Source organism: Ranitomeya variabilis, chromosome 1 (assembly GCF_051348905.1).
Source record: "Ranitomeya variabilis isolate aRanVar5 chromosome 1, aRanVar5.hap1, whole genome shotgun sequence".
Taxonomy (NCBI): Eukaryota; Metazoa; Chordata; class Amphibia; order Anura; family Dendrobatidae; genus Ranitomeya; species Ranitomeya variabilis.
The window spans coordinates 372,802,230-372,946,408 of record NC_135232.1 but is presented as its reverse complement, the minus strand read 5'-3'; positions in this window follow the sequence as shown (position 1 = coordinate 372,946,408).

Below are 144,179 nucleotides of genomic sequence, written 5' to 3'. Positions count from 1 at the left end.
GTGATTGGTTGTGTCGCCAATGTGACTGCGACGCAACCAATCACAAGCCGGGACTTCACGTAAAGGAAAGAAAAGCGCAAATTTTAAACAAAGAACGCTGCCGCTTCCCTCGGTAAGGTGCAGGCTGCGTCGGAGAGGTGAGTATAGCAATATTTTTTATTTTAATTCTCTCTTTTACACATTTTTACATTAATGTTGTTTCGATACCGATACCCGATACCACAAAAGTATCGGATCTCGGTATCGGAATTCCGATACCCGCAAGTATCGGCCGATACCCGATACTTGCGGTATCGGAATGCTCAACACTATACTCAAGGCATACTGTGCCATGTGGGCCAAAGTTCCAGGTGTCAATTCACTGCTTGTGCTGGGTTGAGGAGCACTTTCTTGAAAATCTACCTCACTTGTGGCCCGCAAAAACCCTGTACCTGACCTTGCAATGCCACCAGTTTCTATTGCCCCCTGAGAAGCATCCTCCTCCCATAAATATTCAGCCCCATCATCCTCCTCCTCCTCTTCATCCGCCACCTCGTCCCGGAGACTTCCCTGACCAGACAATGGCTGACTGTCATCAAGGCTTCCCTCCTCCTCGGCCGCAGATGCCTGCTCCTTGATGTGCGTCAAACTTTGCATCAGCAGACGCATTAGTGGGATGCTCATGCTTATGATGGCGTCGTCCGCACTGACCAGCCATGTGCATTCCTCAAAACACTGAAGGACTTGACAGAGGTCTTGGAGCTTCGACCACTGCACACCAGACAACTCCATGTCTGCCATCCAACTGCCTGCCCGTGTATGTGTATCCTCCTACAAATACATGACAGCATGCCTCTGCTCGCACAGCTTCTGAAGCATGTGCAGTGTAGGGTTTCACCTTGTTGCAATGTCTATTATTAGGTGGTGCTGGGGAAGATTCAGCGATTGCTGATGGTTAAGCATACGGCTGGAGTGGACGGGCGACCGTCAGATGTGCGAGCAAAGTCTGCACACCTTCAGGAGCAGGGTTGGTAAATCAGGGTAATTCTTGAGGAATCACTGCACCACAAGGTTCAAGGTGTGAGCCAGGCAAGGTATGTGTTTCATTTCGGAAAGGGCTATGGCAGCCATAAAATTCCTTCCGTTATCCGTGGTGGTGGACATGGCAGATTGAGAGAGGCTTGGTGATGGTATTCTTGATGTGGGCCTACCTACAGTGTTTCCAACCAAGAACCTTGTGATTCCCTGACTGCTTTGGCCTTGCGTTGCGACAATACCTCCACATTTGTTACTGGTGGTGTCATAACCAGTGGGCTTCCAGTGAGGGAAGCAATGTTGCGTTGCTGACTAACTTCAATTTGAGCAGGTGCATCAATGGTACGGGAAGTTTGGTAGTTAGTCCATGCTTCCAAGTGCCTGCTGGTTAGATGTCTACGCATGCACATTGTATTTAAACTTGGTAGATTCTTCCCTCTGCTAAAGGTCTTGGAGCATTTCTTACATATAACTTTGGACTGATCATTCGGATCTTGGTTAAAAAATTGCCACACTGCACTCATCCTACTATGGAATATCTTTTCAGGCTTTGCACGCTGTGCTACTGTCACCAGATTGCAATGCTGTCCTACACCTGTTGTGGTTTTTGACACATGTTTTGGGCCTGATGCGGGCCTGCCAGATGAAAGCTGTTGCGATGCTGATGCCTGCTGCGGCTCATCCTCCTCCGCTTCAGAGCTACTGCCAGCGGCACCCTGTTCCCCCAATGGCTGCCAATCGGGGTCAACAACTGGGTCATCTATCACCTCCTCTTCAATGTCCTGTGCACCTTCCTCTGTGTTACCGTGTAAGGTGCTATAGCGTTCGGGACGGGGCACCATAGTCTCATCAGGGTCAGATTCTGGCTGAGTACACTGCGAGGGCAATGTTGTGATCTGAGTCAATGGAACAGCATAATAATCTAGCTGTGGCTGTGCGTCTGTGCACTCCATGTCCAATTCATCTTGTAATGGGCTGTGAACTATTTCCCTTTCTAACCCTGGCACGGTATGTGTGAAGAGCTCCATGGAGTAAACTGTAGTGTCACCTGCCGCATCCTTCACTTTTGCTTTGGGTGAAGGACACAAGGAAGCGACTTGTTCCTGACCGTGAGCATCCACTGACGACTCGCTGCTTTTAAATTTGGAACTTTCGGAAGAGGAGGCGAAAGATCTAGAGGCTGAATAAGCAAGGAAAGCCAAAACTTTTTCCTGCTTTAAAAGCAATTTTTCCTACTCCCAGATAAGGGAGACCTTCGAGGCCTTGTGTAGCCAGACGATGATGCTGGCTCAACAACTCGAGCCTTAGGTACTATTTTGCTTTTCCCACTACCACCAGATGCTCCACCACCACCATTACCAGCTGGCAATGACCGCCCACGGCCACGACCTTTTCCACCAGACTTCCTCATTCTTAGGAAAATGTAACCAAACTAAAACCATTATATGGTACTGTAAAACAAGGTAGAAGGTGTATGTAAACTTGTTGTGAATTTAAATCTCCCTTTCTATATGTGTGGGGGACTGCTGCAAAATCCAGGCCCACTGTATTACACTACACAGTATAAGTGGCAGAAAGTGACTGGCAGATATACGCCAAACACGGCTAACGCAGATGCACTTAGTGGCAATATAAATCTCCCTTTTTATGTGTGGGAGACAGCAGAAAAATCAGGCCCACTGTATTACACTACACAGTTTGAGTGGCAGAAAGTGGCTGGCAGATATGCCACAAACAGGACTGATGCAGATGCACTCAGTGGCAATATAAATCTCCCTTTTTATGTGTGGGAGAATGCAGAAAAAAATCAGGCCCACTGTATTACACTGCACAGTTTGAGTGGCAGAAAGTGGCTGGCAGATATACCACAAACAGGACTGACGCAGATGCACTCAGTGGCAATATAAATCTCCCTTTTTATGTGTGGGAGAATGCAGAAAAAAATCAGGCCCACTGTATTACACTACAAAGTTTGAGTGGCAGAAAGTGGCTGGCAGATATGCCACAAACAGGACTGGCGCAGATGCACTCAGTGGCAATATAAATCTCCCTTTTTATGTGTGGGAGACAGCAGAAAAATCAGGCCCACTGTATTACACTACACTACACAGTTTGAGTGGCAGAAAGTGGCTGGCAGATATGCCACAAACAGGACTGACGCAGATGCACTCAGTGACAATATAAATCTCCCTTTTTATGTGTGGGAGACAGCAGAAAAATCAGGCCCACTGTATTACACTACACTACACAGTTTGAGTGGCAGAAAGTGGCTGGCAGATATGCCACAAACAGGACTGACACAGATGCACTCAGTGGCAATATAAATCTCCCTTTTTATGTGTGGGAGAATGCAGAAAAAAAAATCAGGCCCACTGTATTACACTACACAGTTTGAGTGGCAGAAAGTGGCTGGAAGATATATCAAAAAATACAAGGGCTGTAGTAGAATTTCAATCTCCCTACAATGATCAAAGGACAAGTATGGCAGCAATAAAAAGGACTGCTGCACACAAGAGTGTGGACAAACGAACAAGAGAACTGTGCAGAAAGAAGCAACAGGATTTTTGCTTTGAAAAAAGCAGTTGGTTTGCACAGCGGCGTACAAACAGCAATGCAGCTATCAGGGAGCCTTATAAGGCAGCCTAATAAGCTACAGAGCTGATGCTCAAAAATCTAGCCTCCACTGTCCCTGCAAAGAAAAGGTGGTGTTGGACAGCGGAGATCGCTACAGCACAAGCGGTTTGGGGGTTAATCTTTCCTCCCTAACAATATCCCTGCTTCTGACGAAGCTGCAGAAACCTCTCCCTATGCTCAGATCGGCAGCAGTAAGATGGCGGTCGGTGTGCATGCCCCTTTATAGCCCCTGTGACGCCGCAGAAAGCAAGCCAATCACTGTCATGCCCTTCTCTAAGATGGTGGGGACCGAGACCTATGTCATCACGCTGCCCACACTCTGCGTCCACCTTCATTGGCTGAGAAATGGCGCTTAAAGCGTCATATGAAACGCAACTTTGGCGCGAAGATCGCAGACCGCATGGCCTATCCCACGCTGGGATCGGGTCGGGTTTCACGAAACCCGACTTTGCTGAAAGTCGGCGATTTTTGAAAATGTCCGATCTGTTTCGCTCAACCCTAGTCTTTATATCTTTTTATCTTATGTCTTTTATATTTATAATAAAATTCTTATACGTTACTGTACTATGTGGAGTGTGGGGATATTTACTTCCACCATTTGATATAACATCCTGAATACATGTATTATATATGCTGGTGTGGATGTTGAGCCCCCGGGGGTCATGTGTTGCTCAGTTGTGGTATTTGGTTTATGCATGCTGCTTTCAGAGTCATGTATGTTGGGTATTGCCATATAAATACATTGGATATATCTACTAATAGATACATGCAGATCTGGCATGTGTTTATATTGTAGGTTACGTAACAGTACCCTCTATATTTCTCTCTTGTTCACACTTGACAGCTTTACACAGCAGCGCATTCCTATTCCCCAGTCTTCTTTCTTGCGCATTCTGGGTACCTGCATTCAATCTTTACGCAGGCGCCTTGTATCCTTTCCTTACACTCATGCGCAGCCACTGCTTGCGGCTGCCCGAGCCTCCTGCCGCTTCCAGTTGGCTGGTGTCAACCCACACCGGTTTCGTATTAAGTACCATATGCTTTCACTATTTAAAGACTGATGGACGCTTCTGCCGGCACTTTCACTGACGAAGCTTGGTTTACCAGGCGATACGCGAGGGACATCTGCTTCACACCAGGTTGTATACTGATGGAGGTTATCCTCTTGATACATATGGAACCTTTGTGCCATCTTCAAGGCTGATTTCTAAACCTTGCGTGTGGCTGCACTACACGGTATATCTCTGGACAAATTGCTTACGGCTAATTTCATGCATGGATCTTTTTCTTTATTTTTCTTTATGTTTTGTCTCTTATTATATGGGACACCCATACTATTGTCCAAGTAGGAATATCTGCATATTACCTCATGAGCCATTAGGTTTAGTTTGGTTCACTTTGCCATACCATAGATGGTCTTTGTCGCCTGAGTGATTGATGGTCTTAGATTTTTAGCATGTTTCTAACAATTTTTTTGTGGTGTTTAATGATGTGTCAATAAAATCAGTTTGTTATTATTATATATTTTGTGATTATTTTTGGTTGGTGTGCATTTTTGCAGTAATGCTTTTTCTTTTTTTTATTGAAAAACGCATCAAAAACGCAGGTGACGTGCCAGTGACCTCAGGTGAAGATTTGGTGCATATTTTATCTGCATTAAATCCTCTGCAAATCCTGAACGTGGAAACATACCCTTACCATACAGGAGCTCTGGTAATGTTTTTTTTTTTTTTTTCATAAAATATGGTCTGCATTGAATAAAAATTTGTTATCTTCACACTGCCCATTGAGCCTATTCCACAGCCATAATTCCTGTCTTCCTGCTTTTTCCAGAGAAATATTTATGTATTACATACTTATATACCGGTACTTATATATTACTGTATATATACACATACATTATACTGTATAGATTGTAAGTGTGTGTATTTGGAGAGATTTAATTTTCTGGCTATTTATGCATACTGGATTAGTTTAAATCATTCCTACAATTTATCAATATTCACCAACATCATTATTACCATTATTTCTAATGCTTAGAAAATAAAAATATATGGATGAAAATAATTTATATAATACCTCAAGTTTAGCTGTAGGATTAAGTATTTAATAAGCTTTACCTCACTTACTATAATACCCCTTTATGGTAACATCTGACCTACAAACGACAGAAATTCAGATTGGAGACACTGACATTAGCCTTTTTTAAAAGAAAATTATATTTCCATTATTTTACAAGCGTCATGGATAAAGAGCATGAGGTACAGTTCAAAATTAGTTTCTATGAATAGGAACATCCTGCCAACTAAGGTCTTTGAATACATTTCCAAGACAACCGGCAATGTTAATATTTTATTTTTAGTCTTTGCCATTCATAGAGCTATTTCACCTGATTTAAAAGATGCCTTTGCTGTTAAATTTGACTTGATAAGGTCTATTTAATAGATGACTCTGCACTAGATATGAGTGAACTGATTTTACACCAATCGGTTTTGAGTAAACTTTAAATGAAATTTGTGGCTCACGATGAATTTGAAAAATTTGTGGTTCTATATGTACACAAAAAAAAAACTAAACTTGCCACCTTGTCACACTTCATGGAATATTGCATTAGCCACAATAGAGTAACATGACCACAGGTGTGACTCAGCTGGCTTTCTCATAATACCTTGCAGAAATCACAACACATGATATATAGTAAAGTGAATCAGAAGAGACTATCATAGACTTTATAAAAACATAGGTAGGGAATACAGGAGCTATTTTATGGTTATTCATAATAGTGAGACCATATCAGAGCCCAGAAATATTGAAAAAAATCTTTAGGCGGTAATTGAATTTTTTTTTTTTTTTTACTTCAGCAGTGAAGAGGATGACAGTTGGTTGAAAGCTATTTCGAAGCACAAGAGGGACAGGCAGAGATGAAATCAGCAATATCCTTATGCAGTGTCAGCCACCAATAATGTTGGGAAATGAGGAGAGCTGTTTTTTCCTCTTCTACATAGCCTGTAACTTAGACTAGTGAACCCAAAGAAGAACTAGCTTCCCGTTAGGTTCTGCAACTTAAGCCTTTCCAGAAGAAATCCAATGGAGGGACCATAATAATTTGGAGGGCTTGACGATGTGTTTAAGCTACTGGTCAGAAGCCTGGTAGGAGAGAGAGTCTGACTTGACATTTTTAATCAGCCAGACGAAATTGAGTGAAGTTCAAGTGAGCAAAGAACAAAGACCACCTGTTTTGTTAAAGATTAAGTCACTGTGCGGTTTGCACTGTGATCAGTGTAAATATCCACAGGTTGCATCGCTCCATCAAGCAAGTGCCGCCACTCTTCCAGAGCCAGCTTAATCAATAGCAGTTCTCGTTCGCTTATAGAGTAATTGCATTCAGAGAAGATCTTTGAAAAGAAGCCGCAGGTCATCATGCGACCAGACAAAGGAGGTGGGACCAGGTGCAACACCAGGATTGACCTTGGGTAGATGGCATCTGACCCCTAGGGACAGGAAGCAGGGACGGCCAGAAAGAAGGAACAGTATGTTAGGTGTGAAGTTCCCGCCACTGGGGGAATCTTGAACCACCTCCGCTGCGGTCTCCCATTCTTCTCCGGCCGCAGTGGAGCCTGCTCAGCAGAGACATCGGTCCCAGCGTCTGGCTCAGGCAAATACTGTGCGCTTGGTTACTGCTGATCTTTCAGACTCAGCCATTGTAACCAGCACTGTTCTGCGTCGAGCAGATGCTCCTGGGACTAAGTCCTGCTTTCCCTCTACTGGGCATGCCCAAGGGATGACCTCTCATTGGAGGTCGGGGATCACATGCTCAGGTCCTGAAGCAGTCTCCATTGGACCACTGAAGGTCCTGGAGAGCTTCCTCTATAAAAGGTTTGCATGGCCGCAAGGCCATGCGCTAGAATCAACTTATGTTTATGAGCTTAGCTACCTTGCAGTCTGTGTCTGCAAGTGCTCAGGGTCGGCTGTATAGCCACTACAATTCTGGCACCTCCGGAAAGGAGTTTGTGTGTGTGAATTTAGAGCTGGCGTATAGCCACTAGAATTCCTCCGGACAGTTGTTTGTGTGCTGACGCTGACTGTACGACCACAGTATGCTACCTGCTCTGTTAGTGAGCTGTGATCCTCTGTGAGGTTAACAGGGCATAGCGTTATCCTAATCCTGGCAACTGAAGAAGCAGAGTTCGCTCCTATACAGACCGGGTGATGGAACCCGTGTCTATTCAGGCGTTGTACCGCCATATAGTGCCGCCATTTACTAGCAGCAGGTTCCACTCCTGCACGGTGGATCCCGGGCTGCGAACGCACCTATATTATCTCAATATTTACTCAGTGCGTTCCGCCAGCCCTAACACAGTAGATGCAGGCAGGCTTTGGAGGGCCATGGGAACCACTGATACAGACAGAACCTGTTTACACCCAGAGGAGCACTAGCAGGTGGGGACTGGATCAGCTCATGTATTGATGAGCACTGGCAGGTGCGGATCGGACCAGCTGATGTACAGTTGAGCTCTGGCAGGTGCAGACTGGAACGGCCAGTATAAAAGTGAGCGCTGACTCATATGGATTGGACTAGATGATGTACAGATGAGCTCTGACACTGAAAAGACAAGTTCAAAGACAAGCAAGCGGGCATGGCTGATAGACAGACAGGTATACAGGAATATGAGCACTGGGAACGGAAAACTAACAAGAGTGTATGAACAAACTTACAGTGTTGCACAGGCACCTCCCATTAGGTGGAGGTGTCTTAAATAATGGGTGTCTCCCAGCCATTGGCTGGGGACACTTTAGGAAAGGGCGCTGTCCTTTTAAGAGGATCAGACTGCACACACACCTTAAGCAAAGTTCTTGGGGATCTGCACACTGTGGACGCACCCTAGGCATCAGCAGCCAGAACAGTAAGTGCTAGAGTGAGGCTGAGGCGGTCAGCGTCTCTGTCAGGGGAGAGAGACAGATGACAGATGCCAGTGCTACATAAATGATGACCAGGTGCATCACTCCTTCAAGCAAGAACCGATATTCCTCCAGAGCCAGTTTATCGCTAACAGTTCTTGATCGCCTTTCAAGCAGATGTTTTCTGGAGCTGAGAAGATTTTGGAAAAGAAGCCACAGGTCACCATATGGCCGGAATGAGACTTCTGAGTAAGAACAGCTCTGACCCCTGAGGAAGAAGCATCAACTTCTAAAAAAGAACTGCTTATTATTGTCCGATAGATGCAGCAATGGAGCAGAGGAGAAGGCATGTTTTAAATACACAAAGACATTCTCTGCCACAGGAGTCCATATTTGTGGATTGTTCCCCTTGCAGGTCAAGACAGGAAATAGAGCAGTCCTAGAGGAAAAATGATGGTAGTAGTTGAAATGAATAATAATAATAATAATAATAATAATTTTTATTTATATAGCGCCAACATATTCCGCAGCGCTTTACAACTTATAGAGGGAAGAGAAGTCTGCTCAAAGATCCACTTTTCATACATGGCAAACAGACGGTTCTTCTTTAATCTCTCTCACAAACATCCCTTCTGTGGGAAGGCAGATCTGGAGAGAACACCAAAATATTGTCTATGTAAACTACCACACACCTGAGAGAAGATCCTGGAAGATGTCATTCACCAGCTCTTGAAAGACTGCAGGGGAATTACAGAGTTGAAACAGCATTACGCAATACTCATCATGGCTATTGCGGGTATTAAAGACCATCTTCCATTCATCTCCCTGGCATATTCAGATTACATTATAAGCTCCCCAGAGGTCAAGTTTTGTGAAGAATCTGGAACGTTTAAGATGATTAAATAGCTAGGAGAATAGAGGAAGAAGATATTTATTCCTGATCGTTATTTGGTTGATTCCCCTATCATCGATACAGGGTCAGAGTACCATCCTTTTTCTTCACAAAGAAGAATACTGCTCCTGCCAGGAGGAAGACTTTTGGATAAATCCCCTGGCAAGATTCTCTTTAATAAGCTCTGACATGGCTTGGCTGTTCACCTGCGACAAGGGGTAGATTCTACCTTGTGGAGTGGAAGCATTAGGAATAAGAGTCATACAGCCTATGAGGTGGTTGCTTCTCAGCCTCTTTTTTGTTGAAGACTTCAGTATAGGTCCAATATGCAGCAGGCAACCCAGGTAAATTAGATAGAGAAGCTGGAGGTCGAGTAGGACTAATGGGAACTAGACCATGGCACTCCTGTTCCCAAAGGAGTACTTCTCTAGATTTACAGTCCAAGACAGGCTTGTGTCTACACAGTCATGGAAGACCTAGAAACAGAGTGTGAGACAGACCTGACAGCACATAGACAGGACTCTTCTCCAAGTTTAGCACTCCTACCCAAAGTTCCACAGGCTTAGTAATGAAAAGAATGGTCTCATAAAGAGGTTTTGCATCCACCAAATGAAAACACCAACAGATCCTGTAGACATTTGATAGGGCTTTTACACCACTCTACAATGGTCTGTTTACATGAGATAACCTGCGGAACCAAAATCCAGGTAGGCCAACTCGACAAAACAGATGTTTCTACAGAAAAGGGATAATGTCAGAGTCAGCGATGGAGAGGAGTGATTGTCACAAAGGGTGGCCTCTCCAACAGACCCTAGGCACTGGAGTTTAACAGTCTCTCTGGACAGCAGCGGATTAAATGCTCAGGACTGCCACAATAGAAGCGCCTTCCCTTGGCATGATGAATCTCCTGACATTGCTTGGCCATCATCAACTGATCAATTGGCATGGACTCCAGGGAGGATGCTGAAGCTGAGGCATATGTGTGACATATGTGTGATATATTTCTCTGTTTTAAGGGCATAAAAATTCAAAATTTTTACTATATACAAGTATAATATGTCATGAAAAAACAATCTCAGAATCGCCAAGAGCTATTACCTCGTAAAGGAACAGTTGTCAGAATTGTGAACATTGGCTTGGTCATTAACATGCAAACCACCCTTGGGGGTAAAGAGATTAAAAAACAAGTGTCTCTCAGCCATTGGCCGAGGACACTTTAGGACTGCACGGTCCCCTTTAGGAAGAAGGGAGTGTGCCCTATGCACAGTGCCTGGAGATTTGTGAGCAGTGTGCAGACCCCGTAAAGCAGCCATAAAGGAAGGAGAAGGAAGTGCGGGATAGGGCCTGCGGTGGTGAGTCAGCGTCCCTGCCAGGGGAGAGGAGCAGCTTGCAGGGATGCCGGGATTAGTCACATGCTTCCGGCGCGATCACCTTAATTCCTGATGTCAGAGCCTCAGAGCGACATTTAACAGGTTAACCTCTGCTAGGGGCACATGTCAGCTGTTGAAATCAGCTGACATGAGCCAGGAAAGATGTGGGCTCAATGCCGGAGTCCACATAAAAGGGAGAGATACGACATGTGCTGTACATGTATGTATTTTTTTTTTCCTCTCTTCCTCCCCTTTACCTCTGAGTGGCTTGAGCTTGCTGCAGACATGAATATCCAGACCTTGATTACAAGTGTGGACCAGCTTACTGCTCGTGTGCAAAGCATACAAGATTTTGTTACCAGTAGTCCTATGTCTGAACCTAAAATACCTATTCCTGAACTGTTTTCTGGAGACCGATTTAAGTTTAGGAATTTCAGGGATAATTGTAAATTGTTTCTATCTCTGAGACCCCGTTTATCTGGAGACTCAGCTCAGCAAGTTAAAATTGTTATCTCTTTTTTACGGGGCGACCCTCAGGATTGGGCCTTCTCGCTAGCGCCAGGAGATCCGGCATTGGCAAATATTGATGCGTTTTTTCTGGTGCTCGGATTGCTTTACGAGGAACCCAATCTTGAGGTTCAGGCAGAAAAAGCCTTGCTGGCTATTTCTCAGGGCCAGAATGAAGCTGAAGTGTATTGCCAAAAATTTCGGAAATGGTCCGTGCTTACTCAGTGGAATGAGTGTGCTCTGGCTGCAAACTTCAGAAATGGCCTTTCTGAAGCCATTAAGAATGTGATGGTGGGTTTCTCCATTCCTAGAAGTCTGAATGATTCCATGGCGCTGGCTATTCAAATTGACCGGCGTTTGCGGGAGCGCAAAACCGCTAATCCTCTGGTGGTGTTGTCTAAACAAACACCTGATTTGATGCAATGTGATAGAATTCAGACCAGAAATGAGCGGAAAAATCATAGACGTCAGAATGGGTTGTGTTTTTACTGTGGTGATTCTACACATGTTATATCAGCATGCTCTAAACGCCTAACAAGGGTTGTTAGTCCTGTCGCCATTGGTAATTTGCAACCTAAATTTATTTTGTCTGTAACTTTAATTTGCTCATTGTCCTCTTACCCTGTTATGGCGTTTGTGGATTCAGGTGCTGCCCTGAGTCTTATGGATCTGTCATTTGCCAAGCGCTGTGGTTTTGTTCTTGAGCCGTTGGTTAATCCTATCCCTCTGAGGGGTATTGATGCTACGCCATTGGCGGAAAATAAACCGCAGTTTTGGACACAGGTAATCATGTGCATGACTCCTGAACATCGGGAGGTGATTCGTTTTCTTGTTCTGCATAAAATGCATGATTTGGTCGTTTTGGGTTTGCCATGGTTACACACTCATAATCCAGTCTTGGATTGGAAGGCAATGTCTGTGTCAAGTTGGGGCTGTCAGGGTATTCATGGTGATTCCCCGCCGGTGTCTATTGCTTCCTCTACTCCTTCGGAAGTTCCTGAGTATTTGTCTGATTATCAGGATGTGTTCAGCGAGTCCAGGTCCAGTGTTCTGCCTCCTCATAGGGACTGTGACTGTGCCATAGATTTGATCCCAGGTAGCAAATTTCCTAAGGGAAGACTATTTAATCTGTCTGTACCTGAGCATACCGCAATGCGTTCGTATATCAAGGAATCTCTGGAGAAGGGGCATATCCGTCCTTCCTCTTCCCCTCTTGGTGCGGGATTCTTTTTTGTGGCCAAGAAGGACGGATCTTTGAGACCTTGTATTGACTATCGGCTTTTGAATAAAATCACTGTTAAATTTCAGTATCCTTTGCCTCTGTTGTCAGACTTGTTTGCCCGAATTAAAGGTGCCAAGTGGTTCACCAAGATAGATCTTCGTGGTGCGTACAACCTTGTGCGCATTAAGCGAGGAGATGAATGGAAAACCGCGTTTAATACGCCCGAAGGTCATTTTGAGTACTTGGTGATGCCTTTTGGGCTCTCTAATGCTCCTTCAGTGTTCCAGTCCTTTATGCATGATATTTTCTGGAAGTATCTGGATAAATTTATGATCGTTTATCTGGATGATATTCTGTTTTTTTCTGATGACTGGGACTCGCATGTAGAGCAGGTCAGGATGGTGTTTCAGGTTTTGCGTGAGAATGCTTTATTTGTTAAGGGCTCAAAGTGTCTCTTTGGAGTACAGAAGGTTCCCTTTTTGGGGTTTATTTTTTCCCCTTCTGCGGTGGAGATGGACCCAGTCAAGGTCCGTGCTATTCATGATTGGACTCAACCCACGTCAGTTAAGAGTCTTCAGAAGTTCTTGGGTTTTGCTAACTTCTACCGTCGTTTTATTGCTAATTTTTCTAGCATTGCTAAACCTTTGACGGATATGACCAAGAAAGGTTCTGATGTGGCTAACTGGGCTCCTGCAGCCGTGGAGGCTTTCCAGGAGTTGAAGCGCCGGTTTACTTCGGCGCCTGTTTTGTGCCAGCCTGATGTCTCACTTCCCTTTCAGGTTGAAGTGGATGCTTCTGAGATTGGGGCAGGGGCCGTTTTGTCGCAGAGAGGCCCTGGTTGCTCTGTGATGAGACCTTGTGCCTTTTTCTCGAGGAAGTTTTCGCCTGCTGAGCGGAATTATGATGTTGGCAATCGGGAGTTGTTGGCCATGAAGTGGGCATTTGAGGAGTGGCGTCATTGGCTCGAGGGTGCTAAGCATCGTGTGGTGGTCTTCACTGATCACAAAAATTTGATGTATCTCGAGTCTGCTAAACGCCTGAATCCTAGACAGGCCCGCTGGTCATTGTTTTTCTCCCGTTTTGACTTTGTGGTCTCGTATTTACCAGGTTCAAAGAATGTGAAGGCTGATGCTCTTTCAAGGAGCTTTGTGTCTGACTCTCCGGGAGTCGCAGAACCTGTTGGTATTCTTAAAGAGGGAGTTATCTTGTCAGCCATTTCTCCAGATTTGCGACGTGTGTTGCAGAGATTTCAGGCTGGTAGACCTGACTCTTGTCCACCTGACAGACTGTTTGTTCCTGATAAGTGGACCAGCAGAGTCATTTCCGCGGTTCATTCCTCGGTGTTGGCAGGGCATCCGGGAATTTTTGGCACCAGAGATCTGGTGGCTAGGTCCTTTTGGTGGCCTTCCTTGTCACGGGATGTGCGGTCGTTTGTGCAGTCCTGTGGGACTTGTGCTCGAGCTAAGCCTTGCTGTTCGCGTGCCAGCGGGTTGCTCTTGCCCTTGCCTGTCCCGAAGAGGCCTTGGACACACATTTCCATGGATTTCATTTCAGATCTCCCGGTGTCTCAGGGCATGTCTGTCATCTGGGTGGTATGTGATCGCTTTTCTAAGATGGTCCATTTGGTACCTTTGCCTAAGCTGCCTTCCTCTTCCGATCTGGTTCCTGTGTTCTTTCAGAATGTGGTTCGTTTACACGGCATTCCTGAGAATATTGTGTCTGACAGAGGATCCCAGTTTGTTTCCAGGTTCTGGCGATCCTTTTGTGCTAGGATGGGCATTGAGTTGTCGTTTTCGTCTGCCTTTCATCCTCAGACTAATGGACAAACGGAGCGAACTAATCAGACTCTGGAGGCTTATTTGAGGTGTTTTGTTTCTGCGGATCAGGATGATTGGGTGACCTTCTTGCCATTGGCTGAGTTTGCCCTTAATAATCGGGCTAGTTCCGCTACATTGGTTTCGCCATTTTTCTGCAACTCTGGTTTCCATCCTCGTTTTTCCTCGGGACATTTGGAGCCTTCTGACTGTCCTGGGGTAGATTCTGTGGTGGATAGGTTGCAGCAGATCTGGAATCATGTGGTGGACAACTTAAAGTTGTCACAAGAGAAGGCTCAGCGTTTTGCCAACCACCGCCGCGGTGTGGGTCCCCGACTTCGTGTTGGGGATTTGGTATGGCTGTCTTCTCGATTTGTTCCTATGAAGGTCTCCTCTCCTAAATTTAAGCCTCGCTTCATCGGTCCTTACAAGATATTGGAAATCCTTAATCCTGTGTCCTTTCGCTTGGATCTTCCGGTGTCGTTTGCCATTCACAACGTGTTCCATAGGTCTTTGTTGCGGCGGTACGTTGTACCTGTGGTTCCTTCTGTTGAGCTTCCTGCTCCGGTGTTGGTTGAGGGCGAGTTAGAGTACGTGGTGGAGAAGATCTTGGATTCTCGTCTCTCCAGGCAGAGGCTTCAGTATCTGGTCAAGTGGAAGGGCTATGGTCAGGAGGATAATTCCTGGGTGGTTGCCTCTGATGTGCATGCGGCCGATTTAGTTCGTGCCTTTCACGCTGCTCATCCTGATCGCCCTGGTGGTCTTGGTGAGGGTTCGGTGACCCCTCCTTAAGGGGGGGGTACTGTTGTGAATTGACTTTTTGGCTCCCTCTTGTGGTCACTAGTGGTATGACTCTGGGATTGTCTTTCTTCAGTTTGGAACTCACCTGGGTCGTTAGTCCAGGGGTGTCGCTATATTAACTTCCTGGATCCTTAGTCCAGTGCCTGGCATCGTTGTAATCAGATCCTTCTGTTGCTCCTGTCTGCTGGTCCTGGCTCTTGCAAAATTAAGCTAAGTCTTGCTTCTTTGTTTTTTGAGTTATTTGCTTGCTCCTATTTTTGTCCAGCTTGTACTAAATGTGATTTCTGACCTTGCTGGAAGCTCTAGGGGGCTGGTGTTCTCCCCCCGGCCGTTAGTCGGTTCGGGGGTTCTTGAATATTCAGCATGGATATTTTAATAGGGATTTTGCTGACCATATAAGTCATCTTACTATATTCTGCTATTAGCTAGTGGGCCTCTCTTTGCTAAATACCTAGCTCATGCTTATGTTTGTCTTTTCCTCTTACCTCACCGTTATTATTTGTTGGGGGCTTGTATCCAACTTTTGGGGTCTTTTCTCTGGAGGCAAGAAAGGTCTTTCTTTTCCCTTCTGGGGTTAGTTAGTTCTCCGGCTGGCGCGAGACGTCTAGAACCAACGTAGGCACGTTCCCCGGCTGCTTCTATTTGTGGTGCTAGGATTAGATATATGGTCAGCCCAGTTACCACTGCCCTATGAGCTGGTTTTTTGTGTTTGCAGACTTGGTATTTATTCCTGAGACCCTCTGCCATTGGGGTCATAACAGAAGGGGTTAAACTGTTCTATTACTAGGGATGCACTTTTAGCAATTTTACTTTAGCATTTTCTTATAAGTTTAGACAGCACATACTTGTCCTTACATTTATGAATTGGATCAAAATTTGAAATATTTGATCCATCACTTATTCCATTACTCCTCTCCTTTTTGCCCTTCACAGGGCACAATTGGTAGGGAAGCTGCTCTTGTTCATTGAGACAAAGAAAAGGCTGACACCATGTTTGAAAAATCATTTATAATATTCTGCAAACTTGTTATCATTTGGGACCTAGTATTATGGTCCACACTCAACTGATTGATTATGGCATCATTAGCTGCTGCCTTGTCCTTAAAAGCTTTAATCTCAGGCCAAGACTGAGTAAAAAATGTATCATTATCAACACAATAATTTTTCATCTCCAGCTGTTGCAATTCAATCATGCAAATCTGCTGATTTCTATCAATATGACATTGACCATCTCTGTCAGTTGTGTCTGTAAGGTACAAACTAGTGACAACACTGGAAGTGAAAATTTGATTTGGAGAATCTGACCTAGACCGGTTTCACACGTCCTGATATTTCCGGTACCTGAAAAACTGGTACCGGAGATATCACTGTGTGTGTCCATGGGTGTACTATGTGCGGCAAACGTGTGGCAACTGTGTGCCGCCTGTGTGCTGCATCAGTACCACACGGACGGCCGCTGGGGAAGTAGCCCTACTGCAAGCGCTGTTCCCCTGCATGTGCTGCTGATTCCGACTGTTATCCCTTCTTCCGTGCTCTGCTGGCAAGCAGTGCGAGCTGGAGAGAATGACTGAATGAGAAACAGCGGTCACAGGCTCAGTAACTAGTGGTGTTGTCACTGAGTCTGTGCTCGCTCAACGGCATGAACTCCTGTGACCTCAGGACCATGGGAGAATGCAAGTGATGAGGTCACTGTGACAGATCTTGAACTGCCCTGACCTCACCATTTGCATTCTCCCACGGTCCTGATGTCACAGGAGTTCACGCCGGCGAACAAGCACAAACTCAGTGATGTCACCGCTAGTTACTAAGTCTGCACCCGCTGCGTGTCATTCATTCCGCAGTAGTTTACAGCCGGGCTGGTTGCATTAGCACCGCTCCCGGTTGTAAACTGTCTATCCCCTAGATATGGATTACGCCATGGGACTGACTGAACACCGGACAGGTATGGGTATATTGTTGGTTTGTTTGTTATTTATTTATTTATTTATTTTTTACAGGAGATTGAGGACATTGCTTGGATTACCAGTGTAATAAAGATGGGAAACTTTGTGGTGTATGATTTCATTAAAAGACTTTATTCTTACTGTGTGGTGTGTTTAATTAACCCTTTATCAACTATAGGATTAGTAATGGATAGGTGTCTTATTGACACCTCTCCATTACTAAGCTGGCTTAATGTCACCTTACAATAGGAAGGTAACATTAACCCCTCGTTACCCCACTTGCCACTGCTACAAAGCAAGTGTGAAGAACTAGGCGAAGCTCAGAATTGGTGCATCTAATAGATGTGCCTTTTCTGGGCAGCTGCGGGCTGCTGTTTTTAGGCTGGCAGGGCCCATATCCATGGCCCCTTACCAGCCTGAGAATAGCAGCCTGCATCTGTGAGTTTGGTGGAGGACAATTTTTTTTTCTATTCCAGCAAGATGACACCAACAGCACCTGCGCAACAGCAGTTATGGGATCTATACAAACCGATAGCCTTCGCAAAATTAACCTACCCAATTCCAGCCTTGCTGAAGCATGCCCAGATCATCACTGATCTTCCACCAAATTTCACAGTGGGTGCAAGACACTATGGCTTGTACGCCTCACCAGATCTCTGTCTAATAGTGTTGAGTGATACCTTTTGATATTCGAAAATATCGGTATCGGATTGGATCGGCCGATATCCAAAAAATATCGGATATCGCCGATACCGATACCCGATACCAATGCAAGTCAATGGGACAAAAATATCGGAATTAAAATAAACCCTTTATTTCCTTGTAGGTAAATTCTACATGAAGGATACAGCTAAGAATAATGTAGGATGTATTGGGGAGGTGGAGGAGACATTAAAGGCATAGAGGTTTAGCCCAATCAAATGGAATAGCAGGAATTAAAATTTTTTTTAAGACGTTCGGAGTTACAAAGATATTGACTATGTTAATCTTTTTTATATTTTGTCAGATATGGATGTTTCGCTACTTCCATGCTCTTCACTTTCTTTTTTCTTCTCCCGCACTTTCTTATTCATCATCCTCAGCAGCAGCATCTTTTTCATCAACTTCTCCTTCACCTTATTCATCTTCTTCTTCACCTTCTTCTTATTTTTTTTTTTACATTCTTCATATTCTTTTTATTCAACTATTATTCTTCTTCATATTCTAATTCATCTTCTTCTTCTTCATCATGCTCTTATTTTTGACAGGCATTCCTGTAGTTGTTATCTATAAAAGTTTGAAGATTACACCTTCCGTTCTGCCTGTCCCAAAAGATTTGCAACAGGATTTGTCTGTGTTCAGTTTGGCCTGCAGCAGCAGGTTTTTTCTAGGGGCACCACGAGAAGGGACGGACTCACCCCCATACACTACTTAGTCTTCTTCGTCTTCTTCTGCTTATAATTTAGATAATATCTTTTGCTCTGATTTTTAGTCTTATGCTTAATGTTCTTCTGCTTTTTGTTTTGCAGCTTCTTGTTCTTCTGCTTCTTGGTCTCCAGGGTCATCGTCTCAAGGGTCGTCGTCTCCAGGGTCGTCGTCTTCTTCGGGGTGGATGTTCAGGGTCGTCGTCTCCAGGGTCGTCATCTCCGAGGTTGTCGTCTCTGGCGTCATCGTCTTCTTCGGGGTGTTCTTCAGGGTCGTCGTTTTAAGGTTGTCGTCAGGGAGATCCAGAGTGCTTAGCAAAAACCATTTCCAAAAGCTTGAACTTGGAAATGTAGCAGAAGGTACAAGAAGGCTGAGGAACTGCCGAGAACCAGCTGACGGTTCTGGAACTCGGATGGCTACCCGAAGGTACAAGAGCCAATTGAACAACCGAGGACCAGCTGACGGTACTGGAACCCGGTTACTAAGCAGGAGGTACCCGTGCCAGAAAGCACTACCAAGGACCACCAGACGTTGGTGGAACTCGGATACCCAGAAGGAGGCACCTAAGCCAAAGGCTCTGCCTGGAACCAGTTGACGGTACTGGAACCCAGGGGGACCTATTCAAGATTGACTTCTAAAGAACCAGCCAATGGTGCTGGAACTCAGATAGTCAGCAGAAGGTCCACATGAACAAAAAATTACAAGGCCGCGAGCCGGCCAGAGTTACTGAAACCCACAGTCCTACAGGGGGTGCTTATCCTATTGGCACTACGGAACCAGCAGGAGGGAGTACCCATGCCAAAGACACTGTCTGGAACCGGCTGGCGGTGCTGGAACCCGGATGGGTAGCAGAAGCTACAAGAGCCAATGGAACTACCAAGGACCAGCTGATGGTACTGGAACCCGGTTACTAAGCAGGAGGTACCCATGCCAGAAAGCACTACCAAGGACCACCAGACGTTGCTGGAACTCGGATACAGAGAAGGGGGCACCTAAGCCAAAGGCTCTGCCTGGAACCAGCAGATGGTAATGGAACCCAGGGGGACTTATTCAAGATTGACTTCTAAAAAACCAGCTAATGATGCACTATGGAACCAGCCTTCATTGCCAGATACCACAGCCCACATAAGAAACACGTAAACTGCAGGCACCATAGAGTCGGCTAACCCAACCGCAACCCGACAGGACAACGTATTGGAGGCAAAGTGACCTTGACACTACCCAGAAACAGCTGGTGTGCTGGAACCAGGCTTGGCAGGAGGGAGTACCCATGCCAAAGACACTTCTGAGCAGCAACTGGCGGTGTTGGAGCCCAGAGATTACATGAGCGCATGCCACGGCGATTAGGGATCAGCTGACGCTGCACAGTCTGAAGAAGGTGGAGGGAGATGAGTGAGAGGCGAAGATATGCACAGCGCATGCCCATGAATCCCAGCCCCGCAGTGTGAATAAATCAGAAGACACTGTGGGGCGGGATCTTGGGCAGCGCGGCTGCACAGGAGCAGTCAGTCTGACATCAAATGATGACAGAAGACGGGCAGTGCTAACTGCGCATGGCCAAGGGTTAACCTAACAGCGCAGGCTCCGGGACAGATTCAAACAACGCTCAGGAGGCGGCACACGGTGCCAAGGGGGTATGAATGACAGCTGTGCCGCGTCTGATTAGGAAGGAAGGCCCCACTTCCGGGACTTTCACGATATGAGGGGACACCATTTTATAAGTATTTAGTTCAGCGTGTGCAAGGAGCATAACTAAAAGAGCCACCTTTTCTTGTGCAGCATTAGTGATGCACAAGGTGGCTCTTTTAGTTACAAACGCCTGGGGGGGACAGGTTCCCTTTAATATCTGTAGTAGTGTGAGTGTGGAGGGAGCAGGAGAAATTGCTGGATACACAGCAGGGGATCAGCTGACATTACTGAACCCCAATAACATGGCAGCAAGTGCTGACTGTGCAGACAGCACTTCCGAGCAGCAACTGGAGGTGTTGGAGCCCAGGGATTACAGGAGAAACAGAGTGTAGGCCGAGGCCTAATTGGAGCAAGTTTCAAATCTGTTGTAGTGTGAGTGTGGAGGTAGCAGGGGCAATTGCCGGATACACAGCTGGGGATCAGCTGACGTTACTGAACCCCAATAACACAGGAGCAACTGTTGACTGTGCAGACAGCACTTCCGGGCAGCAACTGGCAGTGTTGGAGCCCAGGGTCAATGCTAGAAACTGAGTGGAGAAATTGCCGCACACACAGCAGGGGAGCAGCTGGCTTTACTGAACCCCAATAACAGAGGAGCAACTGTTGACTGTGCAGACAGCACTTCCGGGCAGCAACTGGTGGTGTTGGAGCTCAGGGTCAATGCTAGAAACTGAGTGGAGAATTTGCCGCACACACAGCAGGGGAGCAGCTGGCGCTACTGTACCCCTCTAACACAGGAGCTAGTGCTTTTCTCTGTACAGATGACACTTCTGAGCAACTGGCGGTGTTGGAGCCCAGAGTCAATCAGGGTGTAGACCGAAGCCTAATTGGAGCAAGTTTAATATCTGAATTAGTGTTAGTGTGGAGGTAGCAGGAGCAATTGCCGGAAACACAGTGCAGGAGAAGCAGAGTGGAGGCATTGCCACACACACAGCAGGGGATCAGCTGACGTTACTGAACCCCTATTACAGAGGAGCAAGTGTTGACTGTGCAGACGGCACTTTCGAGCAGCAACTGGCGGTGTTGGAGCCCAGGGAATGCAGGAGAAGCAGAGTGGAGACATTTCCGGATACACAGCAGGGGATCAGCTGACGTTACTGAAACACAATAACACTGGGTCATGTGTTGACTGTGCAGACGGCACTTCTGAGCAGCAACTGGCGGTGTTTGAGCCCAGGGATTGCAGTTCAGGTGGTAGAAACATGAACACAACAGGAGACCTGGATACTGTAGCCAACCAATTATTTAATCTGGAAGAGGACTGGCAAATTCCTGCAAGATCCAGGCCTTGTTCATTTTCAGAAAAGTAAGCCGGTCAACATTATCGGAGGATAGTCACATGCGACGGTCTGTTAGCGCACCACCTGCGGCACTAAAGACGCGTTCCGATAATACACTAGCAGCAGAGCAAGCCAGCACCTCCAATGCATACTGGCTTAGCTCTGGCCATGTATCCAGCTTAGGGACCCAAAATTTGAAGGGGGAAGAGCCGTCTGGGAGTACACTGATGTCATGTCGGACGCTGTTCACACTAGGGCGTCCGACAGACAGCGGTAATTCCTCATTCGTCCACTATATGCTCAGTGGCGCCAGCTAGATTGATCCAGATTGTCCGGGGTTAATCTGGCTGGTACTCGGGTTGGAGGCTTAGTCACGCCCATTGCCTGCTTAAATAGTTTTGCTGGGCTTTGGGCGTTGCCGATTATAGCTTGTGTCTTGTGCCTGGTGATCTCGGTCTGGAGTGGTGGTCTAGGAGAGGAAATATCGTATCTGGTGGTGTATTATCCTTCGTAATATTTCTCCTTCCTATATTTGTATTGTTTTGCCCTGTGCACATTACTGTACTATATAATTGTCTAAGGGGTACTTCCGTCTGTCTGTCTGTCTCGGATATTCATTGGTCGCGGCCTCTGTCTGTCATGGAAATCCAAGTCGCTGATTGGTCGTGGCTGTTTTGCCGCGACCAATCAGCGACGCGCACAGTCCAGAAGAAAATGGCCGCTCCTTCCTTCCCGCAGTCCGTGCCCGACGCCCACATACTCCCCTCCAGTCACCGCTCACACAGGGTTAATGTTGGCGGTAATGGACCGCGTTATGCCACGGGTAACGCACTCCATTACCGCTGCTATTAACCCTGTGTGTCCCCAACTTTTTACTATTGACGTTGCCTATGCGGCATCAATAGTAAAAAATGTAATGTTAAAAATAATTAAAAAACCTGCTATACTCACCCTCCGTCGTCCGCCGAGCCGCTCGCGCCGGCCGCCATGTTCCGTTCCCGGCGATGCATTGCAATATTACCCAGAAGACTTAGCGGTCTCGCGAGACCGCTAAGTCATCTGGGTAATTCGCAATGCATCCTGGGAACGGAAGATGGCGGCAGCCGCGCACGCATCGGCACAGCGTCGTTGGATGCCAGGAGGTGAGTATGTAACTATTTTTTATTTTAATTCTTTTTTTAACAGGGATATGGTGCCCACACTGCTAAATACTGCATGGGCTGTGTTATATACTACATGGCTGTTATATACTACGTGGCCAGTACTATATACTACATGGCTGTTATATACTACGTGGCCAGTACTATATACTACATGGCTGTTATATACTACGTGGCCAGTACTATATACTACATGGCTGTTATATACTACGTGGCCAGTACTATATACTACATGGCTGCTATATACTACGTGGACAGTACTATAAACTACATGGCTGCTATATACTACGTTGGCTGTGTTATATACTACATGGCTGCTATATACTGCGTGGGCAGTACTATATACTACATGGCTGCTATATACTACATGGGCAGTACTATATACTGAAAGAAACGGTGTGGATCCAGCTCCGGGATAAAAATGCAAAATTTTATTTAAACATTTAAAACGCTGCTAGAACATGACCAGCATGAAGGTCACGGAGAGCAACCAGCACCTGGACGCGTTTCGGGCAACAAAGATGCCCTTAGTCCTCCAAGGACTAAGGGCATCTTTGTTGCCCGAAACGCGTCCAGGTGCTGGTTGCTCTCCGTCACCTTCATGCTGGTCATGTTCTAGCAGCGTTTTAAATGTTTAAATAAAATTTAGCATTTTTATCCCGGAGCTGGATCCACACTGTTTCTTTCTACATACCAATCAGTGTTGTGGCAGCAACACTCTGTATCCGTGCTCGGACTGACTTCTACCATCTCGTCTGAACTAAGGGTGAGCTGAAATACCGTTCTTTTTTCAAGTACTATATACTACATGGCTGCTATATACTACATGGACAGTGCTATATACTACATGGCTGCTATATACTACGTGGGCAGTACTATATACTACGTGGGCAGTACTATATACTACATGGCTGCTATATGCTATGTGGACAGTACTATATACTACATGGCTGCTCTATACTACGTGGGCAGTACTATATACTACATGGCTGCTATATACTATGTGGACAGTATATACATACATATTCTAGAATACCCGATGCGTTAGTATCGGGAAACCATCTAGAACATGATAAGCATGCTGCACAGAGATACTTTACTCATATATCACATATAGTGAGAGTAACCTGGTTATGCTGGACCTGTACACCCAGCATCATCAGACTGTACTGTAGCAACAATGAGGTCACATACAGGTCACCAGACTCCAGAAATCGGAAGGGGGGGAATCAGGTCACCAGACTCCATAAATCAGAAGGGGGGGAATCAGCACACAGCAGCGTGCAATGCACAGACATGAAGCCTCTTACCATCATATATACGGTATATATATACCATCCCGTTACTGCTCCCTCTCACCAGTGACTAGTCCCTGTAACTGCCCAGCTCCACGCTAGCAATAGCAGACACTGTATGTGTCAATGCTCTGACCTATCATACAGATACCCAAAACTCATGAAGATTCTGTATAATACAGCAGAAATGTGATACAACAGCCATGTCTGTATGGAGGTCACACAGGAACTGTCTCTGCAGTGTGTGAGGCAACTTGTAACAGACCGACGAAGGAACATGGCAGTTACATGAATCTCTGAGGTAATATTGCTCCCAAATAAGATGTAAGAGCTGATACTACACTAATACATGATGAATGTGGAGTAGTATATCAGCCATGTCTGCAGGGAGATACAGATGAGGGAACATGGCGGCTACATGAATTTCTGAGGTAAAAATTGATCCCATATATGATGTAGGAGCTGATACTACACTAATACATGATGTGTGAGGTGAATGTGCTCCTATCAGCTATAATGTGAGGTGATATCCCCAGTATAATACTCCCTGAAACTGCAGACATGTTTCCTCTTGTCCATCCTGTGAGAGAAAGAGGGAGAGCCAGAGTTGCCTCCCCTATATAAGCCCCACCCTCCTCACAGTAATACACCAGGCACAAACATCTAAACTCCTTCCTCTTAAAGCAACAACACTCTTGTTTAAAATCTTTACTGTAATACAAACAAAAGCTGCAGGAGTTCTCGGTCCACCCATCCCCAAGTCATGTCCACCTCCGTGTAGTCTCCGGCGGTTTCTACAGCATGTGCACTCACACACAGACCTTGCAGACAGCCGTGAACGGCACTGCAAGGCCAAAAACAGCTCCTCTATGTAATCCTTTATAGTGTTTTTCCACAATCTAGCAGGATATGGATGGAAACCCACTAATAGGATAAATCAGAAAAAATGTGCAACAGGCAGCACTAATTCAAAAAAGGACAATGGAACGATATGAGGCTGTGACACACGCTGAGCTGACTACAACCAGCTGTGGCAGCAGAACAGGCGACAGCGTGAGCTTCACTCACACAGAGACCTTGCAGACAGCCATGTGAACAGCGCTGCAAGGCAAAAACAAAGGTTCTCACACAGCGGTTGCTAAATTAGCCTAAGTAAAGCACAATAAAGCAAATCGCTATCTCAAACTATCCCCCAGTCAGAACAGCAGCATCCTGTCCCTAACTGAATTCACAGCAGAGTGAACCCAAAATGGCGGCAGCTTTTATAGTGTATCATGACATCATTTCAGCAGCCAATCACAGCCATGCCCTTACTTACATGCCTAACATGCATAACAGGATGTGCCCACACTTCTTAGGATTCCTCATTGGCTGAATTAAATCACACTGGCTCATTAAATTATGGGAACTTTCGATTCCGATATTGAGAAAGTATCAGTATCAGAATTCCGATACTGCGAATATCGTCCGATACCCGACATTTGCAGTATCGGAATGCTCAACACTACTGTCTAACCATTAGATGACCAGGTGTTGATCTGGGGATGCTTCAGTAAGGCTGGAATTAGGCAGGTTAATCTTTGCGAAGAACGTATGAATCAAGCCGCATAGAAGGTTATACTGAAAAAAACAGTTGATTCCTTCTGCTCGGGCAATGTTCCCCAACTCTGAGGACTGGTTTTTCCAGCAGGACAATGTGCCATGACACACAGCTAGGTCAATCAAGGTGTGGATGAAGGGCCACCACATCAAATCCCTGTCATGGCCAGCCCAATCTCCAGACCTGAACCCCATTGAAAACCTCTGGAACGTAGTCAAGAGGATGATGGATAGTCACAAGCCATCAAACAAAGAAGAACTGATTAAATTTTTGTACCAGGAGTGGCATAAGGTCACCCAAAAACAGTGTGAAAGATTGGTGGAAAGCATGCCAAGACACATGAAAGCTGTGATTAAAAATCGTGTTTATTCCACAAAATATTGATTTCTGAACTGTTCCTAAGTTAAAACATTAGTATTGTTGTTCTAAATGATTATGAACTTTTTTTGCATTATTTGAGGTCTGCAAGCACTGCATTTTTTTGTTATTTTGACCATTTCTCATTTTCAGAAAATAAATACAAAATTTATTGCTTGGAACTTCGGAGACATGTTGTCAGTAGTTTATAGAATAAAAGAACAATTTACATTTTACTCAAAAATATACATATAAAGAGAAAATCAGACAAACTGAAAATTTTGCAGTGGTCTCTTAATTTTTGCCAGAGCTGTATATATTGCCTGTAAGTAGCAGAAATGATAGCTTGCTATGAGTGCCGACCACTGGGTGGTGCTCAAAGCAATACGGCTATAACAATCATAGGTCTGCTGGATATATCAGCTGTCATGTGCCCAGAAAAGTGCAGGCTCAGCGGCAGAGCCCACACCAAACAGGGGGAATCAGACTTCGGAGTACTATTATGCCCAATGTCAGAAAGGGGTTAAAGGTTTAGGATGAGCTTTGCAGTCAGCCTAGGTGTTGCGATAGCACATAGCAATCTCTTTAGGGTACAACAGTACATTACACATAAGTTCCCCAATTCTACAAAGACAGCAAAGACACTCCTAATAACATATAGCCCAATAATGGCTGCAGCAATGCGTGAAACACAGTCCACCAATAGGGCCCAGTTGCCATGGATGTTGCCGCACTTTAATATCACAACCGAAAAAAAATCCCTTCAGCAAAAGTTCTCTTATTAACTCCTCAATAGTGGATCTTCAAGTCCCAGCAATAGGTAGTCACACCTTGATGTAGCAGACACAATTGATGGATTATAGACTTGTTCTTTTAGTTAAGCCAGATGGTGATGGACACCTCCTGGTAACCTGGCAGATAAATAATAATAATAATCTTTATTTTTATATAGCGCTAACATATTCCGCAGCGCTTTACAGATTGCACATATTATCATTGCTGTCCCCGATGGGGCTCACAATCTAAATTCCCTATCAGTATGTCTTTGGAATGTGGGAGGAAACCGGAGTACCCGGAGGAAACCCACGCAAACATGGAGAGAACATACAAACTCTTTGCAGATAGTGTCCTTGGTGGGATTTGAACCCAAGTGTGGTTCAGTTGCAGGACTATCTTCTCCCTCACACACTAAGTGGCCGTACTATTGGCACTCATTCTGTGCCTCTGTCCCCTGCTCTCCAGGATAAGACTCTCTCATGTCTGAAATTGAGGATCGCACGCATTTCTCGGTCTGCTACCTTCACCCTTGTTCTCCAACCTGCTCAGGCAATATGTTCCTTCCCCTGCTACTCTTCCTCCCCTATGATGCAGAAACCGGTTTTTACTTACCGGTAATAGGATTTTACAGAGTCCACGACAGCACCCTACGAGAGAGGGGATCCGCCCACCATCTGGACAGGAACTACAGGATTTAAATGGGCGGTCTCCCTCACCACTCCAGTTTGTGTTTCAGAGTATAAGGGACACCGCCGTTGAGTTAGTACACAATCATATATACTTAAACATTACTAAATACCATCACCTCTGCAGAGTGACAAACTAAAGGCACACCTTCCAATAGAGTGCAGGAATCCAGTGATTCACTAACGGGGGGGGGGGGGGGGGAGAATGTGTGGGTGCTGTCGTGGACTCTGTAAAATCCTATTACCGGTAAGTAAAAAACGGTTTTCCTATCGCCACGACAGCACCCTACGAGAGTCTTTCAAAGACTAATCATCTGGGAGGGACTACAGCACTAAGTACTGATCGCCCAAACTCTAAGTTGGCCTTAGATGATAGATCAAGACGGTAGTGTTTATAAAAGGTGGAAGGAGACGACCACGTTGCCACCTTACATATTACGTCTATGGGTCTGCTTTCTCCGCCCAGGATGAGGCCATGGCTCGAGTGGAGTGGGCCTTGATGCCTTCCGGTGGTATTTGTCCTTTGGCAGAATAGGCAAGACATATTGCATCTCTGATCCATCTGGCGATAGAACCTTTTGTTACACTCGCCCCTTTCCTTGGATTCTGGAAAGAAACAAACAGAGCCCTACTCTGCCTCCAAGGTTCTGTATTGTGCAAGTATTCTAATACTGCTCTTCTAACATCTAGCATATGACATTTCTGTTCTGCTGAAACTGGATCATCACAAAAGGGTGGTAAATATATCTCCTGACTTATGTGAAACTTAGAAGCTACCTTTGGTAAATATGCTGGATCTGGTTTCAACACAATCTTATCCTGAAAGACCATTAGATAGGGAGGGTCTACTGACAATGCTTGCATATCACTAAGGCTATGTGCACACTTTGCGGCATCCTCTGCTGGTTCTCCCGCAGCGGAATTTATAAATCTGCAGGGCAAAACCGCTGCGGTTATCTCTGCAGATATATCGCGGTTTGTTTTGCGGTTTCCGCTGCGAGATTACTCCTATACTATTGATGCTGCATATGCAGCAATATGCAGCATCAATAGTAATGGTAAAAATAATAAAAATTGGTTATATACTCACCCTCTGATGTCCCGATCTCCTCGGCGCTGCACGCGGCGGTCCGGTTCCAAAGATGCTGAGCGAGAAGGACCTTCGTGACGTCACGGTTATGTGACCGCGACGTCATCTCAGGCCCTGCTCGCACAGCAACTGAGACCGGATGGCCGCGTGCAGCGCTGAGAGGTGAGTATATCATTATTTTTTATTTTAATTCTTTTTTTTACCACAAATATGGTTCCCAGGGCCTGGAGGAGAGTCTCCTCTCCTCCACCCCGGGTACCAACCGCACATTATTCACTTACTTCCCGCATCGTGGGCACAGCCACATGCGGGAAGTAAGCGGATCAATGCATTTCTATGTGTGCAGAATCGCTACGATTCTGCACAAAGAAGTGACATGCTGCGGGTTGTAAACCGCTGCGTTTCTGCACATTTTTTCCCACAGCATGTGCACAGCGGTTTGCATAGGGTTTACATGTAACTGTAAACGCTATGGAAACTGCTGCGGACCCGCAGCATCAAAATCGCCGCGGATCCGCGGTAAAAACCGCAAAGTGTGAACATGGCCTAACAGAAGCCAGGCTACTTGAAGGACTGTTTTTAAAGTTAGAATTTTAATGGAGACAGAAGCTAACGGGTCAAAGGGGGGTTCTGTTAAAGCATCCAAAGCCACATTTATATCCCATGGCGGCAACCTAGCAATATGAACCGGGTTACTACGTTCACTAGCTTTAATAAATCTGGATATCCATCTATTCCCCGCCACATTGCTGTTATATAAGGCTCCTAAGGCTGATACCTGAACTCTAAGGGTATTTACCGCCAATCCCAATTTTCGGCCTTTCTGCAAGAACTCCAGAATTGCCGGAATTGGAACCCTGTCTGTTAAGGGATGTTGATGAAAGGCAAGGAACTTCTTCCAAACCTTAGAGTAAATCTTAGCAGTAACTTCTTTTCGGCTACTTAAAAGGGTAGATATTAAGGCCCCCGAAAAAACCCTCCGTGCTAGCAACTCCCTCTCAAATTCCACGCCGTCAAGTGCAGAGACTCCACATTGGGGTAACGAAATGGACCCTGAGAGAGAAGTTCCGGATTCGAGGGCAACACCCAAGGGTCGGTCACTGACATTGATTTGAGTAAGGAGAACCATGGCCTCATGGGCCAGAAGGGAGCAATTAGGATTACTCTAGCCTTCTCCTCCCTGATCTTCTTGAGAACTAGAGGAATCAGGCACATTGGGGGAAACACATATGCTAGAGGGAAATCCCAATGAACTTGAAGGGAATCTACTATACAAAGTTTGTCCGTTACCCGAAGGGATACAAAGTTCCTGATCTGTCTGTTTTCCCTTGTAGCAAACAGATCTATAACTGGTAACTCCCAAAGACCAACTATCTGTTTGAACACTAGCCTGTTTAGAGACCATTCTCCCTGATGTAGAGAATGACGGCTGAGGTAATCTGCCTCCACATTGTGTTCTCCTTGTATGTGGACTGCTGATAAGGAGAGGAAGTGAGTTTCGGCTATGGTGAGAATTAGTGTTGAGCATTCCGATACCGCAAGTATCGGGTATCGGCCGATACTTGCGGTATCGGAATTCCGATACCGAGATCCGATACTTTTGTGGTATCGGGAATCGGAATCGGAAGTTCCCAGTGTATGGTTCCCAGGTTCTGAAGGAGAGGAAACTCTCCTTCAGGCCCTGGGATCCATATCCATGTAAAAAATAAAGAAATAAAATAAAAAATAGGGATATACTCACCCTCTGACGCACCTTGGTAGTAACCGGCAGCATGCTTTGCTTAAAATGAGCGCGTTCAGCACCTTCCATGACGTCACGGCTTCTGATTGGTCGCGTGCCGCTCATGTGACCACCACGTGACCAATCACAAGCCGCGACGTCATTCTCAGGCCCTAAACTCCTCATTCTAGGAATTTAGGACCTGAGAATGACGTCGCGGCTTGTGATTGGTCGCGTGGCGGTCACATGAGCGGCACGCGACCAATCAGAAGCCGTGACATCATGGAAGGTGCTGAACGCGCTCATTTTAAGCAAAGCAGGCTGCCGGTTAACAGCGGTGAGGTGCAGGGGCCTCCGGACGGGTGAGTATATCAATATTTTTTATTTTGATTCTTTATTTTACACATTAATATGGATCCCAGGGCCTGAAGGAGAGTTTCCTCTCCTTCAGACCCTGGGAACCATCAGGATACCTTCCGATACTTGGTGTCCCATTGACTTGTATTGGTATCGGGTATCGGCGATATCCGATACTTTTCGGGTATCGGCCGATACTATCCGATACCGATACTTTCAAGTATCAGACGGTATCGCTCAACACTAGTGAGTATGTCTGCCGTGGCATTCATTAGAGATTTTGACCTTGTCCCTCCCTGATGGTTGAGGTATGCCACTACTGTCATGTTGTCGGTCTGTACCCGCACATGCGAATCCCGCAGGATCGGCAGCAATTTGAGCAGGGTATATTTTACTGCTGTAAGCTCCTTCCAATTTGAGGATCTTTGGGTTTCCAGGAGAGACCATCGCCCTTGTGTCCAAACATCTCCTATGTGAGCTCCCCAACTTATTGGGCTGGTATCGGTTGTGACCGTGTTGTCCGGTACTATTCCCCAATGTACTCCTTTTGACAAATGTCCAATATCTAGCCACCATTTTAGACTGTAGAGAGTGGTGGTGGATAGTCTGAGTCTTCCGTTCAGACAACCTTGAAGACTCCTTTCTGCATCTAGGATTTGGGATTGCAATACCCGAGTGTGGAATTGAGCCCACTGAACGGCCAGTATACATGACGTCAATGACCCCAGAAGGGACATTGAGTCTCTCAAGGTCAGATCTGGATCTTTTCTATAACAGTCCTGACTTTGTGAATAATCTGCTTTTTTTCTTCTGGAAGGAAACATAGCTGATCTTCTGAATTTAGCAGAATACCGAGGAAAATCTGACTCGTTGATGGCTCTAGTTTTGATTTCTTTAGGTTGACCAACCAATTCAGGTCCTGTAGAGATGATATGATACAATTTAGGCAAATCTTACACTGGAAAAACGAATTCCCCACTACCAGGAAGTCATCCAAGTAGGGTATAACTAATGTATCTTGTTCTCTGATATAGGCCATTACTTCCGCAATGATCTTAGTAAACACCCTCGGTGCCATAGATAATCCAAATGGCATTGCCGTAAACTGAAAATGTCTGACCTGATCGTTTAAATGCTCCACCATTCTGAGGAACCGCTGGTGATCCTTGTGAATGGGTAGATGGTAGTATGCATCTTTTAGATCCAGGACTGTCATATAACAGCTGGGAAAAAGATGTTTAGTTGCCGATTTAATGGATTCCATTTTAAAGGCATGGTATTGTAGAAATTTATTCAGCTTCCGTAAATTTATGATGGTCCGAAAAGATTCATCAGGCTTGGAAATTAAAAATAAAGGGGAATAAAACCCCTCCCCTTCCTGATCTTTCGGTACCTCTACAATAACCTCCTTTTGCCTCAACAGCTGAACCTCTCTTTCCAGGGCCTGTTGATCTGAAGAATTAAGGGCAGTCAATACATAGTAATCAGGAGGTATCTTCCGAAACTCCAACTTTAATCCTGACGCAACTATACCCAGAATCCAGCTGCTGGAAGATATTTTGGCCCATTGGTTATAGAAATATCTTAATCTACCCCCTACTGAAAGTTGTGATTTATCGATAATTGTGTCTACGCCTTGAAGATGATGATGAGGTATTGAAGTCTGGACCTTTCTTCCTCGGCTCCCTCGGTTCCCAATCCTGGTTTGAATAAGGTCTCCGGTATGGCATGCATCTCCTGAAGGTATTCCTAAAGGTAGGATTGAATACTTTCAGAAATCTCTTCTTCCTATCCTCTGCCTTGGCGAGGATGTCATACAGCACAGGGCCAAATAAGTACTCACCCCTGCATGGAATAGTACACAGTTTAGCTCTAGCCTGAGCGTCCCCTTTCCAAGTCTTAAGCCATAGGGCTCGCCGGGCAGCATTCGAGAGTCCCGCCGATCTGGCTGCAAGCTTCAGAGAGTCTACAGACGCATCTGCCAAATACACCACACCCTTATGAATCTGAGACGGAGTTCAGCAATTTGTCTCTAGGCACCTTAGATTTCAGCTGCTCCTCCAGCTGAGTTACCCAGACCATAACCGATCTGGCAGTGCAGGCACTAGAAATTGCAGGTTTAAATGCTCCTGACGATGACTCCCAAACCTTTTTCAGGAACATATCCGCTTTTCTATCAGACAGATCCTTTAGAAGGCCTACATCCTCTAGTGGTAAGGTGCCTGACTTAGATGTGGAAGCCACAGCTACGTCCACCTTGGGGACCTTCACCCACTCTGCTAAAACCTTATCATCAAAGGCAGGGCCGGCGTCAGCACCCGGCGCACCCGGGCAAGTGCCGGGGCCCTGACAAGACAGGGGGGCCACACACGCAGTCATACATCCATCTGGCCTCTTTAACCCTTTCTACCCTTTCAATTTGCGCTGCCTGGCACAAGCATCTTCTCAGTCAGTGCAGGGCCAGGCACATAGGGGTTAAGGACACAGCCAGCGTGACATTGTGGGCGGAGAGTTCTCCTGCTCTGCTCTCCTTGCTGCATGCAGTGCTGAACTAATCGGGCACAGGCAGATTCCGGACTGGAGGAGCTGCTACCGGCACCTGAGTGAGTGCCATGCTATATCGCTGTATATTCTGACAGTCTGGGTGACCTGGGGCGGCCATGGGCTGGGCGGCTGCAGCTGACATATATATATATATATATATATACACTACAGCAGCCGCCCAGCCCAGGCCCCCAGCACAGCCTGTATAGATACAGTGTATATAATATATATACACAGGACAGGTCCTGGGGGCCTGGGCTGGGCGGCTGTTGAAGTATATACACCGCACAGTACCTCTCCCCTGTATATATACACCGCACAGTACCACTCCTCCTGTATATATACACTGCACAGTACCTCTCCCCTATATATATACACCGCACAGTACCTCTCCCCTGTATATATACACTGCACAGTACCGCTCCTTCTGTATATATACACTGCACAGTACCACTCCTCCTGTATATATACACACCGCACAGTACCTCTCCCCTGTATATATACACCGCACAGTACCTCTCCCCTGTATATATACACCGCACAGTACCACTCCTCCTGTATATATACACTGCACAGTACTGCTCCCCTGTATATATACACCGCACAGTACCTCTCCCCTGTATATATACACTGCACAGTACCTCTCCCCTGTATATATACACTGCACAGTACCTCTCCCCTGTATATATACACCGCACAGTATCTCTCTCCTGTATATATACACTGCACAGTACCGCTCCCCTGTATATATACACCGCACAGTACCTCTCTCCTGTATATATACACTGCACAGTACCACTCCTCCTGTATATATACACCACACAGTACCTCTCCCCTGTATATATACACCGCACAGTACCACTCCCCTGTATATATACACCGCACAGTACCTCTCCCCTGTATATATACACCGCACAGTACCTCTCCCCTGTATATATACACTGCACAGTACCTCTCCCCTGTATATATACACCGCACAGTACCTCTCCCCTGTATATATACACCGCACAGTACCACTCCCCTGTATATATACACCGCACAGTACCTCTCCCCTGTATATATACACCGCACAGTACCTCTCCCCTGTATATATACACTGCACAGTACCTCTCCCCTGTATATATACACCGCACAGTACCTCTCCCCTGTATATATACACCGCACAGTACTGCTCCTCCTGTATATATTGTAGGGATTTCACTCACTCAGGTGCGACGGCTGACATGTAGGAGGCAGGTTCCAACAAAAGTTCAAAGGTTTATTACCTCATAAACCACATGGCAAAAATAACAGCAAACAAAATAGGCTTTAGTTCAGGAAAAGAAAAACAATGTGTCCAGTCCTTCAGGCTCAGTCCTATAGCCTTAACACACTCAGCAGGGTTTCACCTCCACACATATCCCCCTGTGTTAAGCATTAGCCTGTCTTATATAAAGCTAACCACACCCAGTAACCCATCACATGATTAGCCATGTGGTCTGACATCACCACAGGTCCTGAACACACATATATACATGGTTATATACAACAAAGAAATAGTCCGGGCTACATTATAGCAACAAGGCACTTATGTGGCACATACCTCCCATCGATTACACACCCTTTAGCCATGCTACATACCTCCCCCCTCTGCCTAAAGCCGTGGGGCTTGGCACTTTTCCCCACTAAACAAGGGATTCTTGATAGGGCATCCGCATTACCGTGCAGCTTTCCGGCCCTATGTTCTACATGGAAACTGAAGTCCTGCAGGGCTAAGAACCAGTGGGTGACCCTAGCATTTCTACCCTTTGTTTCCCTCATCCATCTTAGAGGGGCATGGTCAGATATCAATCTGAATTTACGACCCAGCAGATAGTACCGTAACTTGTCCACTGCCCACTTTATGGCCAAACACTCTTTTTCCACGACTGAGTAGTTCTTCTCAGATGAGGACAGCTTTCTACTCAGATAGAGCACAGGATGCTCCTCCCCATGTAGCTCTTGGGAAAGAACTGCTCCTACCCCAACATCTGAGGCATCTGTCTGAAGAATAAATTCTTTATTAAAGTCTGGAGCCATCAGAACGGGCTGCTTACATAGACCCCCTTTCAACTCTTGGAAGGCTGAATCTGTCTCTTCGGACCATTTAACCATCACCGATTTTGTCCCCTTTAACAGATCAGTCAGAGGCGCAGCCACTGTGGCGAAGTTCGGGATGAACCTCCTGTAATATCCCACGATTCCCAGAAAGGCTTTAACTTGCTTCTTGGAGAGTGGTTTCGGCCATGTTTGGATTGCCTCCACTTTCCTGATTTGGGGCTTTATTTCTCCACGACCCACTATATAGCCTAGGTATTTAGCTTCTTCCTTACCCAAGGCACACTTCTTCGGGTTTATTGTAAACCCCGCCTCTCTTAGAGCATCAAACACCGCTTGGACTTTCTCCAGATGACTCTCCCAGTCTGGGCTAAAGATGACGATATCATCTAGGTACGCAGCAGCGTAGGCCTTATGGGGTGCAAGGACTCTATCCATAGCCCTCTGGAAGGTCGCCGGAGCTCCCTGTAGGCCAAACGGCATCCGGACATACTGGAAGCATCCATCAGGTGTCGAAAAGGCCGTCTTCTCCTTGGCTTCCTGTGCCATGGGGATCTGCCAATATCCCTTTGTCAAGTCCAAGGTGGATATATATCTGGCGTGCCCAAGCCTTTCGATGAGCTCATCAACGCGGGGCATGGGATAAGCGTCAAACTTGGAGACCTCATTCAACTTCCGCTAGTCGTTGCAAAACCTCCATTCTCCATCAGGTTTTGGGACCAGGACAATTGGGCTCAACCAACCGCTCTTGGATTCCTCGATGACTCCAAGCTTCAACATACGCACCACTTCCTTGGAGATAACTTCTCGACGAGCCTCAGGAATACGATAGGGCTTCACGTTCACCCGCACATGTGGCTCTGTTAGGACCTCGTGCTCTATGACCTTCGTGTGTCCTGGCAACTCTGAAAACAGGTCCCTGTTTTTCTGGAGTAACTCCCAGCACTGCTGTTTCTGGGACTTCGATAGCGTCTCCGCTATAGTAACCGCTCCAACCTCACCTTCTGGGTTGCTTAAAAACGATGGAGATACTGTCGGCTCTCTATCTTGCCACGGCTTGATAAGGTTGACATGGTATACTTGGAATGGTTTCCGTCTTCCTGGTTGGTGAATTTTATAATTTACTTCACCAAGTTTCTCGACAACCTCATATGGCCCTTGCCATTTGGCCAAGAACTTGCTCTCCACCGTCGGAACTAACACAAGAACTCGGTCTCCCGGATTGAACTGCCTCACTCTTGCAGACCGGTTGTAGACTCTGGCCTGAGCTTCTTGTGCCTGGAGTAGGTTTCACAATAGGCATCACCTTTGCAATCCTCTGCTGCATCAGGGCCACATGCTCAATGACGCTTCTGTGGGGCTATATCCAGGAGTCCTCGCGGATGTCGGTCATATAGAAGCTCAAACGGTGAGAATCCTGTGGAGGCCTGTGGAACTTCATGAATGGAAAACATCAGGTAGGGTAAGAGACAATCCCAGTCTCTACCATCTTTCTCTATAGCTTTTCTCAGCATGCTCTTCAGTGTCTTGTTAAATCTCTCAACAAGGCCATCTGACTGGGGATGGTACACCGAGGTCCTCAACTGGGAGATTTTCAGGGCTTTGCACAACTCCCTCATCACTTTGCTCATGAAAGGTGTCCCCTGGTCAGTCAGGATCTCCTTCGGCAGACCTGTCCGGGAAAAGACATGGACCAACTCGCGGGCTATACTCTTCGAGGAGGAATTTCTCAGAGGAATTGCCTCAGGATAGCGTGTGGCATAGTCCAGGATGACTAATATATACTGATGGCCCCAGGCTGATTTAACTAAGGGACCGACCAAGTCCATGGCAATTCTCTCGAACGGCACGGGCACAAGGGGGTTCCGGAAATGAGGAGTGGGAGCAGTTAGCTGACATGTAGGGCAGGACCTGCAGTAGTTCACTATTTCCCGGTGACACCCAGGCCAATAGAACCGCTGCACAACCCGTTCCTGCGTTTTTTCCTTCCCTAGGTGTCCACCCAAGATGTGTGAATGGGCCATGTCCAACACCTTCCGTCTATATGGACCCGGCACTAACAACTGTTCTACCAACTCCTCCCTTATTTTCGTGACTCGGTACAACAACTCCCCCCTCATCAGAAAATGGGGAAATCTTGTGTCTGCCCCCGGTTCCTGTACCACCCCGTCAATAACTGTGACATTATTAAAGGCTTCCCTCAGAGTGGGGTCCCTATGTTGGGCAGTCCCAAAATTTTCACCGGTGACCTCTAACTCCAGAATGTCAGATGCAGGGGATACTTCTTCCTCATCCCCAACCAGCACACAAAAAGGAAACCTGTCTGTCTCTGGGTGTGGTGACACCCTTCCAGGGTTCACTGGTTCTCTACACTTGCTAGGGAGCTCAGAACCTTTTCCCCACAAATCCCAAAACAGACAGAAATTCTGGCCAACAATTATAGGGTGCAACAAGTCCTGCACGACGCCTACTATGTGGGACTCAGTGCCACATGCCGTTTCAATGTCCACCCTGGCCAAAGGGTAGTCCTTGGCATCACCATGTATGCACCGCACGCCGACCTTCTTTCCCGGGAGCAGGTGGAGAGGGAAAGTGGCCCTCACCAGGGTCACTAAGCTCCCTGAGTCTAACAGCGTTGTTGCTGCTCGACCGTTCACCCTTACGGGACACGCTTGAGGTCCCTCGTTGGGCGGAGAGTTCACACTGCAGGCTGGATACGCATAGTATGAACAACGGCGTCCCATGCTGCAGTCCATCTGCTCAGTGGTCTGGGAACAACGGGCAGCTATATGTCCTGGCCCATGGCACCTCCAGCAAATAATATCACCCGTAGGGACCTTGGGCACCACCTCCCCCACCCTTTGTGACCTTGGACGCGCCACCCCTTTTTGGGAATCAGCAGCTTTCTGGGACCCCCAGTACGGCACGGGCTGCCTCCCAAAGGAGCCTTCCATCCCTTGGTATCTCTCGACCAGTCCGATCAGTTCGTCGGCATTCTGGGGATCACCCTGGGCAACCCAAGTCTGTATGGACCTCAGGAGGGAATGCACAAACCGATCCATCATCACTCGTTCCACCATCTGTGCAGGTGTACATGACTCTGGCTGCAGCCATTTCTGGACCAGGTGCAACAGATCAAACATTTGAGAGCGAAGCGGTTTGTCCCGGTGATAGGCCCAGCTGTGAACTCGCTGTCAATGTCACCCCCAAACGTGCGAGAATCTCGACTTTCAATTTGTGATACTCTTTGGCATCCTGCAAGGTCAAATCATAGTACGCCTTCTGGGGCTCTCCCGTCAGGTATGGCGCCAGTACCTCTGCCCACTGCTCTGGCGGGAGTTTTTCCCTCTCAGCGACCCTCTCAAATACCGTCAGGAAGGCCTCAACATCATCCCCGGGGGTCATTTTCTGCAATGCGCGTCTTACCGTCTTCCGGACGTGGGTGTCATCAGCCAGACCTGGGGTTGGGGCACTCGTCTTGCCCTGGATGGTGGTTGCCAGAAGCTGCATCTGCTCCCGTTGGTCCTGCTGGCTCTGTTGCATCTGCTGCCGTTGCTCCTGCTGGCTCTGCCGTTGCTCCTGCTGGCTCTGTTGTATCTGCTGCTGGCTCTGTTGTATCTGCTGCATCAACAGCCTGTTGTTCTCTTGCTGCCGTTGCTCCTGCTGTCACTGCAACTGGACCAAGTGTTTCAGCAGGTCCTCCATTTTCCCCGGCTGGCTTACAACAGACTTGACCCAGGACATTCAACACAGACTTTCGTCTCCGCTGGGAATGCTGCCCGCATTCTCCACCAATTGTAGGGATTTCACTCACTCAGGTGCGACGGCTGACACGTAGGAGGCAGGTTCCAACAAAAGTTCAAAGGTTTATTACCTCATAAACCACATGGCAAAAATAACAGCAAACAAAATAGGCTTTAGTTCAGGAAAAGAAAAACAACGTGTCCAGTCCTTCAGGCTCAGTCCTATAGCCTTAACACACTCAGGAGGGTTTCACCTCCACACATATCCCCCTGTGTTAAAGGGCCACTGTCACCCCCCCCCCAGCCGTTATAAACTAAAAGAGCCACCTTGTGCAGCAGTAATGCTGCAGTCTAACAAGGTGGCTCTTTTAGTTTTTGATTCATTTATTACCTCAAAAAAGCGTTTTAAAAATAGGCCACACATACCAGATATTGTACCAGGAGGTGGTCCGAATCGTCCTCTATGAAGCTCCCAACTGCTGTCACTCTTCTCTTCAGGGGCGATGGTACCCGCCCCCTGAGCGCTGTTATCTTCTGAAATCCGGCGCCTGAGCTGTGCGTGCCTGCCTGGGGCCTGTGCAGTGTTCATTGTCAGTGCGGCCACACTGTTGCTGAATCCCCCGCCCCGCACTGTTATTCATTATGCACAGTGCGGGGCTGGGGTTCCTGGGCATGCGCACTGCGCTGTTTAGACGCTCCCCAGCTCCGATGCTCCCCAGCTCCCCCGCCTTCCCAGGAACCCCAGCCCCGCAATGTGCATATTGAATAACAGTGCGGGGCGGGGGATTCAGCAACAGTGTGGCCGCACTGACAATGAACACTGCGCAGGCCCCAGGCACGCACAGCGCAGGCGCCGGATTTCAGAAGATAACAGCGCTTAGGGGGCGGGTACCATCGCCTCTGAAGAGAAGAGTGACGGCAGTTGGGAGCTTCATAGAGGACGATTCGGACCGCCTCCTGGTACAATATCTGGTATGTGTGGCCAATTTTTAAAACGCTTTTTTGAGGTAATAAATGAATCAAAAACTAAAAGAGCCACCTTGTTAGACTGCAGCATTACTGATGCACAAGGTGGCTCTTTTAGTTTACAACGGCTGGGGGGGGTGACAGTGGCCCTTTAAGCATTAGCCTGTCTTATATAAAGCTAACCACACCCAGTAACCCATCACATGATTAGCCATGTGGTCTGACATCACCACAGGTCCTGAACACACATATATACATGGTTATATACACCAAAGAAATAGTCCGGGCTACATTACAGCAACAAGGCACTTATGTGGCACATACCTACCATCGATTACACACCCTTAAGCCATGCTACAATATACACCGCACAGTACCTCTCCTCCTGTATATATACACTGCACAGTACCTCTCCCCTGTATATATACACCGCACAGTACCGCTCCTCCTGTACATATACACCGCGCAGTACCTCTCCCCTGTATATATACACCGCACAGTACCTCTCCCCTGTATATATACACCACACAGTACCTCTCCCCTGTATATATACACCGCACAGTACCTCTCCCCTGTATATATACACCGCACAGTACCACTCCCCACTAGATATACACTGCACAGTACCTCTCCTCCTGTATATATACACCACACAGTACCTCTCCTCCTGTATATATACACCACACAGTACCTCTCCCCTGTATATATACACCACACAGTACCACTCCTCCTGTCCTGTATATATACACCGCACAGTACCGCTCCTCCTGTATATATACACTGCACAGTACCTCTCCCCTGTATATATACACCGCACAGTACCACTCTCCTGTATATATACACCGCACAGTACCTCTCCCCTCTATATATACACCGCACAGTACCTCTCCCCTGTATATATACACTGCACAGTACCTTTCCTCCTGTATATATACACCGCACAGTACCACTCCCCTCTATATATACACTGCACAGTACCTCTCCTCCTGTATATATACACCGCACAGTACCACTCCTCCTGTATATATACACCGCACAGTACCACTCCTCCTGTATATATACACTGCACAGTACCTCTCCCCTGTATATATACACCGCACAGTACCTCTCCCCTGTATATATACACCGCACAGTACCGCTCCTCCTGTATATATACACTGCACAGTACGTCTCCCCTGTATATATACACCGCACAGTACCTCTCCCCTGTATATATACACCGCACAGTACCTCGCCCCTGTATATATACACCGCACAGTACCTCTCCCCTGTATATATACACCGCACAGTACCTCTCCCCTGTATATATACACCGCACAGTACCACTCCTCCTGTCCTGTATATATACACCGCACAGTACCGCTCCTCCTGTATATATACACTGCACAGTACCTCTCCCCTGTATATATACACCGCACAGTACCACTCTCCTGTATATATACACCGCACAGTACCTCTCCCCTGTATATATACACCGCACAGTACCTCTCCCCTGTATATATACACTGCACAGTACCTTTCCTCCTGTATATATACACCGCACAGTACCACTCCCCTCTATATATACTCTGCACAGTACCTCTCCTCCTGTATATATACACCGCACAGTACCACTCCTCCTGTATATATACACTGCACAGTACCTCTCCCCTGTATATATACACCGCACAGTACCTCTCCCCTGTATATATACACCGCACAGTACCGCTCCTCCTGTATATATACACTGCACAGTACGTCTCCCCTGTATATATACACCGCACAGTACCTCTCCCCTTTATATATACACCGCACAGTACCTCTCCCCTGTATATATACACCGCACAGTACCTCTCCCCTGTATATATACACCGCACAGTACCTCTCCCCTGTATATATACCGCACAGTACCACTCCTCCTGTCCTGTATATATACACCGCACAGTACCGCTCCTCCTGTATATATACACTGCACAGTACCTCTCCCCTGTATATATACACCGCACAGTACCACTCCTCCTGTCCTGTATATATACACTGCAGAATTTACAATAGCTATCACTCATGTAAGTGAAATCTGGCATTGTACTCTACCTATATTTCTCTGCTGTATCTGGGCATCATGAATCGTGGTATGTGTTAAAGGGGGGGGGCCACTGAGACTCTTTCGCCCGGGGCCCTCAAAAACCTGGAGCCGGCCCTGATCAAAGGGATATCTTCTCTTTGCAGATGATGGCAAAAAACCCTTGTCCTGCTTATCACAATCACGTTTAATAAGGTCCTTAACCGTGTCTACTACCGGAAAGGACCTACGATTCTTCTGACACAACCCCGCAAACATTATATCTTGGGTTGATCTCGGCTCCTTGTTCTCCGCAACCCCCATGGTTGTGCGAACCGCCTTAACCAACACATCCATACTATCCACCGAAAAACATGGTCTTCCCTCTTCATCCGAGGAGGATGGCGATGAGGAGCCTGAACATTCGCCCTCTTGTAAAGATGGGCTAGATCCTGGTGATAAGCCCCCAATAGACCTCTCATGCTGACTGCCTTTAAGGGAATAATTTATCTCTTTTCTAATGACCGCCCCAAGGTCTGATGCATGAAGGGGAGCTTCTTCCTCTAAGTTCCGACAAATAAAAGCCTGGCAAAGCCTTTTATTATAGCTATCAGGCAAAAGGTACTGTGCACAATGCACACTGCTTGTGCTTAGTTTTTGACGTCTTTCTGACCTACAACAAAGTACAAAAAATGGACCATATCAGCTACTAGGTGTATTTATAACACTCACCAAAGGCTGACCCCAAGAGTACCGGTTTCGGATGAGGTGAATCCACACGTGACGCTGGGGCGCTCTAACGCTGTTGCCCCGTACCACACTGCTGCTACTCCTTTAGCGGTTGCTACCGCTTTTGCTGCGCTGCTCATGCACCTCCACCTGAAGGTGCTCTGTATCCCCTACCGAGGACATGTTGCCGCACACTCATCACACAGCTTCCGCTGCTTAATACCTGCAGCCGCACCTTCTCACCCAGAAGTGTACCATCTACTTCCGGGTCACAAGCACTGATGAGACGCCGACGCCGCGCTCATGCGACCCAGGGCGGCTCTGCCCGACCCCTGGGATCACGATCTCCACATGGCCAGACGAGGAGGGGTCTGCAAGCAGGACACCCCCTGACACTGCTTCCAGTATCCTCGTCTCTGCCAGTCTCGCAGACACCGCACAGAGGCTGATGGACCCGGGTAAGAACTTCGTGCTTAGCACCTGTCGGTTCCCATCTAGGACAGGAACCCAAACTGGAGTGGTGAGGGGGACCGCCCCTTTAAATCCTGTAGGTTCCTGTCCAGATGGTGGGCGGATCCCCTCTCTCATAGGGTGCTGTCTTGGTGATAGGAAAAGGAGCTATGTCTGCTGGGAGTTGTAGTCCAGGGAAGCGCAGCAAGAGAATCATTAACCCCTTCCCGAAATGCACCATATATGTACTGTGCTGCTGGAGCTGTGTTCCCACAAAGTACATATACGGCGCCACTATTTACCGAGTTAAGATGGCTGCTGTCTCTGACAACAAGCCGTTCCTGCATGTCACCCCAGGGGGCTGTACCAACCCCCTGCATCGGTGATCTCTTTGATTGGCTGATCAATTCTGACCAGCCAATCACAGCAATATCCCAATAATGTTGGGATAAAAAGGTGACATGCTAGTGATCACCACTCTGCACACCATCTTTACTTCAGCGTTGGCATGCAGAGTGGTTGTATACCTCCTGTGCCATCTGAGTGAAAGAAATTAATTGGTTACCAGTGAGACTTGTTTCCTGCAATCTACTGTCTCCTGTGATGTGCTGTTTTGCGCTTTTTCCTGTGCTGAGTATAAGGCTGCTGTCACACTAGCAGTATTTGGTCAGTATTTTACATCAGTATTTGTAAGCCAAAACCAAGAGTGGAACAATTAGAGGAAAAGTATAATAGAAACATATGCACCACTTCTGCATTTATCACCCACTCCTGGTTTTGGCTTACAAATACTGATGTAAAATACTGACCAAATACTGCTAGTGTGACAGCAGCCTTAGGCCGGGGTCACACTAGCTTATTGCATCCGATGCGAGAGCATCGGATGCAATATGCTAATGACCCTCAGCTCCTGCTCTGCTGCCGAGTGTCATGCGTCTGTGCTCCGAGCCTCTCGCACAGAGCGGATCGGAGCACAGCTGCAGAGGAGGCGAAGAAACTAATTTCTCCATCTCCTCCATTGCGGGGTCAGTATTTAACGCACATCACTCGGATGATATCCGAGTGATGTGCATTGTCTCACTCGCAGCCATAGGCTTATATGGGTGCGAGTGATCCGAGAGTCGGCCGAGTGTCCGTGACAATCGCAGCATGCTGCGATTGTCTCGGACCGAGGAAAACGGCCGACAAAAAAAAAAAAAATTGGCTGCTGGGAGCTGCCCCATAGTTTAACATTGGTCCGAGTGTAATGCGATTTTTTATCGCATTGCACTCGTCCATTTTAGTCCCCAGTGTGACCCCGGCCTTAGGGTATGTGTCCACAGGCCGGATTACATCCGGATTAGCTGCGGATTGAACACTGCGTACAACCGCAGCGTTCAACCCACAGCGTCCATATGTTACAGCATAGTGGAGAGGATTTTATGAAATCCCATCTCCACTATGCATGCGAACACGCATCCGGCAGACCTGCGTTTCCGGACATGTGGCACATCTTTTTAGAACGCAGCATGTATCGGGTGCGGCGATTCCGGATGTATGCAATGAACACATCCGGAATCATCGCACGTACAGAAGGGGGCAGCGCTTTAGGCAGAGTGTGTTTTCTGCTCCGTCCAAAGCGCCATCAATCCAGACAGTGGACACGCACCCTTAGGGTATGTTTCCATGGTCAGGAATGGCTCAGTATTTGCTCAGGATTTTACACAGGTGAAATCTGCACCAAATCTGCATCTGAGGTCACTGGTAGGTCACCTGTGTTTTTTATGCGTTTTTTACGCATGTGTTTTTTCATTGCAAGCGTTTTTTTGGCACTTGAAATAAAGCTAATTGAAAGTTGGCTTCTGGGAAGGAAAAAAGTGATTTCCTGTTTGGAGATATATTGGGGTATGTTCCCACGGTCAGTAAACGCTGTGGGTTGGATGCTGTGTACATCTGCAGTGTCCGACCTGCAGCATCCAACTGTTACAGCATAGTGAATAGGATTTCAAGACATCCCATGCCCACTATGTGTGCACTGCTGCCCGCGGCTCACCCGCAGAGACGGACATATGTTGAGTCTATCCAGACTGCAGCATGTCAATTTATGTAGCTGCGTAAATTACCCATTCACTATCATTAGATGCGGTAAAACTGCATTATCTTTCTAGTCACATGGGCACTAAGTGCGGGAACGCAGCTTACTACGCATGTGTACATACCTCCCAACTTTTAAAGAAGGCAAAGAGGAACAAAGGTAGCGGTGCGCCCAGCGGCAAGTTTTAGGCCATGCCCCCTGACCACACCCATTTCACAACTAGTCACACCCATATAGCACTGCTGATCACACTGTTTCATAAACAATTATAAACAGAAAAAAATATGGCTACACAGTGCTCCATACAGTATAATGGCCCCACATGATGCTGCATACAGTATAATGGCCACACAGTGTTCCATGCTGTATAATGGCTACACATGATGCTCCATACTGTATAACGGCCACACAGTGCTCCATACTGTATAATGGCCACACATGATGCTCCATACTGCATAATGGCCACACAGTGCTCCATACTGTATAATGGCCCCACATGATGCTGCGTACAGTATAATGGCCACACAGTGATCCATACTGTATAATGGCCACACATGATGCTCAATACTGTATAATGGCCACACATGATGCTCAATACTGTATAATGGCCACACAGTGCTCTATATTGTACAATGGCCCCACATGATGATCCATACTGTATAATGGTCCCACATGATGCCCCATACTGTATAATGGCCACATGATGCTGCATACAGTATAATGGCCCCACGTGATGCTCCATACTGTATAATGGCCACACAGTGCTCCATCCTGTATAATGGCCCCACATGATGCTCATACTGTATAATGGCCACACTGTTCCATGCTGTATAATGGCTACACATGATGCTCCATACTGTATAATGGCCACACAGTGCTCCATACTGTATAATGGCCCCACATGCCACGATATTTGTGCCACCTGAGTGTGGCCCAGTGTGAAAACAGGCAGAATTGTTGCATGTCGTATCAGGGCTCCCAGCAAAGGGGGCCTACACCGATCCCTCACCCACCTCATCTTACTATGACGTTCAATTGAAAGCTGCAAATGCTGTCCTAGACAGCTAAAATCTGTACTGTGGGTGAATTGAGGCTACTTTCCTGGTGTCTGTCCCTCATTTGATGTGTTTAGCAGCATTTGGGGCTGTTATAAGGTGTATGCGTTTGTTTTGCCTCCCATTGACATGAATGACGTTTGTTTATGTTCTGCGAATATTTGACGAATTAATCGGCGAATATTGCAAATTGGCAGAACGTAGTCCGAACTGAACAATGAATATTCGCTCATCTCTACCTGTTACAACATCTGATGGGAATTTCATGTCAATAGCACTTTTAGAAATATATTTACTTAGAATATTAGTGATGTGTTCAATACTTATTTCACCTGCTGTATAAATATATACAGTATATATACATACATATGTATATAGATATGTATAAATATGTGTACTTTGATTTAGCAAGTCATCTCCTATGACAGCCATGGGAGTGTCTGTTCCAGTAAGAATTGGGGGTCTAGGAGCATAGGGCAGGTGAGGAAGCTGCTGGTAGTGGAGGATTCAAATATTAAAGTAAAAAATGAGGCTATATGTCACAAAGACCAGAGAGTTAACCAGTGTGTTGTCTTCCGGGCACTCAAGTTTGATGTATCTCAAAATGATTGACAGATTACTAGGATCCAGTGGTCATGCAGCACACTGATACAAATAACAAAGTAAATGGTAGTTGGCAGGTCCTTAAAAATGATTTCATAGAATTAGACCAGAAGCTTAAAGGGAATCTGTCACCACATTTTAGGCTTATCAGCTAGAAATATCATTGGATTGAGTGTCAGCTTTGCGCATGCGCTCTACTTATTTCCAGCTATGCCTGCAGTTGGGCAAAGCATACTGCGCACGCGCGAGAGAACATTGCAATGCCCATGTGCGAAATATGGCTGAAAAACTACGAAATGTACGAGAAATATTGCGTACAGCCGCCAAGGAGGGGTGGAGTGAAGGACCAAAGACAACACCCATCGGACTGGACCCAACTCATTAACATACAGCACGGGTGAAATAAAAAAGGTATTTATGGGTGATACATGGGGAGTCAGGGGGTTTCAGAAGTAGTTGGGGAATGCAAACCTGACACTCAATCCAATGATATTTTTAGCTGATTAACCTAAAATGTGGTGACGGATTCCCTATAAAGGCATTGTCCTTGCCTATATTGATAAGTCTGCAGTCACACTGTGTGAATATTTTCCAGTGCACACACTGTGCGCTGCAAGGATTTGACGGTTTCTGAGCCGGGATCGGCGGTGCGTATGCGTTATGTATACTGCTGACCACAGCCCATCTTGTGGGCGTAGCCTTATTCCATACACTTGTAAAAGAGAGGCAAATGGGATACTTTTAATACCATTCTGTATTAGATGAAACAAACTAGAAATAAGAGGAAACCACTATGGTTAATAGAGTTGTAGTAAATGACAAAAGGAACGTTCAGAGATCTAAAGAAACTTGATAGTTACAAGGAATTATATAATTATAGAGCAAAAACATGAATTGTGTAAAATTAAAATCAAGACAGCAAAGATTGAGACAGAAAGACTCATTACCAAGGAAAGTAAAAAAATATTGTTCAATAACAAATAGTAACCGTCACCATCAAAATAATCTGGAAACTAAAAGAAAGTGCGGTCTACATCAAAATAATCTGGATTAAATGGTGAAGAGAATGCCAATTTAATTAATGCCTTCATCTCTATAGTATTTGCACAAGAAAATTCCATGCCTAGTGATGAGCAGATCTTTTGAAATTCAAATTTTCCGAGTTTGATGAATTTTCTTGAAAAATTTTAATTACGTTGAATAAATTTGTACTAATCTTAATACTGAAATGCTTGTAATTGCTCGGAAAATGCTACAAAAGAGAGAAAGAGAGAAGACTGCACTGATTATGAGTGCTTACACTCCACAATAAGGAGAGACAGCGAAACAGGGAGAGAGGGGAAGAGAGGATTCTGCTGACTGTAAGAGTTTATACACTACAGGAGAGACTTACTCAGTGACTTTGGAGATGGAAAATGACTCTGCCATAAAAACTGAGCTCCACTTGGAACCTATGATCTGTAATGGCCCTGGTGCTAACCACCACTGTACCTGTACAAGGTATGATAATTAGTGATGAGCGAATACATTCGGCACTAGGGTTGAGCGACTTTTACTTTTTTAGGATCGAGTCGGGTTTTGACAAAGTCGGGTCGAGTGAAATCGGCCGATTATCGCGAAGGTCGGGGATCGACCGAAACAAGAAACCCAATGTAAGTCAATGGGGAATCAAAGTCGGCAGTGACTGGAGGACAGGAAAACACCAACAGTGCCCATTTTAATGTCAAAAACATCAATTCTTGTCACTTAAGCTTGTGAATCTTAATTTACCTTATAATAATAGTTAGGCATTGAAAATTGGGGGTCATTTGGCTAAAGTTGTGGGGAGGGGGCTAGGGCTGGCTCAAGTTTTTTGTGGGCCCAGGAAACGCGGACTACGTCACGGTGGTGGAGCCGGGAGAGGTAAGTATTAAAACTTTGCAAGTGCTGTGATCCCAAGCAAGCAGGGGGGACCCACTTGTTCGCATTGGCACTGGCACAGGGCCCCTCAAAGTACGGCGGTGTGTTTAATGGCGGGGGCGCCTCCCACCGTCAGAGACACTTTTGCGTTCTATGAGGGGCCCTGTGCCAGTGATGTTGCCAACGAGTATGCTCCCCCACCTGATGAAGGAACCTGCATTTTCATCTGCACCTTCCTCTTTGTCCCCGGGTAAGGTGGTATAGTATGCGGGAAGGGGAACCTGACTTTCAGCAGGGTCAGATTCTGGCTGTGTAGAGTTCAAGTGGAATGTAGTGGTCTGGGTCAATGTACCAGCAGACTTATCTAGCAGTGGCTGGGCAATGGGCAGGATGAGGAGGAAACAGAGATATAGTCCCAAAGAATAAAGTAGGCTAAATGCAGTTCAAAATTGGTAACAGGAGTAAACAGGCGGCACTGCTTTGTTCATTGGAGAAGAACACCAAGCAGCGGCAGACACCGTTAGTAGGCCCAACCAAACAAGTAGGCCAAATGCAGGTTAAAATTTCCTATAGGCCGAAAGCCTGAAGATTGATGCTCAGCTTTGTTCAGTGAAGGAGACAAGCAAGGAGTGGCAGACACCGTTACTAGGGCCCAACCAAACAAGTAGGCCAAATGCAGTTTAAAATTTCCTATAGGCCAAAAGCCTGAAGATTGAAGCTCAGCTTTGTTCCGTGGAGGAGACAAGCAAGGAGCGGCAGACACCGTTACTAGGGCCCAACCAAACTAGTAGGCCAAATGCAGTTTAATACCTGACATCGGATGAAAACTGAGGCTCAGCTTTGTTGAGCGGAGGACAACTGTAATGGGAGGCAGACACAGTTAGTAGGCATAAATAAGAAAGTAGGCAAAATGCAGTTCAAAATTGGTTAGTGGAGTATACAGGCGGAGGACAACTGTAATAAGTGGCTCAGACAGACAGAGTAGGCCTAAAAATAAAAAAGGTGGCTAATTGCAGTTCAAAATTTGTAATAGGAGTACACAGTCGGCATAGCAAGGCTCAGCGGAGGAGGACAAGTGTAATTAGTGGCTCTGACACTGAGTAGGCGTAAAATAAAAAAGAACGATATTTGCAGTTTACAATTGGTAAGAGGAGTACACAGGCGACCTTGCTGGGTTCAGCGGTGGAGGACAACTGTTGTGAGAGTCTGACACAGTTACTAGGACAAAATAAATAAGTAGGCTAAATGCTGTTCTACATTGGTAAGAGGAGTACACAGGCGGCCTAGCTTGTTTCAGGGGGGGACAGTTGTAATGTGTGGCGCCGACAGACAGACAGACACCTAACCTAAAAAAAGGTGTCTAAATGCAGTTCAAAACTGCTAGCAGGACTAAGCAGGTGGCCTAGCTTGTTTCAGCGTGGGAAGACACCTGCTATGAGAGGCTGACACAGTTACTAGGCACAAATAAGTAAGTAGGCTACATGCAGTTCACAATTGGTAACAGGAGTACCGAGGTGGCATAGCTTTGTTCAGCGGAGGTCAACTGTTAGAAGTGGCTGACACAGTTAGTAGGTCAAAATACTAAAGTGGGCTAAATGTCAGCCAAGGAATTGGTCATAAATAAACTGGTGGCATAGCAAGGTACAGGGGTGGGCTCCTCCGCAGAGTTGCAGACAGGGGTAGTTGGCGCAAAGTATTAAGGGGTCTAAATGGAAGCCAGGGCCCCTGTATATTTTTACTATCATCGATAATTTCAACAAATTTGTTATTGCAGTGCCATTTAAGGATTTAACAGCACAGACTACACAATGGTGGGGCAGGGAGAGGTAAGTTTTTCAAGTGGTAGAGCACAGTTCGAGCTGGGGGGGTGGACACTCTCGTGGGTGGCGGTACTGGCCCAGGGCCCCTCATATTACGATGGTGTGTCTGACATTGCTTGTGCACCACCACCGTCAGAGACACTTCATTGTACTATGAGGGACCCTGTGCCAGTGCCGAGTCCCAAGAGTGGGCACACCCATCTGTCCAGGCAAACGGCACTCGCACGGGTGCTTGCGCCACGTTGTGACCACGGCCCTGTGGGGGGAGTCAGCCCATTTAGGAAGGTATACAAATGGCCTATGGTGGAAATTCGGCACCTGCAAATGGCGGAATTGGAGCAGTCAGTAAGAGGAGGCCAAAAACAAGAAATTTTTCTGGCAAGCTACGGGTCAGCAGGGGAAGGTGGGACAAAATAATTTGAAATCCATGATTGGTTCATTTTAATGAAGGTTAGATCATCAACATTTCGGGGAGCCAGACGTGTCCTTTTTTCGGTCAGTATTGAACCAGCAGCACTGAAGACTCTTTCTGAGAGCACACTAGCAGCTGCGCAAGCGAGCTCCTGTAATGCATATTCTGCCAATTCGGGCCAGGTGTCTAGTTTAGATGCCCAGTAATCAAAGGGGAATGACCTGTGAGGGAGAACATCGATAATGGCAGAAAAAGAGTTGGTAACCATACTGGACAAATGCTGTCTCCTGTCACTTTGAATCGATGCAGCAGTACCTGTCGTGTCTGCGGTCATTGCGAAATCACTCCACAACCTGGTGAGAAATCCCCTCTGTCCAATGCCACTTCGGCTTTGTGCACCTCTAGCACCTCTGCCATGTTGCCCTCTACAGCTCGTGTGAGAACCATCAGCGCCGCTGTGTGCTGGGAATGCCTGAACCAAACGGCCTACAAGAGTTGCTTGTTTGGTAGCCAATATTTGCTCAAGGTTCTCATGTGGCATGATATTTTGTAATTTGCCTTTGTATCGTGGATCCAGGAGGCAGGCCAACCAGTAATCGTCATCGGTCATCATTTTGATAATGCGGGGGTCCCGTTTTAGGATACGCAAGGCATACTGTGCCATGTGGGCCAAAGTTACAGGTGTCAATTCACTGCTTGTGCTGGATTGAGGAGCACTTTCTTGAAAATCTACCTCACTTGTGGCCCGCAAAAACCCTGTACCTGACCTTGCAATGCCACCAGTTTCTATTGCCCCCTGAGAAGCATCCTTGTTGTGAATTTGGATTCTGGGCTCCCCCGGTGGCTACTGGTGGAATTGAACTGGTGTTGTCATCTTCTCTGTTCACCTGTTCCCATCAAGATGTGGGAGTCGCTATATAACCTTGCTGCTCTGTTAGTTGCTTGCCGGTCAACAATGTTATCAGAAGCCTCTCTGTGCTTGTTCCTGCTCCTAGACAACTACTAGATAAGTTGGACTCTTGTCCATGTTTGTTTTTGCATTTTTGTTCCAGTTCACAGCTGAAGTTTCGTTACTGTGTCTGGAAAGCTCTTGTGAACAGGAATTGCCACTCTGGTGTTATGAGTTAATGCCAGAGTTTTAAAGTAATTTCTGGATGGTGTTTTGATAGGGTTTTCAGCTGACCATGAAAGTGTCCTTTCTGTCTTCTGCTATGTAGTAAGTGGACCTCAAATTTGCTAAACCTATTTTCATACTACGTTTGTTATTTCATCTTAATTCACCGCCAATACATGTGGGGGGCCTCTGTCTCCTTTCGGGGTATTTCTCTAGAGGTGAGCTAGGACTAATATTTTCCTCTGCTAGCATTATTTAGTCCTCCGGCTGGTGCTGGGCATCTAGAATCAACGTAGGCATGCTACCCGGCCACTGCTAGTTGTGCGTTAGGTTTAGTTCATGGTCAGCTCAGTTCCCATCTTCCAAGAGCTAGTTCCTATATATGCTGATGCTATGTTCTCTTGCCATTGAGAACATGACACATCCTCCTCCCGTAAATATTCAGCCCCATCATCCTCCTCCTCCCCTTCATCCGCCACCTCGTCCCGGAGACTTCCCTGACCAGACAATGGCTGACTGTCATCAAGGCTTCCCTCCTCCTCAGCCGCAGACGCCTGCTCCTTGATGTGCGTCAAACTTTGCATCAGCAGACGCATTAGTGGGATGCTCATGCTTATGATGGCGTTGTCCGCACTGACCAGCCGTGTGCATTCCTCAAAACACTGAAGGACTTGACAGAGGTCTTGAAGCTTCAACCACTGCACACCAGACAACTCCATGTCTGCCATCCAACTGCCTGCCTGTGTATGTGTATCCTCCCACAAATACATGACAGAACGCCTCTGTTCGCACAGCCTCTGAAGCATGTACAGTGTAGAGTTCCACCTTGTTGCAAAGTCTATTATTAGGCGGTGCTGGGGAAGATTCAGCGATCGCTGATGGTTAAGCATGCGGCTGGAGTGTACGGGCGAATGGCGGATGTGCGAGCAAAGTCTGCGCGCCTTCAGGAGCAGGGCTGGTAAATCAGGGTAATTCTTGAGGAATCACTGCACCACAAGGTTCAAGGTGTGAGCCAGGCAAGGTATGTGTTTTATTTCGGAAAGGGCTATGGCAGCCATAAAATTCCTTCCGTTATCACTGACTACCTTGCCTGCCTCAAGATGTACACTGTCCAGCCATGACTGAGTTTCTTGCTGCAAGTACTCGGCCAGTACTTCCTCGGTGTGTCTGTTGTCACCCAAACACTTCATTTGCAGCACAGCCTGCTGACGCTTACCACTAGCTTTTCCATAATGGGACACCATGGGTGCAACACTGGCAGCTGCGGATGGAGTGTTCGTGCGACTGAGCTCTGTGGACGAGCTTTCGCTTGTGAAAGAGGGGAGGAGGTGGAGGTGCAAACGCTTACAGCCCACTGTTTCCTAGACCGTGGGCTATGCAGAAGTGTGCCACTATGGCTTTCCCCTGTGGACCCTGCATCCACCACATTAACCCAGTGTGCCGTGATGGACACGTAACATCCCTGGCCATGCCTACTGGTCCATGCATCAGTTGTTAGATGCACCTTTCTACTGACCGATTGCCTCAGTGCATGGACAATGCGTTCTTTGACATGTTGGTGGAGTGCTGGAATGGCTTTTCTCGCAAAGAAGTGTCGACTGGGTAGGTCATAGCGTGGTACTGTGTCGTCTGTGCTGTTAAATCCTTAAATGGCACTGCCATAACAAATTTGTTGCAATGATAGATGATAGTAAAAATATACAGGGGCCCTGGCCTCCATTTAGACCCCTTAATACTTTGCGCCAACTACCCCAGTCTGCAACTCTGCAGAGGAGCCCACCCCTGTACCTTGCTATGCCACCAGTTTATTTATGACCAATTCCTTGACTGACATTTAGCCCACTTTAGTATTTTGGCCTACTAACTGTGTCATCCACTTCTAACAGTTGGCCTCCTCCTGATGGCTGGCCATCAGGGCTTTGAAAGCTTCGCTTTCAACCAGTCGGTAGGGCATCATGTCTAATGAGATTAGTCGAGCAATGTAGCCGTTCAAACCCTGTGTATGCGGATGAGAGGAAGTGTACTTTCTTTTCCTATCTAGAGTCTCTTGTTGGCTGAGCTGGACTGGAGAGCTGCATATGGTGGAACTAGGGGGGGGGGGTGGTGGTGGACATGGCAGATTGAGAGAGGCTTGGTGATTCTTGATGTGGGCCTACCTACAGTGTTTCCAACCAAGAACCTTGTGATTCCCTGACTGCTTTGGCCTTGCGACAATACCTCCACATTTGTTACTGGTGGTGCCATAACCGGTGGGCTTCCAGTGAGGGAAGCAAAGTTGCATTGCTGACTAACTTCAATATGAGCAGGTGCCTCAATGGTACGGGAAGTTTGGTAGTTAGTCCATGCTTCCAAGTGCCTGCTGGTTAGATGTCTACGCATGCACGTTGTATTTAAACTTTGTAGATTCTTCCCTCTGCTAAAGGTCTTGGAGCATTTCTTACATCTAACTTTGGACTGATCATTCGGATCTTGGTTAAAAAATTGCCACACTGCACTCGTCCTACTATGGAATACCTTTTCAGGCTTTGCACGCCGTGCTACTGTCACCGGATTGCAATGCTGTCCTACACCTGTTGTGTTTGACACACGTTTTGGGCCTGATGCGGGCCTGCCAGATGACAGCTTTTGCGATGTAGATGGATGCAGCAGATCATCCTCCTCCGCTTCTGAGCTACAGGCAGCGGCACCCTCTTCCCCCAATGGCTGCCAATCAGGGTCAACAACTGGGTCATCTACCACCTCCTCTTCAATATCATGTGCACTGTCCTCTGTGTCAAAGTGTAAGGTGCTATAGCATTCGGGACTGGGCTCCATAGTCTCATCAGGGTCAGATTCGGGCTCAGTACACTGCGAGGGCAAAGTAGTGATCCGAGTTAATGGAACAGCATAATAATCAAGCTGTGGCTGTGCATCTGTGCACTCCATGTCCGATTCATCCTGTAATGGGCTTTTAACAATTTCCCTCTCTAACCCAGGCACGGTATGTGTAAAGAGCTTCATGGAGTAAAGTGTAGTGTTGCCTGCCGCATCCTTCACTTTTGTTTTGGGTGAAGGACACAAGGAAGCAACTTTTTCCGGACCTGGAGCAGCCACTGATGACTCGCTGGTTTTAGATTTCGAAGCTACTGAAGAGGAGGTGAAAGCTAGAGGCTGAGTCAGCAAGGAAAGCCAAAACTTGTTCCTGCTGCTCCGGCTTTAAAAGCTGTTTTCCAACTCCCAGATAAGGGAGCCTTCGAGGCCTTGTGTAGCCAGACGATGACGCTGCCTCAACACCTCGAGCCTTTGGTGCTATCTTGCTTTTCCCAGTACCACCAGATGCTCCACTACCACCACCACCATCAGTACCAGCTGGCAACGACCGCTCACGGTCTCTTCCACCAGACTTCCTCATTCTTGCGGAAATGTTACCAATATAAAAACCGTTATATGCTACTGATAAACAAGGTAGAAGATGTATATTAACTTTTGGAGAATTTATATCTCCCTTTTTTTGGCGGGAAGACTGCAGGAAAAAACAGGCCCTGTGTATTACACCACACAATGTACAAGGCAGAACGTGGCTGGCTGATATACGCCAAACAGAACTCACGTAGATCCACTAAGTGGCAATTTAAAGCTCCCTTTTTTTGTGGGGGGAGACTGCAGGGGAAAACAGGCCCTGTGTATTATACCACACAATGTACAAGGCAGAACGAGGCTGGCAGATATACGCCAAACAGAACTCACATAGATCCACTAAGTGGCAATATAAATCTCCCTTTTTATGTGTGGGACACTGCTGCAAAATTCAGGCCCACTGTATTACACTACACAGTATAAGTGGCAGAAAGTGGCTGGCAGATATACGCCAAACAGAACTGACACAGATGCACTTAGTGGCAATATTAATCTCCCTTTTTATGTGTGGGAGACTGCTGGAAAAATCAGGCCCACTCTATTACACTACACAGTATAAGTGGCAGAAAGTTGCTGGCAGATCAGCGCCAAACAGAACTGACGCAGATGCACTGAGTGGCAATATAAATCTCCCTTTTTTTGTGTGGGACACTGCAGCAAAAAGAAAACAGGCCCACTGTATTACACTACACGGCAGGGCCGGACTGGGACTAAAATTCAGCCCTGGCATTTGAAGTTACACAGGCCCACTTGTCACATGGTGACTGTATAATATCTTTGTACACTTGTAGGCAGGGCCGGTTTTAGGCAAAGTGGGGCCCTAGGCAAAGTTTAAAATGGGTCCCCAAATGCTAACATATTGCACATCACACAGAAGCCTTTCTGTTGTATTTACGTGCGCTGAGTTCAGGCCGCTAAACGAGTTTGATCGACAATACTGAAGTTGTTCAACGCTTGTTTCCCGGCCTCTTTCCACCAGCTGAGGAATAATGATGAGACAGAACGATCACTAATAGATCACTAACAGATCACCATACAATATCATGTTTTCAGCAGCACATCTACAGTTTACACTGGCAATGTGCTGCTGACAACAAGGCTTTTTGTTCCAGCAAAAACAATCCGAATATGCAGCATTTTACTTGTTTAGTAAAATACACCCCATAGTCCTCCATATATTATAATGTGCTCCATAGTCCTCCATATAGTATAATACACTCCCTATAGTCCTCCATATATTAAAATACACTGCTCAGTCCTCCACATAGTATAATACACTCCTCATAGTCCTCCATATAGCATAATACAATCCTCATAGTCCTCCATATAGCATAATACAATCCTCATAGTGCTCCATATAGTATAATGCACCGCCACAGTCATCCATGTAGTACAATTCACTTCCCATAGTATAATGCACCCCATAGTTCTTCATATAGTATAACGTATTCCCCATAGTCCTCGATACAGTATAATGCAGCCCACATATAGTATAATGCAGCCACCCCAGAGTATAATGCAGCCACCCCAGAGTATAATGCAGCCACCCCAGAGTATAATGCAGCCACCCCAGAGTATAATGCAGCCACCCCACAGAGTATAATGCAGCCACCCCAGAGTATGTAACCCCCATAGAATATAATACAGCCCACCTCCCCATAATATATAATGTAGCCCCCCATAGAATATAATGCAGCCCCCCATAGTATATAACGCAGCCTCCCCCATAGAATATAATATACCCCCACAATAGTATATAACACAGCCACATAGTACATAACATGGCCTCCCCCATAGAATATAATATACTCCCCATAGTATATAGCAAAGCCCGCATATTATATAGCACAAACCGCATAGTATACAGCACAGCCTGCATACTATAGCACAGCTCGCGTAGTAGATAACACAGCCCACACAGCAGTATTCAGCACAGACCACACAGTTGTATACAGCACAGACCACACAGTAGTATACAGCACAGCCCACGTAGAAGTATACAGCACAGTCCACACAGTAGTATACAGCACAGCCCACAGAGTAATATATACAGCACAGCCCACAAAGTAATATATACAGCACAGCCCACAAAGTAATATATACAGCACAGCCCACAGAGAACTATATACAGCACAGCCCACAGAGAACTATATACAGCACAGCCCACAGAGAACTATATAAAGCACAGCCCAGAGTACTATATACAGCACAGCCCAGAGTACTATATAAAGCACAGCCCAGAGAGTACTATATACAGCACAGCCCAGAGAGTACTATATACAGCACAGCCCAGAGAGTACTATATACAGCACAGCCCAGAGAGTACTATATACAGCACAGCCCACAGAGTACTATATACAGCACAGCCCACAGAGTACTATACACAGCACAGCCCACAGAGTACTATACACAGCACAGCCCACAGAGTACTATATACAGCACAGCCCACAGAGTACTATATACAGCACAGCCCACAGAGTACTATATACAGCACAGCCCACAGAGTACTATATACAGCACAGCCCACAGAGAACTATATACAGCACACAGTAGTATACAGCACAGAGCACAGCCCACAGAGAACTATATACAGCCCACAGTAGTATACAGCACAGAGCACAGCCCACATAGAACTATATACAGCCCACAGTAGTATACAGCACAGAGCACAGCCCACAGAGAACTATATACAGCACAGAGCACAGCCCACAGAGAACTATATACAGCCCACAGTAGCATACAGCACAGAGCACAGCCCACAGATAACTATATACAGCCCACAGTAGTATACAGCACAGAGCACAGCCCACAGAGTACTATATACAGCCCACAGTAGTATACAGCACAGAGCACAGCCCATAGAGTACTATTTACAGCCCACAGTAGTATAGAGCACAGAGCACAGCCCAGAGAACTATATATAGCACACAGTAGTATACAGCACAGAGCACAGCCCACAGAGTACTATATATAGCACAGAGCACACAGTAGTATACAGCACAGAGCACAGCCCACAGAGAGCTATATACAGCCCACAGTAGTATACAGCACAGAGCACAGCCCACAGAGAGCTATATACAGCCCACAGCAGTATACAGCACAGAGCGCAGCCCACAGAGTACTATATACAGCCCACAGCAGTATACAGCACAGAGCACAGCCCACAGAGTACTATATACAGCCCACAGTAGTATACAGCACAGAGCAAAGCCCACAGAGTACTATATACAGCCCACAGTAGTATACAGCACAGAGCACAGCCCACAGAGTACTATATACAGCCCACAGTAGTATACAGCACAGAGCACAGCCCACAGAGTACTATATACAGCCCACAGTAGTATACAGCACAGAGCACAGCCCAGAGAACTATATATAGCACACAGTAGTATACAGCACAGAGCACAGCCCACAGAGTACTATATATAGCACAGAGCACACAGTAGTATACAGCACAGAGCACAGCCCAGAGAACTATATATAGCACACAGTAGTATACAGCACAGAGCACAGCCCACAGAGTACTATATATAGCACAGAGCACACAGCAGTATACAGCACAGAGCACAGCCCAGAGAACTATATATAGCACACAGTAGTATACAGCACAGAGCACAGCCCACAGAGAGCTATATACAGCCCACAGTAGTATACAGCACAGAGCACAGCCCAGAGAACTATATATAGCACACAGTAGTATACAGCACAGAGCACAGCCCACAGAGTACTATATATAGCACAGAGCACACAGTAGTATACAGCACAGAGCACAGCCCAGAGAACTATATATAGCACACAGTAGTATACAGCACAGAGCACAGCCCACAGAGTACTATATATAGCACAGAGCACACAGCAGTATACAGCACAGAGCACAGCCCACAGAGAGCTATATACAGCCCACAGTAGTATACAGCACAGAGCACAGCCCACAGAGAGCTATATACAGCCCACAGTAGTATACAGCACAGAGCACAGCCCACAGAGAGCTATATACAGCCCACAGCAGTATACAGCACAGAGCACAGCCCACAGAGTACTATGTACAGCCCACAGTAGTATACAGCACAGAGCACAGCCCACAGAGAACTATATACAGCCCACAGCAGTATACAGCACAGAGCACAGCCCACAGAGAACTATATACAGCCCACAGCAGTATACAGCACAGAGCACAGCCCACAGAGAACTATATACAGCCCACATCTCTTCTCTTCCTCCCCTCCCCTCCTCCGAGAATGGCCCCACAGTCCAGAAAAAAAAAAAACTCTCCTCACCTCTCCTCGTGCCCAGCGTTGCTTCCTGGTTCCTGCTCCTGTCTCAGCAGCTGCAGTCTGCCCGGGACACAGCAGGTGCGCGATGATATGACATCATCGCGCACCCGCAGTGTCAGAGGCAGAGCGGGGAATGATGGGAGAGGAGCGTCTGTAGACGCTCTCTCCTCCATCATTGCATTCAACTGTACCGGCATCTATACGCCGGTATAGTTGAATGCGACGGCGGGGGCGGCGGATTGAGCGGCCCACCACTGGCACCGGCCCTTCTGGCATTTGCCAGAAGTGCCCTATGGCCAGTCCGGCCCTGCTACACGGTGTAAGTGGCAGAAAGTGGCTGGAAATATATATATACAGTATATATAAAAAAAGGGACTGTACTACAATAACAATCTCCCTACAATGATCTCAGGACAAGTATGGCAGCCAGCAATAAAAAGGACTGCTGCACACAAAACTGTGGACAAATAAACAATAGAACTGTGCAGAAAGGAGCAACAGGACTTTTGCTTTTAAAAAAGCAGTTGGTTTGCACAGCGGCGTACAAACAGCAATGCAGCTATCAGGGAGCCTTATAAGCTACAGATCTGATGCACAGAAGTCTAGCCTCCACTGTCCCTGCAAAGAAAAGGTGGTGTTGGACAGTGGAAATCGCTACAGCACAAGCAGTTTGGGGGTTAATCTTCCCTCCCTAACTATATCCCTTCTTCTGATGAAGCTGCAGCAACCTCTCCCTATGCTAAGATCGGCAGAAGTAAGATGGGGGTCGGCATGCATGCCCCTTTATAGCCCCTGTGATGCCGCAGAAAGCAAGCCAATCACTGCCCACTGCCCTTTTTTAAGATGGTGGGATCCGAGACCTATGTCATCACGCTGCCCACACTCTGCGTCCTCCTTCACTGGCTGAAAAATGGCGCTGAAAGCGTCATACGAAACGCGACTTTTGAGCGCAGATCGACGACCTCATGGCCGATCCCACACTAGGATTGGGTTGGGTCTCATGAAACCTGACTTTGCCGAAAGTTGGCGATTTTTTATTTTGTCCGATCCGTTTCGCTCAACCCTAGCGGTGACGTTACTGATGTCACCGCTCTTCAGAGTCACCCGGTGTCGTGCTACACAGCGGAAGCAAAAGTGGCTGTAGGCAAAGTCTATGGAGCATCAGAATGAGGTTCCATAGCCTTTGGCTGTCTCATCCCTTCATGATCTATGAGATCCAGTTATGTAGGTAAAGTAGCGGCTTTTCTTGGTACTGCAACTAAAAGCAATAAATAGGACTGAGCTGTAATGCTGGATACAGCTGTAATTATATGTTATACAGCCGTGTTACACTCCCCTCACTTCTTGTAACCTACAAGTGTGCAAAGACATTATACAGTCATTATGTGACAAGTGGGCCTGTGTAACTTCAAATGCCAGGGCTGAATTTTAGTCCCGGTCTGGCCCTGCATACTGCTATAGCAAAATTTGGGTGGTTTATGGGGGAAATGTGTAAATTTTGGAGTTAAAATCAAAGCCCAGATCTTAATCCTACTGAGAATCTGTGGTCAGACTTGAAGATTGCTGTTCAGAGAAAACCATCTAACGTGAAGGTTCTGGAGCAGTTTTGCTTTGAGGAATTTGCAAAATCCCAGTGGCAATATGTGAAAAGCTCATAGAAACTTATCTAAAGCATCTTACAGCTGAAATTGCCACAAAAGGAAGCTCTACAAAGCTCTGACTTTAGAGGTGTCAATTTTTATGCACACTGATGTTTTCAGTTATTTGGTCCTATTTGTTGTTTGCTTCAGAATAAAAAGAAAAACTAATGTTCACAGTTGTAGGCATGTTCTTTACAAGAACTGATTCAAATCCTAAAAAAAAATTCAAATTCCAGGTTGTGAGGTAACAAAACATGAAAAATACCAAGGGGGTGAATACCTTTGCAAGCCATTGTGTGTATATACATAATATATACACACGTGTTCGAAAAATTGTTTTTTACCTTTAACACGTTTGTCTATAATTTTTTTTCTAATCTCCTGAGACAACTCTTTCCTTCGCTTGCACAAGTCCATGTTCCGTGTGATACACACCATGTCACCTAACAGCACAATGAGTATCTGTAGCCCTATTTACAGCCCACTCACTGATTAAAAGATTGTAGACACCTGTGATGCTAGCAGACACTCCTTGATATAACATCCCTTTTGTCACATTATTTTCAGGGGTACCATCATTTTTGTTCATGCCTATTTCATGAGGGTTTTTTTTTTTATTCTATGGAAGCATGGTTGAAAAGCAATGCCTGATTTTCATTTGTTCATTTTCATAGATTTTTTATTTATTATTACTTTTGTCAGATTCAAGTTATTTCTGTGATCATTGTGGCTTTTTCTGTCATTAAACGAGGGGTACCAACAATTTTGACCACAGGTGTATATATCATAGTGAACACAATTACTATAGTCTTATCAAACGGTTCTAAGTACATTGTAACTGGAAACTTGCTCAAAAAGTGTAATGTATCTTATAGCAGATAAAGCGAAAAGTTTTATGGATTTGACTTGGTGCTAGATTGCTAAATACAGGGTCTTATCCTTATTTGTCATTTAACCATTTAATCCATTGCATGAAATCCCCAAGTCGCTATGCCAGGAGTAGTGTAAGCTCTTTTGGTTAGCAGGGTCCTTTCTCTAGCTCTCCTGTGAGGTGTAAGGTCTTATGGTCAGTGAGGTTCTCTCTCTCTCTCTCCGATAGAGTGTAAGCTCTTATGGTCAGCAGAGTCGTCTCTTTTCCTCTCCTGTAGAGTGTAAGGTCTTATGGTCGGCAGAGTCCCCACTCTATCTTTCTCTCCTGTAAAGTGTAAGCTCTTTTGGTCAGCGGGGTCCTCTCTCCCTCACTTGTAAGGTGTAAGGTCTTATGGTCTGTTGGGTTCTCTCTCCTGTTGTCATGTCGGACGCTGTTTAGACCAGGTCGTTCGACAGACAGCGGTAACTCCGCTTTTCACCACTATTTGCTCATTGGCGTCGGATAGATTTTATCTAGCTGTTCCGGGGTTAATTTACCTGATCCTCGGATTGGAAGCTGGGCCATGCCCATTGCCTTTAAATAGTTCTCCTGATCATTGGGCGTCGCCGATTATAGCTTCTGTCTTGTGCGTTGTTATCTCGGTCTGGAGTGGTGAGCTGGTTGTTTTAAAAGATTCGTTGCTGGTGGTGTATTTTCCTTTGTCTTATTTAGGGTCAGTCAGAACTTCCCTAGTCTGAGGGAAATTGCAGGGGCCCGGGTTATTAGCTCTCGCCCACCTAGTCTCCCCGTGACATTATAATCGGCCCAACAACTACAAAAAAAAAAAAAGGGGTTTCTTTTTTTTTTTTTTGTATGGATTTTTTTATGGATCCCATGACTTCCATAACCCGCCAGTTGAGGGCACTGTTCCTACAGGTCACTAAGTTGAGGAGGGCAGTGCAGCAACAGGGACTAGCAGTATGTAATGTGCAAGCTGGAGCGACAGGAAGAGTTGCTGAGCCTAAATTTCCATTGCCTGAAAAATTTGCTGGGGAACGCAGTAAATTTGTTTCTTTTCGTGAAGCTTGCAAACTATATTTCCGCATGCACCCGATCTCCTCGGGTAATGAGGCTCAGCGTGTGGGCCTGGTGTTTTCATTGTTAAGCGGGGATCCCCAAGCATGAGCGTTTTCTTTGCCATCTGATTCTGCTGCATTTGACTCTGTGGAGAGTTTTTTTTCCTCTCTTGGAAAAATCTACGATGAACCTGACAGAATGGCTCTAGCAGAATCTAAGATGCGCACTATTCACCAGGGGGAGCGAGTTGCAGAGGATTACTGTTCTGAATTTCGTCGCTGGGCGATCGATACAAAATGGAATGATCCAGCATTGCGGAGTCAGTTTATTCATGGGATTTCTGGAAGGGTTAAAAAAGCCCTTCTGATGTACGAGACTCCTACTTCTCTAGATTCCGCTATGAGTCTGGTTGTCCGCATTAATCGCCGTTTGCGTCAGGGGGAGCATGAGACACCGCCTATGGGAGAGGGTTTAGGTTCACGTGAGGTTGCTGCAGGTGAGCCCACGGAGCCTATGCAAATCGCAGGGGTGTCACATGTGAATCGTCGAACCCCTAAGCTCAGGAAGCAGGGAGCCTGTTTTTACTGTGGTAAAACTGGTCATTTTGTTAACATCTGTCCTCTGCTGTCTAAGAAAAACGCAACGGCGGAAAACTTCTAAGCTCAGAGGGTGTGGAGGAGACCAATCTGAGCTTATGTATATCCTCCATGGTGGTTTCTCAATGCATGCTCCCTGCTAAGGTTTTTATCGCTGGCAGTGAGCTGCCAATTACTGTATTTGTGGATAGTGGTTCAGCCACAAATCTCATTGATGAGGAGTTTGCGCGCACAGCAGGTTTTAGGATTGAAAAACTGTTGCATCCTATCCGCGTGGTCACCATCAATGCTGCTCCTCTCTCTCAGGGGGAGATTACTGAATTTGTGGCTGAGGTGAAACTCCACATTGGAGTTCTACATTCCGAGCGGGTTACATGTAAGGTGCTCAGGAATCTTCCTCCTCAGGTGGTTTTGGGTTTTCCTTGGTTGTCCATGCACAACCCGGTAATTGAGTGGAAGTGGAGCGAGTTCTGCCAGGAGAATTGCCTGGCAACATGTGTGGCTGCGGTGACTTCAAGCGTTCCGGAGTCACTTCTGGATTTTGTGGATGTGTTCTCTGAGAAGGGTTGCTCAGAGTTGCCGCCACATCGTCCCTATGACTGTTCTATCAGGTTTAAACCAGGGGCCAAATTGCCTAAAGCAAGGATGTTTAACATCTCCGGTCCGGAGAGACAAGCGTTAAAAGATTACATTGCTGAAAGCTTGAGCAAAGGGCACATCAGGCCGTCATCCTCGCCGGTGGCAGCAGGGTTCTTCTTCGTGAAGAAGAAAGATGGTGGATTACGCCCGTGTTTGGATTTCAGAGAGTTGAACCAGATTACGGTTCGTGATCCATACCCTATGCCACTGATATCAGATTTGTTCAACCAGGTGGCAGGGGCTAAGTGGTTTACCAAGCTTGACCTCAGGGGGGCGTACAACCTCATAAGAGTCCGTCAAGGTGATGAGTGGAAGACGGCTTTTAATACCCCTGAGGGTCATTTTGAAATTTTGGTGATGCCTTTTGGGTTAACTAACGCACCTGCAGTGTTCCAACATTTCATCAATGATGTGTTCTCGCATGTTTTGGGGAAATTCGTTATCGTGTACCTAGATGACATCCTCATATATTCTTGCGACCGTGATGCTCATTTAGATCATGTCAGGCAGGTGTTACAGCTTCTCAGAGAGAATAAGCTGTATGCTAAACTTGAGAAATGTGTATTTTTGTGTTCAAGAGTTGCCTTTCTTGGGTTATATTGTGTCTGCTTCTGGTTTTAAAATGGACGCCGCTAAGGTGCAAGTGGTGCTGCATTGGGAACGTCCTGATAACCTGAAAGCACTTCAGCGGTTCCTTGGGTTTTCTAACTACTATAGGAAATTTATCAAGGATTTTTCCATCATTGCTAAACCGCTAACTGACATGTCTAAAAAGGGTACCAATTTCTCCATTTAGCCTGAGGCTGCTGTGCGCGCATTTGAATTTCTTAAGAACAGTTTTGTTTCAGCCCCCATTCTTGTGCAGCCAGACGTATCAAAACCCTTTCTTGTGGAAGTCGATGCGTCTGAGGTTGGTGTGGGGGCGGTACTATCTCAAGGCTCATCTTTGAGTGGTTTGCGTCCATGCGCCTATTTCTTCAAGAAACTGTCATCCGCCGAACGTAACTACGATATCGGCAACAGGGAGTTGTTGGCAATCAAGTTGGCCTTTGAGGAATGGCGACACTTCTTGCAGCGGTCGGTACATCAGGTTACTGTTATTACCGATCATAAGAATCTGCTGTATTTGGAGTCAGCCAAGCGTCTGTCCCCCAGGCAGGCTCGCTGGGCATTGTTTTTCACGCGGTTCAATTTTGTTGTCACTTACAGACCGGGTCTAAAAACACTAAGGCGGATGCTCTGTCCAGGTGTTTTCCAGGGGGAGAAGCTCGGGAAGATCCAGTACCCATCCTCCAAAAGGGTGTTGTGGTTTCGGCTCACTACCGAGGTTGAGGCTGAGATTGCCGAGGCTCAGGAGGAGGTACCATCTGAGCTTCCCATCAACAAATCTTTTGTACCACTTCATCTCCTCTTAAAGGTTTTGGCGGAGCATCATAATGCTGTCCTGGCTGGCCACCCAGGGGTTAGAGGTACCTTGGGAGTTGGTGTCACGTCGGTTTTGGTGGCCCAAGATCCGACAGGATGTGGTCTCATACGTGTCAGCTTGTACCACGTGCGCTAGGGCTAAGAAGCCCCGCTCCCGTCCTGTTGGCACACTACTTCCTCTTGAAGTACCTAGTAAGCCATGGACGGAAATGTCCATGGATTTCATCACTGATTTGCCCTCATCAGCTGGGAACACGGTCATCTTGGTGATTGTTGATCGGTTTTCTAAAATGTCGCACTTTGTGTCTTTGCCTTCGTTGCCTAATGCTAAGACTCTGGCTCAGGTGTTTGTGCAGGAGGTGGTCAGACTTCATGGGGTTCCGTCTGACATCATGTCTGATAGGGGGTCTCAGTTTGTGGCAAAATTTTGGAAAGCATTTTGCTCACGGCTGGGGATCAAGTTGTCTCATTCTTCGGCGTTCCATCCTCAGTCAAATGGTCAGACTGAGCGTATGAACCAAAATTTGGAACAGTACCTATGCTGCTTTGTCTCTGATAACCAGGAGGAGTGGTCTACCTTTCTTCCTTTGGCTGAGTTTGCCATCAATAATCACCGCCAGGAGTCATCTGGGGAGTCTCCGTTTTTTTGTGTTTACGGGCTACATCCTCAATTTTGTACCTTGAGTCAGAGGGGCTCTTCCGGCGTTCCAGAGGAGGATCAGTTAGGAGCACAATTGTCATCAGTCTGGAGGAGAGTTAAACAGCGCCTGTTGAGTGTGGGTGCTAGGTACAAATGTGTGGCTGACAGTAGGCGTGTGCCAGGTCCGGACCTGAGTGTGGATGACTGGGTGTGGTTATCCACAAAAAACATAAGACTCAAAATACCGTCCCTTAAATTGGGTCCACGGTTTATTGGTCCATTTAGGGTCACTGCCGTCATTAACCCAGTAGCGTACCGATTGGAGCTCCCTACGGTGTATAAGATACACAACGTGTTCCACAGGTCTCTTCTAAAGAAGGTGGTGGGTTCTGTGGACGTGGCGCCTATGCCACCTCCAGTCTTGGTGGATGGTAATTTGGAGTTTGAAGTCTCCAAGGTGGTTGACTCTCGTGTAGTGCGTCGCACTTTACAGTACTTGGTACACTGGGGTGGTTATGGGCCTGAGGAGAGGTCCTGGGTACCAGCCTCGGACATTCATGCTGACCGGCTGGTCAGGTTTTGTCATCGTCGCCATCCAGACAAGCCGGGTCCTATAAGCCGTGAGGGCCCTGGGGTCCCTCGTAGAAGGTGGGGTACTGTCATGTCAGACGCTGTTCAGACCAGGTCGTTCGACAGACAGCGGTGATTCCGCTTTTGACCACTATTTGCTCATTGGCGTCAGCTAGATTTTATCTAGCTGTTCCGGGGTTAATTTACCTGATCCTCGGATTGGAAGCTGGGCCATGCCCATTGCCTTTAAATAGTTATCCTGATCATTGGGCGTCGCCGATTATAGCTTCTGTCTTGTGCGTTGTTATCTCGGTCTGGAGTGGTGAGCTGGTTGTTAAAGATTCGTTGCTGGTGGTGTATTTTCCTTTGTCTTATTTACTCCTTCCTATATTTGTATTTATTTTGCCCTGCACATTTATAGTGTATTCCTGAGTGACTGCGGCGTGGTGTGTATATTTTCCTTTATCCTTGTCTGTGCTAACTGTGGGTATTGGTGTATTACCTCTTCACTGGGTGGTGGGCGGAGGTTTCAGCCTAGGGTTGAAACAGGAGACAGGGTGACATTCGAGGCCTGGACATGCACATCATCAGTGTAAACTCCAGGTAGAGGGTCAGTCAGAATTTCCCTAGTCTGAGGGAAATTGCAGGGGCCCGGGTTATTAGCTCTCGCCCACCTTGTCTCCCCGTGACACCTGTAGAGTGTAAGGTCTTATAGTCAGCAGAGTCCCCTCTCTCTCTTTTTCTCCTGTAAAGTGTAAGTTCTTATGGTCAGTGGGGTATTCTCTCTCTCACTTGTAAGGTGTAAGGTCTTATGGTCTGTTGGGCCCTGACTCTCTCTCTTTCCTCTCCTCACGTGTATCTTTTCCTCACAGGTGGTGATGTCACACCTGGAAGCAAGGAGGGGTGCCCATACCAGGTAATACCAGCATTCAACACCTTTCCGTCTCCAGACCAGAAGGGGAGCTCTAACACCCAGTTTCAGGGAAGCTTCCCTATAAGTTCTTGCCTGGAGGCGGAGTTAGTCAGTCTAGTGAGTAGTCTGAGAGGAGAGAAGTCAAGGAGAGCCTGGGGAGTGGAGCTGCAGCCAAGCTCACCCCAGGACATAGCGCTGACAAAGAGGACGCCAGAGTCCTTTGCTGCATGGGTGCTGTATGCCCCAAGATCCGAATCTGGAGGGCAGGGAACTTCAAGCTCCCTCGCCACAGTGAACGCCTGGAGGCACAACAGCAGACCAAGAGCCGGGGCAGCCAGTGAAAAGACAGTGCCTGTCATAGACTCACACTGCCTGCCATACAGGTTAGAAGCAACACACAGGAGAGGGACTGTGCAGAGCTTTAAGCAGCAAGGACCTAGAGAATAGCACAGAAGGAAGGCCTCCAAATTCACCTGGCTAGGTGGATTCCCAGTTGCTTCCAGGCAGCCTGGACCCCATCATCATCTGTTGCCCTTGCCCCAGATTGCATCTTCTACCACCAATAAAGGTAAAGAAAACTGCAATCTTTGTGTCCTCCAGTAATTTCCCACACCCTCAGCCCTGCACCCCATCGTCTACAATCCCTTACCAAACTGTACTGGTAGCCCTGGGGCACCGCTCTGCCTGTGGAAAGCAGCACCATCCCAGCTGCGTCACTATCGGCCCCAGCGGTCCCCTTAAGCAGCATAGGCCATCCATTGCCAAACAACACAGTTGTGCAAGAAGCAGAAGTGGCGTGTTGTCGTGGGCGGAGCCCAAGAAAGAGTGTAAAGAGAAGCCCTGCTGCGTGCTCTCATGTTAGTTGGCGGAAAGCAGGAGGCCCCGACTTGGACACCCTCAGGAGCTTTAATCCATCCCGCCTGTGGAACAGCCGCTTACTATGGTAACTATACCCAGAACCTGGCTAAGGTTCACTAGCGGGAGGAAAATGTCCTACCCGGGTGGAGATCCAGTGGCGCCCGCAGGCCCCATAATGTCACTATCAATGCTGTATATACCGGGAGTGGCCTGGTTACCAAAGTACTCAGGGAAGTCGCACACCCTGTGTGATTTCTAGCCTATGTAGTTTGTTTGAAGTGTACCCCCTGACTGAGAATCAAAAAGTCAGCATCCTTACTGGCCAGTTAACTGATGCGGCCAAGAGGAAGGTAAACTTCTGGCTGGACACTGATAAAAGAACTGTCAAACAAATCTTGGCCAGGCTGAAGGACACCTTTGACACCTGCACTGCAGCAGAGATAAAAATTAGATTCTTTGGGTGTGAACAGAGGGTGCAGGACAGTATATGGGGCTATGCCCTTAATCTTCATGAGGTGCTGAGGGCGATTAAGCAGGTTGACCCTGACATTGTGCAAGATGTGGATAGATTGAGAAAGGAGCAGTTTATTGAGGGACTCCTGTCCAACACCCACTTTAAAGATAGGGCCATCCGGGTGCTGCGTGAACCAAAATCCAGTGGCACAGCTCCCCTAGGCGGCCCAGTGCTCCCAATGCATGAGGAACAAGCGCTATGTCAGGCCACGTTGAACCTGTTGCCCCACCATGGATGGGCAGAGATGCAGGATAGCGACACGGCAGTCTGCCTAGTAAAGGAGTTGCTAACACAAGCTGACTTGCACCCTGGCCCAGATGCTCCACAGGAAATGCAACAGTTGTGCAAGGAGAAGGGCAAGCTGTTCATCTATGAGGGTAAGCTGTGTTGGAGGAACATCAACTTGCGCACACACGAACTGGTCTGGCAAGTGGTAGTCTCGTAGCGGGATGCACCAGTGGTCTTAGAGGTGTACCACGATGGAGCAGGACACTTTGGATGGATGAAGCTGGAGGTCCTACTTCGTGAGAGATTCTACTGGGTTGGCATGAGGAAAGCCATTGAGAGGTGGTGCCGAGAATGTGGCCCATGCAACCTGTGCAGGAAAGAACATAACAGCCAGCGAGCCCCATTACAGCCTATCATCATGAAGCAGCAGCTTGAACTGGTAGCTTTGGATCATGTGAAGCTAACACCGAGTAGGACTGGCTACACCTATGCTCTGACTATAGTGGACCATTACTCAAGGTTTCTGGTAGTCGTGCCTGTCAAAGACCAAACAGCAGTCAAAGCATTTCAAGAACACTTTACCCTGAACAAGTGCTGACCGACCAAGGCCCAGCCTTTGAGGCAGAAATGTTCCAGGAGTTCTGTGTCATGGCGCCACTCAGTGCCACTGCTCCTGCCGCCCCGCCTACCGCTCCTCCCCCTGCTCGCCGACATAATTACCCTCTCTGGCGCGCTCCTCCTGCAGGTGCGCATTCTTCCTTCTTCTCCTCCTGATTCACCGCAGCTTCCTGGTGTCCGTCGGGTGCGCGTGCGCACTCCATCTCCCTCCGCGCACGCGCACTTTCTCTTTGATATGCTGGCGCGTTGCTTCTCCTCTATTTGAGCCTGGAGGACCCTGACCCTGAAGTCCTTCTGCGTTTCTCCTATTTAAGGTAACTCCTTCCTCTGCTCCATGCCTGATTGTCATTTGTCCTCATTTGACCCAGGTCCCTCTGTACCTTGTTCTGTCCTGTGCGTTCGCCATACCTTGCTCTGTCCTGTGCGTCCATCATACCCTGTCTGTCCTGTGTTTCCGCCATATCCAGTCTGTCCTGGGCATCCGCCATATCCTGCCTAATCTTAGTCTCAATAAAAATAGGTAAACTGACTGAACAATATATATAATAATTTACACTAGTGCATAGCCAAAAAAGATACATACAAAATAGATTATGGCCGCACTCATCTGTGCTAAAGTAAGGAAATGTGAAATATAAGGAAATATGAATAGCATAATGGCTTATGAACTTTTTGAACAAACACATGAGATATTTAGCACAAGATTTGGCCAAACGTTGTGAGCCCATTCACCAAACGTCAAGGTAATCTCAGATCGAATGGGTAACTACACTGATTGCCTGGTGTGAACACTTACCTATGGTATCTGAGCTGACTGCCCAATGTGAACACTTACTTGTGGCTAATGACATGATAAAGCCTACTTATATAGGAGGCTCAGAACCAACTGTGTTGAGATGTAATTAAAATACCAGCATGGTGAAGGGCGGGACGTTCAAGTCAGAAAATAGTATATAATAAAAATAGGTAAACTGACTGAACAATATATATAATAATTTATACTAGTGCATAGCCAAAAAAGATACATACAAAATAGATTATGGCCGCACTCATCTGTGCTAAAGTAAGGAAATGTGAAATATAAGGAAATATGAATAGCATAATGGCTTATGAACTTTTTGAACAAACACATGAGATATTTAGCACAAGATTTGGCCAAACGTTGTGAGCCCATTCACCAAACGTCAAGGTAATCTCAGATCGAATGGGTAACTACACTGACTGCCTGGTGTGAACACTTACCTATGGTATCTGAGCTGACTGCCCAATGTGAACACTTACTTGTGGCTAATGACATGATAAAGCCTACTTATATAGGAGGCTCAGAACCAACTGTGTTGAGATGTAATTAAAATACCAGCATGGTGAAGGGCGGGACGTTCAAGTCAGAAAATAGTATATAATAAAAATAGGTAAACTGACTGAACAATATATATAATAATTTATACTAGTGCATAGCTAAAAAAGATACATACAAAATAGATTATGGCCGCACTCATCTGTGCTAAAGTAAGGAAATGTGAAATATAAGGAAATATGAATAGCATAATGGCTTATGAATAGTGTTGAGCATTCCGATACCGCAAGTATCGGGTATCGGCCGATACTTGCGGTATCGGAATTCCGATACCGGGATTCCGATACTTGCCGCGTATCGGATACCGGAATCGGAAGTTCCCAGATTCAAAATTCCGAAATTCAGCCAATGAGAATGATTCCAAGTGTGGGCACATCCTGTTTAGCATGGAGGGCATGAAACTACTGGCAAGGCTGTGATTGGCTGCTGAAATGATGTCATGATGCAGTTTAAAAGTCGCTGGCGCCATTTTGCGATCACTCTGCTGTGAATTCAGTTAGTGACAGGACGCTGTTTGCTAGTATTCAATAAAGTTTAGTCAAGCCGCACCCAATACTGACGTTGTCTCCACGGACATCAGGGCGCACGTCCACACCAGGGGGTCCGTCCCAGTAGAAGAGATCCACAATACAAGTTGAGAAAGGACAGCGCCACATCAGGAAGTGATAGACAGCAATATACTTTATTCTGCCTCCTGCGGCAACGTTTCGGTCCGAGGACCTTTTTCAAGCACAGTACATACATGTTTCAACCACCATTATATATCAGTAAGACCTCCCCCATGGTTAACAAACAACCAATGAGGGTGTCACGATCAGATAGAAAAAAACAGAAGAAAACAGCAATATTCCAAAAACCATAAAAATATATAAAAACAGTACACAATATCCAGCAAATAGTACTCAGCCCCCTCACATATAAGGAAACGCCTCTTGATCGCTCCTTTTAATGTATCCCACCTCATAAACCCAGTGTACACGTACCCAGCTTTCCTCATGTAAACATACACCGTCATCCTATCCAGGCAATGCATCAGTGGTTGCCAAGGTTCCATGGGTGTGTACAGAGCAGGCGCAGCCCAATCAGAACACAGCGCTGGTCCCATGTGACCGCACTGTGTTCAATGTGCAGCGTCCCTCACCCCAGCAAAAGATCCGCCCACTGGAGTCCCAGCAAAGGTCTTCACTGCGCTGCAGACAATATCACAAGCCCCATATCATACGGCACACATTGTAAGGCAGTCCATCAGTGTGCATGTCCTTAAAGGAGCACACCCCAGTTCAAGACCAATATCATAACATACATATCCTTAAGGTGCCGCCGACCCGATCCTATGATCGATAATGAAGTGCACAAGTCCACACTGTCATGATCTTGATTCCATTCGGTATAACCCCAGTTTTGTAGGAAGTTCCAGCGTGCATGGCATATAATGTCCATAGCCATATGTCTTTTTCCTTCATGCATGTATCCCAGAAGTTGCGATCATAATAATGAACAGATGTGGATAATGAGCCAAATCCATCATATATTGTATGTGATATCCATATTTCAGCAGCAGCCTTAGACATCTTCTTATTCTTACAACCTTATTCAGATCCTATAATAACATATCACAGGGAAGAAAAAGACGGTTCCTATTGCACAGTATACGTGCCCAACATGGACATCTCAATACCTGACACACTGTCTAGTGAGGGTGGATACATAATACATCAGAGTCATACTTCAAAGTATACTGTGATATTCCCATATTATGGAAGTACAGACATATTCAGACCCTTTAAGGTACATATATCGGAAAGAGGTAAAGGTATCAAACCATTGGGGGTGTTGTACCAATATCAATTTTGCTTAAAAACAAAACACAAACGCGGTTAAAAACAATACACTGACGAGGACCCACAATCAGTCCCATGGACGCTAAAGGAGACATGTCTATAGTAGGCAGCTCTGTTGATATTCAATGTTCATACCTCTTGGAGAGAGTGTATCTAGCTCAAATATCCATTTGAGCTCTTTTCTTTTCAGCATGGAAACCCGGTCCCCACCACGTCTAGGTGCAGGGACATCATCAATGACCCTGTATCTCAACTGATTAACCGAATGGCCCATTTCGTCAAAGTGTCTAGGTACCGGGAGTTCAATATGCTTAGTTCTAATGGTACTCTTATGTTTACTGATCCTAGTCCTAACCTCCTTAGTGGTCTCCCCCACATAGTAGAGACCACAAGGACAGCTAAGAACATAGACCACAAAACTGCTCATACAGGTATAGCGCCTTCGTATCTCGTACCTTCTACCCGTATATGGGTGACAGAAAAAAGCGCCCTTTACCATGTTATTGCAACATGCACAATTAAGGCATGGGAAATTCCCAAGGCTGGGGCGGCTCAGAGTGGTCTGTAGATCCTTTTTAGAACTGCCAATATCAGATGCTACCAACTCATCTTTAAGATTTCTATTTCTCCTATAGGAGAGTAGAGGGGGTAATTGAAATTCACGGACATTGGCATGACCCCTACCAAGTAAAGGCCAGTGTCTGCGTATAACCTCTGAGATCCGGTTGCTAAAACCATTATATGCCGTTACAAACGGAATTCTCTTATCGGCCACAGTCGTCACCTTTGGATTGAGGAGCTCAGCACGTTCTTTAGATAAAGCTCTAACTTTGAATTTATCCAGTTCAGACCTAGAGTACCCCCTAGCCAAGAACTTCAGACACATCTCATTCAGTCTCTCATCGACTAGATCGTCCTTAGAGACAATTCTCCTAACCCTCAACAGCTGGCTCCATGGCAGGGACTCCACCATACGACGTGGATGTTCACTCGAAAAATGCAGTAAATTGTTCCTATCCGTATGTTTGACAAACAGATCAGTATGTAAACAACCATCAGATTTATATACACAGGTGTCCAAAAATTGCATTTTGGACTGTGAACAGTCCATGGTGAACCCCAACCCAGGATGAACATTATTCAAATAGAGGTGGAACCGCTCAAGTTCACTATGGTCCCCATCCCAAACCAGGAAAATGTCGTCGATGTAGCGCCGCCAGCCCCTAACACTACCCCAGAACTGCGATGTATACACGTGCTCGCCCTCCAGGACAGCCATGTAGATGTTAGCATACGTAGGGGCCACATTGGACCCCATGGCTGTCCCACGGCGCTGCAAATAGAACTCATCCCCAAAGAGAAAAAAATTCCTCCCAAGGATGAACTCCAGCAGCGCCAGGGCGAACCGTGCGCAGTCCGGGGCAATGTCGGACCCAGCAAGCGCCACACCGACAGCAGACAAACCCCTGGAGTGTTCAATGGATGTATACAATGAAGAAACATCAAAGGAGACCAACCACGTGGCATCACTGACCTGTACACCCTCCAAGGACTTAATAAAGTCACTAGTATCCCTTACGTACGAGGGTGCAGAAATAGCAAATTTTCGCAACAACTGGTCCAAGAAGATCGCCACCTTATTACAGAGAGACCCCCTACCCGATACAATCGGGCGACCAGGGGGCCTCTGTAGATCTTTATGAATTTTCGGGAGGGTGTACAGGACAGGAACCACCGGGTGGTCCACCCTGAGGTACTTTGACAATTTAGCATCAATGAGGCCATTATAAAATGCCTCATCGATCAGACCATCCAATTCCAATTTGTACATCTGGGTAGGGTTCACCTGTAACCTCTCATAAACATCAGTGTCTGAAAGTTGCAGCCTTATCTCACCGACATATTGTACCGTATCCATCACCACCAAAGCCCCGCCCTTATCGGCTGGCTTGATGGTGATGGATTTATTCCGTTTTAGAATCCCAATTTCTCTACGTTCAATATGGGATAAATTAGAACGTCCAAATCTATTGCCTCTACATTTCAATTTGGCTATGTCAGCTTTTACAAATTTACAAAAAGTCTCTACAACAGGATCCTGTATCGGAGGCACAAAATCACTTTTGTTATAGAGACCAAATGTTTCAAGGGAAAGACATGTCGGTGAAACAGAGGTCGCAACTCTCTCCTTATCAGCAAAGAACAGTGCCAATTTTAAGCGACGAAAAAAAGAAAACAGATCATTATCAACATTGAACCAATTTACACCCCCTGTAGGACAGAAGGACAGGCCCTTGGACAGTACCCCAACCTGTAAATCGGAAAGTGGAAAAGAAGATATATTTACCACCACTGATGGCACCTCACTCACTTCTTCTTCACCTTGGACCTGGTCGTCAAGCCTTGGTTCACTTTTACGGTGTTTCCTGCCACCCCTGTGGCCCTTCCGTCTCCTTGAGAGGGACCGTCCATTCCTTTGGCTAAAAAAGATGTCTCTGTGTTTAGCATAGTACCATCATCGGTGGAATCAGACTCACCACCTGTGAATCCAAATGATGTCGAAGTAACTGTACGCTTTTGAAATTTTCTCACTCTCCTAGGGGTACCTCTTGAACGTCCTGGACCTGGTGTAGCTCGGTTTGGCATCATATTCTTATATTGCCAACCATAAACCCTGCCATTACTATAGTCATCCAGGTCTCTAAACCATTTCGATCTTTTAGTATCCTCCAAACTGATCTTAAATTTCTGGAGGTTGTCCTCAATCCTGGTGTTAATACCACCGAGGTCATCTGCCGAAGTTATAGAGGATAGCGCATTTCTGGTCTCATCACATTTCTGCTTAAGAGACCCAATTTCTTTCTTCAGAAACTCTATGTTGAGTAGCATAATATCAAAGGCATATTTGTTACTGATAGCCTCAAATTTTGCACAGAACTGCACATTATTAGGCATTAAGGTGGGTCTTAAACTAGGCCTTAACCCCCTCGGGATTCTCTTGGCCTTAAAATACTCCACCAAAGTCCCGGCATGTAATTCCAACGAAATGAGTTTCCTCCTCTCCGCTTCCCATTTTACTTTCAGCATATCACTCGATGGTCGACTCAAATAGGAGTTGTCAACCTCAGCGTCCAATATGATCCTTGCAGCATCCTCGTCAGTGTAATAAAAACAGGCAGACGCTGGTTCACTTCCACTAGTACCAGCACACATATCCATTATAATGGATATGTGTGCTGGTACTAGTGGAAGTGAACCAGCGTCTGCCTGTTTTTATTACACTGACGAGGATGCTGCAAGGATCATATTGGACGCTGAGGTTGACAACTCCTATTTGAGTCGACCATCGAGTGATATGCTGAAAGTAAAATGGGAAGCGGAGAGGAGGAAACTCATTTCGTTGGAATTACATGCCGGGACTTTGGTGGAGTATTTTAAGGCCAAGAGAATCCCGAGGGGGTTAAGGCCTAGTTTAAGACCCACCTTAATGCCTAATAATGTGCAGTTCTGTGCAAAATTTGAGGCTATCAGTAACAAATATGCCTTTGATATTATGCTACTCAACATAGAGTTTCTGAAGAAAGAAATTGGGTCTCTTAAGCAGAAATGTGATGAGACCAGAAATGCGCTATCCTCTATAACTTCGGCAGATGACCTCGGTGGTATTAACACCAGGATTGAGGACAACCTCCAGAAATTTAAGATCAGTTTGGAGGATACTAAAAGATCGAAATGGTTTAGAGACCTGGATGACTATAGTAATGGCAGGGTTTATGGTTGGCAATATAAGAATATGATGCCAAACCGAGCTACACCAGGTCCAGGACGTTCAAGAGGTACCCCTAGGAGAGTGAGAAAATTTCAAAAGCGTACAGTTACTTCGACATCATTTGGATTCACAGGTGGTGAGTCTGATTCCACCGATGATGGTACTATGCTAAACACAGAGACATCTTTTTTAGCCAAAGGAATGGACGGTCCCTCTCAAGGAGACGGAAGGGCCACAGGGGTGGCAGGAAACACCGTAAAAGTGAACCAAGGCTTGACGACCAGGTCCAAGGTGAAGAAGAAGTGAGTGAGGTGCCATCAGTGGTGGTAAATATATCTTCTTTTCCACTTTCCGATTTACAGGTTGGGGTACTGTCCAAGGGCCTGTCCTTCTGTCCTACAGGGGGTGTAAATTGGTTCAATGTTGATAATGATCTGTTTTCTTTTTTTCGTCGCTTAAAATTGGCACTGTTCTTTGCTGATAAGGAGAGAGTTGCGACCTCTGTTTCACCGACATGTCTTTCCCTTGAAACATTTGGTCTCTATAACAAAAGTGATTTTGTGCCTCCGATACAGGATCCTGTTGTAGAGACTTTTTGTAAATTTGTAAAAGCTGACATAGCCAAATTGAAATGTAGAGGCAATAGATTTGGACGTTCTAATTTATCCCATATTGAACGTAGAGAAATTGGGATTCTAAAACGGAATAAATCCATCACCATCAAGCCAGCCGATAAGGGCGGGGCTTTGGTGGTGATGGATACGGTACAATATGTCGGTGAGATAAGGCTGCAACTTTCAGACACTGATGTTTATGAGAGGTTACAGGTGAACCCTACCCAGATGTACAAATTGGAATTGGATGGTCTGATCGATGAGGCATTTTATAATGGCCTCATTGATGCTAAATTGTCAAAGTACCTCAGGGTGGACCACCCGGTGGTTCCTGTCCTGTACACCCTCCCGAAAATTCATAAAGATCTACAGAGGCCCCCTGGTCGCCCGATTGTATCGGGTAGGGGGTCTCTCTGTAATAAGGTGGCGATCTTCTTGGACCAGTTGTTGCGAAAATTTGCTATTTCTGCACCCTCGTACGTAAGGGATACTAGTGACTTTATTAAGTCCTTGGAGGGTGTACAGGTCAGTGATGCCACGTGGTTGGTCTCCTTTGATGTTTCTTCATTGTATACATCCATTGAACACTCCAGGGGTTTGTCTGCTGTCGGTGTGGCGCTTGCTGGGTCCGACATTGCCCCGGACTGCGCACGGTTCGCCCTGGCGCTGCTGGAGTTCATCCTTGGGAGGAATTTTTTTCTCTTTGGGGATGAGTTCTATTTGCAGCGCCGTGGGACAGCCATGGGGTCCAATGTGGCCCCTACGTATGCTAACATCTACATGGCTGTCCTGGAGGGCGAGCACGTGTATACATCGCAGTTCTGGGGTAGTGTTAGGGGCTGGCGGCGCTACATCGACGACATTTTCCTGGTTTGGGATGGGGACCATAGTGAACTTGAGCGGTTCCACCTCTATTTGAATAATGTTCATCCTGGGTTGGGGTTCACCATGGACTGTTCACAGTCCAAAATGCAATTTTTGGACACCTGTGTATATAAATCTGATGGTTGTTTACATACTGATCTGTTTGTCAAACATACGGATAGGAACAATTTACTGCATTTTTCGAGTGAACATCCACGTCGTATGGTGGAGTCCCTGCCATGGAGCCAGCTGTTGAGGGTTAGGAGAATTGTCTCTAAGGACGATCTAGTCGATGAGAGACTGAATGAGATGTGTCTGAAGTTCTTGGCTAGGGGGTACTCTAGGTCTGAACTGGATAAATTCAAAGTTAGAGCTTTATCTAAAGAACGTGCTGAGCTCCTCAATCCAAAGGTGACGACTGTGGCCGATAAGAGAATTCCGTTTGTAACGGCATATAATGGTTTTAGCAACCGGATCTCAGAGGTTATACGCAGACACTGGCCTTTACTTGGTAGGGGTCATGCCAATGTCCGTGAATTTCAATTACCCCCTCTACTCTCCTATAGGAGAAATAGAAATCTTAAAGATGAGTTGGTAGCATCTGATATTGGCAGTTCTAAAAAGGATCTACAGACCACTCTGAGCCGCCCCAGCCTTGGGAATTTCCCATGCCTTAATTGTGCATGTTGCAATAACATGGTAAAGGGCGCTTTTTTCTGTCACCCATATACGGGTAGAAGGTACGAGATACGAAGGCGCTATACCTGTATGAGCAGTTTTGTGGTCTATGTTCTTAGCTGTCCTTGTGGTCTCTACTATGTGGGGGAGACCACTAAGGAGGTTAGGACTAGGATCAGTAAACATAAGAGTACCATTAGAACTAAGCATATTGAACTCCCGGTACCTAGACACTTTGACGAAATGGGCCATTCGGTTAATCAGTTGAGATACAGGGTCATTGATGATGTCCCTGCACCTAGACGTGGTGGGGACCGGGTTTCCATGCTGAAAAGAAAAGAGCTCAAATGGATATTTGAGCTAGATACACTCTCTCCAAGAGGTATGAACATTGAATATCAACAGAGCTGCCTACTATAGACATGTCTCCTTTAGCGTCCATGGGACTGATTGTGGGTCCTCGTCAGTGTATTGTTTTTAACCGCGTTTGTGTTTTGTTTTTAAGCAAAATTGATATTGGTACAACACCCCCAATGGTTTGATACCTTTACCTCTTTCCGATATATGTACCTTAAAGGGTCTGAATATGTCTGTACTTCCATAATATGGGAATATCACAGTATACTTTGAAGTATGACTCTGATGTATTATGTATCCACCCTCACTAGACAGTGTGTCAGGTATTGAGATGTCCATGTTGGGCACGTATACTGTGCAATAGGAACCGTCTTTTTCTTCCCTGTGATATGTTATTATAGGATCTGAATAAGGTTGTAAGAATAAGAAGATGTCTAAGGCTGCTGCTGAAATATGGATATCACATACAATATATGATGGATTTGGCTCATTATCCACATCTGTTCATTATTATGATCGCAACTTCTGGGATACATGCATGAAGGAAAAAGACATATGGCTATGGACATTATATGCCATGCACGCTGGAACTTCCTACAAAACTGGGGTTATACCGAATGGAATCAAGATCATGACAGTGTGGACTTGTGCACTTCATTATCGATCATAGGATCGGGTCGGCGGCACCTTAAGGATATGTATGTTATGATATTGGTCTTGAACTGGGGTGTGCTCCTTTAAGGACATGCACACTGATGGACTGCCTTACAATGTGTGCCGTATGATATGGGGCTTGTGATATTGTCTGCAGCGCAGTGAAGACCTTTGCTGGGACTCCAGTGGGCGGATCTTTTGCTGGGGTGAGGGACGCTGCACATTGAACACAGTGCGGTCACATGGGACCAGCGCTGTGTTCTGATTGGGCTGCGCCTGCTCTGTACACACCCATGGAACCTTGGCAACCACTGATGCATTGCCTGGATAGGATGACGGTGTATGTTTACATGAGGAAAGCTGGGTACGTGTACACTGGGTTTATGAGGTGGGATACATTAAAAGGAGCGATCAAGAGGCGTTTCCTTATATGTGAGGGGGCTGAGTACTATTTGCTGGATATTGTGTACTGTTTTTATATATTTTTATGGTTTTTGGAATATTGCTGTTTTCTTCTGTTTTTTTCTATCTGATCGTGACACCCTCATTGGTTGTTTGTTAACCATGGGGGAGGTCTTACTGATATATAATGGTGGTTGAAACATGTATGTACTGTGCTTGAAAAAGGTCCTCGGACCGAAACGTTGCCGCAGGAGGCAGAATAAAGTATATTGCTGTCTATCACTTCCTGATGTGGCGCTGTCCTTTCTCAACTTGTATTGAGGACGCTGTTTGCTGACTGAGGGACAGTTTAGAGATAGCGATTTGCTTCTTTGTGCTTTCCAAAGGCTAATTTAGCAACCGCTGTGTTCACCTACTATTCACCTTGCTTTTGCCTTGTAGCGCTGTTTTCACAGCGATCTGCAGGGTCTGTGTGTGTGTGTGTGTGAGTGCAGCCCACTCTCTAGTCTGAGTGCAGCCACATAGGCCATCCATAGCTGGTTGTATTCAGTTCAGGGAGGGTGGTTCATTGCCTCATACTGTTCTTTTTTTTTTTTTTTTTTTTTTTCAAGTAGTGTAGTCTGCTGCTAATTTATTCAAAAAAATCCTATTAGTGTCTTTCCACCCGTCTCCAGCTAATTTGTGGAAAAACACTACATAGGATAAAGTAGAGGAGGGTTTTTGGGCCTTGCAGCGCCGTTTACGGCTGTCTGCACGGTCTCCGTGTGACTGCAGCTCGCCCTGTAGTCTGTGAGCAGCCGTAGCCTGGTTGTCTCCAGCTCAGGGTTGTTCACTGCGTCATACCGCCAAATCAATTTTAATTTTTTTTCAAGTAGTGTAGTCTGCTGCTAATTAATTTAAAAAAATCCTATTAGTGTCTTTCCACCCGTCTCCAGCTAATTTGTGGAAAAACACTACATAGGATAAAGTAGAGGAGGGTTTTTGGGCCTTGCAGCGCCGTTTACGGCTGTCTGCACGGTCTCCGTGTGACTGCAGCTCGCCCTGTAGTCTGTGAGCAGCCGTAGCCTGGTTGTCTCCAGCTCAGGGTTGTTCACTGCGTCATACCGCCAAATCAATTTTAATTTTTTTTCAAGTAGTGTAGTCTGCTGCTAATTAATTTAAAAAAATCCTATTAGTGTCTTTCCACCCGTCTCCAGCTAATTTGTGGAAAAACACTACATAGGATAAAGTAGAGGAGGGTTTTTGGGCCTTGCAGCGCCGTTTACGGCTGTCTGCACGGTCTCCGTGTGACTGCAGCTCGCCCTGTAGTCTGTGAGCAGCCGTAGCCTGGTTGTCTCCAGCTCAGGGTTGTTCACTGCGTCATACCGCCAAATCAATTTTAATTTTTTTTCAAGTAGTGTAGTCTGCTGCTAATTAATTTAAAAAAATCCTATTAGTGTCTTTCCACCCGTCTCCAGCTAATTTGTGGAAAAACACTACATAGGATAAAGTAGAGGAGGGTTTTTGGGCCTTGCAGCGCCGTTTACGGCTGTCTGCACGGTCTCCGTGTGACTGCAGCTCGCCCTGTAGTCTGTGAGCAGCCGTAGCCTGGTTGTCTCCAGCTCAGGGTTGTTCACTGCGTCATACCGCCAAATCAATTTTAATTTTTTTTCAAGTAGTGTAGTCTGCTGCTAATTAATTTAAAAAAATCCTATTAGTGTCTTTCCACCCGTCTCCAGCTAATTTGTGGAAAAACACTACATAGGATAACGTAGAGGAGGGTTTTTGGGCCTTGCAGCGCCGTTTACGTCTGTCTGCACGGTCTCCGTGTGACTGCAGCTCTATCTGTTGTCAGTTCAGCCCCCAAAAAAGAAATAAATAATAAAGTTCACCAAACACACCAGTTACACCACTTTACATTTCTGTAGGCCACATTAGCTCATATTAAAGTCTAGTCCACACTTTAGAAAATTAGTGTTTCTTATACCTGTTAGGAGGAGTTGCTCAGGAATAAGCACACAAATCCGTTAGTACTTTTCTGCTTATCTTTATCAGTCAACCAAGATGAAGAAGGCAGTGAGTAAGGCACGTGGGCGTGGGCGTGGGCGCGGAGCAGGGAGGGGACGTGGGGATTCTGTGCCTGCTGCGGGCACCGGTGACTCATCAGCACCCACTTTCACCAGGCAACAGTCGTTCATGCGCAGCTTTGTGTCAGAGCGCCGTACACCGCTGCTGCGTGAAGACCAAATTGAAGCTGTTGTCGGATGGATGGCAGCTAATGCATCAACTTCCATTAGTGCCACATCCTCTCAGACACAGAGCACTGGAGAGCAGCCATCTGTCTCTTCACCACCTGCCAAATTGCCCAGGCAGACAGAGAGCCCAGGACAGGAGCCGTCTCTACTTCTGTTCTCTGAATCTCTTGGCTTGGAAACAGGGGGCCAGCCAAGCAGCATTGGAGAAATGGAAGAAGAGGCAGGGTGCAGTGATGCCCAACAGCTTTTTCTGTCTTCCTCTGAAGAGGCGGGTGGGCCAGTGGCTCCGGTCACCACATCGCAGGCCGCATCAGCTGATGATGACACTCAGGTGCCACTTACTGGTGCGTGCTCTGCTGCTGAGACTACCCAGGAGGAGCAGTTGGGGGCAGAGGGTAGTGTAGATGATGAGGTCCTCGACCCATCTTGGCGTGAGGGACAGGAAGGTGGTGGGAGCAGCTCTGAGGAAGAGATTCCCCGTACGGCCCAAAGAGGGAGAGGGAGGGGGAAGACTGCGGATCCTGCAGAACCGCTTTGGCACCCGTTAGGACCATGTCTCTTCCAAAAGCCAAAAAGGGCGCTCCCAAGACTTGCAGTGCCTGGTCCTTTTTTGACACAGTTGCAGATGACATTTGCTATGTCAGATGCAACGTGTGTCATCAAAAAGTCAAAAGAGGTCGAAATGTCAGCAACCTCAATACCTCCAACATGTGGAAACATGTGCGCAACAGGCACCCGGCGGAGTTAGAAAAACACACTGAAGAGGTAGGCCAACCAACAGCGGCAGCTACCAACTCTTCAGCTCGTGTTGCCACATCCTCTAGCTCACACGCAGCTGGTTCGGCTTCCTCCCAGGATCGCCGTGGAAGAACCTCTGGCCCTGTTGTCCAGAGACCCGCTGTAATTCCACCCGCAGCGCCACTTTCCCAGTCATCCACACACTCCCAGCCCAGTCTACAGCCATCGGTAGTACAGGCATGGGAGAAAAGGCGGCCTTTCTCGTCAAACCACCCACGAGCACAGGCTCTGACTGCAGGCATTGCCAAACTTCTGTCACTGGAAATGCTGTCATTCAGGCTGGTGGAGACTGACAGCTTCCGTGACTTGATGTCATTGGCAGTCCCACAGTACAATGTGCCCAGCCGCTTTTACTTCAGCAGGCAAGCCGTCCCTGCCCTGCACAAGCATGTGGAGGGACACATAAAACACGCGCTACTGAACGCCGTCAGTAGCAAGGTCCACCTCACCACCGATGCGTGGACCAGTCAACATGGACAGGGGCGATACCTTTCCCTCACTGCCCATTGGGTTAATGTTGTTGAGCCAGGTACAGACCGTGCGAGTGGCGCAGGACGTGTCCTGCCCACTCCAAGGATTGCAGGAATCCATTCTGTACGCATTGACTCCTCCTCTTACACCAGTTCCTCAGAATCATCGCTGCAGGAGCCGTCACAGTCCACCTCCACATGGACCCGTGATGAACGTGTACCTGTTACGACCGACATGAGCACAGCCGTGGCCAAACGTCAACAGGCCGTCTTGAAATTAATTTTTTTGGGGAATCGTAGCCACACAGCGCAGGAGCTCTGGAATGCCATCAAGCAGGAGAGCGATGTGTGGTTTGTGCCAGCGAATCTCCAGCCAGGCATGGTAGTGTGTGATAATGGCCGAAATCTGGTGGCAGCTCTGGGCCTCGGCAACCTCACTCACATCCCATGTCTGGCACATGTGCTCAATTTGGTCGTGCAGAGCTTTTTGAGGGACTATCCGGATCTTGATGCACTGCTGCACAAGGTCCGCCTAGAGTGTGCTCACTTGCGGCGTTCCAGCACGGCAAAAGCGCGCATTGCGGCTCTGCAGCGCCGACACTGCCTGCCGGAACATCGCATCATATGTGACCTACCTACCAGGTGGAATTCCACGTTACATATGTTGGAGCGGTTGTGTGAGCAGCAGCAAGCTGTAATGGAGTACCAGCTGCTTCAGGCGCAAAAAAGTCGCAGTCAGCGCCGTACAGACTTCACAACCACAGAGTGGGCCACTATGAATGACGTCTGCCAGGTTTTGCGTCCCTTTGATTATTCCACGCGGATGGCGAGTGCAGATGATGCACTAGTCAGCATGACTGTCCCCCTTATCTGCCTGCTTGAAAAATCACTGCAAGCGCTAAGGGATGATGTTGTGGAAGAGGTGGAGGATGAGGATTCACCATTTCCATCATCTTCTGGACAGTCAGCGCCACGTGGTTCCTCACAAACGCGTAGGCAGGGGACAGTTTGTGAGGAGGATGAGGAGGAGTCAATGGAGGAGGAAGACGTCCGTCCAGAGGAGGGAGTTACCGAATTGTCCAGTACTCAGTGTGTACAGCGAGGGTGGGGTGATGACGAGCAGGCAGAGATCACGCCTCCAGCAGGGGACAGCGTTTCTTGGGCAGTTGGCAGTCTGCAGCACATGGTGGATTACATGCTGCAGTGCCTGAGAAACGACCGCCGCATCGCCCACATTCTCAACATGTCTGATTATTGGGTGTTCACCCTCCTCGATCCTCGCTACCGGGACAACGTAGAAAGCCTCATCACACCGTTGAACCGGGAGCGAAAAATGCGGGAGTACCAAGACACACTGGTCAATTCCATCATCTTCTCCATTCCAACTGAGAGAAGTGCTGCTAGTGCATTACAAAGCAGCTCAGTGCGTCCAGGCAGTGGAGGAGGCTCTGCACAAAGAGGGAGCAGAAGCAGTGCCTCTGCCCAAGGCAAGACCAGTATGGCCCAACTGTGGCACAGTTTTCTGTGCCCCCCACAAAAGTCTACACCATCACAGACGGCTCCAGTCAGCAGGAGGCAACGGTTCCGTCAGATGGTGACAGACTACATGTCTTGCCCTCTTGCTGTACTCCCAGACGGCTCTTCCCCTTTCAAGTTTTGGGTCTCAAAGCTGGATACATGGCCAGAGCTAAGCCAGTATGCATTGGAGGTGCTGTCTTGCCCTGCGGCCAGTGTATTATCGGAACGTGTCTTTAGTGCTGCAGGTGGTGTACTAACTGACCGTCGCATGCGACTATCCTCCGATAACGTTGACCGGCTTACTTTCCTGAAAATGAACAAGGCCTGGATCTCGCAGGAATTTGCCACTCCTCCTCCTGATTAAATAATTAGGTCACTGTATACGTTATCCAGGTCTCCTGTTGTGTTCATCTTTCTACCACCTGAACTTAAATTCCTGTGCTCCAACACCGCCAGTTGAGGCTCAGAAGTGCCGTCTGCACAGTCAAAACATACGACCCAGTGTTATTGGGTTTCAGTAACGTCAGCTGATCCCCAGCTGTGTAGCCGGCAATGTGTCATGCGACCGCCACGCTGACACAACAACTGAAATGTAAGGGAATCTGTCCCCCCCCCCCCAAGGCGTTTGTTACTGAAAGAGCCACCTTGTGCAGCAGTAATGCTGCACAAGGAAAAGGTAGCTATTTTTGTTTAGCTCCTTGCACACGCAGAACTTAACACTTATAAAATGTGTCCACTGATACCGTAAAACCGTCCCGGAGGTGGGACTTTCCTTCGTAATGTGACGCAGCACAGCCGTCATTCCTACCCCCCTGGCGCCGCGCACCGGCTCCTCAGCGTTGTTTTATTCCGTCCCGGAGCCTGCGCTGTTATGTTATCCCGTGGCCAGGCACACTTAGGGCTGCCCGTCTTCTGGCATCATTTGGTGTCAGGATGGCTGCGCCTGTGCGGCCGTGCTGGCAGAGAGCCCGCCTCGCAGTGTCTTCTGATTTAATCCCACTGGGGGCCTGGGATCCATGGACATGCGCAGTGCATATCTGAACCTCCACCTCTCACTCATTTCCCTATGGCTTCTTCAGACTGTTCGGTGTCAGCTGGTCCCTAATAGCATGCCACGGCCGTGACACCGCACAGTCTTAAGAAGCCGTAGGGAGGGGAGTGAGAGGCGAGGATATGCACTGCGCATGTCCATGGATCCCAGGCCCCCAGTGGGATTAAATCAGAAGACACTGCGAGGCGGGCTCTCTGCCAGCGCGGCCGCACAGGCGCAGCCATCCTGACACCAAATGATGCCAGAAGACGGGCAGCGCTAAGTGTGCCTGGCCACGGGATAACATAACAGCGCAGGCTCCGGGACGGAATAAAACAACGCTGAGGAGCCGGTGCGCGGCGCCGGGGGGGTAGGAATGACGGCTGTGCTGCGTCACATTACGAAGGAAAGTCCCACCTCCGGGACGGTTTTACGGTTGCAGGGGACACATTTTATAAGTGTTTAGTTCTGTGTTTGCAAGGAGCATGATGAAAAGAGCCACCTTTTCCTTTTGCATCTTTTGTGCTGCACAAGCTGGCTCTTTCAGCTACAAACGCCTTGGGGGGGGGTTAAAGGTTCCCTTTCGACTTTCTCAGGCTTCGGCCTACATTGTGTTCCTCTGCTTTTCCACCTGTCCCTGGGCTCCAACACCGCCAGTTGCCGTCCAGAAGTGCTGTACGCACAGTCAACAGTCCCTCCTCTGTTATTGGGGTTCAGTAACGTCAGCTGTTCCCCTGCTGTGTGTGTGGCAATCCCTCCTACCTCCTCCACCTCCTCCTCCTCCACCTGTCCCTGGGCTCCAACACCGCTAGTTGTTGCCTGGTAGTGCTGTACGCACAGTCAACAGTCCCTCCTCTGTTATTGGGGTTCAGTAACGTCAGCTGTTCCCCTGCTGTGTGTGTGGCAATCCCTCCTACCTCCTCCACCTCCTCCTCCTCCACCTGTCCCTGGGCTCCAACACCGCTAGTTGTTGCCTGGTAGTGCTGTACGCACAGTCAACAGTCCCTCCTCTGTTATTGGGGTTCAGTAACGTCAGCTGTTCCCCTGCTGTGTGTGTGGCAATCCCTCCTACCTCCTCCAACCTCCTCCTCCTCCACCTGCCCCTGGGCTCCAACACCGCCAGTTGCCGTCCAGAAGTGCTGTACGCACAGTCAACAGTCCCTCCTCTGTTATTGGGGTTCAGTAACGTCAGCTGTTCCCCTGCTGTGTGTGTGGCAATCCCTCCTACCTCCTCCAACCTCCTCCTCCTCCACCTGCCCCTGGGCTCCAACACCGCCAGTTGCCGTCCAGAAGTGCTGTACGCACAGTCAACAGTCCCTCCTCTGTTATTGGGGTTCAGTAACGTCAGCTGTTCCCCTGCTGTGTGTGTGGCAATCCCTCCTACCTCCTCCAACCTCCTCCTCCTCCACCTGCCCCTGGGCTCCAACACCGCCAGTTGCCGTCCAGAAGTGCTGTACTCACAGAGCCAAACACCTCGCCAATGTGTTAGTGGGGTTCAGCACCGCCAGCTGTTCCCCTGCTGTGTATACGGCAACGTGTACTGCGACCGCCACGCAGGCACAACAAGTTAAATTTAAGGGAACCTGTCCCCCCCCCCCAGGCGTTTGTTACTGAAGGAGCCACCTTGTGCAGCAGTAATGATGCAAAGGGAAAAAGTGCCTCTTTTCGTGGTGCTCCTTGCAGATGCTGAACCTAACACTTATGAAATGTGTCCCCTCACAGCGTTCAACCGTCCGGTAGGTGGAACTTTCCTTTGTCATGTGACGCAGCACAGCCATCATTTTTACCCCCTTGTCGCCGTGCGCCGCCTCCTCAGCGTTGTTTGAATCTGTCCCGGAGCCTGCGCTGTTAGGTTACCCCTTGGCCATGCACACATTTTGCGCTGCCCGTCTTCTGACATCATTTGCTGTCAGGCTGGCTGCGCCTGTGCGGGTGCGCTGTCCGAGATTCAGCCTCGCGGTGTCGTCTAATGTAATCCCACCGCGGGCCTGGGATCCGTGTCCATGCGCAGTGCATATCCTCGCCTCTCACTCCCCTCCCTGTCATGATCTCAATGGCAAGAGAACATAGCATAAGCATATATAGGAACTAGCTCTTGGAAGATGGGAACTGAGCTGACCATGAACTAAACCTAACGCACAACTAGCAGTGGCCGGGTAGCATGCCTACGTTGATTCTAGATGCCCAGCCCAGCCGGAGGACTAAATAAAGCTAGCAGAGGAAAATATTAGTCCTAGCTCACCTCTAGAGAAATACCCCGAAAGGAGACAGAGGCCCCCCACATGTATTGGCGGTGAGTTGAGATGAAATAACAAACGTAGTATGAAAATAGGTTTAGCAAATTTGAGGTCCACTTACTACATAGCAGAAGACAGAAAGGACACTTTCATGGTCAGCTGAAAACCCTATCAAAAACACCATCCAGAAATTACTTTAAAACTCTGGCATTAACTCATAACACCAGAGTGGCAATTCCCGTTCACAAGAGCTTTCCAGACACAGTAACGAAACTACAGCTGTGAACTGGAACAAAATGCAAAAACAAACATGGACAAGAGTCCAACTTATCTAGTAGTTGTCTAGGAGCAGGAACAAGCACAGAGAGGCTTCTGATAACATTGTTGACCGGCAAGCAACTAACAGAGCAGCAAGGTTATATAGCGACTCCCACATCTTGATGGGAACAGGTGAACAGAGAAGATGAAGACACCAGTTCAATTCCACCAGTAGCCACCGGGGGAGCCCAGAATCCAAATTCACAACAGTACCCCCCCCTCAAGGAGGGGGCACCGAACCCTCACCAGAACCACCAGGGCGATCAGGATGGGCCCTATGAAAGGCACGAACCAGATCGGAGGCATGAACATCAGATGCATTCACCCAAGAATTATCCTCCTGGCCGTATCCCTTCCACTTGACCAGATACTGGAGTCTCCGTCTGGAAACACGAGAGTCCAAGATTTTCTCCACAACGTACTCCAACTCACCCTCAACCAACACCGGAGCAGGAGGCTCAACGGAAGGCACAACCGGTACCTCATACCTGCGCAATAATGACCGATGAAAAACGTTATGAATAGAAAAGGATGCAGGGAGGTCCAAACGGAAGGAAACAGGGTTAAGAATCTCCAATATCTTATACGGGCCGATAAACCGAGGCTTAAACTTAGGAGAAGAGACCCTCATAGGGACAAAACGAGAAGACAACCACACCAAATCCCCAACAGAAAGCCGAGGACCAACACGACGGTGGCGGTTGGCAAAAAGCTGAGTCTTCTCCTGGGACAACCTCAAATTGTCCACCACCTGCCCCCAGATCTGATGCAATCTCTCCACCACAGCATCCACTCCAGGACAATCCGAAGATTCCACCTGACCAGAGGAAAATCGAGGATGAAACCCCGAATTACAGAAAAACGGGGACACCAAAGTGGCAGAGCTGGCCCGATTATTGAGAGCGAACTCCGCCAATGGCAAAAAAGCAACCCAATCATCCTGGTCAGCAGACACAAAACACCTCAGATATGTCTCCAGGGTCTGATTAATCCGCTCGGTCTGGCCATTCGTCTGAGGATGGAAAGCGGACGAAAAAGATAAATCTATGCCCATCCTAGCACAGAATGCCCGCCAAAATCTAGACACGAATTGGGTCCCTCTGTCAGAAACGATATTCTCAGGAATACCATGCAAACGAACAACATTTTGAAAAAACAGAGGAACCAACTCGGAAGAAGAAGGTAACTTGGGCAGAGGAACCAAATGGACCATCTTAGAAAAACGGTCACACACCACCCAGATGACAGACATCTTCTGAGAAACAGGCAGATCTGAAATAAAATCCATCGAGATGTGCGTCCAAGGCCTCTTAGGAATAGGCAAGGGCAACAATAATCCACTAGCCCGAGAACAACAAGGCTTGGCCCGAGCACAAACGTCACAAGACTGCACAAAGCCTCGCACATCTCGTGACAGGGAAGGCCACCAGAAGGACCTTGCCACCAAATCCCTGGTACCAAAAATGCCAGGATGACCTGCCAACGCAGAAGAATGAACCTCAGAGATGACTCTACTGGTCCAATCATCAGGAACAAACAGTTTATCAGGTGGGCAACGATCAGGTCTCTCCGCCTGAAACTCCTGCAAGGCCCGCCGCAGGTCTGGAGAAACGGCTGACAATACCACTCCATCCTTAAGGATACCTGTGGGCTCAGAGTTACCAGGCGAGTCAGGCTCAAAACTCCTAGAAAGGGCATCCGCCTTAACATTCTTAGAACCCGGTAGGTATGACACCACAAAATTAAACCGAGAGAAAAATAATGACCAGCGCGCCTGTCTAGGATTCAGGCGCCTGGCGGTCTCAAGATAAATCAAATTTTTGTGGTCAGTCAATACCACCACCTGATGTCTGGCCCCCTCAAGCCAATGGCGCCACTCCTCAAAAGCCCACTTCATGGCCAAAAGCTCCCGATTCCCAACATCATAATTCCGCTCAGCGGGCGAAAATTTACGGGAAAAGAAGGCACAAGGCCTCATCACGGAGCAGTCAGAACTTTTCTGCGACAACACTGCCCCAGCTCCGATCTCAGAAGCGTCGACCTCAACCTGAAAAGGTAGAGCAACATCAGGCTGACGCAACACAGGGGCAGAGGAAAAACGGCGCTTAAGCTCCCGAAAGGCCTCCACAGCATCAGGGGACCAATCAGCAACATCAGCACCCTTCTTAGTCAAATCGGTCAATGGCTTAGCAATATCCGAAAAACCAGCAATAAATCGACGATAAAAGTTAGCAAAGCCCAAAAATTTCTGAAGACTCTTAAGAGAAGAGGGCTGCGTCCAATCACAAATAGCTTGAACCTTGACAGGATCCATTTCAATGGAAGAGGGGGAAAAAATATATCCCAAAAAGGAAATCCTCTGTACCCCAAAAACACACTTAGAACCCTTCACACACAAAGAATTAGACCGCAAAACCTGAAAAACCCTCCTGACTTGCTGGACATGAGAGTCCCAGTCATCCGAAAAAATCAGAATATCATCCAGATACACAATCATAAATTTATCCAAATAATCGCGAAAAATATCATGCATAAAGGACTGGAAAACTGACGGAGCATTAGAAAGACCAAAAGGCATCACTAAATACTCAAAGTGGCCCTCGGGCGTATTAAATGCGGTTTTCCACTCATCCCCCTGCCTGATTCGCACCAAATTATACGCCCCACGAAGGTCAATCTTAGAGAACCACTTGGCCCCCTTTATGCGAGCAAACAAATCAGTCAGCAACGGCAATGGGTATTGATATTTAACAGTGATTTTATTCAAAACCCGATAATCAATACATGGTCTCAAAGAGCCGTCTTTTTTTGACACAAAGAAAAAACCGGCTCCTAAGGGAGATGACGATGGACGAATATGTCCCTTTTCCAAGGACTCCTTTATATATTCTCGCATAGCAGCATGTTCAGGCACAGACAGATTAAATAAACGACCCTTTGGGTATTTACTACCCGGGATTAAATCTATGGCACAATCGCACTCTCGGTGCGGAGGTAACGAACCAAGCTTGGATTCTTCAAAGACGTCACGATAGTCAGACAGGAACTCAGGAATTTCAGAGGGAATGGATGATGAAATGGAAACCACAGGTACATCCCCATGAGCCCCCTTACATCCCCAGCTCAACACAGACATAGCTCTCCAGTCGAGGACTGGGTTGTGAGATTGCAGCCAAGGCAATCCTAGCACCAAATCATCATGTAGATTATACAGCACCAGAAAGCGAATAATCTCCTGGTGATCCGGATTAATACGCATAGTTACTTGTGTCCAGTATTGTGGTTTATTATTAGCCAATGGGGTGGAGTCAATCCCCTTCAGAGGAATAGAAGTCTCCACAGGCTCTAAATCATACCCACAGCGTTTGGCAAAGGACCAATCCATAAGACTCAAAGCGGCGCCAGAGTCGACATAGGCGTCCGTGGTAATAGATGACAAAGAGCAAATCAGGGTCACAGATAGAATAAATTTAGACGGTAAGGTGCAAATGGAAACAGATTTACCAAGCTTTTTAGTGCGCTTAGAGCATGCTGATATAACATGAGTAGAATCACCACAATAGAAACACAACCCATTTTTCCGTCTAAAATTCTGCCGCTCGCTTCGGGACAGAATTCTATCACACTGCATACTCTCTGGCGACTTCTCAGTGGACACCGCCAGATGGTGCACTGGTTTGCGCTCCCGCAAATGCCTATCGATCTGAATAGCCATTGTCATGGACTCATTCAGACCCGCAGGCACAGGGAACCCCACCATAACATCCTTAATGGCATCAGAGAGACCCTCTCTGAAAGTCGCCGCCAGGGCGCACTCATTCCACTGAGTAAGCACAGAGCATTTACGGAATCTTTGGCAGTAAATTTCCGCTTCATCTTGCCCCTGAGATAGGGACATCAAAGTTTTTTCTGCCTGAAGCTCCAAATGAGGTTCGTCATAAAGCAACCCCAAGGCCAGAAAAAACGCATCCACATTGAGCAACGCAGGATCCCCTGGTGTCAATGAAAAAGCCCAGTCTTGAGGGTCACCCCGGAGCAAGGAAATCACAATCCTGACCTGCTGTGCAGGGTCTCCGGCAGAGCGAGATTTCAGAGACAAAAATAATTTGCAATTATTTCGAAAATTCTGAAACCCGGATCTATTCCCCGAGAAAAATTCCGGCAAAGGAATTCTCGGCTCAGATACAGGTGCATGACAAACAAAATCTTGCAAATGTTGTACCTTCGTGGCGAGATTATTCAAACCTGCAGTTACACTCTGAAGATCCATTACAAACAGGTGGACACAGAGCCATTCAAGGGTTAAGAGGAGGTAAGAAGCAGCTAGACAGCAATTAAGGGCTAGGCAGCAAAACTCTGAGGGGAAAAAAAAAAAAAAAAAAAAATTTCCCTTCAACACTTCTTTTTCTCCTGCTTCAGCCCAAACAATTAACACTTTGCGGGCCGGTCAAACTGTCATGATCTCAATGGCAAGAGAACATAGCATAAGCATATATAGGAACTAGCTCTTGGAAGATGGGAACTGAGCTGACCATGAACTAAACCTAACGCACAACTAGCAGTGGCCGGGTAGCATGCCTACGTTGATTCTAGATGCCCAGCCCAGCCGGAGGACTAAATAAAGCTAGCAGAGGAAAATATTAGTCCTAGCTCACCTCTAGAGAAATACCCCGAAAGGAGACAGAGGCCCCCCACATGTATTGGCGGTGAGTTGAGATGAAATAACAAACGTAGTATGAAAATAGGTTTAGCAAATTTGAGGTCCACTTACTACATAGCAGAAGACAGAAAGGACACTTTCATGGTCAGCTGAAAACCCTATCAAAAACACCATCCAGAAATTACTTTAAAACTCTGGCATTAACTCATAACACCAGAGTGGCAATTCCCGTTCACAAGAGCTTTCCAGACACAGTAACGAAACTACAGCTGTGAACTGGAACAAAATGCAAAAACAAACATGGACAAGAGTCCAACTTATCTAGTAGTTGTCTAGGAGCAGGAACAAGCACAGAGAGGCTTCTGATAACATTGTTGACCGGCAAGCAACTAACAGAGCAGCAAGGTTATATAGCGACTCCCACATCTTGATGGGAACAGGTGAACAGAGAAGATGAAGACACCAGTTCAATTCCACCAGTAGCCACCGGGGGAGCCCAGAATCCAAATTCACAACACCTCCCTACGGCTTCTAAAGACTGTTCGGTGTCAGCTGATCCCTAATAGCATGCCACGGCCGTGACACCGCACAGTCTTAAGAAGCCGTAGGGAGGGGAGTGAGAGGCGAGGATATGCACTGCGCATGGACACGGATCCCAGGCCCGCGGTGGGATTACATTAGACGACACCGCGAGGCTGAATCTCGGACAGCGCACCCGCACAGGCGCAGCCAGCCTGACAGCAAATGATGTCAGAAGACGGGCAGCGCAAAATGTGTGCATGGCCAAGGGGTAACCTAACAGCGCAGGCTCCGGGACAGATTCAAACAACGCTGAGGAGGCGGCGCATGGCGACAAGGGGGTAAAAATGACGGCTGTGCTGCGTCACATGACAAAGGAAAGTTCCACCTACCGGACGGTTGAACGCTGTGAGGGGACACATTTCATAAGTGTTAGGTTCAGTGTTATGACCCCAATGGCGAGGGTCTCAGAGGAACGTGGAAGTCTGCAGAATACAAAAATCCAGCTCATAGGGCAGTGGTAGCTGGGTTGACCATATATCTACTCCTAACGCCAACACTAGAAGTAGCCGGGGATCATTCCTACGTTGATTCTAGATGACACGCTCCAGCCGGAGAATCTAGCTACCCCTAGTAGAGGAAAACAAAAGACCTTTCTTGCCTCCAGAGAAGGGGACCCCAAAGCTGGATAGAAGCCCCCCACAAATAATAACGGTGAGGTAAGAGGAAATGACAAACACAGAAATGAACCAGGTTTAGCACAGAGAGGCCCGCTTACTGATAGCAGAATAAAGAAAGGTAACTTATATGGTCAACAAAAACCCTATCAAAATCCACACTGGAAATTCAAGAACCCCCGAACCGTCTAACGGTCCGGGGGGAGAACACCAGCCCCCTAGAGCTTCCAGCAAAGGTCAGGATATATATTTGGAACAAGCTGGACAAAAATACAAAACCAAAACAAAATAGCAAAAAGCAAAAAGCGGACTTAGCTGATATAACTGGAACCAGGATCAGTAGACAAGAGCACAGCAGACTAGCTCTGATAACTACGTTGCCAGGCATTGAACTGAAGGTCCAGGGAGCTTAAATAGCAACACCCTTAACTAACGACCCAGGTGCGGATAAAAGGAATGACAGAAAAACCAGAGTCAAAAAACTAGTAACCACTAGAGGGAGCAAAAAGTAAATTCACAACAGTACCCCCCCCTTAGTGAGGGGTCACCGAACCCTCACCACGACCACCAGGGCGATCAGGATGAGCGGCATGAAAGGCACGAACTAAATCGGCCGCATGAACATCAGAGGCGACCACCCAGGAATTATCCTCCTGACCATAGCCCTTCCACTTGACCAGGTACTGAAGCCTCCGCCTGGAGAGGCGAGAATCCAAGATCTTCTCCACCACGTACTCCAACTCGCCCTCAACCAACACCGGAGCAGGAGGCTCAGCAGAAGGAACTATAGGCACAATGTACCGCCGCAACAAGGACCTATGAAATACATTGTGAATAGCAAACGACACAGGAAGATCCAGACGAAAAGATACAGGATTAAGGATTTCCAATATCTTGTAAGGCCCAATAAAACGAGGTTTAAATTTGGGAGAGGAGACCTTCATAGGAACAAAGCGGGAAGAAAGCCATACCAAATCCCCAACGCGTAGTCGGGGACCCACACCGCGGCGGCGGTTGGCAAAGCGCTGAGCCCTCTCCTGTGACAACTTCAAGTTGTCCACCACATGATTCCAGATCCGCTGCAACCTATCCACCACAGAATCCACCCCAGGACAGTCAGAAGGCTCCACATGACCCGAAGAAAAGCGAGGATGGAAACCAGAGTTGCAGAAAAAAGGCGAAACCAAGGTGGCGGAACTAGCCCGATTATTAAGGGCAAACTCAGCCAACGGCAAGAATGTCACCCAATCGTCCTGATCAGCAGAGACAAAACACCTCAAATAAGCCTCCAAAGTCTGATTGGTTCGCTCCGTCTGTCCATTAGTCTGAGGATGGAAAGCAGACGAAAACGACAAATCAATGCCCATCCTACTACAAAAGGATCGCCAGAATCTGGAAACGAACTGGGATCCTCTGTCTGACACAATATTCTCAGGGATGCCGTGCAAACGAACCACGTTCTGGAAAAACACAGGAACCAGATCGGAAGAGGAAGGCAGCTTAGGCAAAGGAACCAAATGGACCATCTTTGAGAAGCGATCACATATCACCCAGATAACGGACATGCCCTGGGATAGCGGAAGATCAGAAATGAAATCCATGGAGATATGTGTCCAAGGTCTCTTCGGGACAGGCAAGGGCAAGAGCAAACCGCTGGCACGAGAACAGCAAGGCTTAGCTCGAGCACAAGTCCCACAGGACTGCACAAATGACCGCACATCCCTTGACAAGGAAGGCCACCAAAAGGACCTGGCCACCAGATCTCTGGTGCCAAAAATTCCCGGGTGACCTGCCAACACCGAGGAATGAACCTCGGAAATGACTCTGCTGGTCCACTTATCCGGGACAAACAGTCTGTCAGGTGGACAAGACTCAGGCCTATCAGCCTGAAATCTCTGCAACACACGTTGCAGATCCGGAGAAATAGCTGACAAGATAACTCCATCTTTAAGAATACCAACAGGATCAGCGACTCCAGGAGCATCAGGCACAAAGCTCCTAGAAAGAGCATCGGCCTTCACATTCTTTGAACCTGGTAAATACGAGACAACAAAATCAAAGCGGGAGAAAAACAATGACCAGCGGGCCTGTCTCGGATTAAGGCGTTTAGCAGACTCGAGATACATCAGATTTTTGTGATCAGTTAAGACCACCACACGATGCTTAGCACCCTCGAGCCAATGACGCCACTCCTCAAATGCCCATTTCATGGCCAACAACTCCCGATTGCCCACATCATAATTTCGCTCGGCAGGCGAAAACTTCCTAGAGAAAAAGGCACAAGGTTTCATAACAGAGCAACCAGGGCCTCTCTGCGACAAAACGGCCCCTGCTCCAATCTCTGAAGCATCCACCTCAACCTGAAAGGGAAGTGAGACATCGGGCTGGCACAAAACAGGCGCCGAAGTAAACCGGCGTTTCAACTCCTGGAAAGCCTCCACGGCAGCAGGAGCCCAGTTAGCTACATCGGAGCCCTTCTTGGTCATATCCGTCAAAGGTTTCACAATGCTAGAAAAATTAGCGATAAAACGACGGTAGAAGTTAGCGAAACCCAAGAACTTCTGTAGACTCTTAACTGACGAGGGCTGAGTCCAATCAAGAATAGCTCGGACCTTGACTGGGTCCATCTCCACAGCAGAAGGGGAAAAAATGAACCCCAAAAAGGGAACCTTCTGTACACCAAAGAGACACTTTGAGCCCTTGACAAACAAAGAATTTTCACGCAAAATTTTAAAGACCAACCTGACCTGCTCCACATGCGAATCCCAATTATCAGAAAAAACCAAAATATCATCCAGATAAACAATCAAAAATTTATCCAGATACTTCCGGAAAATGTCATGCATAAAGGACTGAAAAACTGAAGGCGCATTGGAGAGCCCAAAAGGCATCACCAAGTACTCAAAATGACCTTCGGGCGTATTGAATGCGGTTTTCCATTCATCACCTTGCTTAATGCGCACAAGGTTGTACGCACCACGAAGATCTATCTTGGTGAACCACTTGGCACCTTTAATCCGGGCAAACAAGTCAGACAACAGCGGTAAAGGATACTGAAATTTGACAGTGATCTTATTTAAAAGCCGATAATCAATACAAGGTCTCAAAGATCCGTCCTTTTTTGCCACAAAAAAGAATCCCGCACCAAGAGGGGAAGAAGACGGACGAATATGTCCTTTCTCTAGAGACTCCTTGATATATGAACGCATAGCGGTATGTTCAGGTACCGACAGATTAAACAGTCTTCCCTTAGGAAATTTACTGCCTGGGATCAAATCTATAGCACAGTCACAGTCCCTATGAGGAGGCAGTGCACTGGACTCAGACTCACTGAAGACATCCTGATAATCAGACAAATACTCTGGAACTTCCGAAGGCGTAGAAGAAGCAATAGACACAGGCAGGGAATCCCCATGAATACCACGACAGCCCCAACTTGAGACTGACATAGCCTTCCAGTCCAGGACTGGATTATGGGTCTGTAACCATGGCAGCCCTAAAACAACCAAATCATGCATTTTATGTAAAACCAGGAAACGTATCACCTCGCGGTGTTCAGGAGTCATGCACATGGTAACCTGTGTCCAATACTGCGGTTTATTTGCTGCCAATGGCGTAGCATCAATACCCCTAAGAGGAATAGGATTTTCTAATGGTTCAAGAGTAAAACCACAGTGCTTAGCAAATGACAGATCCATAAGACTCAGGGCAGCACCTGAATCTACAAACGCCATGACAGGAAAAGACGACAGTGAGCAAATCAAAGTTACAGACAGAATAAATTTAGGTTGCAAATTACCAACGGTGACAGGACTAACAACCTTAGCTATACGTTTAGAGCATGCTGAGATAATATGTGTAGAATCACCACAGTAGTAGCACAAGCCATTCCGGCGTCTATGAATTTTCCGCTCATTTCTAGTCAGGATTCTATCACATTGCATTAAATCAGGTGTCTGTTCAGACAACACCATGAGGGAATTTGCGATTTTTCTATCACATTGCACCGAATTAGGTGTCTGTTCAGACAACACCATGAGGGAATTTGCGGTTTTGCGCTCCCGCAACCGCCGGTCAATTTGAATAGCCAGTGCCATAGTATCATTCAGACCTGTGGGAATGGGAAAACCCACCATAACATTCTTCATGGCTTCAGAAAGGCCATTTCTAAAATTAGCGGCCAGTGCACACTCGTTCCAATGTGTCAGCACGGACCATTTCCGAAATTTTTGGCAGTACACTTCAGCCTCGTCCTGCCCCTGAGACATAGCCAGCAAGGCCTTTTCTGCCTGAATCTCAAGATTGGGTTCCTCATAAAGTAAACCGAGCGCCAGAAAAAACGCATTAATATCAGCAAATGCCGGATCTCCTGGCGCCAGCGAAAAAGCCCAATCCTGAGGGTCGCCCCGTAAGAACGAAATAACAATTTTTACTTGCTGAGCAGAGTCTCCAGATGAACAGGGTCTCAGGGACAAAAACAATTTACAATTATTCACAAAATTCCTAAACTTAAACCTGTCTCCGGAAAACAGTTCAGGAATCGGTATTTTAGGTTCTGACCTAGGATTACTGATAACATAGTCTTGTATGCCCTGCACACGAGTAGCCAGCTGGTCCACACTTGTAATCAAGGTCTGGACATTCATGTCTGCAGCAAGCATAGCCACTCTGAGGTAAAGGGGAAGAAGAAAAAAAAAAAAAAACTCAGAATCTTCTTTCTTATAATCCCTCTTCTGCAATGCATTAAACATTTAATACTGGCCTGGCAAACTGTTATGACCCCAATGGCGAGGGTCTCAGAGGAACGTGGAAGTCTGCAGAATACAAAAATCCAGCTCATAGGGCAGTGGTAGCTGGGTTGACCATATATCTACTCCTAACGCCAACACTAGAAGTAGCCGGGGATCATTCCTACGTTGATTCTAGATGACACGCTCCAGCCGGAGAATCTAGCTACCCCTAGTAGAGGAAAACAAAAGACCTTTCTTGCCTCCAGAGAAGGGGACCCCAAAGCTGGATAGAAGCCCCCCACAAATAATAACGGTGAGGTAAGAGGAAATGACAAACACAGAAATGAACCAGGTTTAGAACAGAGAGGCCCGCTTACTGATAGCAGAATAAAGAAAGGTAACTTATATGGTCAACAAAAACCCTATCAAAATCCACACTGGAAATTCAAGAACCCCCGAACCGTCTAACGGTCCGGGGGGAGAACACCAGCCCCCTAGAGCTTCCAGCAAAGGTCAGGATATATATTTGGAACAAGCTGGACAAAAATACAAAACCAAAACAAAATAGCAAAAAGCAAAAAGCGGACTTAGCTGATATAACTGGAACCAGGATCAGTAGACAAGAGCACAGCAGACTAGCTCTGATAACTACGTTGCCAGGCATTGAACTGAAGGTCCAGGGAGCTTAAATAGCAACACCCTTAACTAACGACCCAGGTGCGGATAAAAGGAATGACAGAAAAACCAGAGTCAAAAAACTAGTAACCACTAGAGGGAGCAAAAAGTAAATTCACAACAGTTCAGCATCTGCAAGGACCATAATTAAAAGAGCTAAGTTTACCTTTTCCAGCATTAGTGCTGTACACGATGGCTCTTCCAGCTACAAACGCCTGGGGGGGGGGTTAAAGGTTTCCTTTCAACTTGCTCCAGTGCAGGCTTCGGCCTACACTCCGCTCCCCCTGCTCCTCCTGCTGACCCTGGGCTCTAACACCGCCAGTTGGGGCCCGGTACTGCTAGCTGCACAGAGAAAAACACCAGCCAATGTGTCAGTGGGGTTCAGCACCGCCAGCTGTTCCCCTGCTGTGCAGCCGGCAACGTGTCCTGCAACTGCCACGCAGGCACAACAGACCCAAAAGCTGCCGCCAGTGCAGGCTTCGGCCTACACTCTGCTCCCTCTCCTCCTCCTGCTGACCCCGGGCTCCAACACCGCCAGTTGGCGCCCGGTACTGCTAGCTGCACAGAGAAAAACACCAGCCAATGTGTCAGTGGGGTTCAGCACCGCCAGCTGTTCCCCTGCTGTGCAGCCGGCATCGTGTCCTGCAAAAGCCACGCAGACACAAGAACTGAAATTGAAGGGAACCTGTCCCCCCTCCCCCAGGCGTTTGTACGTTTTAAAGGCCACCTTGTACAGCGGTAATGCTGCATGTGTGCAAGGTGGCTCATAAACGTATTCTCCTCGCACATGTGGAACTGAAAACACGTCTAAAATGTGTCCTCTGTGTGACCATTTAACCGTCCCGGTGGTGTGACTTTCCTTTGTAATGACACGCTGCAACCCCCTTGGTAGCGCTGCCCGTCTTCTGGCATCATGGTTTGGCTGCCTGCGCCTCTGCGGCCGCCCTGACCCACACAACGCCCCTCGTTGTCTTAGTTATTGGGACTGCGAGGGTGTGATTGATGGGCATGATCAGTGCATCAGTTCGCCTGTCCCTCATCTCCTTCCGCCTTCTGCGGACTGTGCGGCTTCATGGCCGTGGCATGCGATAAGGGATCAGATGACGCCGCACAGTCTGAAGCGGGTGTAAGGACCCGAGTGTGAGAGGCGAACATATGTGCTGCGCCAGGCCCTGAATCCCAGCCCCGCAGTGTTTTAACAATGTTAAGACACTGCGGGGCTGGGATTCATGGTCATCGCGAAACGCACCGGCCGACATTAAATGATGCCAGAACATGGGCAGCGCTAACAGCGCTAGGCCAGGGGATAACACGACAGCGCAGACTCCTGTACAGCAAATAACAACGCTCAGGAGGCTGCACCCAGCACCAAGGTGGGATTCTTGACATCTGTGCTGCGTCTCATTACAAAGGGAACTCGCGCCTCCAACACAGTTTGACTGTATAAAGGGCTAAATGTTATACGTGTTTCACTCAGCGTGTGCAAGGAGCGAAATTAAAAGAGCAACCTTTGACTTGTGCAGCACTACTGCTGCATAAGCTGTGGCTCTTCTACTTTGTAACCCCTGAGGGGGGGTTAAAGGTTACCTTTGAAATTGGTTCAATTAGGCTTCGGCCTACACTCTGCTCCCCCTGCAGAGCCCTGGGCTCCAACACCGCCAGTTGGGGCCCGGTACTGCTAGCTGCACAGAGAAAAACACCAGCCAATGTGTCAGTGGGGTTCAGCACCGCCAGCTGTTCCCCTGCTGTGCAGCCGGCAACGTGTCCTGCAACTGCCACGCAGGCACAACAGACCCAAAAGCTGCCGCCAGTGCAGGCTTCGGCCTACACTCTGCTCCCTCTCCTCCTCCTGCTGACCCCGGGCTCCAACACCGCCAGTTGGGGCCCGGTACTGCTAGCTGCACAGAGAAAAACACCAGCCAATGTGTCAGTGGGGTTCAGCACCGCCAGCTGTTCCCCTGCTGTGCAGCCGGCATCGTGTCCTGCAAAAGCCACGCAGACACAAGAACTGAAATTGAAGGGAACCTGTCCCCCCTCCCCCAGGCGTTTGTACGTTTTAAAGGCCACCTTGTACAGCGGTAATGCTGCATGTGTGCAAGGTGGCTCATAAACGTATTCTCCTCGCACATGTGGAACTGAAAACACGTCTAAAATGTGTCCTCTGTGTGACCATTTAACCGTCCCGGTGGTGTGACTTTCCTTTGTAATGACACGCTGCAACCCCCTTGGTAGCGCTGCCCGTCTTCTGGCATCATGGTTTGGCTGCCTGCGCCTCTGCGGCCGCCCTGACCCACACAACGCCCCTCGTTGTCTTAGTTATTGGGACTGCGAGGGTGTGATTGATGGGCATGATCAGTGCATCAGTTCGCCTGTCCCTCATCTCCTTCCGCCTTCTGCGGACTGTGCGGCTTCATGGCCGTGGCATGCGATAAGGGATCAGATGACGCCGCACAGTCTGAAGCGGGTGTAAGGACCCGAGTGTGAGAGGCGAACATATGTGCTGCGCCAGGCCCTGAATCCCAGCCCCGCAGTGTTTTAACAATGTTAAGACACTGCGGGGCTGGGATTCATGGTCATCGCGAAACGCACCGGCCGACATTAAATGATGCCAGAACATGGGCAGCGCTAACAGCGCTAGGCCAGGGGATAACACGACAGCGCAGACTCCTGTACAGCAAATAACAACGCTCAGGAGGCTGCACCCAGCACCAAGGTGGGATTCTTGACATCTGTGCTGCGTCTCATTACAAAGGGAACTCGCGCCTCCAACACAGTTTGACTGTATAAAGGGCTAAATGTTATACGTGTTTCACTCAGCGTGTGCAAGGAGCGAAATTAAAAGAGCAACCTTTGACTTGTGCAGCACTACTGCTGCATAAGCTGTGGCTCTTCTACTTTGTAACCCCTGAGGGGGGGTTAAAGGTTACCTTTGAAATTGGTTCAATTAGGCTTCGGCCTACACTCTGCTCCCCCTGCAGAGCCCTGGGCTCCAACACCGCCAGTTGGGGCCCGGTACTGCTAGCTGCACAGAGAAAAACACCAGCCAATGTGTCAGTGGGGTTCAGCACCGCCAGCTGTTCCCCTGCTGTGCAGCCGGCAACGTGTCCTGCAACTGCCACGCAGGCACAACAGACCCAAAAGCTGCCGCCAGTGCAGGCTTCGGCCTACACTCTGCTCCCTCTCCTCCTCCTGCTGACCCCGGGCTCCAACACCGCCAGTTGGGGCCCGGTACTGCTAGCTGCACAGAGAAAAACACCAGCCAATGTGTCAGTGGGGTTCAGCACCACCAGCTGTTCCCCTGCTGTGCAGCCGGCATCGTGTCCTGCAAAAGCCACGCAGACACAAGAACTGAAATTGAAGGGAACCTGTCCCCCCTCCCCCAGGCGTTTGTACGTTTTAAAGGCCACCTTGTACAGCGGTAATGCTGCATGTGTGCAAGGTGGCTCATAAACGTATTCTCCTCGCACATGTGGAACTGAAAACACGTCTAAAATGTGTCCTCTGTGTGACCATTTAACCGTCCCGGTGGTGTGACTTTCCTTTGTAATGACACGCTGCAACCCCCTTGGTAGCGCTGCCCGTCTTCTGGCATCATGGTTTGGCTGCCTGCGCCTCTGCGGCCGCCCTGACCCACACAACGCCCCTCGTTGTCTTAGTTATTGGGACTGCGAGGGTGTGATTGATGGGCATGATCAGTGCATCAGTTCGCCTGTCCCTCATCTCCTTCCGCCTTCTGCGGACTGTGCGGCTTCATGGCCGTGGCATGCGATAAGGGATCAGATGACGCCGCACAGTCTGAAGCGGGTGTAAGGACCCGAGTGTGAGAGGCGAACATATGTGCTGCGCCAGGCCCTGAATCCCAGCCCCGCAGTGTTTTAACAATGTTAAGACACTGCGGGGCTGGGATTCATGGTCATCGCGAAACGCACCGGCCGACATTAAATGATGCCAGAACATGGGCAGCGCTAACAGCGCTAGGCCAGGGGATAACACGACAGCGCAGACTCCTGTACAGCAAATAACAACGCTCAGGAGGCTGCACCCAGCACCAAGGTGGGATTCTTGACATCTGTGCTGCGTCTCATTACAAAGGGAACTCGCGCCTCCAACACAGTTTGACTGTATAAAGGGCTAAATGTTATACGTGTTTCACTCAGCGTGTGCAAGGAGCGAAATTAAAAGAGCAACCTTTGACTTGTGCAGCACTACTGCTGCATAAGCTGTGGCTCTTCTACTTTGTAACCCCTGAGGGGGGGTTAAAGGTTACCTTTGAAATTGGTTCAATTAGGCTTCGGCCTACACTCTGCTCCCCCTGCAGAGCCCTGAGCTCCAACACCGCCAGTTGGGGCCCGGTACTGCTAGCTGCACAGAGAAAAACACCAGCCAATGTGTCAGTGGGGTTCAGCACTGCCAGCTGTTCCCCTGCTGTGCAGCCGGCAACGTGTCCTGCAACTGCCACGCAGGCACAACAGACCCAAAAGCTGCCGCCAGTGCAGGCTTCGGCCTACACTCTGCTCCCTCTCCTCCTCCTGCTGACCCCGGGCTCCAACACCGCCAGTTGGGGCCCGGTACTGCTAGCTGCACAGAGAAAAACACCAGCCAATGTGTCAGTGGGGTTCAGCACCGCCAGCTGTTCCCCTGCTGTGCAGCCGGCATCGTGTCCTGCAAAAGCCATGCAGACACAAGAACTGAAATTGAAGGGAACCTGTCCCCCCTCCCCCAGGCGTTTGTACGTTTTAAAGGCCACCTTGTACAGCGGTAATGCTGCATGTGTGCAAGGTGGCTCATAAACGTATTCTCCTCGCACATGTGGAACTGAAAACACGTCTAAAATGTGTCCTCTGTGTGACCATTTAACCGTCCCGGTGGTGTGACTTTCCTTTGTAATGACACGCTGCAACCCCCTTGGTAGCGCTGCCCGTCTTCTGGCATCATGGTTTGGCTGCCTGCACCTCTGCGGCCGCCCTGACCCACACAACGCCCCTCGTTGTCTTAGTTATTGGGACTGCGAGGGTGTGATTGATGGGCATGATCAGTGCATCAGTTCGCCTGTCCCTCATCTCCTTCCGCCTTCTGCGGACTGTGCGGCTTCATGGCCGTGGCATGCGATAAGGGATCAGATGACGCCGCACAGTCTGAAGCGGGTGTAAGGACCCGAGTGTGAGAGGCGAACATATGTGCTGCGCCAGGCCCTGAATCCCAGCCCCGCAGTGTTTTAACAATGTTAAGACACTGCGGGGCTGGGATTCATGGTCATCGCGAAACGCACCGGCCGACATTAAATGATGCCAGAACATGGGCAGCGCTAACAGCGCTAGGCCAGGGGATAACACGACAGCGCAGACTCCTGTACAGCAAATAACAACGCTCAGGAGGCTGCACCCAGCACCAAGGTGGGATTCTTGACATCTGTGCTGCGTCTCATTACAAAGGGAACTCGCGCCTCCAACACAGTTTGACTGTATAAAGGGCTAAATGTTATACGTGTTTCACTCAGCGTGTGCAAGGAGCGAAATTAAAAGAGCAACCTTTGACTTGTGCAGCACTACTGCTGCATAAGCTGTGGCTCTTCTACTTTGTAACCCCTGAGGGGGGGTTAAAGGTTACCTTTGAAATTGGTTCAATTAGGCTTCGGCCTACACTCTGCTCCCCCTGCAGAGCCCTGAGCTCCAACACCGCCAGTTGGGGCCCGGTACTGCTAGCTGCACAGAGAAAAACACCAGCCAATGTGTCAGTGGGGTTCAGCACCGCCAGCTGTTCCCCTGCTGTGCAGCCGGCAACGTGTCCTGCAACTGCCACGCAGGCACAACAGACCCAAAAGCTGCCGCCAGTGCAGGCTTCGGCCTACACTCTGCTCCCTCTCCTCCTCCTGCTGACCCCGGGCTCCAACACCGCCAGTTGGGGCCCGGTACTGCTAGCTGCACAGAGAAAAACACCAGCCAATGTGTCAGTGGGGTTCAGCACCGCCAGCTGTTCCCCTGCTGTGCAGCCGGCATCGTGTCCTGCAAAAGCCACGCAGACACAAGAACTGAAATTGAAGGGAACCTGTCCCCCCTCCCCCAGGCGTTTGTACGTTTTAAAGGCCACCTTGTACAGCGGTAATGCTGCATGTGTGCAAGGTGGCTCATAAACGTATTCTCCTCGCACATGTGGAACTGAAAACACGTCTAAAATGTGTCCTCTGTGTGACCATTTAACCGTCCCGGTGGTGTGACTTTCCTTTGTAATGACACGCTGCAACCCCCTTGGTAGCGCTGCCCGTCTTCTGGCATCATGGTTTGGCTGCCTGCGCCTCTGCGGCCGCCCTGACCCACACAACGCCCCTCGTTGTCTTAGTTATTGGGACTGCGAGGGTGTGATTGATGGGCATGATCAGTGCATCAGTTCGCCTGTCCCTCATCTCCTTCCGCCTTCTGCGGACTGTGCGGCTTCATGGCCGTGGCATGCGATAAGGGATCAGATGACGCCGCACAGTCTGAAGCGGGTGTAAGGACCCGAGTGTGAGAGGCGAACATATGTGCTGCGCCAGGCCCTGAATCCCAGCCCCGCAGTGTTTTAACAATGTTAAGACACTGCGGGGCTGGGATTCATGGTCATCGCGAAACGCACCGGCCGACATTAAATGATGCCAGAACATGGGCAGCGCTAACAGCGCTAGGCCAGGGGATAACACGACAGCGCAGACTCCTGTACAGCAAATAACAACGCTCAGGAGGCTGCACCCAGCACCAAGGTGGGATTCTTGACATCTGTGCTGCGTCTCATTACAAAGGGAACTCGCGCCTCCAACACAGTTTGACTGTATAAAGGGCTAAATGTTATACGTGTTTCACTCAGCGTGTGCAAGGAGCGAAATTAAAAGAGCAACCTTTGACTTGTGCAGCACTACTGCTGCATAAGCTGTGGCTCTTCTACTTTGTAACCCCTGAGGGGGGGTTAAAGGTTACCTTTGAAATTGGTTCAATTAGGCTTCGGCCTACACTCTGCTCCCCCTGCAGAGCCCTGGGCTCCAACACCGCCAGTTGGGGCCCGGTACTGCTAGCTGCACAGAGAAAAACACCAGCCAATGTGTCAGTGGGGTTCAGCACCGCCAGCTGTTCCCCTGCTGTGCAGCCGGCAACGTGTCCTGCAACTGCCACGCAGGCACAACAGACCCAAAAGCTGCCGCCAGTGCAGGCTTCGGCCTACACTCTGCTCCCTCTCCTCCTCCTGCTGACCCCGGGCTCCAACACCGCCAGTTGGGGCCCGGTACTGCTAGCTGCACAGAGAAAAACACCAGCCAATGTGTCAGTGGGGTTCAGCACCGCCAGCTGTTCCCCTGCTGTGCAGCCGGCATCGTGTCCTGCAAAAGCCACGCAGACACAAGAACTGAAATTGAAGGGAACCTGTCCCCCCTCCCCCAGGCGTTTGTACGTTTTAAAGGCCACCTTGTACAGCGGTAATGCTGCATGTGTGCAAGGTGGCTCATAAACGTATTCTCCTCGCACATGTGGAACTGAAAACACGTCTAAAATGTGTCCTCTGTGTGACCATTTAACTGTCCCGGTGGTGTGACTTTCCTTTGTAATGACACGCTGCAACCCCCTTGGTAGCGCTGCCCGTCTTCTGGCATCATGGTTTGGCTGCCTGCGCCTCTGCGGCCGCCCTGACCCACACAACGCCCCTCGTTGTCTTAGTTATTGGGACTGCGAGGGTGTGATTGATGGGCATGATCAGTGCATCAGTTCGCCTGTCCCTCATCTCCTTCCGCCTTCTGCGGACTGTGCGGCTTCATGGCCGTGGCATGCGATAAGGGATCAGATGACGCCGCACAGTCTGAAGCGGGTGTAAGGACCCGAGTGTGAGAGGCGAACATATGTGCTGCGCCAGGCCCTGAATCCCAGCCCCGCAGTGTTTTAACAATGTTAAGACACTGCGGGGCTGGGATTCATGGTCATCGCGAAACGCACCGGCCGACATTAAATGATGCCAGAACATGGGCAGCGCTAACAGCGCTAGGCCAGGGGATAACACGACAGCGCAGACTCCTGTACAGCAAATAACAACGCTCAGGAGGCTGCACCCAGCACCAAGGTGGGATTCTTGACATCTGTGCTGCGTCTCATTACAAAGGGAACTCGCGCCTCCAACACAGTTTGACTGTATAAAGGGCTAAATGTTATACGTGTTTCACTCAGCGTGTGCAAGGAGCGAAATTAAAAGAGCAACCTTTGACTTGTGCAGCACTACTGCTGCATAAGCTGTGGCTCTTCTACTTTGTAACCCCTGAGGGGGGGTTAAAGGTTACCTTTGAAATTGGTTCAATTAGGCTTCGGCCTACACTCTGCTCCCCCTGCAGAGCCCTGGGCTCCAACACCGCCAGTTGGGGCCCGGTACTGCTAGCTGCACAGAGAAAAACACCAGCCAATGTGTCAGTGGGGTTCAGCACCGCCAGCTGTTCCCCTGCTGTGCAGCCGGCAACGTGTCCTGCAACTGCCACGCAGGCACAACAGACCCAAAAGCTGCCGCCAGTGCAGGCTTCGGCCTACACTCTGCTCCCTCTCCTCCTCCTGCTGACCCCGGGCTCCAACACCGCCAGTTGGGGCCCGGTACTGCTAGCTGCACAGAGAAAAACACCAGCCAATGTGTCAGTGGGGTTCAGCACCGCCAGCTGTTCCCCTGCTGTGCAGCCGGCATCGTGTCCTGCAAAAGCCACGCAGACACAAGAACTGAAATTGAAGGGAACCTGTCCCCCCTCCCCCAGGCGTTTGTACGTTTTAAAGGCCACCTTGTACAGCGGTAATGCTGCATGTGTGCAAGGTGGCTCATAAACGTATTCTCCTCGCACATGTGGAACTGAAAACACGTCTAAAATGTGTCCTCTGTGTGACCATTTAACCGTCCCGGTGGTGTGACTTTCCTTTGTAATGACACGCTGCAACCCCCTTGGTAGCGCTGCCCGTCTTCTGGCATCATGGTTTGGCTGCCTGCGCCTCTGCGGCCGCCCTGACCCACACAACGCCCCTCGTTGTCTTAGTTATTGGGACTGCGAGGGTGTGATTGATGGGCATGATCAGTGCATCAGTTCGCCTGTCCCTCATCTCCTTCCGCCTTCTGCGGACTGTGCGGCTTCATGGCCGTGGCATGCGATAAGGGATCAGATGACGCCGCACAGTCTGAAGTGGGTGTAAGGACCCGAGTGTGAGAGGCGAACATATGTGCTGCGCCAGGCCCTGAATCCCAGCCCCGCAGTGTTTTAACAATGTTAAGACACTGCGGGGCTGGGATTCATGGTCATCGCGAAACGCACCGGCCGACATTAAATGATGCCAGAACATGGGCAGCGCTAACAGTGCTAGGCCAGGGGATAACACGACAGCGCAGACTCCTGTACAGCAAATAACAACGCTCAGGAGGCTGCACCCAGCACCAAGGTGGGATTCTTGACATCTGTGCTGCGTCTCATTACAAAGGGAACTCGCGCCTCCAACACAGTTTGACTGTATAAAGGGCTAAATGTTATACGTGTTTCACTCAGCGTGTGCAAGGAGCGAAATTAAAAGAGCAACCTTTGACTTGTGCAGCACTACTGCTGCATAAGCTGTGGCTCTTCTACTTTGTAACCCCTGAGGGGGGGTTAAAGGTTACCTTTGAAATTGGTTCAATTAGGCTTCGGCCTACACTCTGCTCCCCCTGCAGAGCCCTGGGCTCCAACACCGCCAGTTGGGGCCCGGTACTGCTAGCTGCACAGAGAAAAACACCAGCCAATGTGTCAGTGGGGTTCAGCACCGCCAGCTGTTCCCCTGCTGTGCAGCCGGCAACGTGTCCTGCAACTGCCACGCAGGCACAACAGACCCAAAAGCTGCCGCCAGTGCAGGCTTCGGCCTACACTCTGCTCCCTCTCCTCCTCCTGCTGACCCCGGGCTCCAACACCGCCAGTTGGGGCCCGGTACTGCTAGCTGCACAGAGAAAAACACCAGCCAATGTGTCAGTGGGGTTCAGCACCGCCAGCTGTTCCCCTGCTGTGCAGCCGGCATCGTGTCCTGCAAAAGCCACGCAGACACTTGCTCTTGTACCTTCTGCTCCCCATCCTGGTTCCAGTACCGTCAGCTGGTTCCGGGCAGAGCCTTTGGCTTAGGTGCCTCCCTCTGGGTATCCGAGTTCCACCAACGTCAGGTGGTCCTTGGTAGTGCTTTCAGGCACGGGTACCTCCTGCTTAGTAACCGGGTTCCAGTAACGTCAGCTGGTCCTCGGTAGTTCCATTGGCTCTTGGACCTTCGGCTACCCATCCGGGTTCCAGCACCGTCAGCTGGTTCTCGGCACTGTCTTTTGCTCTTGTACCTTCTGCTCCCCATCCTGGTTCCAGTACCGTCAGCTGGTTCCGGGCAGAGCCTTTGGCTTAGGTGCCTCCCTCTGGGTATCCGAGTTCCACCAACGTCAGGTGGTCCTTGGTAGTGCTTTCAGGCACGGGTACCTCCTGCTTAGTAACCGGGTTCCAGTAACGTCAGCTGGTCCTCGGTAGTTCCATTGGCTCTTGGACCTTCGGGTAGCCATCCGAGTTCCAGTTCCATCAGCTGGTTCTCGGCATTTTCTCAGCCTTCTTGTACCTTCTGCTACATTTCCAAGTTCAAGAGACTAAACACGATGACCCGGAAGAACACCCCTAAGATGACGACGACACCAGAGACGACAACCACCGTGATGACGACGACCCTGGAGACGATGACCCTGAAGACCACCGTGATGACGACGACCCCGGAGACGACGACCCTGAAGACCACCCCGATGACGATGACCCGGGAGACGACGACCCTGGAGACGACGACCCTGGAGACGACGACGACCTGGAAGACCGAGAAGCAGAAGAACAAGAGGCTGCAGAACAAAGAGCAGAAGAACATTAAGCATAACACTAAATATCAGAGCAAAAAATATTATCTAAATTATAAGCAGAAGAAGACTAAGCAGTGTATGGGGGTGAGTCCGTTCCTCCTCGTGGTGCCCCTGGATAAAGCCTGATGCTGCAGGCCAAACTGAACGCGGACAAATGTAACTGTTTTGTGACAGGCAGAACGGAAGGTGTAATCTTCAAACTTTTATAGATAACAACTACAGGAATGCCTGTCACAAATAAGAATATGATGAAGAAGTAGAATATGATGAAGATAATAGTAAAATAAAAAGAATATGAACAATGTAACCCAAAAAATAATAGGTAGAAGATGAAGAAGAAGATGAATAAGGTGAAGAAGTTGATGTCAAAGAAGCTGATGATGAGGATAATGAAGAAGAAAGCGTGGGAGAAGAAAAAAAGAAGGTGAAGGGCGTTGAAGTAGTGAAACATCAATATGTGGCATAAAAAAAAAAAAAAATTAACATAGTCAAATTCTTTCTAACGCCGAACGTCATCCAAAAAAAAAAAAATCCTGCTATTCTATTACATTGGGCTAAACCTCTGTGCCTTTAATGTCTCCGCCACGTCCCCCAATACATCCTACATTATTCTTAGTTGTTTTCCTTCATGTAGAATGAACCTACAAGTGTATAAAGGGTTTATTTTAATTCCGATATTTTCGTCCCATTGACTTGCATTGGGATCGGGTATCGGTATCGGATTGGATCCGATATTTTGACGGTATCGGCCGATACTTTCCGATACCGATACTTTCCGATATCGGAAAGTATCGCTCAACACTACTTATGAACTTTTTGAACAAACACATGAGATATTTAGCATATTATATATATTGTTCAGTCAGTTTACCTATTTTTATTATATACTATTTTCTGACTTGAACGTCCCACCCTTCACCATGCTGGTATTTTAATTACATCTCAACACAGTTGGTTCTGAGCCTCCTATATAAGTAGGCTTTATCATGTCATTAGCCACAAGTAAGTGTTCACATTGGGCAGTCAGCTCAGATACCATAGGTAAGTGTTCACACCAGGCAGTCAGTGTAGTTACCCATTCGATCTGAGATTACCTTGACGTTTGGTGAATGGGCTCACAACGTTTGGCCAAATCTTGTGCTAAATATCTCATGTGTTTGTTCAAAAAGTTCATAAGCCATTATGGTATTCATATTTCCTTATATTTCACATTTCCTTACTTTAGCACAGATGAGTGCGGCCATAATCTAATCTTAGTCTCAGTCATTGCCGGTCTGTCTTGTGTCTCCGTTATAGCCAGTTCTGCGTCTTTTCCGCTCCTACTTCCTGTCCCCGGGTATCAGCTTAATCGGCAATAGTCTCCCTCGGGCCTGCCCCTAACACTCCCTGTATTGGGGGTGGTCCACCTGGCCAGCTCACCCTTGGGAGGTTCGTTGTCGTGGTTCTGCGGGTTCACTTTAGGAGTTCCAAAACAGCTGACAGCACAATCAGGCCATGGACCCCGCTGGTACCCCGACTCCTACCCAAAAGGAACTACTGTTCTTCCGGGAGAACGAGTCTAGGATCATGTCCTTCTTGAAATCCATGGAGTCTCGTCTCTCATCTCTGCAGGCCTACAACCCTGGGAGTGCTCCGCAGCTGGCAGGTCTCCAACAGGAGCTTGCTCAGCAGCGTGACACTCAAACCCACATACTTAATTTTATGGCATCCGTGGATGATCGCCTTCGTGTTCTCCAGTCTCCTGCTCCTGTTTCCTCTTAGTCCTCGGTCCCACACCCATCGCCTCGCCTGGTTAAACCATCTCATTACAGTGGGGATCCTAAATTATGTAGGGGGTTTCTGAACCAGTGCCAACTCCATTTCGAGTTGCTCCCTATTGTGGTGCAGTAAAAGGTGTAGTGCTGGAAGGAAATATATTTCTCCCAGCAGGATAAGTTTTGGCCTGTTATTTTCCTGAGGTTGAGGACCTGCAGTGATGTCACGATCACATTATCAGCCCATGTGATGGTACCTCACCTGTTGGTGTGGCTATAGACTATGTAACGGAGTTTCTTTTGTTTGGCACATGTTTTTCTGGGTGTGGAGCTGGGCTGGAATGAGCCTGAACTGTTTTTCTCTGCCACATATGCCGCAAAGGACGGTGACATGACTGTAAGCAACCCTGGGAATGGCACCTGGCGGAAGCCGCTGACTTGGCAGCCGCTTAGTTAAGCCCATCCCGTGTAAGGGTGAGTCTGAGACCAGTGGTTCTCCAAGATGGAGTAGGTTTGTTTTTTTCTCTTACTTTCTGTCACGGACTGTTTAAAGTGTCAATAAACGACTGAAGTTTGGACTGGAAGCTTGTGTGTTGCCTCATTACTGCGGCCCTACCATTGCTCACCCGAGCAAATCCCTACATTTTGGTGTTCGAATGTGGGCAATCGCAGTGAGGCCAGGCTATTTTTGCTTATTTTAACTCTGAACTTGGGCTTTTGTTCTGGGTGAAAGGAGTGGCGCAGACCCAGTCGGGGAACTCTGCAGAAATGGGGGCCACAATAAAAGTGCTTGTGGATGCTATGCGAAAACAGCAGCAGGCTACACAGCAGCAGCAGGAAACCAACCAGCTGTTGATACAGCATATCACAGCGTCGCAGACAAGAGGAGCTTCACGGGGAATCCATGATGTCCGGAAAGCAGTTCGTACAGCAATCTCCAAAATGGAGAAATCCGATGACGTCAAGACATACCTGGAGATGTTTGAGGGAGTGGCTGAGCGGGAGAGACTACCCCGGGACCAGTGGGCAGAAGTCATTGCTCCATTTCTGGCTCCAGGACCTATGAAAGCCTATCAAGACCTACCTCCTGAGCAGAGTAAGGACTACACAGTCGTCAAGGGTGAGATACTGGCACGTCTTGGGGTAAATGTGTTGGTCCGGGCCCAGCGGGTACATCAGTGGGAGTTTAACCCCTCCAAACCAGCTCGCTCCCAGTATTATGACCTGTTGCACTTATTTCAGAAATGGTTGCAGCCTGAGGTACTGTCTCCCATGGCCATGCTGGACCTCATAGTGACTGATAAATTTTGGAGGGGTTTGCCCCACTCCCTCCAATCATGGGTCGGGCAAGCATCCCCTGCTAATGCGCTCCAGATGATGGACCTAATAGAACGATATGGGGCAACCAAAGAGCTCCAGGGAGGGACTCCCCAGAAGGTGTCCAGAAGGTTCCCTAAATCGCCACCCCTGGCTCGGCGAGCAGAGCCCAGGAAGGCCACTCAAGGCCACTGGAGGAGAAAGGGGCCCCATAGTCTGATGGCGGTGCCAGGAGCCTGGCCATATGAGAGCTGATTGCCCCCACCTGGCTGAGCCCATGGAGACAAACTTTGGGTATCGCCAATCCCATTATGCTGAACTGATTTGCGCTACAGGCATCCAGGAGGGATCCAATATGGGACATTTGTGTAAGGTGGATGTAGAGGGTACCCCAGCCATTGCCATACTGGACTCAGGGAGTCTCGTGACCCGGTACGAGCCAGTCTGGTCCAGTCCAGCAAATACACTGGTTGGAAAATTGGGGTGTTATGTATACATGGGGACTACTATCCTACTGCACTAGTGGTGATAAACATGCCAGCGGGGAGCTTGTGCCAATAGGTGGGGGTTGTGGTTAACTTACATTATGAATTGATACTTGGTAGAGATTTTCCTTTATTTTCTGTACTTTGGCCAACAGTTGTCTCACCCACCGGTGACAACCAGGTTACATGCTCCAGAAGTGGGACATGAACCTGGTAGCCCAGAGGAAGAAGTGTTGGCAGTAGGGGTGTCCTCCCCTTTGGTGGAGGAGGGGGAAAATTCTCCCATAGAAGTGTTGGCCGGGGATGTTGGCCGGGGCCGGGGATGTGGAAGACTTGCCGCCAGGACCTGAATTGTTAGACTTAAATGTATCGAGCGATAATTTTGGTACAGCACAACTTCGAGACCCTACTTTGACTCGAGCCAGGGAAAATGTACTGTTTATTAATGGGGAACCCCAACAACCTGGGGCAGCCACCGAGTTGCCACGCTTAGAGCTAAACCGAGACCTGTTGTATCAAGTTGAGAAAGTATGTGGGGTAATGGTAGAGCAGTTATTGGTACTTCAGGCCTATCATAGGCTGGTAATGGACCTAGCGCATGCGCATGTACTCGGTTGGCATTTGGGCCAAAAGAAAACCCTAGACCGAATTTTGCAGTGGTTTTACTGGCTAGGGGTCTATGAAGAAGTTAAACGGTATTGTAATTCCTGTCCTGTGTGCCAGGTAACCAGTCCACAGCCACACTTTCGGAGTCCTTTAGTGCCTTTACCTATTATAGAGGTGCCTTTTGAAAGAGTGGCAATGGATCTGGTCGGTCCTGACGATAAGTCAGCAAGGGGGCACCAACACATCCTAGTAGTTCTAGATTATGCCACCCGGTATCCTGAGGCTATTCCGCTGCGCCACACGTCAGCTAAACTCATAGCAAAAGAACTTATGGGTATGTTTTCTAGGGTCGGGATTCCGCAAGAGATTTTAACAGACCAAGGAACCCCCTTTATGTCAAAAATTATGAAAGAGCTCTACTGCTTGTTATGTATGCCGCTTAGTTAAGCCCATCCCGTGTAAGGGTGAGTCTGAGAGCACTGGTTCTCCAAGCTGCAGTATGTTTGGTTTTTTCTCTTACTTTCTGTCACGGACTGTTTAAAGTGTCAATAAACCATGGGAGTTTGGACTGGAAGCCTGTGTGTTGCCTCAATACTGCAGCCCTACCACTGCTCACCCGAGCAAATCCCTACACTATGCAGTACCCTACTGATCAAGCAAAGGTGGCCTTTGTAATTTCCCACTTAGAGGGAGAGGCTTTAGATTGGGTAAACCCTCTCTGGGAGCGAGATGACCCTCTTGTCTCTCAACTATCCATCTTTTTAGATACTTTTTCTACCACCGAGTCTCTTTTTAATCTTTTCTGTGGGTCAATATGCCATTTGGTTTCGCACACTTTCATCTGAGTTAAGATGAACAATGAGACATGGGTGGGAGCCTTTTGGCAAGGTCTCTCATCTCGAATTAAGGACGGGTCGGGATACTCCTACTACCTTGGAAGATCTTATATCCCTGGCAACCCGCATAGACTTACGTTTCCAAGATCGTACCCGAGAATCTGCTAGAGAGAGGAGAGTTCCTCGTCTTCCTTCGGCTACTCTGTGTCCTTCCCGTCCGCCTCCTGTGACAACTTCTGCTGTTTCTGTTCCAGAGCCCATGCAGGTAGTTCGTCTCAAACCAGCGGAACAGCGCCAGAGGGAGAGACTGGCTCAAGGTCTCTGTTTCTATTGTGGCAGTGCGGCTCAACTTTTGCATTCCTGTCCTATGAGGCCGTGAAATGCCTCAACCTAGGACAGGTAAGAGAGGTCTCCCTAGGTAGCCCTGAACCCTCTCAGCTCCTCATTCTTTCAGTTCTTTTGCATCTGGGTAATAAGCGCTTTTCTGATTTTGCTTACATAGATTCCGGGGCAGCCGGGAATTTCATTCAACTTGAGGCAGTTAGGAGGTTGCGGATTCCAGTCAGATCCCTGGAGACTCCTCGACAGATTGCGTCAGTCGATGGTCAACCTATGCAGGAGTCCATTACCTTGGTTACAGAAGAGTTGGAACTTCAAATTGGAATCCTGCATTGGGAGAAGATCGTCTTCTGTGTGCTGCCCTCCTTGTCCCATACTATTTTGCTTGGTCTTCCTTGGTTGAGGACTCACGAGCCTTGTCTCGACTGGCGGTCTGGTGAAATCCTGCACTGGGGACTCTTCTGTCAGCATAACTGCCTGCTTCCTGTTCAGCCAAGAAAACCACCTCGTCCAAGTTCTGTGCCTGCTAAATTACCTTCCTCATATTTGTCTTTCTTGGATGTCTTCGACAAGAAAGAAGCAGAGATCCTGCCTCCACATCAACCATTCGACTGCCCAATCGATATTGTACCAGGCTCCACTCCACCCCGGGGTCGTATCTATCCATTGTCTCCAACCGAGACCCAGGCCATGACTGAATATGTCCAGGAAAATTTGGCTAAAGGCTTTATTCGCAAGTCCTCCTCTCCTGCAGGTGCTGTTTTTTTCTTTGTAAAGAAGAAGGATAGATCCCTCCGTCCATGTATTGACTATCGAGGTCTCAACAATCTCACGATCAAAAACAAGTATCCTCTACCTCTTATTCCAGAGCTGTTCGATTGCCTTAGGAGAGCATGAATTTTCGCAAAATTGGATCTTCGCGGAGCTTAAAACCTAATCCTTATTCGTTCTGGAGACGAATGGAAAACCACCTTTAACACCCGAGACGGCCACTATGAGTATCTTGTAATGCCTTTTGGCCTGTGTAATGCTCCAGCAGTGTTCCAGGAGTTCATGAATGATGTCTTCCAGGATCTACTCTACTCCTGCGTGGTGGTATATTTGGACGACATTCTTGTGTTTTCCTCGGATCTTGCTTCCCACAGGAGAGATGTCCGCCAAGTCCTATCTCGTCTAAGACAGAATCATCTTTATGCCAAACTCGAGAAGTGTGTCTTTGAACAATCTTCGTTACTAGTGTTGAGCATTCCGATACCGCAAGTATCGGGTATCGGCCGATATTTGCGGTATCGGAATTCCGATACCGAGATCCGATACTTGCCGCATATCGGATACCGGAATCGGAAGTTCTCAATTCAAACAGCACGAATTCAGCCAATGAGGACTGATTACAAGTGTGGGCACATCCTGTTCAGCATAGTGGGCATGAAACTACTGGCAAGGCTGTGATTGGCTGCTGAAATGATGTCATGCTGCAGTTTAAAAGTCGCTGGCGCCATTTTGGACTCACTCTGCTGTGAATTCAGTTAGGCATAGGACGCTGTGTTCTGACTGAGGGCCAGTTGAGATAGCGATTTGCTTCTTTGTGCTTTTCCCAGGCTAATTTAGCAACCGCTGTGTGTTCACCTTGCTTTTGCCTTGCAGCGCTGTTTTCACAGCGATCTGCAAGGTCTTTGTGTGTGTGTGTGTGTGTGAGTGAGTGCAGCCCACTCTGTAGTCTGTGTGCAGCCACAGCCAGTTGTATCCAGCTCAGGGTGGTTCACTGACTCATACAGTTCTATCCATTCCATTGTCCTTTTTTGCAAATAGTGCAGCCCGCTGCACATTTTTTCAAATAATTCCTATTAGTGGCTTTCCACCCGTATCCAGCTAAATTGTGGAAAAACACTACATAGGATAACGTAGAGGAGGTTTTTGGGGCCTTGCAGCACCGTTTATGGCTGTCTGCACGGTCTCCGTGTGAGTGCAGCTTGCCCTGTAGTCTGTGTGCAGCCACAGCCGGTTGTATCCAGCTCAGGGTGGTTCACTGACTCATACAGTTCTATCCATTCCATTGTCCTTTTTTGCAAATAGTGCAGCCCGCTGCACATTTTTTCAAATAATTCCTATTAGTGGCTTTCCACCCGTATCCAGCTAAATTGTGGAAAAACACTATATAGGATAACGTAGAGGAGGTTTTTGGGGCCTTGCAGCGCCGTTTACGGCTGTCTGCACGGTCTCCGTGTGAGTGCAGCTCGCCCTATTGTCAGTTCATCCCCAAAAAATAAATAAATAATAAAGTTCACCAAACACACCACTTTACAGTTGTGTAGGCCACATTAGCTCATATTAAAGTCTAGTCCACACTTTAGAAAATTAGTGTTTCTTATACCTGTTAGGAGCTGTTCAGGAATAAGCACACTAAGCCGTTAGTACTTTTCTGCTTATCTTTATCAGTCAACCAAGATGAAGAAGGCAGGGAGTAAGGCACGTGGGCATGGGCGCGGAGCAGGGAGAGGACGTGGGGATTCTGTGCCTGCTGCGGGCACCGGTGTCTCATCATCACCCAGTTTCAGCAGGGAACAGTCCTTCATGCGCAGCTTTGTCGGAGAGCGCCGTACACCGCTGCTGCGTGAAGACCAAATTGAAGCCGTTGTCGGATGGATGGCAGCTAACGCATCGACTTCAATCAGTGCCACATCCTCTCAGACACAGAGCACTGGAGAGCACCCATCTGTCTCTTCGCCACCTGCCAAATTGCCCAGGCAGACAGAGAGCCCAGGACAGGAGCCGTCTCTACTTCTGTTCTCTGAATCTCTTGGCTTGGAAACAGGGGGCCAGCCAAGCAGCATTGGAGAAATGGAAGAAGAGGCAGTGTGCAGTGATTCCCAACAGATTTTTCTCTCTGAGTCTGAAGAGGCGGGTGGGCCAGTGCCTCCGGTCACCACACCGCAGAACGCATCCGCTGATGACACTCAGGTGCCACTTTCTGGTGCGTGCTGTGCTGCTGAGAGTACCCAGGAGGAGCAGTTGGGGGCAGAGGGTAGTGTAGATGATGAGGTCCTTGACCCATCGTGGCGTGAGGGACAGGAAGGTGGTGGGAGCAGCTCTGAGGAAGAGATTCCCCGAACGGGCCAAAGAGGGAGAGGGAGGGGGAAGACTGCGGACCCTGTAGCATCCACTTTGGCACCCGTTAGGAGCATGTCTCTTCCAAAAGCCAAAAAGGGCGCTCCTAAGACTTGCAGTGCCTGGTCCTTTTTTGACACAGTTGCAGATGACATTTGCTATGTCAAATGCAAGGTGTGTCATCATAAAATCAAAAGAGGGAAAAATGTCAGCAACCTCAATACCTCCAACATGTGGAAACATGTGTGGACCAGGCACGCGGCAGAGTTAGAAAAACACACTGAAGACCTAGGCCAACCAACAGCGGCAGCTACCAACTCTTCAGCTCGTGTTGCCTCTTCCTCCAGCTCACACACAGCTGGTTCGGCTAACTCCCAGGATCGCCATGGAAGAACCTCTGGCACTGTTGTCCAGAGATCCACTGTAATTCCACCCGCAGCATCACGTTCCCAGTCATCCTCACACTCCCAGCCCAGTCTACAGCCATCGGTAGTACAGGCATGGGAGAAAAGGCGGCCTTTCTCGGCAAACCACCCACGAGCACAGGCTCTGACTGCAGGCATTGCCAAACTTGTCACTGGAAATGCTGTCATTCAGGCTGGTGGAGACTGACAGCTTCCGTGACTTGATGTCATTGGCAGTCCCACAGTACAATGTGCCCAGCCGCTTTTATTTCAGCAGGCAAGCCGTCCCTGCCCTGCACAAGCATGTGGAGGAACACATAAAACACGCGCTACTGAACGCCGTCAGTAGCAAGGTCCACCTCACCACCGATGCGTGGACCAGTCACCATGGACAGGGGCGATACCTTTCCCTCACTGCCCATTGGGTTAATGTTGTTGAGCCGAGTACAGATCGTGCGAGTGGCGCAAGACGTGTCCTGCCCACTCCAAGGATTGCAGGAATCCAGTCTGTATGCATTGACTCCTCCTCTTACACAAGTTCCTCAGAATCATCGCTGCAGGAGCCGTCACAGTCCACCTCCACATGGACCCGTGAACGTTTACCTGTTACGACCGACATGAGCACAGCCGTGGCCAAACGTCAACAGGCCGTCTTGAAATAAATTTCTTTGGGGAATCGAAGCCACACAGCGCAGGAGCTCTGGAATGCCATCAAGCAGGAGAGCGATGACTGGTTTGTGGCAGCGAATCTCCAGCCAGGCATGGTAGTGTGTGATAATGGCCGAAATCTGGTGGCAGCTCTGGGCCTCGGCAACCTCACTCACATCCCATGTCTGGCACATGTGCTCAACTTGGTCGTGCAGAGTTTTTTGAGGGACTATCCGGATCTTGATGCACTGCTGCACAAGGTCCGCCTAGAGTGTGCTCACTTGCGGCGTTCCAGCACGGCAAAATCGCGCATTGCGGCTCTGCAGCGCCGATTCCGCCTTCCGGAGCATCGCTGTTGTGAATTAGACTTTTTTGGCTCCCTCTTGTGGTCACTAGTGATATGACTCTGGGATTGTCTTTCCTCAGTTTGGCACCCACCTGGGTCGTTAGTCCAGGGGTGTTGCTATATAAACTTCCTGGATTCTCAGTCCTGTGCCTGGCATCGTTGTAATCAGTTCCTTTTTGTTTGCTCCTGTCTGCTGGTCCTGCATCTTGCAAAATTAAGCTAAGTCCTGCTTCCTTGTTTTTTGGTTATTTGCATAGCTCTTATTTTTTGTCCAGCTTGTACTAAATGTGATTCCTGATTTTGCTGGAAGCTCTAGGGGGCTGGTGTTCTCCCCCCGGGCCGTTAGACGGTTTGGGGGTTCTTGAATATCCAGCGTGGAAATTTTGATAGGGTTTTTGCTGACCGTATAAGTCATCTTACTATATTCTGCTATTAGTCAGTGGGCCTCTCTTTGCTAAATATCTAGTTCATTCTTACGTTTGTCTTTTCTCCTTACCTCACCGTTATTATTTGTTGGGGGCTTGTATCCAACTTTTGGGGTCTTTTCTCTGGAGGCAAGAAAGGTCTATCTTTTCCCTTCTAGGGTTAGTTAGTTCTCCGGCTGGCGCGAGACGTCTAGAACCAACGTAGGCACGTTCCCCGGCTGCTGCTATTTGTGGTGCTAGGATTAGATATATGGTCAGCCCAGTTACCACTGCCCTAAGAGCTGGTTTTTTTGTGTTTGCAGACTTGGTATGTACTTTTGAGACCCTCTGCCATTGGGGTCATAACACATCGCATCATATGTGACCTACCTACCAGGTGGAATTCCACGTTACATATGTTGGAGCGGTTGTGTGAGCAGCAGCAAGCAGTAATGGAGTACCAGCTGCATCAGGCGCAAAGAAGTCGCACTCCGTGCCGTTCAGACTTCACAACCACAGAGTGGGCCACTATGAAGGACGTCTGCCAGGTTTTGCGTCCCTTCGATTATTCCACGTGGATGGCGAGTGCAGATGATGCACTAGTCAGCATGACTGTCCCCCTTATCTGCCTGCTTGAAAAATCACTGCAAGCGCTAAGGGATGATGTTGTGGAAGAGGTTGAGGATGAGGATTCACCATTTCCATCATCTTCTGGACAGTCAGCGCCACGTGGTTCCTCACAAATGCGTAGGCAGGGGACACTTTGTGAGGAGGATGAGGAGGAGTCAATGGAGGAGGAAGACATCGTTCCAGAGGAGGGAGTTACACAATTGTCCAGTAGTCAGTGTGTACAGCGAGGGTGGGGTGATGACGAGCGGGCAGAGATCACGCCTCAAGCAGGGGACAGCATTTCTTGGCCAGTTGGCAGTCTGCTGCACATGGTTGATTACATGTTGCAGTGCCTGAGAAACGACAGCCGCATCGCCCACATTCACAACATGTCTGATTATTGGGTGTTCACCCTCCTCGATCCTCGCTACCGGGACAATGTACAAAGCCTCATCACACAGTTGAAACGGGAGCATAAAATGCGGGAGTACCAAGACACACTGGTGAATTCCATCATCTTCTCCAGTCCAACTGAGAGAAGTGCTGCTAGTGCTTTACAAAGCAGCTCAGTGCGTCCAGGCAGTGGAGGAGGCTCTGCACAAAGAGGGAGCAGAAGCAGTGCCTCTGCCCAAGGCAAGACCAGTATGGCCCAACTGTGGCACAGTTTTTTGTGCCTGCCACAAATGTCTACACCATCACAGACGGCTCCAGTCAGCAGGAGGCAACGGTTCCGTCAGATGGTGACAGACTACATGTCTTGCCCTCTTGCTGTACTCCCAGACGGCTCTTCCCCTTTCAAGTTTTGGGTCTCTAAGCTGGATACATGGCCAGAGCTAAGCCAGTATGCATTGGAGGTGCTGGCTTGCCCTGCGGCTAGTGTATTATCGGAACGCGTCTTTAGTGCTGCAGGTGGTGTACTAACAGACCGTCGCATGCGACTATCCTCCGATAACGTTGACCGGCTTACTTTCCTGAAAATGAACCAGGCCTGGATCTCGCAGGAATTTGCCACTCCTCTTCCTGATTAAATAATTAGGTGACTGTCTACAGTTTCCAGGTCTCCTGTTGTGTTCATCTTTCTACCACCTGAACTGTAATTCCTGGGCTCCAACACCGCCAGTTGAGGCTCAGAAGTGCCGTCTGCACAGTCAAAACATACGACCCAGTGTTATTGGGTGTCAGTAACGTCAGCTGATCCCCTGCTGTGTAGCCGGCAATGTGTCCTGCAACCGCCACGCTGACACAACAACTGAAATGTAAGGGAACCTGTCCGCCCCCCCCAGGCGTTTGTTACTGAAAGAGCCACTTTGTGCAGCAGTAATGCTGCACAAGGAAAAGGTAACTATTTTTGTTTAGCTCCTTGCACACGCAGAACTTAACACTTTTAAAGTGTGTCCACTGATACCGTAAAACCATCCCGGAGGTGGGACTTTCCTTTGTAATGTGACGCAGCACACCCGTCATTCCTACCCCCTTAGCGCCGTGCGCCGCCTCCTCCGTGTTGTTTAATTCTGTCCCGGAGCCAGCGCTGTTATGTTATCCCTTGGCCAGGCACACTTTGCGGTGCCCGTCTTCTGATATCATTTGGTGTCAGGCTGGCTCGCCTCGCAGTGTCTTCTGATTTAATCACACTGCGGACCTGGGATCCATGGGCATGCGCAGTGCATATCTTCACCTCAGGCTGTCACTCATCTCCCTCCGCCTTCTTCAGACTGTGTGCCGTCAGCTGATCCATAATAGCATGCCACGGCCGTGACACCGCACAGTCTGAAGAAGCCGGAGGGAGGGGAGTGAGAGGCGAGGATATGCACTGCGCAAGGCCACGGATCCCAGGCCCGCGGTGGGATTACATTAGACGACACTGCGAGGCGGGATCTAGGCCAGCGCGGCCGCACAGGCGCAGCCAGCCTGACACCAAATGATGTCAGAAGATGGGCAGCGCTAAGTGTGCCTGGCCAAGGGATAACATAACAGCGCAGGCTCCGGGACAGAATCAAACAACGCTGAGGAGGCGGCGCACGGCGCCAAGGGGGTAGGAATGACGGCTGTGCTGCGTCACATTACAAAGGAAAGTCCCACCTCTGGGACGGTTTAACGGTGTGAGGGGACACTTTTTATAAGTGTTTAGTTCTGTGTTTGCAAGGAGCATAATGAAAAGAGCCACCTTTTCCTTTGTCATCCTTTGTGATGCAAAATCTGGCTCTTTCAGCTACAAACGCCTTTTGGGGGGGGTTAAAGGTTCCCTTTCGACTTGCTCCAATCAGGCTTCGGCCTAAATGGTGTTCCTCTGCTCCTCCTGCAGTCCCTGGGCTCCAACACCGCTAGTTGGTGCCTGGAAGTGCTGTCCGCACAGTCAACAGTCGCTCGTCTGTTATTGGGGTTCAGTAACGTCAGCTGCTCCCCTGCTGTGTGTGCTGCAATACCTCCTATCTGATCCTCCTGCTGTCCCTGGGCTCTAACACCGCTAGTTGGTGCCTGGAAGTGCTGTCCGCACAGTCAACAGTCGCTCCTCTGTTATTGGGGTTCAGTAACGTCAGCTGCTCCCCTGCTGTGTGTGCTGCAATACCTCCTATCTGATCCTCCTGCTGTCCCTGGGCTCCAACACTGCTGGTTGCTGCCCGGAAGTGCTGTTTGCACAGAGCCAAACACCTCACCAATGTGTTAGTGGGGTTCAGTAACGTCAGCTACTCCCCTGCTGTGTATCCGGCAACGTGTCATGCGACCGCCACGCTGGCACAACTAAAACTTAAGGTAACCTGACCACCCCCACCCCCCCATGCGTTTGTTACTGAAAGAGCCACCTTGTGCAGCAGTAATGCTGCAGAAGGAAAAGGTGGCTCTTTTAATTATGCTCCTTTCAAAGGCTGAACTACACACTTATGAAATGTGTCCCCTCACACCGTTAAACCGTCCCGGAGGTGGGACTTTACTTTGTAATGTGACGCAGCACAGCCGTCATTCCTACCCCCTTGGCGCCGTGCACCGCCTCCTCAGCGTTGTTTGATTCTGTCTCGGAGCCTGCGCTGTTATGTTATCCCTTGGCCAGGCACACTTAGCGCTGCCCATCTTCTGACATCATTTGGTGTCAGGCTGGCTGCGCCTGTGCAGCCGCGCTGGCCGAGATCCCGCCTCGCAGTGTCTTCTGATTTAATCACACTGCGGGCCTGGGATCCATGGTCATGCGCAGTGCATATCTTCACCTCAGGCTGTCACTCATCTCCCTCCGCCTTCTTCAGACTGTGCGCCGTCAGCTGATCCCTAATAGCATGCCACGGCCGTGACACCGCACAGTCTGAAGAAGCCGGAGGGAGGGGAGTGAGAGGCGAGGATATGCACTGCGCATGGCCACGGATCCCTGGCCCGCGGTGGGATTACATTAGACGACACTGCGAGGCGGGATCTAGGCCAGCGCGGCCGCACAGACGCAGCCAGCCTGACACCAAATGATGTCAGAAGATGGGCAGCGCTAAGTGTGCCTGGCCAAGGGATAACATAACAGCGTAGGCTCCGGGACAGAATCAAACAACGCTGAGGAGGCGGCGCACGGCGCCAAGGGGGTAGGAATGGCGGCTGTGCTGCGTCACATTACAAAGGAAAGTCCCACCTCCGGGATGGTTTAACAGTGTGAGGGGACACATTTCATAAGTGTGTAGTTCAGCCTTTGAAAGGAGCATAATTAAAAGAGCCACCTTTTCCTTTTGCATCATTAGTAGTGTTGAGCATTCCGATACCGCAAGTATCGGGTATCGGCCGATATTTGCTGTATCGGAATTCCGATACCGAGATCCGATACTTTTGTGGTATCGGGTATCGGTATCGAAACAACATTAATGTGTAAAAGAAAGAATTAAAATAAAAAATATTGCTATACTCACCTCTCCGACGCAGCCTGGACCTCACCGAGGGAACCGGCAGCGTTCTTTGCTTAAAATGCGCGCTTTTCCTTCCTTCCGTGACGTCACGGCTTCTGATTGGTCGCGTGCCGCCCATGTGGCCGCGACGTGACCAATCACAGCAAGCCGTGACGTAATTTTCAGGTCCTTCTAGGCATTCAGTATTTTAAAATTAAGTTCCGGCTTTGTGATTGGTCGCGTCGCGGTCACATGGGCGACGTGACCAATCACAAGCCGTGATGTCACGGGAGGCAGGAGACGCGTGCATTTTAAAATGCGCGCGTGTCCAGCCTCCCGTGACGTCACGGCTTGTGATTGGTCGCGTCGCCCATGTGACCGCGACGCGACCAATCACAAGCCAGAACGTAATTTTAAAATCCTGAAGGACCTGAAATTACGTCACGGCTTGCTGTGATTGGTTGCGTCGCGGCCACATGGGCGACGCGACCAATCACAAGCCGTGACGTCACGGGAGGCTGGACACGCGCGCATTTTAAAATGCACGCGTCTCCTGCCTCCCGTGACATCACGGCTTGTGATTGGTCGCGTCGCCCATGTGACCGCGACGCGACCAATCACAAAGCCGGAACGTAATTTTAAAATACTGAATGCCTAGAAGGACCTGAAAATTACGTCACGGCTTGCTGTGATTGGTCGCGTCGCGGCCACATGGGCGGCACGTGACCAATCAGAAGCCGTGACGTCATGGAAGGAAGGAAAAGCGCGCATTTTAAGCAAAGAACGCTGCCGGTTCCCTCGGTGAGGTCCAGGCTGCGTCGGAGAGGTGAGTATAGCAATATTTTTTATTTTAATTCTTTATTTTACACATTAATATGGTTCCCAGGGCCTGAAGGAGAGTTTCCTCTCCTTCAGACCCTGGGAACCATCAGGGATACCGTCTGATACTTGAGTCCCATTGACTTGTATTGGTATCGGGTATCGGTATCGGATTAGATCCGATACTTTGCCGGTATCGGCCGATACTTTCTGATACCGATACTTTCAAGTATCGGACGGTATCGCTCAACACTAATCATTAGTGCTGTACAAGATGGCTCTTTCAGCAACAAACGCCTGGGGTGGGGGTTAAAGGTTCCCCTTCAACTTGCTCCAGTGCAGGCTTCGGCCTATACTCTGCTCCCTCTGCTCCTCCTGCTGACCCTGGGCTCTAACACCGCCAGTTGGCGCCCGGAAGTGATAGCTGCACAGAGAAAAACACCAGCCAATGTGTCAGTGGTGTTCAGCAACGCCAGCTGCTCCCCTGCTGTGTAGCCAGCAACGTGTCCTGCAAACGCCACGCAGACACAACAGACCTAAAACTGCCTCCAGTGCAGGCTTCGGCCTACACTCTGCTCCCTCTGCTCCTCCTGCTGACCCTGGGCTCTAACACCGCCAGTTGGCGCCCGGAAGTGCTAGCTGCACAGAGAAAAACACCAGCCAATGTGTCAGTGGGGTTCAGCAACGCCAGCTGTTCCCCTGCTGTGTAGCCAGCATCGTGTCCTGCAAATGCCATGCAGACACAAAGCTGCCGCCAGTGCAGGCTTCGGCCTACACTCTGCTCCCTCTGCTCCTCCTGCTGACCCTGGGCTCTAACACCGCCAGTTGGCGCCCGGAAGTGCTAGCTGCACAGAGAAAAACACCAGCCAATGTGTCAGTGGGGTTCAGCAACGCCAGCTGTTCCCCTGCTGTGTAGCCAGCATCGTGTCCTGCAAATGCCATGCAGACACAAGAATTGAAATTGAAGGGAACCTGTCCCCCCCCAGGTGTTTGTATGTATAACAGCCACCTTGTACAGCAGTAATGCTGCATTTGTACAAGGTGGCTCATTCAGTTGTTGTCCTTGCCACACGTCGAACTCAACACGTATAAAATGTGTCCTCTGAGACCATTAAACCGTCCCTGAGGTGTGACTTTCCTTTGTAATGACATGCAGCAGCCCCCATGGTAGCGCTGCCCGTCTTCTGGCATCATTGGTTGGCTGGCTGCGCCTCTGCGGCCTCCCTGCCTGACACAACGCCCCTCGGTGTCTTATTTATTTTGACTGCGAGGGTGTGATTGATGGGCATGAGCAGTGCATATGTTCGCCTGTCACTCATCTCCTTCCGCCTTCTTCAGACTGTGCGGCTTCATGGCCGTGGCATGCGATAAGGGATCTGCTGACCCGAGCGAGAGGCGAACATATGTACTGCGCAAGGCCATGAATCCCAGCCCCACAGTGTGAATTAAGGAAAAGACACTGCGGGGCTGAAATTCATGGGCATCGCGAACCGCACCGGCCGACATGAAATGATGTCAGAAGACGGGCAGCGCTAACAGCGCAGGGCCAAGGGATAACACAACAGCGCAGACTCCTGTACAGCAAAATGCGATGCTCAGGAGGCCGCACCAAGCACCAAGGTGGTTTTTTTGACAGCTGTGCTGCGTCTCATTAAGAGGGGAACTCACGCCTCCAAGACAGTTTTGACTGTATAAGGGGCTAAATTTTATACGTGTTTCATTCAGCGTGTGCAAAGAACAAAATGAAAAGAGCAACCTTTGACTTGTGCAGCATTACTGCTGCACAAGGTGGCTCTTCTAGTTTGTAACACCTGAGGGAGGGGTTAAAGGTTACCTTTAAAATTGGTTCAATTAGGCTTCGGCCTACACTCTGCTCCCTCTCCTCCTGCTGACCCTGGGCTCTAACACCGCCAGTTGGCGCCCGGAAGTGCTAGCTGCACTGAGAAAAACACCCGCCAAGGTGTCAGTGGGGTTCAGCAACGCCAGCTGTTCCCCTGCTGTGTAGCCGGCAACGTGTCCTGCAAATGCCACGCAGACACAAAGCTGCCGCCAGTGCAGGCTTCGGCCTACACTCTGCTCCCTCTCCTCCTGCTGTCCCTGGGCTCTAACACCGTCAGTTGGTGCCCGGAAGTGCTGGCTGCACAGAGAAAAACACCAGCCAATGTGTCAGTGGGAGTCAGTAACGCCAGCTGTTCCCCTGCTGTGTAGCCAGCAACATGTCCTGCAAACGCCACGCAGACACAAAGCTGCCGCCAGTGCAGGCATCGGCCTACACTCTACTCCCTCTCCTCCTGCTGACCCTGGGCTTTAACACCGCCAGTTGGTGCCCGGAAGTGCTAGCTGCACAGAGAAAAACACCCGCCAATGTGTCAGTGGGGTTCAGCAACGCCAGCTGTTCCCCTGCTGTGTAGCCGGCATCGTGTCCTGCAAACGCCACGCAGACACAAGAACTGAAATTGAAGGGAACCTGTCCCCCCCCAGGCATTGGCATGTATAACAGCCACCGTGTACTGCAGTAATGCTGCATTTGTACAACGTGGCTCATTAAGTTACTTTCCTTGCACACGCCGAACGCAAGACGTCTAAAATGTGTCTCCTGAGACCATTAAACCGTCCCTGAGGTGTGACTTTCCTTTGTAATGACACGCTGCAACCCCCTTGGTAGCGCTGCCCCTCTTCTGACATCATTGTTTAGCTGGCTGCGCCTCTGCGGCCGCCCTGCCCGACACAACGCCCCTCGTTGTCTTATTTATTTTGATTGCGAGGGTGTGATTGACGGGAATGAGCAGTGCATATCTTCGCCTGTCACTCATCTCCTTCCGCCTTCTTCAGACTGTACGGCTTCATGGCCGTGGCATGCGATAAGGGATCAGCTGACGCCGCACAGTCTGTAGCAGGTGTAAGGAGACGAGTGAGAGGCGAACATATTTACTGTGCAAGGCCATGAATCCCAGCCCCACAGTGTGAATTAAGGAAAAGACACTGCAGGGCTGGGATTCATGGTCAATGCGAACCGCACCGGCCGACATGAAATTATGTCAGAAGATGGGCAGCGCTAACAGCGCATGGCCAAGGGATAACACGACAGCGTAGACTCCTGTACAGCTAATAACAATGCTCAGGAGGCTGCGCCCAGCACCAAGGTGGGATTTTTGACAGCTGTGCTGCGTCTCATTAAGAAGGAAAGTCACGCCTCCAAGACAGTTTGACTGTATAAGGGGCTAAATGTTATACGTGCTTCATTCAACGTCTGCAAGATTCAAAACTTAAAGAGCAACCTTTGACTTGTGCAGCATTACAGTTGCACAAGGTGTGGCTCTTCTAGTTTGTAACACCTGAGGGGGGGGTTAAAGGTTCCCTTTAAAATTGGTTCAATTAGGCTTCGGCCTACACTCTGCTCCCTCTCCTCCTGCTGTCCCTGTTCTCTAATACCGCCAGTTGGCGCCCGGAAATGCTAGCTGCACAGAGAAAATCACCCGCCAAGGTGTCAGTGGGGTTCAGCAACGCCAGCTGTTCCCCTGCTGTGTAGCCGGCAACGTGTCCTGCAAACGCCACGCAGACACAAAGCTGCCGCCAGTGCAGGCTTCGGCCTAAACTCTGCTCCCTCTCCTCCTGCTGTCCCTGGGCTCTAACACCGCCAGTTGGCGCCCGGAAGTGCTAGCTGCACAGAGAAAAACACCCGCCAATGTGTCAGTGGGGTTCAGCAATGCCAGATGTTCCCCTGCTGTGTAGCCAGCATCGTGTCCTGCAAATGCCACGCAGACACAACAGACCTCCAAATGCCTCCAGTGCAGGCTTCGGCCTACACTCTGCTCCCCCTGCTGACCCTTTGCTCTAACCCCACTAGTTGGGGCTCTAAGAAGACAAGCTTGAATAGGTCCCCATCCTGGTTCCAGTACCGTCAGCTGGTTCCGGGCAGAGCCTTTGGCTTAGGTGCCTCCCTCTGGGTATCCAAGTTCCACCAACATCAGGTGGTCCTTGGTAGTGCTTTCAGGCATGGGTGTCATGGTTCCCAATGGCAAGGGAACGTCAGAGAACATAAATAACAGAACAGCTCTTGGGTGATGGAATCTCGAACTGACCGTGAGCTAAACCTACCACACAACTAACAGTGGCCGGGTGGCGTACCTACGTTTTATCCCTAGACGCCTAGCGCCAGCCGGAGGACTAACTAACCCTAATAGAGGAAAAGACAGACCTGGCTTACCTCTAGGGAAATTCCCCCAAAAAGGAGACAGAAGCCCCCCACATATATTGACGGTGAGTTCAGAGGAAAAGACATACGCAGTATGAAGGTAGGTTCAGCAAAGCGAGGTCCGTTTACTAGATAGCAAGAAGATACAATAGGGAACTTCACGGTCAGCTGAAAACCCTATTAAAATACCATCCCGAAATTACTTTAAGACTCATGTGTCAACTCATGACACCGGAGTGGCAATTTCGGCCCACAAGAGCTTCCAGCTACAGAAAAATAACATAACTGTGAACTGGAACAAAAATGCAAAACAAACTTAGGACTAAGAGTCCAACTTAGCTGATAGTAGTCTAGAAGCAGGAACATGCAACAGAAAGGCTCTGGTTACATTGATGGCCGGCACTAGAATAACTGAGCAGCAAGGCTAAATAGGATACACCCATATCCTGATGGAAACAGGTGAACAGAGAAAGTGAAGCACACAAGTCCAGTACCACCAGTGACCACCGGGGGAGCCCAAAAACCAAATTCACAACAGTACCCCCCCCCCTCAAGGAGGGGGCACCGAACCCTCACAAGAACCACCAGGGCGATCAGGATGAGCCCTATGAAAGGCACGGACCAAATCAGAGGCATGAACATCAGAGGCTGTCACCCAAGAATTATCCTCTTGACCGTAGCCCTTCCACTTGACCAGATACTGAAGTTTCCGTCTGGAAACACGGGAGTCCAAGATCTTCTCCACAACGTACTCCAATTCACCCTCAACCAACACCGGAGCGGGAGGCTCAACGGAAGGCACAACCGGTACCTCATACCTGCGCAATAATGACCGATGGAAGACATTATGGATAGAAAAAGATGCCGGGAGGTCCAATCGAAAGGACACGGGGTTAAGAATCTCCAAAATCTTATACGGGCCGATGAACCGAGGCTTAAACTTAGGAGAAGAAACCCTCATAGGGACAAAACGAGAAGACAACCACACCAAGTCCCCAACACGAAGACGAGGACCAACACGACGACGGCGGTTAGCAAAATGCTGAGTCTTCTCCTGGGATAACTCCAAATTGTCCACCACCTGTCCCCAAATCCGATGCAACCTATCCACCACAGTATCCACTCCAGGACAATCCGAAGACTCCACCTGACGGGAAGAAAAACGAGGATGAAACCCCGAATTGCAAAAGAAAGGAGAAACCAAAGTGGCAGAACTAGCCCGATTATTGAGGGCAAACTCCGCCAACGGCAAAAACGCAACCCAGTCATCCTGATCCGCAGACACAAAACACCTCAAATAAGTCTCCAAGGTCTGATTAGCTCGCTCAGTCTGGCCATTAGTCTGAGGATGGAACGCAGACGAAAAAGACAAATCAATGCCCATCCTAGCACAGAACGCCCGCCAAAATCTAGACACGAACTGGGTCCCCCTGTTTAATTCGCACCAAATTATACGCCCCACGGAGATCAATCTTAGAGAACCACTTAGCCCCTTTTATTCGAGCAAACAAATCAGTCAGCAGTGGCAGAGGATACTGATATTTGACTGTAATTTTATTCAAGAGTCGATAATCAATACACGGCCTCAAAGAGCCATCTTTTTTAGATACAAAGAAAAAAACGGCTTCTAAGGGAGATGAAGAAGGACGAATATGTCCCTTTTCCAGGGACTCCTTAATATATTCTCGCATAGCAGCATGTTCAGGTACAGATAGATTAAATAAACGACCCTTTGGAAATTTACTGCCCGGAATCAGATCTATGGTACAATCGCAATCTCTGTGAGGAGGTAGTGAACCAAGCTTAGGCTCCTCAAAAACATCACGATAATCAGATAAAAATTCCGGAATCTCAGAGGGAATAGATGACGAAATGGAAACCAAAGGTACGTCCCCATGAGCCCCCTGACATCCCCAGCTTAACACAGACATTGCTTTCCAGTCAAGGACCGGATTATGAGATTGTAACCATGGTAATCCGAGCACCAAAACGTCATGTAGATTGTACAACACAAGGAAGCGAATCATCTCCTGATGGTCTGGATTCATACGCATAGTCACTTGTGTCCAGTATTGTGGTTTATTACTAGCCAATGGTGTAGAGTCAATACCCTTCAGAGGTATAGGAACTTCCAGAGGCTCTAGATCAAACCCACAGCGCCTGGCAAAGGACCAATCCATTAGACTCAAAGCGGCGCCAGAGTCGACATAGGCATCCGCGGTAATTGACGATAATGAACAAATCAAGGTCACAGACAGAATAAACTTAGACTGTAAAGTGCCAATTGAAATAGACTTATCAACCTTTTTTGTACGTTTAGAGCATGCTGATATAACATGAGTTGAATCACCACAATAGAAGCACAACCCATTTTTTCGCCTAAAATTCTGCCGTTCGCTTCTGGACAGAATTCTATCACATTGCATATTTTCTGGAGCCTTCTCAGAAGACACCGCCAAATGGTGCACAGGTTTGCGCTCCCGCAAACGCCAATCAATCTGAATAGCCATTGTCATGGACTCATTCAGACCTGTAGGTGCAGGGAACCCCACCATAACATCTTTAATGGCATCAGAGAGACCCTCTCTGAAATTCGCCGCCAGGGCGCACTCATTCCACTGAGTAAGCACAGACCATTTACGAAATTTTTGGCAGTATATTTCAGCTTCATCTTGCCCTTGAGATAGGGCCATCAAGGCTTTTTCAGCCTGAATCTCTAAGTTAGGTTCCTCATAAAGCAACCCCAAAGCCAGAAAAAACGCATCCACATTGAGCAATGCAGGATCCCCGGGTGCCAATGCAAATGCCCAGTTTTGAGGGTCACCCCGCAGCAAGGAAATTACTTTCTTAACCTGCTGTGCGGGATCTCCAGCGGAGCGAGATCTCAGGGAAAGAAATAATTTACAATTATTTTTGAAATTCAGGAAACGAGATCTATCCCCGGAGAAAAATTCTGGTATAGGAATTCTAGGTTCAGATATAGGAGCATGAATAACAAAATCCTGTAAATTTTGAACCTTCCTAGCAAGATTATTCAAACCTGTAGCCAAACTCTGAGGATCCATTTTAATCAGGTGAGATCAGAGCCATTCAAGGATTAGAAGGAGAGAGAGAGAGAGAGAGAGAGAGACAAAGGCTGCAATAAGAGCAGAAATGCAACTGAGTCAACTAAAAAGCAAGCTCAGAAGAAAAAAAAAAAAAAATCTGCAGACTTCTTTTTCTCTCCTTTCTTCTGCCAACGGTTTTAACCCTTGGCCGGCCATACTGTCATGGTTCCCAATGGCAAGGGAACGTCAGAGAACATAAATAACAGAACAGCTCTTGGGTGATGGAATCTCGAACTGACCGTGAGCTAAACCTACCACACAACTAACAGTGGCCGGGTGGCGTACCTACGTTTTATCCCTAGACGCCTAGCGCCAGCCGGAGGACTAACTAACCCTAATAGAGGAAAAGACAGACCTCGCTTACCTCTAGGGAATTTCCCCCAAAAAGGAGACAGAAGCCCCCCACATATATTGACGGTGAGTTCAGAGGAAAAGACATACGCAGTATGAAGGTAGGTTCAGCAAAGCGAGGTCCGTTTACTAGATAGCAAGAAGATACAATAGGGAACTTCACGGTCAGCTGAAAACCCTATTAAAATACCATCCCGAAATTACTTTAAGACTCATGTGTCAACTCATGACACCGGAGTGGCAATTTCGGCCCACAAGAGCTTCCAGCTACAGAAAAATAACATAACTGTGAACTGGAACAAAAATGCAAAACAAACTTAGGACTAAGAGTCCAACTTAGCTGATAGTAGTCTAGAAGCAGGAACATGCAACAGAAAGGCTCTGGTTACATTGTTGGCCGGCACTAGAATAACTGAGCAGCAAGGCTAAATAGGATACACCCATATCCTGATGGAAACAGGTGAACAGAGAAAGTGAAGCACACAAGTCCAGTACCACCAGTGACCACCGGGGGAGCCCAAAAACCAAATTCACAACACACGGGTACCTCCTGCTTAGTAACCGGGTTCCAGTAACGTCAGCTGGTCCTTGGTAGTTCCATTGGCTCTTGGACCTTCGGCTACCCATCCGGGTTCCAGTACCATCAGCTGGTTCTCGGCAGTGTCTTTTGCTCTTGTACCTTCTGCTCCCCATCCTGGTTCCAGTACCGCCAGCTGGTTCCGGGCAGAGCCTTTGGCTTAGGTGCCTCCCTCTGGGTATCTGAGTTCCACCAACGTCAGGTGGTCCTTTGTATTGCTTTCAGGCACGGGTACCTCCTGCTTAGTAACCGGGTTCCAGTAACGTCAGCTGGTCCTCGGTAGTTCCATTGGCTCTTGGACCTTCGGCTACCCATCCGAGTTCCAGTACCGTCAGCTGGTTCTCGGCAGTGTCTTTTGCTCTTGTATCTTCTGCTCCCCATCCTGGTTCCAGTACCGTCAGCTGGTTCCGGGCAGAGCCTTTGGCTTAGGTGCCTCCCTCTGGGTATCCGAGTTCCACCAATGTCAGGTGGTCCTTGGTAGTGCTTTCAGGCACGGGTACCTCCTGCTTAGTAACCGGGTTCCAGTAACGTCAGCTGGTCCTCGATAGTTCCATTGGCTCATGGACCTTCGGGTAGCCATCCGAGTTCCTGTTCCATCAGCTGTTTCTCGGCATTTTCTCAGCCTTCTTGTACCTTCTGCTACATTTCCAAGTTCAAAACCCTAAAGACGATGACCCGGAAGACCACCTCTACGATGACGACGACACCAGAGACGACAACCACTGAGATGACGACGACCCCGGAGACGACGACGACATGGGAGACCGAGAAGCAGAAGAACAAGAGGCTGTAGAACAAAGAGCAGAAGAACATTAAGCATAACACAAAATATCAGAGCAAAAGATATTATCTAAATTATAAGCAGAAGAAGACTAAGCAGTGTATGGGGGTGAGTCCGTTCCTCCTCGTGGTGCTCCTGGATAAAGCCTGATGCTGCAGGCCAAACTGAACGCGGACAAATCTAACTCTTTTGTGACAGGCAGAACGGGAGGTGTAATCTTCAAACTTTTATAGATAACAACTATGGGAATGCCTGTCACAAATAAGAATATGATGAAGAACTTGAATATGAAGAAGAATAATAGTTAAATAAATAGAATATGAACAATGTAACAAAAAAAATTATAGGTAGAAGATGAAGAAGAAGATGAATAAGGTGAAGAAGAAGTTGATGTCAAAGATGCTGATGATGATGAAGGAGAATGTGTGGGAGAAGTAAAAAAGAGGGTGAAGGGCGTGGAAGTAGTGAAACATCAATATCTGACAAAATAAAAAAAATCTTAACATAGTCAATATCTTTGTAACTCCGAACGTCTTAAAAAAAAATTAAAATTCCTGCTATTCTATTTGATTGGGCTAAACCTCTATGCCTTTAATGTCTCCGCCACCTCCCCCAATACATCCTACATTATTCTTAGTTGTTTTCCTTCATGTAGAATGAACCTACAAGGAAAGAAAGGGTTTATTTTAATTCCGATATTTTCATCCCATTGACTTGCATTGGTATTGGGTATCGGTATCGGCGAGATCCGATATTTTGCTGGTATCGGCCGATACTTTCCGATACCGATACTTTCCGATATCGGAAGGTATCACTCAACACTATTCGTTACCATTTCTCGGCTATGTCATTTCTGACTCAGGCTTATGGATGGATCCGGATAAAGTTTCTGCCATTCTTAACTGGCCACGTCCTCACGGGGTAAAGGCAATTCAATGCTTTCTCGGGTTTGCAAATTACTACCGGCAGTTTATTCCACATTTCTCTACTCTGGTCTCCTCAATTTCTACCTTGACTCGCAATGGGTCTAATCCTCACATCTGGACTTCAGAAGCTGAAGAAGCATTTCGGTCTCTTAAGCGAGCCTTTGCTTCTGCTCCTGTACTTCGTCATCCTGAGGTCAACAAGCCTTTCATCCTTGAGGTAGATGCTTCTGCCATTGACGCTGGCGTGGTACTTTCCCAGAGATCATCTTCCGGACAATTGGCTACTTGTGGTTTCTTTTCCAAAATCTTCTCCGTCTTGGAGATAAATTACGCCATTGGCGACAAAGAACCATTGGCCATCAAGTTGGCGCTGGAGGAGTGGCGGTATTTGCTGGTGGGAGCTGTTCACCCTTTCAAGATCCATACTGACCACAAGAATCTGGAATACATCAGTTCTGCGCAAAGACTAAATCCCCGACAGGCCAGATGGTCGTTATTCTTTGCCCACTTTGACTTTGAATTACATTTCCGTCCTGGCAACAAAAACTTTAAAGCTGATGCCTTGTCCAGATCTTTTCTTGCATCCGATGTTGAAGAAGAACCTTCACATATCATGGATCCTAGAAAGATCATTCTTGTAGCTCCGATCAGCATGTTTTCTTTACCTCCAGGTAAGACCTTCGTCCAGGCTAACAAGAGGTCTCGAGTTCTACGTTGGGGTCATGCTTCCAAATTAGCAGGCCATGTAGGGTACAAGAAGACACTCGCTCTCATCACACGCTATTATTGGTGGCCGTCTCTCCTACAAGACGTCCAAAGTTTTGTCACCTCATGTTCTTCTTGTGCAAGGAACAAGGTTCCTAGACATTTGCCCTTCGGTCTCTTGCATCCGCTTCCAGTTCCTTCAGCTCCCTGGCAACACATCGCCATGGACTTTATTACTGATCTTCCTCGCTCTTCTGGACATTCGGTCATTTTTTGTAGTCGTGGATCGATTTTCCAAGATGGCTCATTTTGTCCCTTTGCCTGGTTTACCTTCCGCTCCAGAGTTGGCAAGAATCTTCATAGCTCACATCTTCCGGATTCATGGTTTTCCTCTACACATAGTCTCTGATAGAGGAGTCCAGTTCACCTCTCGTTTCTGGCATGCTCTATGAAAGCTGATAAATGTTACTTTGGATTTCTCTAGTGCTTACCATCCACAGACCAACAGACATGCTGAGCGCACTAACCAAATTCTAATGACCTATCTCCATCATTTTTCCAACAGTCATCATAATAACTGTGCTGATTTGCTTCCGTGGGCTGAGTTCACGTACAATAACCATATCAATGACTCTTCATCCAAATCTCCCTTCTTCATCGTTTATGGGCAACATCTTGGAGTTCCTCTACCGGTGCTTCCTGTCTCGAGTGTGCCAGCGGCCGATCTTCTGTCCAAGGAGTTCTCCAGAGTCTGGCAGGAGACCAAAATCGCTCTTGAACAGGCACAGGTCAGGATTCAGAGATATGCCGATAAGAGATGCCTGGATCCTCTGTCATATCAGCCAGGTGATAAGGTCTGGTTGTCTTCCATGTTCATTTGTCTTAAGATTCCTTCGTTTAAATTGGGTCCTCGGTACATTGGTCCTTTTGAGGTTTTGGCTCATATTAACGATGACGCCTACAAATTGAAATTGCCCTCTTCACTTCACATACCAAACTCTTTTCACGTTTCCCTTCTGAAACCAGTCATTTTCAATCAGTTCCATGCTTCTCCTGCTCAAACTCCTTTGCCGATTTCTGACCTGGATATCTTTGAGGTTAAAGATATTCTTGTCATGAAAAGGTCTAGAGGTAAAACTGTCTTTTTGGTCAATTGGAAGAGTTTTGGTCCTGAGGAGAGGTCTTGGGAACCCCGTGAAAACATACAGGCTCCTGGTATTTTAGCCAGATTCCTTTCTGGTCTTAGAAAGAGGGGGAGTAAGGGGAGGGGTACTGTCACAGCACCACTCAGTGCCGCTGCTCCTGCTGCCCCGCCTGCCGCTCCACCCCCTGCTCGCCGACATACTTACCCTCTCCAGCGCGCTCCCCCTGCAGGCGCGCGTTCTTCCTTCTTCTCCTCCTGATTCACCGCAGCTTCCTGGTGTCTGTCGGGTGCGTGTGCGCACTCCATCAACCTCCGCGCACGCACACTTCCTCTTTGATATGCTGGCACCCCGCTTCTCCTCTCTTTGACCTTGAAGGACCCTGACCCGGAAGTCCTTCTGTGTCTCTCCTATTTAAGGTAACTCCTTCCTCTGCTCCATGCCTGATTGTCATTTGTCCTCATTTGAACCAGGTCCCTCTCTACCCATACCTTGCTCTGTCCTGTGCGTTCGCCATACCTTGCTCTGTCTTGTGCATTCACCATACCTTGCTCTGTCCTGTGCATCCGTCATACCCTGCTTGTCCTGTGTTTCCACCATACCCTGCCTGTTCTGTGTTTCCACCATACCCTGCCTGTCCTTTGTTTCCACCATACCCTGTCTGTCCTGTGTTTCCGCCATATCCAGTCTGTCCTGGGCATCTGCCATATCCTGCCTATTCTTAGTCTCAGTCATTGCCGGTCTGTCCTGTGTCTCCATTATAGCCAGTTCTGCGTCTTTTCCGCTCCTACTTCCTGTCCCCGGGTATCAGCTTAATTGGCAATAGTCTCCCTCGTGCCTGCCCCTAACACTTCCTGTATTGGGGGTGGTCCACCTGGCCAGCTCACCCTTGGGAGGTTCGTTGTCATGGTTCTGCAGGTTCACTTTAGGAGTTCCAAAAGATCTGACATTCTGTAACCTATACAGCTGCAAGAAAATTCAGGATGACACCATAAAACCGCAGACAAATGGCATGTGTGAGAAAATGAGCCAGGTGGTAATTGACCTGTTGAAGACTTTGCCCCTGGAAGAGCGAAACCAGTGGCCAGAGAAGTTGCCGGTTTTGGTAAATCTATACAATCATATCCCGGTAAACTCCACCAACTGCACTCCCGCCTACCTGATGAGAGCGAGACCTGGTAAGTTACCCATTGTCTTGGACATGGGAGTTCTATTACCTGAAATTACATCACCAGATGCGGACTAGGATACAGAGCGGCAGCAGCAATAACGCAAAGCACAAGAGTGCGTGGAACAAAGTTTGTCCCAAGCAAGAATGAGGCAGGAAAGAAATTATAATCAGCACACTCCTTCAGTTACCTTGTCACCTGGAGAACTCAATGAGTACTCAATGGTCAATGGCACTCAAAAGGAAGAGACGAGTTCACAAACTAGATGATCAGTGGGAGACTGAACGATACACCGTCATGCCTTCAAACTGTGATAACAACATGGTGTGCCTCATCAGTAAAGATGGAGGAGAAACCTCAGAGGCATTGCGAGAGATCATCTAAAACCATGCCCTAACCAACTGAATGAGAGGATCTAAGATCAAGACATCCCTCAGCCAGTAGAGGAAGTGGAGGAAAAGATCAGCACAGTACTCGGCGAGTTCCCTCCAAATTGGACAAGAGTGAACCAGGCCATAGTCATACTCATTTTGACCTTTCCCCAGCTAGTAGCGCCAGAAATAGATGCGACTCAAGACCAGCCTGAAGACCAGAGGGCTCAAGCATCAGATGCCACACCGGCAGCGGAGCAAGAGAATCCACCCCCTGCCAGGAGTGAATCTGTAATGCCCACAGTGAGCAGGAGTAGTCCTAGAAAATCAAGCATACCTGTGCTACGTAGAATAACCCCTGGCATAGCCAATAAAGAGCACCCTACACCAGTGGTAGCAAGCACAGTGACTCCGGTTAGGTCACTACCAGTACCAGTGCTACTAAGATCCACCCATAATATGAAAGGTCAGGTCCCAGCCCGGTATAGGGACTAAAATATAAATGTGTTGATAATGTTAGTTAGTTAATAATGTGTGTAATTGCTATCGTTAAGCATGAGAGCCTACAGAGACTTGCTGTATGATCTTTTAAATATTCATACTAACCTGTTGAAGGACAATTGGGCCACATGACTACGTGTGGCTAGCACCTTATGTAAATAAATTATCCTGATTTGGCCTTGATAATGAGCCGCCCGCATAACCGAAAACCAGGCCCACCAACAGAGTGCCCTGTAGCCATGCCCAGGGATCATACACAAAGTGGATTAAGGCGGTTCCCACCAACCAAACTCCAGGTATGCGGATAAAGACAATTACTGGACGGCAGCATAAGAACTAGGCGCTGCCGTAACTATGTTGTTTTTCTTTTTGGGGTTTTGAAATATTTTTCATTTTTTAAGGCTTTGTAAAATTTTAATTAATTGTTGTTATAAATTGTTCACTTACTAATGTTTATGTTTCCTCAGTCTAGGAGTACTGAATTGCACTAGGTGGGAATGTGGCACCCCAGGAGTCAGGTTGCCACAGTGGCATTGCCTCCCTCACAGGGGGTGATGTCATGCGTGGAAGCAAGGAAGGGTTCCCTTACCAGGTAAAACCAGCATCCAACACCTTTCTTACTCCAGACCAGAAGGGGGAGCTCTAACACCCGGTTTCACTGGAGCTTCCCTATAAATTCTGGCCTGGAGGTGGAGTTAGTCAGTCTAGTGAGTAGTCTGAGCGGAGAGAAGTCAAGGAGAGCCTGGGTAGTGGAGCTGCAGCCAAGCTCACCCCAGGACAGAGCACTGACAAAGAGGACGCCAGAGTACTTGGATGTGTGGGTGCTGTATTCCCCAAGAGTCGAATCTGGAGGGCAGGGAACTGCAAGCTCCCTGGCCACACTGAACGTCTGGAGGCACCGCAGCAAACCAAGAGCCAGGGCTGCCAGTAAAAAGGCAGTGCCTGTCATAGGTTCACGCTGCCTTCCATACAGGTTAGAAGCAACGTGCAGGAGAGGGACTGTGCAGAGCTTAAAGCAGCAAGGACCTAGAGAATAGTGCAGAAGGAAGGCCATAGACGTTATTGAACTGTGTGGTAGCAGCCATTATTGCGTCACGCTTTGTGCGAGAAGCAGAAGTGGTATGTTGTTGTGGGCAGAGGCCAAGAAAGGGTGCGAAGAGAAACCCTGTCGCGTGCTCTGATGTTAGTCGGTGGAAAGCAGGAGACCCCGACTTGGACACCCTCAGGAGCTCAATCTATCCCGCCTGTGGAACAGCCGCTTACTATGGTAACGATACCCAGAACCTGGCTAAGGTTCATTAGGGGGAGAAAAATGTCCTACCCATGTAGAGAATCAGCGGCAGCCGCAGCCCGCATAGAGCCACTATCGATGCCCTACATACCGGGAGCGGCCTGGTCACCACAGTACTCAGGGGAGTCGCACACCCTGAGCGATTTCAAGGAGAGACTATGTAGTTTGTTTGAAGTGTGCCCCTGACTGAGAATCAAAAAGTCAGCATCCTTACTGGCCAGTTAATTGGTGCGGTCAAGAAGGAGGTAAAGTCCTGGCTGGACACTGATATAAGAACTGTCAAGCAAATCTTGGCCAAGCTGAAGGACACCTTTGACACATGAACTGTAGCAGAGATAAAAATGAGATTCTTTGGGTGTGAACAGAGGGTGCAGGACAGTATATGGGGCTATGACTTTAAGCTTCAGGAGGCGCTGAGGGTGATTAAGCAGGTTGACCCTGACAGCGTGCAAGATGTGGATAAATTGAGAAAGGAGCAGTTTATTGAGGGACTCCTGTCCAACACCACTTTAAAGATAGGGCCATCCGGGTGCTGTGTGAACCAAAATTCCAGTGGCACAGCGCCCCCTAGGTGGCCCAATGCTCCCATTGCATGAGGAATAAGCGCTATGTCATGCAAGAGACCACGTTTAACCCGTCGCCCCACAATGGATGGGCAGAGATGCAGGATAGCGACACAGCAGTCTGCCTAGTAAAGGAGTTGCTGACACAAGCTGACTCGCAAAAAAAGCAAATGTCCACCAATCCAAAACAGTGTATCAAAGCAGGAGAATAGTGGAGAAGAAAGGCCTCCATACTCACCTGGTGAGGTGGATCCCAAGTGGCTTCCAGGCTGCCCAGACCCCATCATCATCTGTTGCCCATGTCCCAGTCTGCACCTTCTACCACCAAGTAAAGCTAAAGAAAACTGCAATCCTTGTGTCCTCCAGTCATTTCCCACACCCTCAGTCCTGCATCCCATCTTCTACAATCCCTTAAAAACTGTACCGGTAGCCCTGGGGCCCCACTCCACCTGCGGGGAGCAGAACCATGCCAGCTGCATCATCATCGGCCCCAGCAGCATCGGCCATTCATTGCTGAACACCACAGGTGGTATCACTAACTAACTCCCTATAGATTTTATTTCCCCTTCATTTTATAAATTTTATTGGACGCCCATTGCCACGGACCGGGTCACTGTTGCCGTGACAACCCTCTAAAGAACCACCGAACCTGGCCCGAGTACCCCTTGGTCCTAGCGGGCGCTCCATATCTTTCGAGCAAGCTTTCCAGTATTGAGATATGCACAAAATTATTCATTGTAAATAGAATTTTTGGTCGACAAATTCAAATTTCAAAAGAACCACTCATCTCTAAGACTGTTGTATGATTTTATTGTAGTTTGTTTTTTTGTTTGTTGCTCCAAATCCTAATTCTATTATTCAGGGGTCACATGATTAATTATTTCACCATCTAGCATTTACAAGCTACAACAAACCTCAGATGAATGGTTCTTGTGAAATCAGAAGCAGTTTTATCCTACCAGTGCACCAATAAATCAACTCTTATTATTCCATATTAATTTAATCCAGTGACATTAGTCAGAGAGACCTTTCTGTAGCCTAATAAACAGAGGCAGATGTAGTTTTTCTTTATGTGAGCAGTTGCTCATCCTAAATTAGAGCCAGTGTTAAGGAGACAGAACTGATCACAGCAAGATTTATGCGTACACTGTAATGAACTGTAAAACAATATTAAAATGTTGTCTATGTGCACAAGACATAGGAACCTCATCATTTGACTGCTCCTCTATTTTTACTATACAGATTACTTTAGTTTATATACTACATTAAAAATATATTTATTTTTTACCATCAGCGAATCATTAGCAATTTTCTCATTAAAAAAATAATTGCAAAGCTTCTCTCACCCATGGAATGTAAAATACATACAGCATACAGTGTACATTATACACTGATGGCATCCATGTGCTGTCTGTAATTTTCTCAGAA